At 45.3% G+C, this 128,119-nt stretch overlaps 5 protein-coding genes and 1 long non-coding RNA gene across 14 annotated transcripts; 3 read left to right on the top strand and 3 right to left on the bottom strand.

The window, feature by feature from the left end:
* Window positions 1-7,255: 7,255 nt before the first annotated feature.
* On the top strand, window positions 7,256-19,118 carry C1s (complement C1s). The gene is made up of 12 exons (XM_020158223.2): window positions 7,256-7,551; window positions 8,746-8,875; window positions 9,116-9,323; window positions 9,513-9,690; window positions 10,638-10,763; window positions 11,840-12,039; window positions 13,095-13,248; window positions 13,599-13,714; window positions 14,346-14,424; window positions 14,942-15,070; window positions 16,236-16,310; window positions 17,978-19,118. The coding sequence occupies exons 2-12, from the start codon at window positions 8,853-8,855 to the stop codon at window positions 18,772-18,774; spliced, it is 2,085 nt and encodes a 694-aa protein (XP_020013812.1). The 5' UTR covers window positions 7,256-7,551; window positions 8,746-8,852; the 3' UTR covers window positions 18,775-19,118.
* A 9,218-nt stretch (window positions 19,119-28,336) lies between these two features.
* Window positions 28,337-38,178, bottom strand: C1r (complement C1r). Of its 4 annotated transcripts, none has more exons than XM_074076155.1 (12): window positions 38,012-38,178; window positions 37,741-37,903; window positions 37,101-37,329; window positions 35,700-35,892; window positions 35,255-35,401; window positions 34,959-35,155; window positions 34,400-34,547; window positions 34,077-34,198; window positions 32,681-32,759; window positions 32,170-32,325; window positions 29,971-30,045; window positions 28,337-29,224 (listed from the first exon to the last, which is right to left on the bottom strand). In XM_074076155.1, coding segments are annotated over exons 2-12 (2,124 nt in total). In that variant the 5' UTR covers window positions 37,743-37,903; window positions 38,012-38,178; the 3' UTR covers window positions 28,337-28,448. The 4 variants fall into 4 exon arrangements, with proteins under 4 accessions (XP_073932256.1, XP_073932257.1, XP_020013815.1 ...); XM_074076156.1 differs by having other exon boundaries at window positions 37,741-37,864; XM_020158226.2 differs by lacking the exon at window positions 38,012-38,178 and adding an exon at window positions 37,960-37,977 and having other exon boundaries at window positions 37,741-37,864.
* Window positions 38,179-39,232: 1,054 nt separating this feature from the next.
* On the bottom strand, window positions 39,233-52,102 carry C1rl (complement C1r subcomponent like). Of its 2 annotated transcripts, XM_020158326.2 has the most exons (6): window positions 51,967-52,102; window positions 51,090-51,318; window positions 45,968-46,157; window positions 44,168-44,293; window positions 43,963-44,037; window positions 39,233-42,388 (listed from the first exon to the last, which is right to left on the bottom strand). In XM_020158326.2, the coding sequence occupies exons 1-6, from the start codon at window positions 52,047-52,049 to the stop codon at window positions 41,616-41,618; spliced, it is 1,476 nt and encodes a 491-aa protein (XP_020013915.1). In that variant the 5' UTR covers window positions 52,050-52,102; the 3' UTR covers window positions 39,233-41,615. The 2 variants fall into 2 exon arrangements, with proteins under 2 accessions (XP_020013915.1, XP_073932259.1); XM_074076158.1 differs by lacking the exon at window positions 44,168-44,293.
* A 125-nt stretch (window positions 52,103-52,227) lies between these two features.
* LOC141424065 (uncharacterized) lies at window positions 52,228-54,923 on the top strand. The gene is made up of 3 exons (XR_012448890.1): window positions 52,228-52,658; window positions 53,132-53,219; window positions 54,759-54,923. It is a non-coding gene; the product is annotated as an uncharacterized lncRNA (long non-coding RNA).
* Window positions 54,924-55,868: 945 nt separating this feature from the next.
* Window positions 55,869-68,248, bottom strand: Rbp5 (retinol binding protein 5). Of its 4 annotated transcripts, none has more exons than XR_012448888.1 (5): window positions 68,031-68,248; window positions 67,599-67,777; window positions 64,693-64,794; window positions 64,140-64,277; window positions 55,869-56,150 (listed from the first exon to the last, which is right to left on the bottom strand). XR_012448888.1 is itself a non-coding variant. In XM_020158228.2 (4 exons), the coding sequence occupies exons 1-4, from the start codon at window positions 68,101-68,103 to the stop codon at window positions 56,139-56,141; spliced, it is 366 nt and encodes a 121-aa protein (XP_020013817.1). In that variant the 5' UTR covers window positions 68,104-68,248; the 3' UTR covers window positions 55,869-56,138. The 4 variants fall into 4 exon arrangements, 2 of the variants coding, with proteins under 2 accessions (XP_020013817.1, XP_020013816.1); XR_012448889.1 differs by lacking the exon at window positions 55,869-56,150 and adding an exon at window positions 63,290-63,695; XM_020158228.2 differs by lacking the exon at window positions 64,140-64,277.
* A 1,433-nt stretch (window positions 68,249-69,681) lies between these two features.
* On the top strand, window positions 69,682-100,501 carry Clstn3 (calsyntenin 3). 2 transcript variants are annotated; one of them, XM_020158230.2, is made up of 18 exons: window positions 69,682-70,036; window positions 72,421-72,543; window positions 72,935-73,130; window positions 74,818-75,026; window positions 75,301-75,450; window positions 75,658-75,843; window positions 76,243-76,524; window positions 77,745-77,857; window positions 81,238-81,400; window positions 82,919-82,975; window positions 83,792-83,949; window positions 84,075-84,223; window positions 90,799-91,025; window positions 91,356-91,526; window positions 92,300-92,445; window positions 92,664-92,799; window positions 99,113-99,315; window positions 99,566-100,501. In XM_020158230.2, exons 1-18 carry the CDS (start codon window positions 69,973-69,975, stop codon window positions 99,704-99,706), a joined length of 2,874 nt encoding a protein of 957 aa, XP_020013819.1. In that variant the 5' UTR covers window positions 69,682-69,972; the 3' UTR covers window positions 99,707-100,501. The 2 variants fall into 2 exon arrangements, with proteins under 2 accessions (XP_020013819.1, XP_020013818.2); XM_020158229.2 differs by having other exon boundaries at window positions 72,391-72,543.
* The last annotated feature ends 27,618 nt before the right edge of the window (window positions 100,502-128,119 follow it).

Raw genomic sequence — 128,119 nt, 5'->3', positions numbered from 1 at the left:
TGACCTTGAATCCAGGTGCCTGTTCATAAGCTTGAGAGTGGGAGATTCTCCAAAAATTACTGGGCATATTTCAAGGTGACATAGTAATTGTAGGTAGGTTTGCTGGTATCACCTGTAAACTTAAGGTCACCCTAATTTGTTATTGAAATTAAAACGCGGAAGAGGAACTGGTATCAGGCCAGGGCCAGAGGTATTGGTCTTTATTTAGGGGCACAGGCTGCAGAAGCCTCAGTATCAACTTTGGTTCAAGAATTCTGCTGAGAATACCCTTATCCAGTCAAAACAAACATGAGGGTGAAAAGGAAAGCCCTCTGTAGGAGGAAGGCATTTTAGATCTTAGTGCTGTTATAAAAGGTTTTGAGAAACTGCTTTTGGTAAACAGCCCTGATTCCTCTCTTGGGACCACAAATAACTAAAAGCAGGATAAAAGCCTGGCATCCTTGCCTTCATTTTCATCTGTCTCCTTTGCCTTAAAACTTTGGGTCATGGTGGTGTGGCTCAAGTGGTACAGTACCTGCCTAGCAAGCTTGAGGCCTTGAGTTCAAGTTCCAGCACCACCACCTCTCCTCCCAAAAAGGACAACTTTTGGTCAGATGCCTGCTTAACTCTGCACATAGGCACAATAATCATTCAAAGAATATGTCTGAAAATGTGACCACTAACCTATCTCATCTCCCTTCAAGGCTGAAGGCACAAAGATAAGAGTAGCTGAGGCATCTCACTGTCAGCTTTTACTGTGTCCTATTCCAGGTACTTGAAAGTCTCCAGTCATTATCCTAAACCTGTCATCACTTTGAATTCCAGGAATAATAATGCTTTGCAGACAGATCACATCACGATAGTATCACCCTCCAAGCAGAAATAGTCATCTCAGGGGAACCAGATTGTCCCCTCAAGCAATAAGGACTTCTTTGGGTCACCGTACAGAACCAGAACTGAGATAATGATCAACCAGACCACACTTTGACCAAGACAGTGCAATTATGCACGCCTCTTGCCTCTGTCCCAGTTCCTTCACTAGTAAAACCTAAAGCTCATGTGAGTACCCCAAAAATGGGCTGAAATGCCCACCTTCCCAATTTAGTTATGTCACCGGGCTGAGTGGTCTAAGAAGACACTAGTCCAGAAGACTCCAAGTTCTTGTGTCACCTGAACAGAAAACTGGACAGAGACACAAATTGCGTAACAGTAACAAGACTTTATTGGAAGAAAAGGAAAGAAAGAGTGAGGAAAAAGAGAAGAAAAGCACTGCCAGAAAAGCAGAGGGCCCCTGCCTGACGGCAAGGAGGCATTGATTAGCAAAACTTTATTGAAAAGAAAGAAGCACCGCAAGGGATTTAAAATTATTTTCTGAGCTGGCACTGGTGGCTCTTGTCTGCAATCCTAGCTACTCAGGAGGCAGAGATTATGAGAATCGAGGTTCGAAGACAGCCCAGGCAAATAGTTCATGAGAGAGAAAACCCATTACAAAAGGGGCTGGAGGAGTGGCTGCCTAGCAAGTGTGAGGCCCTGAGTTCAAACTCCAGTACTGCCAAAAAAAAAAGAGGGTTCCGCATAGGCAGATCCCCATATAGTACATAATGTCAAAATTAACTTTTTTTTTACCCAATTTCTTCTAGTTGTGTTTAAGTTCACAGGACATGAACTCTGAACAACTAGCATAAACTGACTGGCATTAAGGCAAGTTTTAAGTTAAGATGAAGATTTTTTTCCTTCCCTCACACACTGCTGAATTTCTTCTCCAGCTTTTGGCAACATTAAGTACTGGGTTCATCACTGGTGGCTCACGCCTGTAATCCTAGCTACGCAGGAGGCAGAGATCAGGAGGATCGTGGTTCGAAGCCAGCCCAGGCAAAATAGTTCAAAAGACTCTGTCTCAGAAATACCCGTCACACACACAAAAAAGGGGCTGGTGGAGCAGCTCAAGGTGAAGGCCGAGTTCAAGCCCCAGTACCGCATTAAAATAAAAAAGTACTGGGTTCAGGATTTATAATTTTAATTTTGCCTAGGATGATTGCTTTGGGGTACAGGGATGGTTTGTTTTCTAAATTTTGTGGTTGCGGGGCTGATGTTGTGATATTTTTCTTTTCTTTTTTGGCAATACTCAGGGCCTGGTACTTGCTAGGTAGGTACTCTGACACTTGGGTCATGCCCCAGCCTGTTTTTTTTTTTTCTTTTTGCTTGCTTTAGCTACTTTTAGGATAGGGTGTTGTGTTTTTGCCTGGGGCAGCCTCAGACCAAAATTCTCCTACCTATGTTTCCTGCATTGCTGGGACTACTCACACTTGCCACACTCATCACCACACTCATCTTGTTGGTTGAGATGGGATCTAAGTATCTTTTTTGCCCAGGCTGGCCTTGAACTATGTCCTCCTGACTTCTGCCTCCCAAGTAGTGATGTTATGATATTCTTGTGTTTCATTAACTCTTTGGACTTTTAAATTCATTTATGTAATTATTTTTTGAGAAAGAAGAGCAGTGGTTGGTATGGGTGAATGGTTTTGTGAATGTGGAGGCAGGATTGCTCTAACTAGATTCGTGATCTCCTTCTTCAGGTAGACAGTCATCTTCCTTTGCATGTTCAAAAATAGCAGATGAGGGGCCCTTAATTCAAACCCAATAATGCAAAAAAAAAAAAAAAAGGTGATGGGAACACACCTTGGGTGGAAGATTTGCATTATAGTTTACAATAAGCATTATTTACTCTAGTTCACATAGAAGAGTGAGTCAGAGTGACTCAGTGATTTGGGCTGATTCCTTGTGGTTTTCTCTGAAGGAATGACCTGATCTGAAGCAAAAGAACTCCCAGGCATGTAAACAGTCATTTAAAAGAGCCACAGCCCCTCCCCTCAGCACAGGTGATTGTCCCTAAAAGTTCCTGCCTGGCAGCCAACAAGATGACCTTGAGGGTACTAATAAGCACCATGATAGGGTCTTGCTATGTAGCCCAGGTTGGTCTTGAACTCTGAATTGTCCTGCCTCTGCCTCTTGAGTGCTGGGATTACAAGCATGAAGCACCATTCCTGCCCCAGCACAATTGTTTTAATGAGTCCCATGGTCTTGCGCAGGCTATGAAACATGCCTCTTACTCACTTTCTCTCTCTTTCTTTCATTCCCTCCCTCCCTCCGTCCCTCTCTTCCTTCCTCCTTGCCTCTTTTCCTTCCTTTTTTGTCAGAGTCTTACTATATAGCCCAGGCTATTCTCAAACTTGTGATCCTCCTGCCTCAGCCTCCTGAATGCTGGAATTACGGGTGTCACCACCATGTCCAGCTTATCCTGTTCTTTTGAAGCTGTCACTGTGAGAGGTCTTGGTTTGAGCTCTTGCTAAGCTAGGGAAGGAGGCAGGGTCTAGAAATACTATTGTATGAGTATTTTTTGTCTTCTTGAGATTTAGAGGAGAAAAATGATATATTTTGCTTTGATAGTAAAATTGAAGAAGGAAAAACAGCACAGGTGAGAATAGGAAAGAGTCCAACTTTCTGGCAAAATCAGATAGCACTGAATTCAGAAGAAAGAGCCCTGGACACCTTGATAAAATGCACTTTTTTTCTCTGATATATGCTGAAAGCTTGATAAACTGTAAGGGTTTGTTTGTTTTGTTCAGTACTGGGGTTTGAACTCAGGATGTCGCTCTTGCTAGGTGGATGCTCTATCTCTTGAGCCATGCCTCCAGCCCGACTCTGAGGTTTTTGATGTGGAGGTCAATGCTGTTACTGCTGCTGTTGTGTTTGGAGAAGTTAATGTTTGTTATTTTTCAAGGATTACTGAGCCCTGATACGTGCCGAATGCTTAGAATACACTATTTCCTTTAGTCTTGGCCACAACAAGCCCTGACAGTGATAGCTGGGTCTGTAGTAGGTGATGAAACTGGAGGCTCAGAGAGGTGAAATCACTTTCTCAAGGTCACACAGCTAATGAATGGCTTGAATTCACATTGACTTATTCATTTACAGAATCAATTGCTCCATCACTTGTCAGGTGCTCACTGAGGGTGCTGTGTCAGCCATTGTTATTAGTTGCAAGCAACAGGAACCAACTCTGAGTGGATTTTAGCAGAAGAGAAATTTATTAGGGGTAAATTTGATCAAAGTACATTATATGCATGTATGGAAATATCACAATGACTCCTTTGTACAATTAATATATGCTAATTGAAAAAAACAAAGGTAGAACTGCCATATGATCCAGAGATGCTGCTTCTGGGCATCTACCCAAAGGAACATAAGACACCTCTCCTTATGGTGTAGAGACACCTGTACATCGATGTTCATTGCAGCACTAGACACAATAGCCGGACTTTGGAAACAAGCCAGGTGTCCTACAACTGAAGAATGGATCAAGAAAATGTTGTATATATACACAATAGAGTATTACTCAGCCATAAGTAATGACACCATGTGCTTTGAAGGTAAATGGATGCAACTGGAGGACATCATGTTAAATGAAGTAAACCAGGCTCAGATAGACAAAGGCCACATGCTTTCTCTCATACATGGAAGATAGATCCAAAAGATAAACATATACACACAAAAAACAAGCATGATCACATACAAACTCATATGTAGAACATGTCTGTAATAGTGGAACTGTTCTATGGAACTCAGGAAAGGAGGGAAAGAAAAAGAATGATAGAGCACAAACAATATCACAAAACATAACATCAGTGAAGGTAGAGGATGTAACAATATGTATTGAAAACTTGAAAAATGGGGGTGGCTGAGAGGGAAGGGGTAAGGGAAAGCAATGGAAGGGGTTGAATGGACCAAAGTAAAGCACACTCACAACGGCGACACACTGAGAAACCCCTTTGAACATCGATTTAAATATTAATAACAAGAGACAGTACTGTATTTGTGGGAGAGAGGAGGATGAATGAAGGAGATTAAGGTGGGGGAATATGGTGGATGGACTTCATATGCTTATGTGAAATAGAACAATGAAAACTCTTGCAACTGCTTTAAGTGGGGCAGATTGGGGGTTGCGGGGGAGAGATGGTGGGGTGATCTATTTGGAATTGTCACAATGAATACCCCCTGTCTAATGAATATATCCTAATTAAAAAAAAGTTTAAAAGAAAGAAACAAGAGAAATTTATTGAAGGGATTCTGGGTTGCTCACAGAAATGCCAGGGGAGTGACCTGTGGAAGCTTCCAACAGGGGCTACGGTCAGAACATGGTCGCCTCTGCTGCCACAACCCTACCTGCGATGTTCATTCACTGTGTGGGACACTGGGTGCTGCTGCCAACAGCACCTCCTTCTCCTCCATATTGTTGTAAACACCACTGTCTCCAGGGGCTCCATGGTCTCTACCTCCTGCGTCACAAGCTCTGGACTCTAAGCCTCTGATGAAGGGCGTGAGCACGTGTGAGTCTGCTCCAGGGCTGATGGGGGAAGAGCGGGAGGACACATTTCCTGCCCCTGAATCTTCTCTCTCCGGAGGTCAGCTCTGCTCCAAAGACCCATATGGTGGGTCTCCAAATGTGCTAAAGAGGTCCAAGTGCTGGATACTCAAAAGAACGACAAATGGTGGCTTGTACATCTGCTCAGTGTGTCTGACACTGTTAGGCATACAAAGATGAGTTAGACCTGGAACTGAACCTGCTGCTTCAGAGACCTGATAGGCTCTGCATTCTCTTCCAACTTCCAACGTGTGTATTTTTTTTTTTTTTCGGTGGGACTGGGGTTTGAATTCAGGGCTTTGTGCTTGCAAAGCAGGTGCTCTACTGCTTGAGCCACCTCCAATCCATTTTGCTCTGGTTATTTTGGAGGTGGAGGTCTCACAAACTATTTGCCTAGTCTGGCTTTGAACCTTGATCCTCCCGGTCTCATCCTCCCAAGTACCTAGGATTACAGGCGTGAGTCATGGGTGCCTGGCTTAGCACCATAAGTTTGCAGATCTCCCTTACTCTAATTGTTTCATTAGCTCCCCAACAGCCATGTAGTGTAGACAGAGCTGATTTCTTTTTATATTTGCAGTGCTCAGGATTGAACTTGAACCCAGGGCCTTGTGCCTGCTAAGTTTGTACTCTATCACTGAGCCACACCCCCAGCTATTGCTATTTTATATTTGAGGAACTAGAGTTAGGTGATGAGCCCAAGGTCTTACCATTAATGAGTTGCAGAGCTGGAACTTAAGCCTGACTTCTAACTCCAGGCCATGCTCTGGGTAACTAGCGGAAAGACGTGCACAAATGCCATGCTTTATCCGTTTCTTCAGATCTTACCACTCCTTAAATCAGTTTGCATTTTATAATCCATGGCATGCCGTAGTTTAATTGGCAGATTTTTCTTTCTTTCTTCTTTTTTTTTTTTTGGTAGGACTGGAGTTTGAACTTAGGTCTTTACACTTGTTAGGCAGACACTCTACTACTTGAGTCATGAGTCCAGCCCTTTGACAGATTTTTAAAAAATCCTTGTTGGTATATAAAATAATGGAGCATCTTCAACTGATGAAAATCTTAAATTCATTAGAATGCACTAAGATAGTAGGTAAAAGTCTGGGAGTGTAGCTTAGTGGTAGAGTGCTTGCCTAGCATGTGGGAGGCCCTGGGTTCCATCCCTAGTGTGAATGGAATGGGGACAGAAAGTGACAAGGGACATAGAGGAGACCTGAGAGATCAGTGAAGGCATTGCACAGGCCCCCAGTCCCTTACCTGCAACTCTGAACTCCAAAAGGCTCTGAGAACTAAGTGTTCTTCAAGTTTGACATCAAAACTTACTTGGCAGCAAAACCTGACTTGAACTGATGTTAAGTAATTTATAGCCTTCATTCTACTTACTGCAAAGATCAATATGTTTAGCTGAAGAAAGATTGAAATTTGGTAAAGGAAATGTCCCAGTCTCTGGCAGGGAGGTGGAGAAAAAGGGGTTACTTAATTTTGAGTTCTCAGACAGCATTGTTTTTGTAAAAGTCTGCCTCTCAAACCACATCTGGCGCCAAGGGTCAAGGCTGAACTGGGGCCTGATTGGTGGATAGAACTTAGATGTTTGTCTATGTATAAGTCATGATCCAACCATTAAAGTTGCCTTGAAGGCAAGGATGAGCCTCTGCTTTTGACAATTAATTCGTGATTCATACATGGGAGAGGGTTGGGCTTTCTGAGTTTGGCTTTACCTCCTTAGTATCAACTCTCTCCTTTTCCTACAAATCACCTGACTTCCCCGAACTCTGAAACACACCCTTTGGCTGAAAAAGAGTGTTAGGCAATTGGTGAAATTCCCTATTTCTCCTTTCTCTCCCTGGAGCTCTGGAAAGAGGAATCTCTGGCCTGGGAGAAAGATGCAGTTCTGGTTTCAAAAGCAGAGGGAGCTCCAAGACCAAGGCTGAGTTAGCCTTTTCCTGTGTCATGGTCTCCCAGCCCCTCTTTGTTTTGATAAGGGAATTTCCGACATGCACACTTGGGTAAGGAATCTTAGGAACAGAACCAGGACAGAGAGGTCGGCCGGAGGTTCCTGCAGAGGAAGCGGGTCCTGGGAGCCAGCAGGGTCGCCACACATGACCACTGGCAGGAGAAGGGACTGACCCACTTGTTCCCATCAGCTGCTGAAGGTAAAAACTTCAAAAATGAAGAGCAGAGATTTCATGGAAAAAAGAAAGGCAGAGAACTTTATGGAGGAAGGTTTGGGGCAAAGATGGAGGGCTGGAAAGATTAGTATTAAGAAAAGGCACAACATAGACAAACTATTTTTCATAGACTCACCCCATCCATAGCCGTGTCACTCCACCACATACCGTTGTCAGGATTAAAAGCAATTTTGGAAATCCCTCCTAGAGAGGCAGAGGCAAGGAGATGGAAAGTTCTAGGGCAGCTGGGGCAAAGTTAGTGAGGCCCTACCTCAAAAATAAAATAAAAACAAAAGCCTGGGGGCATAGCTCAAGTGGTAAGTTGCTGGTCTAGGAAGTGTGAGGCCCTGTGTCCAATCCCCAATACCACAAAAAAAGAAAGAAAAATAAAGAGCGATTTTGGCAAGACTTTTCTAGAAACTGTGGGAAGATAACTTGCCTTTGATTATTTACTTTTTAAAAAAGTTTTTTGGCCGTATTGGGGTTTGAAATCAGGGCCTTAAGCCTGCTAGGCAGTTGGTCTACTACCTGAGCCCTAGCCCTAGCCATTCTTGTTTTTTAAATAAAGAACAAAATAAATAGACCAACCCTGGAAGATTAATGTAGGAAATTTGTTTTCCACCACTTTTCCTTTTATTTCTTGTCATTCAGCTGCTTTTCTCCTTCCTGGTGCAGTCCTGTCTCAATGGGGGCTCTTTTGCCTCTCAGACCACTTCCTCTAGGGTCCCTGCCCTCCTCTATGGGAATAAAGAAGCTTGTTCCTCCACCTGAGGCTATTGGGGCATCAACAGAAGCTTCTGCAAGAGCAAGCGCAGTAAAGAGGGTGGCTTGAGTGATAAGGGGTCTCTGTAAAAGAGAAGGGAACTGTCCTCTCTGGATTGTCAGGGCAGGTGGACTCCTGAATACCCAGGTGGAAATGAGGATATTGTTCTGTGAGGGTAGGAGAGAGGCTAATGATGGGGGTTTCAGGGGTGGAGGAGGGAGAACAGAATTAAAAACTGGACAAACTACTTATGCCTTTGGAGAAAGATTGGAAGACAGTCCAGAGAAGCAATGCAAGAAAGTTAAGATTTAGTTCCAGTTTAGAAAATTAGTTAAAGTTGACCAGGGAGGGCATGAGAGGGCAGGTGTCAAATGGTGATGATTGAACCTATGTGTTATTCTTACATTGAACCCCAGGTGACTCCTCACCAAAGCAGGTGCCTGTGTTTGTCAGACAAAGACTGCCAGACCTGCCACCCCTTTAGCTCCAAAGTCCAGAGGTGCAGAGAGGCAGGACAAGAGACATGGACAAATCTCCAGAGATGTGGTAAGTAATCAGGGATCTCCAGGGATATGTGGGAGAATGGACTACATTCCTTTCATCTCCTCAAGAAAGGGGCTCAGATCCAAAGCTTGGGTTTTGGTTTGGGCTAGGCATTTTAAAAATCCCAATCTAAGAGTCGCTCTTTCCCTTTGCATTTCTTTCTCCCTGTGACAAATGCCGGATTTCTGCAAGAGGCCATTGGTACCTGGGTTCCCCATCTCACTGTGCCATTTTTTTTTCCAGGTGCATTGTCCTGTTTTCTGTTTTAGCATGGGTTTATGCCAAGCCTACCATGTATGGGGAGATCCTATCCCCTAACTATCCCCAGGCATACTCCAATGAGATAGAGAAATCTTGGGACATAGAAGTTCCAGAAGGTTTCGGGATTCACCTCTACTTTACCCATTTGGACATAGAGCTGTCAGAGAAGTGCACGTATGACTCAGTGCAGGTACATTATAAACACATGAAGAAGAGAGACCGAAGGGTAGGGCTGGGTGGAAGAATGTACTGTATGCCAAACAGTGGGCTGGAGTAAAAAAGTCCCATGGGGCTAAATGGTCTACATTCTGTCCCCTTTTCTCTCACCTCCAAGCCAAAATATTATCTTTTCCTGGTGTCTTTTCGACTTTTCTTTTAGATACTGTCAGGAGACACTGAGGAAGGGAGACTCTGTGGACAGAGGACCCCCAAGAGTCCCAACTCCCCAATTGTGGAAGAGTTCCAAGTCCCATACAATAAGCTTCAGGTGATCTTTAAGTCAGACTTCTCCAACGAAGAGCGTTTTACCGGCTTTGCTGCGTATTATGTTGCCGTAGGTAAGACTCACCCTTATGTATGATTTACTGCTAAAAGGTTAGAAGTAGGAAAAATATTGTACAATGTATTAAATGAGGATTCTGAGTTTTTTTGAGACAGGGCTTCACTGTGTAGCCCAGACTGGCCTTGCACTTCTGATTCTCCTGCCTATGCCTCCTAAGTGCTTGGATCACAGGTGTGCGCAACCACACCCAGCTGTGCTTACATCTTTTATAAAGTATTGGCTTGGCCTGAGTCCTTCTATGAATTGCCTTTGTGAAATTCAAACACATAATCATATCTTAGCAATTATAATAATGATAGTGATAATAATAGATAATAAGTAGCAGTTTATTTAGAACCACTATGATTGGATACTGTATTAGAAATTGTACCTATATTAGCATAATCTTCATCTCAACCCTTTAAGGTAGATGGCATTATCTCCATATAAAGATAATTCTTGCCAAGAATTGTAGAAGGAATATGGTATTCAAACCCCTTCAATATACGGCCTTCAAGCCTTCCAATTCTGCATGCTTCTCTATCTTTCTCAGGGCTAAAGTGAAGTTGGAACATCTCATAAAGTCAAACTCTTGTTTAGATTTTGTAGAAGGACCAACATCATATAAAGTGATGCATGTACTAATTTCTCTTCCCTCTGGGAGACATCACTATCATCTTTAGCCTGCAGTATTGTCTCTGACATCAAAATGCTTTGTATGTAAGAAAAGTCATGTGTCTCTGGCATAGAGAGTTCCCTTACAGCTGTGCAGTGGCAGGGCACAACTCTGGAATCATGGTTTGGGAAAGTAACATGGAATAATACCACTCTGAAACGTGGTTCCTTGAGAATCTCTAGCAACAAGCCTTCCCTACTTTTTCTTACATTTATAGCTTTGGAGTTGACCTCATCCCTCCTCCTAGGTCTTCGTCGTTGACCTCAATCTTTCTCTTCTCTTTGTAGATGTAAATGAGTGCACAGATTTTGCAGATGTCCCTTGCAGCCACTTCTGCAATAACTTCATTGGTGGTTATTTCTGCTCCTGTCCCCCAGAGTACTTCCTCTATGATGATATGAGGAATTGCGGAGGTGAGCTTAGTATCAACAGGGGTGCATGTTGCCTGGCACTTGGAGTGAACTCAGGCTTTGTCCACCATTCTGGTTTAGTATAAGTTCATGTTCCATTTGGCAGCTATTCATAAACTGAAGGGAAGCCACAGGAAGGAAAGAAGATAAGGTGTGTTAGTCAGCTTTCTGTTGCTGTGACAAAATACATGAGATAAACAACTTAAAAGAAGAAAATGTTTATTTTGGTTCATGGTTTCAGAAGTTTGATTTCATGGTTGCAGTTGGCACCATTGTTTTTGGTGCTGTGGAAAGGCAGAAAATCATGATGGGGAGCATGTGGTAGGGCAAAGTTGCTCACCAGGAAAGAGAGAGAGAGAGGAAGAGAGGGAGAGAGAGAGAGAAAGAGAGAGAGAGAGAGACAGGAAGAGAGAGGAAGAGAGAGAGAGAGAGGAAGAGAGGAAGAGAGAGAGAGAGGAAGAGAGGAAGAGAGAGAGAGAGGAAGAGAGGAAGAGAGAGAGAGAGGAAGAGAGGAAGAGAGAGAGAGAGGAAGAGAGGAAGAGAGAGAGAGAGGAAGAGAGGAAGAGAGAGAGAGAGAAAGAGAGAGAAAGAGAGAGAGAACGAAAGAGAGAGAAAGAGAAAGGGGTGAGGTCCTAATATTCTTGTCAAGGACACCCCCCCAATAACCTATCTTCCTTCCATTATCCCCACCTCCTAAAGGATCCACCACCTCCCAATAGCCCCACAGGCCTTGGACCAAGCCTTTAACGTATAGGACTTTGGGAGACATTTAAGATTCAAACTGTCGCAAAAGGCTCCAAGGTAAAGTTAGTTAATTGGAGAACAGAGATACAAGCCTGTGAAGAGACTGCCTGAGGTTATTCATAGTCATCAAAGGCTCCAACATAGGCAAAATAATGGAAACTTAATAAGCATTGGCTAACTCTCCTGAGAAGTATGTGGGATCCAGTCAGAGAAGAGATCCAAGGTTAGCTGGAATGGAGCACGACAAGCTTATGACAGAAGGAGTCATAGATTAGGGCAGGAACTTCTTTGGTTGACTTTGTATTTGAGTCCTTCTTTCTCTTTTTCTCCCTTAGTCAATTGCAGTGGGGATGTATTCACTGCACTGATTGGGGAGATTGCAAGTCCCAATTACCCCAACTCATACCCAGAGAACTCAAGGTGTGAATACCAGATTCTGTTGGAGAAGGGTTTCCAAGTGGTGGTGACTCTGCGGAGAGAAGACTTTGATGTGGAGCCAGCCGACTCGAAGGGGAACTGCCATGACAGTTTAGTTGTGCGTGGCGGATGATTAATTCTTGTCCCATCCTAACTCACTTGGAGAGATTTCTTTTCTTTTTATGTTGAATTTACTTAGGTATTATTTTTTGTTACACTGGAGTTTGAACTCAGGGCTTCATGCTTATAAGAGAAATGTTATTAACCTAAGATTTTTTTCTTGGGGACTGGGATTTAAACTCAGGGCTTCGTGCTCATAATAATGTGTTCTACCACTTGAACCACACCCTTTTCCTCTGGTTATTTTGCAGATGATCTTTTGAACTATTTGCCTGGAGTGGCCTCAAACAGCAATCCTCCCAATCTTAGCTGAGAGATTAGGTTTTTTTTTTTTTGTGATACTAGGATTTGAACTCAGGGCCTATACCTTGAGTCACTCCACCAGCCCTTTTTTGTGATGGGTTTTTTAGTGATAGGGCGTCATGAACTATTTGCCCGGGCTGGCTTCGAACCGTGATTCTCCTGAGTAGCTAATCTGGGAAGAGAGATTTGTTCTTGAAGACAAAATTCCTTCTGCCCCTGGTTTCATTTTTTCTCCTTAATTTTAATTGAATTAACTAGTTATTTTGTGGTACTGGGGGCTGAACTCAAGGTCTCATGCTTGCTAAGCAAGTACTCTACCACTTTAGCCACACCCCAATTCTCCTTATTTTATATTACATTTATTATCTCCCTTACTTTTTTTCATGTGTTTTTTGGCCATTTGAATTTCTTCTTTTGAGAAAGTTCTTTTTAGTTCACTTGCCCATTTCTTTATTGGTTCATTAATTTTGGGAGAGTTTAGTTTTTTGAGTTCCTTTTATATTCTGGTTACCAGTCCTTTGTCTGATGTTAGCTGGCAAATATTTTCTCCCACTCTGTGGATGGTCTCTTCAATTTGGAGACCATTTCTTTTGTTGAGCAGAAGCTTTTTAGTTTTATGAAGTCCCATTTATCTATGCTATCTCTTAGTTGCTGAGCTGCTGGGATTCTCCCCTACTTTTATATCCTCTGTTTAACTTCTTTCCTTTAGTTCTTCCTGTCTTCTGAGTTAATCATTTTGTTTCCTTTCAGTTTGTCACAAAAAATCAGCAATTTGGTCCTTACTGTGGTAATGGATTCCCTGGGCCACTAACTATTGAAACCAAGAGTAATGCTCTTGATATCATCTTTCAAACTGACCTAACAGGGGAAAACAAAGGCTGGAAGCTTCGTTACCATGGAGACCGTGAGTAACCTAGAAATATTTGGTTGGTGATACTAAAATCCTTGGACAATGTAGACTTAAAGCAGGTAGACTTGTTTGATTAGCATCCTGAGATACTTTGCTTCTTTAGGAAGATCTATCCTGTCAGTAGTTTCTAGAAATGCCTCAACTAGTTGAGATCTAGTAATCCTTCAATTAGACCTGAGAATGCAGGGAACTTAGTGGTGCCATATTATTTTAGACATCTGCCATATTGGAACGTTAAGCATTGGAATTGAGGACAACTGAGAGAATTTAGGAAGTGTGAAAATGATGTAAATAGAATAGAGTTTCCAACTCTTTAGTAAAAATTTATTTCTGTCCTTTTCAAGCTATTCCTTGTCCTAAAGAAGTCACTGCCAATTCTGTTTGGGAGCCTGAAAAGGCCAAATATGTGTTCAAAGATGTGGTGAAGATAACCTGTGTGGATGGTTTCGAAGTTGTAGAGGTAAAGAATTGTTTGTGCCTCTTCCTAATTGCTGGCTCCAGATCAGGATGAGCATACTGAAACTGTGTGACAGTTTGCCTAATGTCCCTGTTTGATCAAGACATTAATGCATTTTCCATAGACAGATGACTCAAGGTCTTCAACCCTTCATTGTGAGTCACAGATCTCCTTGGCCAGCTTGGTATTCTTCCTCTGCCTTTGATCTTCCTGGGGAAGGGGAGCTGACAGCTGGGGCAAAGTTGTCTTTCAGTCCCAACTCCTGGGGATTTTTGGTCATTCTGCTAAGATGTTCCAGTCTTTTTTGGTGAGGACTCCTCATTGATTCAAGGCCAGAGATCAATTCCATTGTGTTTTTTTTTTTGTTTTTATGGGACTTGGGTTTGAACTCAGGGCTTCATGCTTACAAAAGCAGATGCTTTACCACTTGAACCACACAACTCCAGCCCTTTTTGCTCTGGTTATTTTGGAGATGGGGGTCTCCTGAACTATTTCCCCAGGCTAGCCTCAAACCATAATCCTCTTGATTTCAGCCTCCTAAGTAGCTAGGATTATAGGCATGAGCCACTGGCACCCAGCCCTTTGATTTTCCATGTTTCTGTGTGAATTCATGATGATGTCTATTATTCTCCAGGGAAGAGTTGGCTCAACATTTTTCTATTCTACCTGTCAAAGCAATGGAAAATGGAGTAATTCCAAGCTGAAATGTCAACGTATGTGTCTCTTCAGTGTGGAACTCTATTTTTCTCCTAAAGGGAGCTGAAAAATTGGCATATTAAAATCAAATGCATGGTATCCTCTGAGGCTTGTGAGAGGGTGGGTTGGGCTTTTGAAGGGAAGTCAATTATGGAGGATTATTTAGCCCCAGCCCTGATCTGCTCCCAGCCATTTAGACTAGTAGGTTTTTCTAAAAGAAGAGTCTGTGGGATTGGTAATTAATAGCTCCAAGTGGGTACATTCCTGGGTTCTACAAGAGCCTAAGCCAATGACTGGGAACCAGGTTCCTCCTTGTGTCTTCAATAGGCCTTCTGATTTGGAAGGTTTCAGTGGGCTAGAGAGTGGGATGGGGCCAGTTGGAGAAGATGGCCACACAGAGGCTGATGTGGGGAGGTTCATGCTGGGTGTGCTTATGGATATGGGGTGAGGAAGGCGTGATGATGGAACTTGCCGCATAACTTACTGGGAGGAAGCGGCTGTCATGACCATCATTCTCTTCCCTTCCTCTTGTAGCTGTGGACTGTGGTGCTCCTGAGTCCATTCTTCATGGTAAAGTTGAAGGTCCAGAAGATACTTTATTTGGTTCTGTCATTCACTACAGTTGTGAGGAGCCGTATTACTACATGGAACATGAAGGAGGTGGTAGGTTTCTTCTACTGGAGAAAAAGAGAAAGTGTATGAATGGTTGGAGGGTGGATGACACAATTTTTCTGAGTAGGAGAGAGTTTTCAGAGGCCTGGGGGAGAGAGAACGGACACCATCCTTTTGGCTTAGTCCAAGTTTTCACATGGGGCAGGGTACATTCTCAAGGATCATATGTGGGGAATCATAGAGGTCACTAGCTCAGCTTTGCAGCTGCAGCAGGAATTCCCCTACAACCTCCATTTCGTGTGTTTCTCCAACTTTGGGCAAATTATTTCATGAAAACCCCACAGGAGCAATGCTTCCAACTATGCATAACTAAACATACTGTCATGACTGTCTTCCTTCTTCCTCCCTCCCTGCATCCCTCCTTCTGTCCTTCCTTCCTTTCTTTTTTCTTTAGTACTGGGGTTTGATCTCAAGACCTCAGGCTTGCTAGGCAGTCCCCCTACCACTTGAGCCACACCCTTATTCCTTTTTTGATTTAGTTATTATTATTATTATTATTATTATTTTTGTGGTACTGGGGTTTGAACTCAGGGCTTCATGCTTGCTAGGCAGGTGCTCTACCACTTGAGCCACTCCTGATTTAGTTATTTTTTGAATGGAGTCTCACATTTATGCCCAGGTTTATCTGGACCATGATACTCCTATTTATGTTTCCTGCCTAGCTGGGAATGAATGGCATGTTCCACCATACACAGCTTTTGTTTGTTGAGATGGGAGTCTGGAAAATGTTTTGCCTTCACTGACCTCGAATTGTGATCCTATTGACCACCACCTTCCAAGTAGCTAGTATTACAGGCACGAATCACTGTGCTTGGCCATGACTGGTTTTCTTGATGTAGAAATGCATGGTGAAACTAAATATGTCCTACTACATTGCTTTTCATTATTATATTATATATATCATATCATATTGTATTGTATGTTACATATCATTTTCCCACTTGAAGGACTTTCCCAGTTTGTACCACACCTGTCTTCCTATTGCTCTGGACACTGCTCTTTCTCTTTCTTTGGATAGAGGCCTGAGGGATTATTTGGCAAATGTTCTTGAGATTCTTCCCCAGCTGATTTAATCTGACCTCCTACTCAAATCCCAGAGGAGCTGAGGTTCTTCATGAAAGAGGAAGTGTGATCTGTGTTCCTTGCACTATTTCAGGAAAGTATCACTGTGCTGTTAACGGGAGCTGGATGAATGAGGTTCTGGGCACAGAGCTGCCGAAGTGTCTTCCAGGTAATCGGGGCTGAGGTGTGAGTGGAAACCATAGCCACTTGTGCAGGGAGTTGGGAGTCACCTCTGACAGGAGCTGTAACCCTCTCAGGAAAGGACTTAGTCCTGGCCTTCTAGAGTTCAGTGCAGTGAGGTGGTGGTAACACTGGGCTATGAGGATTCCCTTAACCACCCAGAGCGAAGTAGAAAAGTCAGGCAGTGACAGTTGGTGTCAGTCAGGGCCTGTGGGGTCTGGTGAAATAGATGGGGTAAGCTAATGCACAGTTGCTAGAAACAGGGCCTAACAGCAGAGAGGAGGAATCAATGCTCAGATAGAAACTTCATTAAATAGTGTAGTTAACAATATTAGAAGTCTATCTGGGGGCTGGGGGAGTGGCTCAGGTGTTAGAACACCTTCTTAGCAAGTGTGAGGCCCTGAGTTCAAACCCAAGTACCACCAAAAAAAAATGTATATGGTAACAAGATGTAGAGGAATGAAAGATACAACGGGCCGCAGGAAAATCAGAGTTGAGTAGAAAAAGGCCCTGGGACAAAACTATCATCATCATCCTGGTAATTATAACAGTGCTATTGAGAGCTAGGGAGCTAATTTATCTCATCTATATCCTTGTGACAATCTGTGAGGTAGGTATTACTGGTTCTATTTTACACAGTGAACTGAGTGCCAGTTTACAGAGTTAATAAGTGGCAGAGTTTGAACTCAGAGCTGCCTGAGTCCAAAGCCCTTTATGTTAAACTCAAAGTCCATTCAGACTGTCTAGCAAGGGAATTAGGTAAGCCAACTTCCTCTGAAATTCAATACTGGGAAAGGCAAAGTGATCAGACCTGGAACCAGTAAGAAGTCAAGATCAAAGAAGGCAGCAGCCTGCATATCTGTAATCCCAGCTACTCAGGAGGCATAGATGGGAGGATCGTGATCTGAGGCCAGCCCTGGGCAGCCTCAGAAAGTAACCTAAAGCAAAAAGAACTGGAGGCATGGCTCAAGTGGTAGAGCACTTTGCCTAGCAAGAATAAGGCCTTGAGTTCAAATACTGGTACCTCTGAGAGAGAGAGCGAGAGAGAGAGCGCACTCTCTTTCCCTTGTAGGCTGACCCCTGGGTTACTGGGAAGGACTCAGTTACAACTGGGGCCTGGAACTTCAGTACAGAAGTTGCTAGATGAGGGTTTCATCCTGCATCAGAAGGTGGAAAGCTTGCTTCCCCTATAATCTGTGTGGGGAAAGGCTTGCCTAACACTCACTGGCTCCATGTTGGATCTCTGGCCTCACGTGCTGAGTCTCAGAGGAACCATGAGTCAAGCTGTGGATAGTGTAACACACTAGCTCATCTGGACTTGATAATTCACACACTGCCTCTGTTTAGCAAATCTCTCCTACAATTCTACTTGTGGCATTGGCAAAGGGAATTTTTTTTTTTTTTTGGTGGAACTGGAGTTTGAACTCAGGACTTCATGCTTGCAAAGCAGGTGCTCTATCACTTGAGCCACAGCTCTAGTCTGAGATGTTTAGGTAAGGCTATGATAAGACAGACATGGAAATGGTTGACCAAATAGGTTGACTGTATCATACTGGAGAACCCTGCCAACCAATGGGTATAAGCATTGGAGTGACTGAAAGACTTTCAGAACACCATCATTTCCTGTTCTCTCTCCTTGTTCTTTTTCCTTCCTAGTCTGCGGAGTCCCCAGTAAGCCCTTTACAATACAACAGAGGATATTTGGAGGTTACCCTGCAGAGATTGAAAATTTCCCCTGGCAAGTCTTCTTTAAGAACCCATGGGCTGGTGGGGCTCTCATTGATGAGCATTGGGTGCTGACAGCTGCCCATGTCGTGGAAGGAATCTCTGATCCCACTATGTATGTTGGGTCCACTTCTGTGAAAACCTCAGATCTGAGAAATGTCCAGATGCTCACCAGTGAACGTGTGATTATTCATCCGGGTTGGAAACCAACGGACGACCCAAACACACGAAGGAATTTTGACAATGACATTGCACTGGTGCAGCTGAAAGACCCAGTGAAAATGGGACCAACTATCTCCCCCATTTGTCTGCCAGGTGCCTCCTCAGAATACAACCCCACAGCGGGAGTCCTGGGACTCATCTCAGGCTGGGGCCGAACAGAGACAAGAGATCGTGTTATCAGACTCAGAGGGGCAAAGTTGCCCATAACTACTTTAGATATGTGCCAAGAGGTGAAAGTAGAGAAATCCAGAGTGCAGTCAGATGCCTATGTTTTCACTGACAACATGATCTGTGCTGGAGAAATGGGTGTTGACACCTGTCAGGGGGACAGCGGGGGGGCTTTTGCTATCCAGGACCCCAATGAAAAGGACCCCAAATTTTATGTAGCCGGCCTGGTGTCCTGGGGGAAACAGTGTGGGACTTATGGGATCTACACAAAGGTAAAGAACTACATTGACTGGATAAGGAAAACCATGCAAGAAAACCCCGTCTCCAGTAAGGTCTAATCCAGGCATACACCACCCACCTCTCCAAGGACAGGACCAATCCATTGTCTTCAACTCTTCAAGATATTCCCATTATTTCACCATGATTGAGAAAACACTTGGGAATATGATTAACATAGGACTTCACCGTCAAGATACCTGGCTGGAGGTAGAGTTTGATCATAGAATTGTATTGGCTATTCAGTTGTGAATACTTGTCAGAGGGAACAACTTGGAAGAGGCACTCTCTTATCTTCACTATTCTACAGGAATACCTTAATATTTTTGTTTCCCCTTTACTGTTTGAAATTCCATTTGCTTGATCATTCATTATCTACTTACAATAAAGCATCTTTATAGACCAATTCTGACCAACTTTCCTTATTCTACATCAAAGCTTCAGAACCACAGAAGGGAGTGGAATGGAAGGGCTGTTGTATTTTGGAATTCAGGCAACTAGCAACTCATGTTTAACTGTCATGAAAACATGGAGTTCAGTTTTTCTCCTCTTCCAAAGAGAATTTTGTGAACAGTTAGAATTTCTGTTTAAGATCTTTAAGTATGAATTACTTCAATATGTCACCTGAAAATTAATTTTATTTTAATACTCATTTGTATAGTACAGTATTATGACTTAATAAAAAAGAAAAACCAAAGAAATTCAGCATACTTTGGACTGCTTTCTTGGTAGTTTTGGTCAATTTGTCAGTCAGGTAGCAAATTGAACTTGGTATTGAACTCTATCCAAGATGTTATAGCTGAAATTTCAGCAGTGATGAATCCAGAGACTTTCCCTGCTATTCTTTAGGGAAGAAAAATGAAAACAAAACAAAACAAAACAAAAAACTCCTCTCCAAAGAATGATTCCTAATGAAAAATGACCAAGAAATAGACACTTAGGTTTTTTTTGTTTTGTTTTGTTTTTGTGGTGCTGAGAATGGGACCCAGGGTCTTACACATGCTAGGAAAGTGCTCTACCACTGAGCTACATCCCCAGCGTTTTTAAAACTCAGGACAGGAGAGTTGTCTTAGGGTGATGGTTGTTCTAACAGGATGTTTTATGAAAACAGTATTGAGAATGAGTTCAGGGAATTAAAAAAAAAAGTTCAGGGTAGCTTTGGCTGTTTAATGTTACATGTGGCTTTCAGGAGAGCAGTTTTTTGCCAATAGGGGTGTGTTTGGGACTTATCAAAAAAGGACTCTGACCTTCCATAGACCAAAAGAACTAAATTGAGCAGTGGACTTTTGACTGGAGAGTAAACACATGATAAGGCAACTAGAAGAACTCCAATGGAAGTTAGAGTTAGAGTTCTTCCAGGGAGCCTCTGGAAGAATGGTGTCAGATCAGTCAAGTAGCATAAAACCACTGCCTAATGCTGCTTGTGACATACAGCCACCTTGTACTTCCACCCACCGCCTGTCATTGCAGTGGTATTGACAGTGTGCTCTGGACTAGAGTTTTGAGTGGGCAAAAGAGTAGAGAGATATTAAGATTGAGAAATATGATCTGTTATAGAGACTTTCCTTCTTTTTATACTGGGGTGGGTAACAGCAAGAAACAGACCAGGAATCTGAAAGTTAACCAAAAGGAAGTTCATCCCTTCCAGAGGGATCTTCAGTCTGTTTGGGTGCTGCCCTTGTGATGGGCTGTAGTGTGGGTGGAAGAACTCCCTCTTTGTGCTGCCACATACCATATGACAGATTGGGATTTTGCATGGGCAACTGTACTGCAAGATCATTTCCTGGGTGAATGGCAGGAAAAGGATCTAAATGAGTCACTATCAGGCTTCAGCACTGGGAAGAGGCTGTCACCCGGCCTAGCAGGCTAGAAAGTCATTAACTGTGACTTATAGGGTATTAATCATATAGCCTTATAAATCACTTGGGAACAATGTGTGTCTGTTTCACCTGAAACTCAGCAAAACACTTTTTTAAAATTTAGATTTTATATTTTGTGGTACTGGGGATTGAATCCAGGGCCTTGTACATGCTAGGCAAGCACTGTACCACTGAACTCCATCCTCAGCCTAAAACAAAGAAAACCATATTTTTTTGCAGTGCTGGTGATTGAACCCAAGGCCCTACCACTGAACTATATCTCTAGACCTTGTTTTTTTGAGACATGATTTCACTGTGAAACTGAGGCTGGCCTCGAGCTCATGATCCTCCTACCTCTGCCTCCCAACTGCTGGGACTGCAGGCATGTACCACCATGACTGGCTTAATAAAACAAAACAAAACAACTTTTTAAAGAGCTAGGTGCAATGCCCACATCTTTAATTGTAGCACTTGTTAGGAGGAGGCAGGAGAATCTCAAGTTTGAGACCAGCCTGGGCTATATAGCAAGACTGTCTCAAAACAAAACAAAACAAAAACAAAAACCTATTAAAGCAGGTGAACTGTCAGTTTTCCTTGTCCAGGAGAAAACAGACCAATGGATCAGTGTTACTCAACTTTCTATTACTATATCAAAATTCCTGAGATAACTACCTTAAAAAGTGGAAAGGTTTATTTTGCCTCATAGCTTCAGAGGTTCCAGTTCATGATCGGTTGCCCTTGTTATTTTGGACCTGTGGTGAGGTAGCACTTCATAGCAAGGAGTGGGTGATAGACCAGCTGCTTACCTCATGGAGCCTGGGAAACAAACAGAGAAAGAGCAGGAGTTAGGGTCCCAAAATTTCCCTCAACGGCACACCCCTAATTACCTAACTTCTCCCTATCTCTTAAAGGTTCCACCATCTCCCTCTACTGCCATGGACTGGTGATCAAGCTTTTAGCATTTGATCTTTGGGGGACATTTAAGATCCAAACTATAGTAGTCTGCAACTCATGCCGGGGAGCAAAGACAGTGCCCAGTGGTCCAAAGGACTTGATGAAAAGGAACTTGGTTGAAGTCACACTGGTTCAGAAGTGGCCGGGAAAGATTCTGGGACTCTCAAGGTGACTTTACTGAGATTCTGAAAAATCTATGAAAATGAGACTTCCTATTTCCTCCATATATGTTGTATTTTTAAATTTAAAAATATGAGAAATCTTCAATCTTAATCAAATCCACAAACACTGCCATTACTTATTAATTTTTGGTGGGACTGGGGTTTGAACTCAGAGCTTTATGCTTGCAAAGTAGGTACCCTATCACTTGAGCCACACCTCTTGTCCATTTTTGCTCTGGTTATTTTGGAAATGGGGGGTCTTACAAACTATTTGCCTGGGCTGGCCTTGAAACTTGATCCTCCTGATGTCAACCTCCCAAGTAGCTAGGATTATAGGTGTGAGCCACTGGCACCTGGTCTTTTCATTTTTTAAAATGATGATTTTATAGCTCTTCCCCCTTTTCTAGGTGGTACTGGGGTTTGATCTCAGGGCCTGGTGATTGCTAGACTATTTGAACCACTTTGCCAGCCCTTTTTGCTTTAGTCATTTTTGGTTATGGTCGCACGTTTTTGCCTGGGGTGGCCTCTGGTCACAATCTTCCTAAACCTCCCATGTAGCTGGGATTACAGATACCCTCCACATCCATTGTTGAGATGGAGTCTGGCTAACTTTTTCACCTGGGCTGGCTTTGAAACTCAATCCTTCTTATCTCTGATTTCCTCTTCCTGAGTAGCTGAGTAGCCACCACACCTGACCCTCCCTTTTCTTTTGAAAGACACATTCACAGAAACTTGCAAAGATCCTGCAGAGGTATGGTGTACCTTTCCCTTCATGGTTACATCTTATGTAACTACAGTGCCATAGCAAAACCAGGACTCATATATTGGTATGATTGAGTGACACTACTGTGTCATTTTTTTCACATCAGAGCTTCTTGTAACCTCCACTGCAGTCATATACAGAAGTAGTACACCACCACAAAGATCTTCCTCCTGCTATCTCTTTATAGCCACACCCTTTCACTTTTAATTTTCTCTTAGGAATATAAAAAGATATTTTGCATAGTTGGAGATCAAACCCAGGGCCTTGTGCATGCTAGGCAAGAGCTCTATCACAGAGTTATACTCCCAGACCATAAAAAAGATACTTTTGAAAGGTCCGGTATCTCTCAGAAGGGCTGAATGGATCAAGGGAAGTGGATTTTGTGCATATTCACCCTATAGTTTGGTTCTGGAATGTTCCTCAAAGACCCATGTGTTAAAGACTTGGTCCTCAGTTTGATGCTGTTGGAAGGTGGTGGAACCTTTAAGAGGTGGGGCTTAGTGGGAGGTTTTAGGTCATTGGGGGCCAGCCTTTGAAGGGGACTCTGGGATGTTGATCTCTTCTTCTCTCTCTTTTGCTTCCTGGCTGCCATGAGGTGAGCAGCTTTGCTCCACCATGTGCTCCCTGCCACAGGCCCAAAAGTTATAGGGCTAGCTGATCATGTACTGAAAACCATGAAACCATAAGACATAATCTTTTCCTCTTTTGTCTCGGGTATCTTGTTACGATATTGGAAAGCTGGCTGTCACCCCCACTCTCAAGGAAGAGGGAGGCTAGATATAAGGTGGGGGACCAGATAAAGTTGTGGCAAACAGTAGATGCTATAGTTTGTATCTGAAGTGTCCCCACAAAGAGCTCATGTGTTGGGGGTTTGTTCCCTGGATGGTGCTATTTTGGAAGGTTCCATAAACTTTGGAAAGTGGGTCACTAGAGGCAGGACCTTCAGGATATCTTGTCCCTGGTCCCTTCCTGTCTCTCTCTGCTTCCTGTCCACCATGAGTTGTAGAAGCTCTCACTGCTGTCATGTTTGGTCCCACTCTATGATGCATGGGGCCAGGTAACCATGGCCTGAACCTCCTGAAATCATGCATAAAAATAAATCTTTCCTCCTTTTAGTTGTTCTTTCAGGTATTATTTTGGTCTAATGATGCAAAAGTAACTAACATAATGAAGGAACTCCCAAGGGAGGGAACACCAATCTTAAGGGCAAGTCCCTAGTGGGCTTTGCTTCCTGATAGTGCAGTTTCTGTTTTGCAAACTCTCCCTCCTTCTGCAAGGGAGTACAAAAGACCTAGGAGAGCAGCAACTGCCAGTAAGGAGCTTGTTCTAGTTTTAACCACTGGATTCTGTCTGACCTCCAAACAGGTTGTTTGTACTCTGTAAATTCCCTTATATTTAATGTGGAAGCAAATTATTTTTCCTGTCTTCATTGCCTGGGACTTCTTGTGAAATATTTTTGGTATAATATACTCAAAAATTAAAATGCTTTTTGATCTGTTGTAGACAGAAAATAGGAAGAATCTAGGGTTTCCAACAGAGGAAAGAAAGGGTGGTTAGAGTAAAAGCTTTCAGAAGCTGGAATAAAAGCAGAAAAAAAGGGACTGAGTACATAGGGGAAGGAAAACTCAGGACAAATGGAAAAGAGGGATCCTGAGACCCTGGAGCCCAGTACTCTGTGGCCTGAGTGGGACTGGAAGACCCAAAAGGGAGAATTTGGTTTTCTCATGGAACCAAACATGGGGAAGGGCTGAGCCCAAATGGCTTAACAGAGGTCCTCTGAGAGTGATTTTGGAACACACGAAGCACCTTGGTTGGACCTGGGTGAACTCTGCCTGCTCTGAGGTCTCTACTTGTGACACAATGTAATGCAGGATTCCCCTCCCCCCATCATTAACTGTATTTGTCACTTCACTGGGTTGCCATATAACAGCTTGAATGACATCTGCTCCTTGTTTTGTTGTTTGAACTCAGGGGCTCATGCTTGCTAGGCAGGCACTCAACAACTTGAGCCACTCCATCAGTCCCTATTTTTTTGGTGAAGGGTATTTTAAGATAGGTCTTGTGAATGCGACTTAGGTTACTCCAGAGGCACCTGCACACCCATGTTTATTGCAGCAGTATTCACAATAGCCAAGTTATGGAAACAGCCAAGATGCCCCACCACTGACGAATGGATTAAGAAAATGTGGTATTTACACACAATGGAATTTTACTCAGCCATGAAGAAGAATGAAATCTTATCATTTGCAGGTAAATGGATGGAACTGGAGAACACCATTCTGAGTGAGGTTAGCCAGGCTCATAAGACCAAAAATCGTATGTTCTCCCTCATATGCAGACTTTAGATCTAGGGCAAATGCAGCAATGTGGTTGGACTTGGGTCACACGCTAAGGGGAGAGCACATATGGGAGGAATGGGGATATGTAGGAAACCCAAAACTTGAAAGTGTTTGATGTCCCCACTGCAGAGGAACTAATACAGTAACCTTAAAGTGACAGAGGTCAATAGGGGACAGTGACTGTGAAGTAGTGAAGAGGTCAAGTAGAGATGGATCAATTCGCGTTGTAATACACTTGTAAATGGAAGCAATGCTAGCAATCTCTCTGTATAGCTATCCTTATCTCACCTAGCAAAAATGCTTTGTCTTTCTTATTATTGCTTATGTCTTCTCTTCAACAAAATTGGAGAAAAGGGCAGAACATGTTCTGCCTGGAAGTGAGGGGGGTAGGGGGGAAATAGAAGGGGGTGGGGGGCAGGGGGGAGAAATGGCCCAAACAATGTATGCACATATAAATAAATGAATAAAGAGAAAAAAAAGATAGGGTCTTGTGAACTATTTGCCTGGAGCTTCCTTCAAACTCTGATCCTTCTGATCTCTGCCTTCTGAGTGGCTAGGATTATAGGTGTGAGCCACCAGCTCCAGCTTCCTTCCCCTCCTCCCTCCCTCCTTCCCTTCCTGCTTTCTTGCTGTACTGGGGTTTGAACGCAGGACCTCATGTTTACTAAGCAGGTACTCTACCACTTGAGCCACAATCCCAGATCCCTAATTCATTCTCAATCCCACTCTCCTAGCTGATTGTTCCATTCCTTCTTTCTCCTCAAACCCCAAACCTCAGCTGATGACCTTATTTTCTTCTTCGCTAAGACAATGAAGAACAGAAGACACTTCTACACACTTTGACCACTCATCCACTGCCAGTCAGCATCAGTTCCTTAATCTTTGCTTGCCTGCAAGTGAGCATGGCTAATTTACCCACAATTCCACCTCTCCCCTGCCCCCATCACCACCTCTCCCCAGCCCCCATTCCACCTCTCCCCAGCCCCCATCACCACCTCTCCCCAGCCCCCATTCCATCTCTCTGTTGTGGAATTCTAAACAGCATACAAACATGTCACTTTTCCTGTAATTTTTTTTTTATTTTGAAGGTAGGGTCTCCCTATGTAACCCAGGCTGGCCTTGAACTGTTGATCCTTCTGCCTCAGCCTCCTGAGTGCTGGGATTACAGGTGTGCATCCCTACACACCCTGCTCTTGTATTCTATTTTCTGTGAACTGTTTATCCATAGAACATTGGGTGTCCATATTTCCTACTTCAGTGCACTTGAAGAAAAACATACATGATTTGGGGGAACAGAAGTGGGGACTCAAGGGTCAGGAGAGTCATATGACTCTCCTGAAGATACTTTTGACTACTAAAATAAGGGTGAAGGGGGCTGGCTCAAGTGTTAGAGCACCTGCCTAGAAAGTGTGAGGCCCTGAGTTCAAACCTCAATGCAGTGAAAAAAAAGAAGCCTCAGAATCTTAAATTTACCCAGGAACCTTTGAAATAATATTGCTTAATGTTTTTATTTGTTTTGTTTTTCCCATCCCATCTGCTCTACTTCATGTCTCTACTCCTGTCTCCAGTCAATCCTGGACATGCTTCACTTCTGAAAACACTTCTGTACACTGTTAAAAACTGCAGTGAACATCTGCTCCTCAAATGGGTTACACCACACTTGTGCATGTTGTCATGTAGATTATGAGACAGTTTTCTTTGGTCATTTCCTGACGTCCACAATCCTGAAATCCAAAATGCTCTGAATGCCGAACATATTCTTACTAAGTTTTGGCACCAAAACTTAGTTAGTGACAAAATCTGACCTGAACTCAGTTACTGAAGAGTTTTTATCTAATTTACTGAGAATATTTAAATGGTTTTTTAAAGAATTACTCATTTGTTTTTCTTATAGGGTGTTGCCCTAGGTCCTGCAGGGGGTGTTACATAACAGCGTATTTATTACATTTCTGAAACCTATAAATTCTGCATATTGAAAAGCACTTCGTAACTTTATCCCAAACTAGCAAAACTGCTATATTATTATCTCTTATCTTTTCTCTTCAACAAAATCAGAGAAGAGGGCAGAACAGGTTCTGCCTGGAAGCAGGAGGTTGGGTGGGGTGGGGGGTGGTTGTTGGCGGGGAGGTGGCACAAACAATGTATCCACATGTAAGTAAATGCAAAAATGATAAAGTAAAAGGAGAGAAAAAAAGAAAAAGTAAAGAAAAGCACAAAAGAAAAATGATTGTAGACCTGCCTTTGGACTTACAAACCTGTCATTTCTCAGGAATGTTTTTAACTCTGAATGGGTCTTTGCATGTTGGAGGATCATGTAAAGTTATTCAAACCGGTTTCCAACAGTCATTTGTGCAATAGGATTACAAAAACTTGTCATTCCAAGTTTGGGGGAGTCTTCTCTGATCTTTATATGTATCTTGGCGAATACAGTTATATAAAAATATTGTTCGTAAGCTGGGCATGGTGGTGCATACCTGTAGTTCTAGCTACACTGGAGGTGGGGCAGGAAGCTCTCCTAAGTCCATGAGTTTGAGACCAGCCTGACATAGTGGGAACTTGTCTTACAAAAACATATATTGTTAGTGATTCAAGTTGGAGACAAAAATTTCATACTTTTCCTCCCTTAAGAATAGAGATTGAGCGGGCATGGTGCTAACTACCTATAATCCCAGCACTCAGAAGCCTGAGGCAGGAGGATTACAAGTTCCAGGCCAGCCTGGGCTACATAGGAAGAGCCTGTTACAAACCAAACCAAACCAAACCAAACCAAGCAAACCAAACAAAAGATTCTTTAGAGATTGAAAGTGAGCAATTTAAAAAGCTGTTATGTTTACAGCTATGTATGTGAGAAAATTGGGACTTTATTTATATTGTACATTTAAAACAAAATGCAGGGCTTGTGGGGGGATAGCTCAAGTGGTAGAGAGGTTGCTTAGCAAGTGCAAGGTGCCGGGTTAAACTTCTAGTACTGCAAAACAACCCCAACCCCAAAACAACAATAAAAAATAAATAAAAACAACTCCCCCAAACCAAAATGCAGAACGATATGGTTATCTTTAACCCTAATTGTAAATAACATATTTACATATGTGCATAAGCGTAACTGTTCTCATTGACTTCCTAAGTAAATAAATTAAATATGACCCTTACTAAATGTTTTATATTAATTAAATACCACTTTTGATTCATTTTACACACTGGAACATCTCATAAACCTTTATTTGGAAAGGGTTTTATTTAGTCACCCAATGGTACAACAACAGAAAAGGAAGATGATAGAGATCGATAACTATATCCTTTGTAATTCTTGGAAGGAAAGGCATCTTTTGGATTATTTAAGATAAAGAATGTGGATGGGATCTGGGCTTGGTGGGTCGTACCTGTAATCCCAGCACTCAGGAGGCTGAAGCAGGAGGATCTGGAGTTCTAGGCCAGCCTGGACTACACAGTAAGATTGTATCTCAAAAAACCCAAATGAGGGTGTGTGTGTGGGGGGGGGGGTGGGGGATTATAGACAAGAGAGTAAAGAATTTATTTCACACAGTACCTTTCTGCATCAGTGATTTTAATACGGGTCCTTAGTGGTTATTGACAACTGGTTGGGATAATTTTTCTTTTTGCACACTGCTCGCTGGATTCTGACCTAGTGAATCCTGGGGCTTAGCCCTCCTCCATCTCCTTCTTGATCCAGTCCACATAATTGAGTAATTTGGTGTAGAAGCCGTACCCCTTCCCACACCCAATGCCCCAGGACACGATTCCCGTGGCCACCCAGCGATCGGAGTTGGGGTCCCTCACTGCGAAGACACCTCCGCTGTCCCCCTGGCAGGCATCCTGCTTTAGACTTGGGTCCCCAGCACAAAACATGTTTTTCGAAAACACGTCGTTGCTCTTTTTCCCCCGGAGCCAGCTCTCACAGGCCCTGCGCTCAGCTACAGGCAGCCGGACAAACCTGAGGTCAAAGGCAATCCTCTCGTGGGTGATCCCGAAGCCACTGACATAGCCCATGAGGCCGCGGTCATAGAAGGTCTCATTGTCCGGGAGGCAGATGGGGAGGAGGTTAGGGCCTAGGGTGACACTATTTTCCAGCTCCAGCAGGGCGATGTCCCCCTCAAAATTGTGGGACTGGTCCTGGCGGTAGTCTGGGTGGATGCTCACCCTGCGGACAGGGTGATTTCCCAGTTTCTTGATCTCGTCCACGTTTGTGTGGCCCAGGAACACATCCACGGTGACATTCTGGTGTATATTTTGCGTGTTGTGTTCCTTGGGGTACAGGGTGTGGGCGGCCGTGAGGATCCAGCGGTCGCCCAGGAGGGCCCCACCGCCCCGTCCATAGATGTGGGTGTAGGCCTGCCAGGGGAAGTTGCCGGGCTTGGCCTGCCGTCCTCCGATGATGCGCTGCTTCTGTTCCACGGGGTGGACGGGCTTCCCACACACTGGAGAAGAGACCCGGCCAGGACCAGTCAACCCCCGCGCCTGCCCCATCACTCTGTGGCCAATCCCCTTCCCTCCCCTGGTAGCTCTTGCCCTGTTCTCTTTCTCCTCCTGTTTCCAGGATCTCTCTCTCTCTCTCTCTCTCTCTCTCTCTCTCTCTCTCTCTCTCTCTCTCTCTCTGGCAGTACTAGGGTTTGAACTCAAAGCCTTACATTTGCTAGACAGGCACTCTTACCACTTGAGCTATGCCTCCAGCTTTCTGCTTTAATTCCTTTTCACCTAGGGTCTCTCTTTTTTTTTTTTTTTTTGTCCAGGCCAGCCTGGATCTTGATCCTCCTACTTCAGCTTCCCACATAACTGGAATGACATGCTCAGCTATAATTGATTGAGATAGCATTCTTGATATCTTTTTGCCCAGATACCTGAACCTTAATCCTCCCAATACCAACCTTCCCAGTAGCTGGGATTACACACACGAGCCACTGTGCCCAGCTTTCTTTTGTTTTTAACTCCCTGATTCCCCATCTGCTTAGTGAAAATACTGGACAGAGTCCCATTCTCTGTGCCTCTCTCCTTTTCTCTTGGGATGTTTATTCTCCTCTCCTTTTTTCTCCCTCCTCATCTGTTTTGCACTTCAAGCTGAGGTCTCTCTCTCCTTGCTTGGTGTCCTTTCTCAGTGCCATGTTTCTTCTAAGGTCTCCAGGGCTGCAAAAGGCTCTGAGTATGGTCCCAGAGAGTTTCCACTCACCTGGCAAACACCGAGGAACTTTCTCTCCCTCCTCTTCATTCTTCCAGATGCCCTGGGCTGTGCAGGTGTAAGTCCCTGAGAGGAGAATGGACTTGAATCAAGGTGGGAAGCAATGGGCAGAAGCAGGTGACAGGCTAGTGAGCACTGAACCTGTTGTATTGGGAGTTGGGAGATAAGGAACCAATGTAGGCAGGGATCAAAGTTAACTGGTTGGAATCTGTAAGGATTGAATGTCACATGTGTCTAACATCTGAGTCCATACAGATATTTTCTTTTGGACCTCACACTTGCTAGGCAGGTGGTCTACCACCTGAGCCACTCGGCTGACTCATGTATTTTTCTCTTAATGTTAAGCGGATAAAATCAGAACACATAAGCATATGTTTGTTGCGAGGCCTATTTGTGAAAGCAGACATAAAGCTCACAGAGAATATGTCAGATCTTCATGATGGTAGAGGCAGTGGAGGCAGTTACATTTCCTTTCTTCCTCCCTCCCTCCTTTCCTTCTCCGGCCTCCCTCCTTCCCTCCCTCCCTCTCTCCTTCCTTTTTTCTTTTCTTTCCTTGCATTCATTCTTCCTTTTTTTTTTTCTGGCAATACTAGGGTTTGAACTCAAGGATTTGTGTTTGCTAGGCAGGCACTCTATCCCTTGGGTCCCATTTTTTCTCCTTCTTTCTTTTTTCCTTCCTCCCTCCCTCCCTCCCTCCCTTCCTTCCTTCCTTCCTTTCCTTTCCTTTCTTTCTTTCTTTGAGACAAGGTCTAGGTATGTAGCCTAGGCTAGCCTTGAACTCACTGTATAGCCTACCTGGCCTCAAACTCTCCATTCTCCTGTCTTAGCCCCCCAAATGATGGGATTACAGGCATGTACTACCATGCCCAGTGATACATGCCCAGATGCTACATTTTCTGATGGTTGACCATGTGACACATTTGTTGCTAAGCACTTTGTATGCATTATCTCATGTAAGAACCACAGTGACACTCTCAGGTATGCATGATCCCCATTTTGTAGACGAAGAAACTGAGCTTAAATGATTTGCACAAAGTCACAGAACTTCTAAGCACCAGAGCCAAGATGAAAAATGAGGGTTGTCTGAATCCCAAGCCCAGCTCTTAATGGATAGCATATACAACCCAGATATTTTTACATGTTTCAAATCTGTTAAATTGAATGCTTTTTTTGTTATATTGAATGTTGTTTTGAGACAGGGTCTCAATATGTAGCCCAGACTGGCCTTGAACTTGTGATTCCTCCTGCCTCAGTCTCCCAAGTGCTAGGATCATAGGCGTATGCTACCATGCCTGCCTCTCAATGAATGCAGGTTTTTTTTTTTTTTTTTTTGCAGTGCTGGGAATGTAACCGGGGTCTCACACCTGGTAGGCAAGTGCTCTACCACTGACCAATATCCTCAGCCTTTATTTATTTTTTTATTTAAAAAAGCTATAAATATACCCATAGATGAGTTTCAAAACCATTAAGTAAGCCTAAATGCAAAAAAACCCAACATACCTGCCAAACAGGGGGAGTGGAGGGGAGTTCTCACTGTAACTGTGGTGGTGATGATGGTGATTGCTGCCATGGTGGTGGTTGTCAGTAATGGTGATGGTGGTGATGGTGGTGTTGGTAAGGATTGTGCTGGTGGTGAGGGTGATGGTGGTGACCATAGTGTTAACGGGGATGATGGTACTGATGGTGGTGGTGATGACGTGGTGGTGGTTGTGTTAGTGTGGTTGTGTCGATGGTGATGGTTGTGTTGAATGTTGGTAATGGTGTTGGTGATGGTGGTGGTGATGGTTTTATGGGTGTGGTGGTGGTGATGGTGGTAATCATGGGTGTCAGTGATGATGATAGATTGGTGTTGGCAATGGTGGTTGTGGTGTGATTGTGCTGGCAATGGTATTGGTGGTGATGACGGTGATGTTACTGGTCATGGTAGTGGTGGTAGTGAGTGTGGTAGTGCTGGTGGTGGTGTGGTGGTAGTGGTGAGAGGTGGTAGTAGAGAGTGTTTATGAGATTCAAGTCTTTTCTTTGATAAGCTCAGGCATTTTCTTCTTCAAGCCTACTAGGTTCCTCTTGGCCTGTAATTTTAATTTAATCTCCTGATACCTTACTATTCATTCCCTACGGATTCTATTGGAAGAAATTTCACAGGATGTCCCAAGAAGAGATAAAAAGACCGCCATGGGTATCAGTCCCTACCTCGTGCAGACTCACTGCTGCCAGTTCTGATCTTCATCTTGTAATATGGCTCATTGCAGTAGTACTGGATACGGGCCTCGTAAGTGTTCACCCCCTCCGTGGTGATGTAACGGAAGTCTCCGTTCGACAGGCTTTGTGGCTGCCCACAGTCCTTGACTTAGAAAGAACAGAGGGCCGGGTGAGAGCAGAGAAAGCCTGTCTGGGAACATTAGTGGGGGTGAGAGTAGTTGCTTGAGAACAGGCTGAGAGCCTTAGGAAGTATGGCCAGTAGAGTGGGCACTTGTAATGGCATGGAGTTGAATGGAGCGATTTTTGCTTCTGGTAGAGCCCGTCAGTCCTGTTTAGATGAGTGTTCAGTGGTTCCTGAGATGGGCTATGGGCTTCAAAGGACAAGTCGGGGAGGATCTCTTGGGGAGAACTTATCTGAACCCCCTCTTCCCTCTCAGCTCAGGTCCCCAAGGCTGAGGGATGAGAGGTTCCCAGGGGCAGATGCTTCTGATTTGTGACTTACTCTTGCATCTAGGCATGGCACGATGCCATGTGCCATCATCCTGGCAGACAGCCGTGAAGGATCGAAGCACCTTGGTCCCCTGTGAGGAGAGGTCAGAGGTGCTGTTAGCACCATGAGGCACACTGCTCCCCTCCCTGCCTTCCCAGGCACACAAATTTTCAGCTCTTAAACCTCAGCTTCCCCCATGGATATGGCTTCTTCTTCCTTCTCCCTACCCAGTCCTCTTAGTCCAGAGATACAGATGAGATACTGAGTCACACAGCAGAAAGTCAGAGCAAGACTAATTGGCAGACCCACTAATCTTCCCTCTAGACTCTTACATGTTTCCACTAACCCCCCCAATTTGTAATGTGAAAAGCCACCAGCCAGGATGAGTGCTTTTGTATTCAAACAAAAGACTCTGGAGTGGACACACACTTCTCTTTCTCCAGTGCCCTGCCAGCTGAGGCTGGCATCTTGTTATTTCTCCTACTTACAGTTTTCTAAGGTCAAGGGCCTTTCCTAAAATACTAGTGCCATCTTGCCCCTTCCATAAGTGCTCAAGATGTTGATGTGTGCTAAGTCCTATAGCAAGTAAGTAGCTAACTGGAACAAGACCAGTAAATGGCACTCTTTGGACAATATTGAACAATATGAATGACTCTTTTGAGACCAGAAAGCGGATAGAGCTGCTGCCTAGCAAGTGTGAGACTCTAAGTTCAAATCCCAGTACTACTACAATTAAAAAAAAAATGAATTGGGCTCAGTGGCACATGCCTGTAATCCCAGCACTTGGGCAGCCGAGGCAGAAGGATCTTGAGTTTGAGGCCAGCTTGGGTTATATAGAAAGACTTTGTCATAAGCAAACAAAACGAAACAAAGCCAACTATGTTTCCTCTGAGTCTGCAGAGCTGAGGACAGGGTAGTGGGCATGAGGTAAGACAACCAATGTGCATAAAGAGCTCTGCAGCAGGAGGTAGGAGGTTTGGTTCTAGTTCCTGTTGTACAAAATCATTAAGAGATATTAAATAAGTCCCTGTATCTTCACCCTGACCTTTCAGTTCCTAATTCTATAATGAGAATTAGACTAGGTCAGTAGTCTTTCTGTTCAGAGTCCTTATTTGGGAACTTGGACATCAGTTTTCTTTTTTTGGTGGTACTGGGGTTTGAATTCAGGGCCTTGAGCTTGTTAGACAGGTGCTCTACCACTTGAGCCACACCCCCAGCCCTGAGAAATGAGTTTTAAAAAGAATTCTTTGAGTGTTTCCAATGTACAGTCAAGTTTAGAGCTGGTAGACCAGATGACTCTTCAGCTCAACCCTTGGTGATTCCAGTTGTGTGTGATCAAGAGTTGCTATGGACTTTCACATCTGAATTCCTGCAGGGATACTGAGCCAGCTTGGCCCCGGACTCTTACCTCCACCAGCTGGTAGCCTTGTTTGCAGGTGGCAATGAAGTAGTCACGGAACTGGTATTGAGGCTGCAGTTCTTGGATGATGGTGAACTCGTCTAGGGCCTTGGGCTGGGGGCATTTGATGACTGTTGGGGAGACCAGAAGGCATGCTTATTTCAGAGGGCCACTTGTCCTTTCTTCTCCCTACCATTTCCCCATTGCTGGCCAGTGAGGGAGGCTCCTAGGACTCATATTTTAATTTTTGGCGCTTGGGATTCAACCCAGGGCCTCATGTATGCTAAGCACAAGTTCTAGCACCGAGCTACACCCCATCCTAGCAACCTTACTTTCAGTGGTATAGTGCAGCTTCCAGCCTCGGCTGTCCCCTGACTCATCTGTGAAGAACAGTAGATCTACAGCATTGCTGCTGGTGTCAAAGTCAGGAGGCCTTTGCTTCCCACAGAACTTGCCCAAGTTCCTCCCATTGGCATAGATCTGATGGGAGAATGAGGAATGGTTATTTCTCCATCCGAGGCACCTTTACACAGAGCTACCTGGGTATCAGCCTGGTGGCCAGGGTGGTGATGGGGGCTTGAATCCTGCCTTGTGTATGCATTTTTTTTGTTTTTTTCTTTATTCATTTATTCATATGCGCATACATCGTTTGGGCCATTTCTTCCCCCTGCCCCCGCCCTCTCCCTCTCCCCGTTGTGTATGTTTTCATGTGCAGGTGAAAGAAGAGCTCTAGGATACACTGCCAGTTGCATGGGAACTTGCCCAGCCCTGTGTGATACTGGCTGTCCCTGTCCCAGTTAGTCAGAAGACCCAGGAAGACGTAGAGAGGAGAGAAGCCAACTGGTGTAGGAGGGAGAGGAAGGGGTTGTGCAGGGCATTAAGTGGTTATACCTGGAGCTGGTCATAAGGGCATTGTACTTGCTGGTGGTCATCAATTTCAAAAGGCTCCAGGAACTTGAGGTGCAGGGTGAGGCCACGCTCTACCCGGATGCTGTAGTTGCAGCGCAGATCTGGAGGATAGGGCTGGGGGTACTCCAGGCTGGCAACGTAGCCTGAGGGCTCTGTGTACAGCCCACTGCTGCATTCAGCTGTGAGAGGAAGGGTGGGGGAGGTGTCACCAGGGGCTCTTGCACTGGCCCAGCAGCCCCTGCTCAGCCCATCTTCCTCCCTCAACCACCCTGACTCACCCTGGCAGGAATGTCCATCTTTCTGAAGCTCATAGCCTGGACGGCAGGAACAGAAGTAGCCGCCGACATAGTTGTGACACAGGTGTTGGCACTGGGGCTGGGGACCCTCCTCTATGGAATTGTGCTGGGAAGCACATTCATCGAGGTCTGGAAGGGATTCCGGAAGAAAGGGTTAAATATGTGTTATGGCTTTGGTCTCAGAGAGGTCACTCATCAGAGGCCTAGAAATAAAGCCCACTTGGTCACCTGAACCTCCAGGCCTCTCTGGAAACTGCCTGATGGGGATAGAGCCCAAGATAAAGACCCCTTCTGGAGAAAAGCTCTCTTGACGAGAGGGACAAGGAAAGTCAGGCTTTTGGTTCCTTTGGGTTCAAGGTTCCCCTTTTCTGCCCCTCATTCAATATGGTTGAGGCCAGAAAGACGGGGTCCCCTCAGGGACACTCACCCACAGCTTGATAGTAGGCCAGGAAGCCCTTATAGAACATGATGGTCCCATTCTCCTCATTGGAGAAGTCCGTGTGGAAGGTCAGCAGCATCTGGTTCCCCTGGGACATGAATTCCTTCTTTCCTGGAGGGTTGCCCAGTGGAGACCCCAGCTGCCCACAGAACCTCCCCAGGTTTTTCTTGTCAGCAGAAATCTGATGGAGGAAGGATAAGGGCAAGGAGGAAGCCCTGTCAAGGAGCTGCATTCCATGTGGAAAGGTCAGTGAGGGTCCCCCCCGCACCGCTTCCTGTCCCAGAGTGAATCGAGCTATGACCACTATGCTGGTCACTATTTCCTGGACTCTGGCTGCTGCAAACGTCCCCATGTGATGTTCATCTGTCCACCTGAGTCTTCCATTGACTAAATCTTTGCATGCTGTCCTGTGTTTAGTACATCACCTCTTGCCTGTTTTCTGTTCCCCTCCCAGCAGGTTTCAGATCTCTCTTCATTCCCACCACTTCCAGTGTGCTTCTTTCACTGGAATCCTGGTTGTCTCCAGGATTCCATTCAGGATTAACATTCCTTCATCCCTAGAACCTGGAATGGTTGGCTCTTCTTTATTCTCTGTCTTCCTAGTCTTCATGTAATTCAAACCATTCACACCTAGCCATGCCTCCTGGCATGCCCAACTGAATATGATATGGTACCTGGTCCCCACCAGCTTCAGCATTGACAAGGATTGCCTAGCATCCCTATCTCTTTTCCTCACAGATTCCCCCATCTCTCAAAAGCAGGAGACATCTCTCCCTCCATTCTTCACTATCCCTACTAATAAATGTCCCCACGCCCTATAGACTTGCCAAGTCTTCTGTGCTGTGAAGAAGTGCCATTTTCATGCTATTCTCTCATAACTTCCAGACTGTCACCTGGGAAAGGCAGTTTCTGAGAATGCACAGGCTCTGCTATAGAATTCTGAATCTTATTTTTACTGGATATAGAAAGATACGAACAAAAAAGAACCCTTCTCTGTGGTTACAGAGGCAAGGGTACTGAGTTCACCGTCTTTGAGAAAGGCCACATGTAACCTGCCATATTCAAGTTTTTCCCCCTCATGTTCCTATTGAGGTGAGAAGCCAAACAGGGAAACTGAGGCCTTGCCATTTCCCAAAGACTCAGCTATGGAGGAGGCCTATATGACTCTTGCAGTCAGTGCCTCTCCTGAGAGTAGGGCTGTACCTTTCCTCCATGTCCTCCCTCACAGAGGGTCTCTAAAACCCATTGCCAAGCTCTCATGGCGTTGCTCCTATAGGGCTGGGGCAGTGTCAGGGTTGTGGACACGTCCAGGGCAGTCAGAGCATAAGCTCTCAGCTTCTGGAGTGGACCAACTTTGTCTCCCTTCTGTTCTCCCAAGCAGACCCCTACCTTGACATAGTCATAGAAACAGCCTTCAGAAGGCTCCAGGTCAAACTGCCAGAAGACAAGCTTCACTCTGTGTCCCTTGGGGACTGTGATCACTGTGGTTGTCTCAAAGTTGTTGGGGTAAGGCTTGGGATACAAAGGAGAAGTCACCTCCCCAAAGAGCTTCTGAGGAATGGAGATGGAGCCTTCCACTCCACAGAACAGGGTTGACACCAGGAGGGAGAAGAGCCACCTGCCAAAAAGAGAGAGGGTATCTATGGGGCTGCAGGAGTACGGTGCCCTTGCTGTTTGGGCAGTGATGGGGTGGGATATGGGATTGTCATGCTGCTCTGCCTCTCCTGGGCCCTAGACCTCATAGAGATGCTCTTGATGGGGGAGGGACAGGAGTGGCCTCTTTAGATCCCTCCCAGGGCAGTGTCCAGTCCAGAGGTCCAGAGGTCACCACACTCCCATCATGCTCCCTCCCCAGCCTCTTCCCCTGCCAATGCCTCCCCCATACCCTCCCTTTCCCGGAATGGAATAATACTGGCTTGGAACCAGTTGATTGAGGGTAAGGGTTTCCAGCCATGGCTTTCTGTAAGGGCTCCCAAAGGCTCAGCAAAGACCTCTGGGAGAGACCCTTTGTGGAATCTGGGAAACACACATGGGAGATCCTCTTCCTGAGCAGACAGGGTCCTGTCTCCTCACTGCTTCCTGCTATAGTCCAGAGTGAAGAAAGGGGAGGCAGCACCAGCTATTGAAGGTCCCCTCTGGTCCTCAGGAAGAAGCTGGGGGTGTGAATTGGTGTGAGTATGTGTGTGGGTGCACTGGAATAAAGAAAGAACATGGGGAGGGAAGGGTGTCCCTGTCTCCCTGGACTTACCTCCTAGGTCCAGCACCTTCCTCCCCCGTCAGTGCCCATCAGCCTTACTCACATTTTTCAAGGCCAGTTTGGTTTGGGTCCTCAGCTCTCCTGACTGTGTCTTCATGCACTGTGGGTGAAGGGAGAGAGCCGGCATGCAGAGGAGGGAAGGGGAGGGAATGACTGTAGAAGTGGAGGGGGGACCATTCCCGGAGGAATGTTGTGGGGAATGAGCTATTTGCATAAACAACAAAAAAAAAAATCTGAGTTTCCACTTTAGTTTTGGTTTTGAAAACCCTGTTGGTGGTGCCACCTGCTGGTCTACATGGGTAAGGGCGAAAGAGATAGGGGTCTGAATTTTTAGGAACCGGGAAACATTTGGCTGGAGGTCCAGACTCGAAGTTTTAAAATCTGACCAGCATTCCTTCAAAAACTTTCCTGGGGGCTGCTAGCTATGTTTTCAGGGTTCCTCCCCAAGGGGCAACAGGGAGTCATGAGCTGAGGCCCCTGTCCTGGCTGTGCTTATCCATGAAGTCCATTCTTCTTCACTGAGCAGCCTCGACCCAGGAATAGCCAGGGTTTTAATGGGGTAGTGGAGGACACATAGGAGTGGACAGAGGAGTCCAGAGTCAGTTGTGTTGGGGCCTGGCCAACTTTATTTGCGAATGAGACCAGACATTGAAAGGGGTTGCAATGGCAGTGACCCTAAAGTAGCACCAGGTTTTGAAACCTTCCCTCCCACCCCAGTTAACTCAGGCTTGTCAATGAACTTGGCTTTTAGAGAAGACAGACCAGGGAGAAAAAACCTCTGGTTGAATTTGAGTCCTAGGGATTACAACTGCTTAATGCTTAAGCAGAGGGTATGGCTTCAGAGCAAGAGTGACTTGGTCTTTGCTAAGCGGAAGCCAGGTCCCTGAGGCAGCTCTCCTGTCCATCAGGACATAGTGCCCTGCTTTAAATTTTTGTTTCTGTGCCTTGGCTTCCCATGACTCCCAATCTACATTTTTCCAAACACTCCAGGGCCTTTCATCCTACAGGAGGTTCAGCCTGGGGAGCAGGCCTCCCATGCCTCACCTTCATAGGCTGGTCTGTTTATTCTCCTTATTAGATTAACCCTCCCACCCCTCCAACTACCCACAAGGTTTGGAGGATTTTTCCAGGGGACTTATGTGTGTGTTGTAGCTGAAGAATGAATCTGGTGGTAGGGCTGACCCATGATTTCATCATGACATGAACCATGGCCTTGTCAGGTCCGGAAAGACAAAAGATAAGGGAGGATTCTTGACTATTGACCTGTGTGTGTGTGTGTGTGTGTGTGTGTGTGTGTGTGTGTGTGTGTGTGTGTGTGTTACACATTCATGAAGAGGCAAAGGGAACAGGTAAGGAGGAGGTGGTTTCAGCTGAAGCTTGCTCATCCATCTGAGGAATTCTGAGTTCTGTCTTGGCATCGTGCAACATCCTAGGTTCTGAGTTCTGTCCTTCTGTCATGCAACATGACTGGAAACTGGCAAACTGGAACCTCACTAGCTGAGGCCCAGCCCCACCTCCACTCTGCCCAGCCATTCAAATAACCTTTACTTACATATTTTTGTTGACTTATATCACAAATAGAAAGGAGAAACAGCCAGATAATTGCTCCCAAACTTGTTTTACAACTGGTATGGTGGTGCACTTGGGAGGCTGAATGAGGAGGATTTCAGATTCAAGGCCAGTCTGGCAACATAGCAAGTTCCAGACCTGCCTAGGCTATGGCAAGACCCTGTCTCCAAAAATCCCAAAACTGGTATGGAAGACATTGTTATATTTGATTGATTCTGGGGAAAGAAGTTTCTCTCTTAAAGTAACGGCAGGTTTTCTGTGGAAATATCTCCATCTCTGTTAATCCTATCACCTTATTTCTAGATTTCTACCACCTGACCACCTGTACCGTCCTTTTTTTGGGTGGGACTGAGATTTGAACTCAGGGCTTTGCACTTGCAAAGCAGGCGCTCTACTGCTTGAGGCACACCTCCAGTCCATTGTGCTCTGGTTATTTTGGAGATGGGGGTCTCTTGAACTGTTTGGCCAGGCTGACCTTGAACCACGATCTTCCCAATCTCAACATCCCAAGTAGCTAGGATTACGGGTGTGAGCCACCCACTCCTGGCCATTTATACCATCTATATCTCTAAATGCAGATTTAAATCTATGTATGTAGAACTAGATATAGATCTAAATCGGCATCCCTCTAAATATGGATTTAGACATACATACATAGATATAGGTATGTATTTTTGCCTTAGCAGGGAGAAATATATCATTTTAATAAAAATAAAAATTTTCAGTAATAAGCAAAATGATACATGCTCATTAAATAAAAATTAACCAGTAGTGAACTAGGGATAAACCAAACAGTCAAAATCATATTGCCTAAAATAACTTCTGTTTAGTATTTTGAGAATATTTTGAATAGTCTTTTGAACTGTGTATAGGTTTAGAAAGCAATTACATACATTTACAACTTTGGATCTCTCTCTCTCTCTCTCTCTCTCTCTCTTCTCCCTAAGACAGGGCTTGCCATGTCACCCAGGCTAGCCTTGAACTCTCAATCATCCTGGCTCCTGGGAGCTAGTACTACAGACATGCATCATTGCTACCAGCTTAGATTGCTGCTATTTTGCAAAGATAAATTTAGCCTCTAACCATTCAGCAACTTGCTTCTCAATGTTAACACATTTGCTCTCTTTTCTGTTTTATGATACTCATTTTCTATTTCCACTGAATAGTTGTATTTTATTTCACTGAAAATCACCCAAATCTTTACTAAAGAGTTGGTCTTCTCATAGTAGCAGTAGTGCCCTCCATGATGGGGTCATCAACTGGAGAGTCTGCTGGCTCACTTAGGTGTGTGCAGGGAATGGGGCCAGGCAGGAAAGTGAGCAGGTGGTTCTATAGTCACAGAGGCAAGACTCCCTGGGGAGGGACACTCTGTAAGGCTGTGGGGACCCAGAAGGGGAAGTGGGCATTGTCATAGGTCATGAGGACAAGTGAAAGGTGTCCAGGCATATTGGGAGGAATATGGTCTCTGCAGTCATGTGGCAGCTGTGGGACTCGCACAAGTCACTGCCTATCCCTGAACTTGTTTCCTCGTGTGTAAGACATGGATCGTAACACACCCTTTGCCAACACCAGTGAGGATTAAGTGAAATGACATGTGGAGCACCTGGTGTATAGAAAAGTTAAAATAAAAAGGGAGCTATTAATATAATTGCATATAGGAGTGTGGTTAAGTGGCAAAGCTAATTGCTTGACTATCTGAAGGTCAATTAAAAAGCCTTTGGAATATTTCAGAAACAAAATGTAATTAAGACCCCTTCCTCCACACTCCGTCTGAATAGGGGTGAGACAGTGACTGCTTCATGGGTGCGTCTACATATGTGGAGGAGGTTTCAAAAGACCTCAAGGTGGAAGTTGCCAAGATGCACAGGGCTTCCCCGGTGCACACACAGGGGAAGTACAGTGTGAGGAGAAAGGGGACATGGGCTGCTGCTTCCTCTTTGGGATGGTGTAGGTTGAGGGGAGGAGGATTTCTCTCACACAGTGGCTTCCTGCATCAGTGATGTAAGTAGGGGTTTCCTGCCCTCTCTTGACCAGAGCCTCCATGGCGCTTGTGGGCCACTGTTCAAGTGCCCCAGGGATCAGTCCTTGCCATCCATCACTCCCTTGATCCAGTCCACGTAGTTGAGTACTTTGGTGTAGAAGCCATACCCCTTGCCACACCCGATGCCCCAGGATACGATGCCCGTGGCCACCCAGTGATGGGCATGATCATCCCACACCACATAGACGCTACCACTGTCCCCCTGGCAGACACTATTCATCTGCATCTTGTCCCCAACACAGAACATGTTGTCAGAAAAGACCTCTGTCCGCTGCCTCTCTTGAAGCCAGGCCTCACAGGCCTCCCGGGGAGCTATGGGCAGCCTTGAGTATTTCAACTGTGTTGTTAGCCAGCCCATGTCCACACCAAACCCGCTGACATAGCCCCACAGGCCACTGAGGTAGAGAGTCTCATTGTTGGGCAGACAGACTGGGAGGAGATTGGGGCCAAGAGGGACACTTTGCTGGAGCTCCAGGAGGGCGATGTCCCCGTTGAAACTGTGGGATTCATTCTGGTGGTAGTCTGGGTGCACGATGACCCGGCGGACAGGGTAGTTCCCCAGTTTCAGCATCTCTTCTATGTCTGTGTGGCCCAGGAACACTTCCACACTCTGGTTCCTCCTGAGGTGGATGCTATCCTTGGGGTAGATGGTGTGGGCAGCAGTGAGGATCCATCTGTCGCCCAATAGGGCTCCTCCCCCACGACCGTGGACACTGGTGAAGGCTTGCCAGGGGAAGTTGCCCAACTTAGCTCTGGAAGAACCATGGGTCTTTGGGTTCTGGGCAATGGGGGTGACTGGCCGTCCACAGACTGGGGGAGAAGAAAGATAAGGGGACCACCAGCAGCTGCACAGAGACACGCTAATTAAAGACCTACTTCTGCTGAGTGCTGTGGTTGGTGCATGAGGAAGATACGCCTGTATAGGGGGTCAGGACCTTACCTCAACACAGACCCACCAGTGTAGACCACAGGGACTGACATGAGCAAGGAATCAATCCTGACACCATGGGGCACATATCCTGCATGGGACTCAGGGCAGTGGGCTGAGGGGCGGGGGCACATGTTTGGGGCTGGCTCTGTGGGGCTTTCTATCCTCAGTCATCTTTAAGTCATTCTTTAAATCTTGGTGGAATCACCCCAGCCACACCATACTGAAAACAGAGTTTGTTTTCTGTGCCTTTTGCCTGCCCTTTGTCTGCTCCCACAACACGAGCCTTCAGGCTACCCCTAGGGTTTTCTGTAGATAAGATTGGGTTAAGAAGGTGATGCTTGATTGAAAAATATGGATTTCAAAAATGATGGACTTGAACCCTCATACTACTAGTGAGATGGGAAATAGTATGGCTGATGTGGAAGCAGTTTGGTGCTTCCCCCGAAAGTAAAGTTTACATGCCTCCGACCTGCCATCCCAGCTACTTGGGAGGCAGATTGGAAGTATGTTCCTATTGTATGTTCCTAGCAAGAGTGAGGCCCTCAATTCAGACCTCAGGACCTCAAAAATAAAATAAAAAAGAATGAAGTACTGTAACGTGCTATAACATGGCTGAACCTTGAAAACATTATGCTAACGGAGAGAAGCCAGGCATAAAAGATCACATAGTGTATGATTCTATTTGTAGGAAATGTCCAGAAGAGGCAAATTCCTAGAGAAGGAAAGTAGATTAGTGGTTGCCAGGGGATGGAGGAGGAGAGTTGGAGGTACTTTTATTTTTAGGGGAGGATAATGGAAATATTCTGGAATCAGTGCTAATTCCACTGAATTGTGCACTTCAAAGAAGTTAAAATGATGAATTTTATCTCAATAACTTTTTTTTTTTTTAAGCTGGAGGGCTAGAAGTGTAGCTCAGTGAAACACTGAGTGCTTGCATGCATGAGACTCTGGGTTTGAACAGCACTGGGGAGGAAAAAAAAAGTAGGGCTCTGCTCCGGTATGGCATGGCATCTGGGAGGAGTGATTTTGGGTGGTCAGAGAACCTGTCTGCATCCTTAAAACATGCCACACGCAGAGAGCTACTCTTCTACCCTTCTTCCTTCCACTTGGCCACCTGACTCATTTCCTTCATGGTTTGGTTTACTCAGACATATCTTGACCCTTGGAGAATGAGGGAAGAACTCCTTGCCTCTTCTTTTCTGGATCTTCTTTGACAGTGTTGGTGTTTGAACACAGGGCCTTACGCTTGCTATTCAGGTGCTCTACCACTTGAGCCACACTCCCCACACTTTCTGGCTTTGTTGATTGCCCCTTTCCTCCTCACCTTCTGCTTTCACCTCCCCTTTCAATCCCAAGGCTTCCTTTCACCTCTGTGTCTCACGGCTGCCAGTTATAGCCAAGGCTTGCTGGGAGAAGTGGCCATGAGAACAGCACTGGGCAAGTAGCTACTCACCAGGTACACAAGGAGGAAGTTCCTTCCTATCCTGTCTGTCCTTCCAGGTCCCCTTGGCAGGGCAGCTGAGTGACTCTGAGGAACAAAATGAGGGGAGGCAAAGTAGCAGGTAGAGGATTGGAGAGTGTTGGGCCTCGGAGAGCCTCAGGACTTTGGGTGGCAGTGAGGCCAATGCAAAGTGCTTCCTGAGCAGTGGGGCACTCACCGGCTGGTACTGCCTGATAATAGGGCTCCTGGCAGTGATTCTGGATCTGGGAGGGGTTGGGTCCAGGTGTGATGATGGCCTCAGAGTCCCCACTGGCCTGGCCGATAGGCTGACTACAGCTTACAGCTACAGGACAACAGCAGTTATTAGGCTACACACAGAATGCAAACTGGCAACTCATGGACTGATGCTGGCCATGGCTGTGTTTAGTTAAACCTGCACAATGCTTTCTAAAAAACATTTGAAGCTGGCATGATGGCACATGTCTGTAATCCCAGCATTCAGGTGGCTGAGGCAGGAGGATCTTGATTTCAATACCAGTTTGGGCTATGTAGTGAGACCCTGTCTCAAATGACAACAACCACAAAATCCAACAAAAACAACTCTCCCTGCAAAACCAAAACCAAAAAAGTCCCTAAAACAAATAAACCCCCAAATCCCAGACCAAGAAGCATTTGAACTAGTTTTCACTGATCAGATTTTTACTACTCAAAGAATATGAAAACAACTATGACAAGTAGCGTATGAAGAAACAGGGTCTGCCATACATGGCTGGTGGGAGTGCAAATGGGAAGGAAATTTAGCAGTTTTAAAATAAAAAAATGTAGATGTTGGGCTGAGGATGTAGCTCAGTGGTAAAGCATTTGCCTAGTGTGTGTGAGGCTCTGGGTTTGATCCTCAGCACTGCAAAAAATATGCAAATGTCCTTTAGCCTCGTGTTTCAGTTTCTAAGAATTTACCCAAAACATAGTCTCACACATGCACTGAAAGATACACATGCAAAAATATCCACAGCCCCACTGTTTATGACAGCAAAATATCTATTTGTGGAGGGCTGATTAAATCCTAATATTAAGACATATCAATCAAAGGGATATTATTGTCATTAAAAAAGAATGAGTCAATGCTAATCACATGCATATGAAATGGTCTTTAAGACACAATGGGTAAAAAAATGCTTGGTTTAGAACATTCTGTGTAGTATGCAACACATATACACACTGACACACTCACTCACACAATTTATCTCTGAAGGGAAGGTATGGAATATCTTGGAATAATACCAAGGAAACAGAGAGTAGGTTGTTTTTGGAGAGGGTAACCAGGAACTTAGGGAGGGCCAGAGATCAGAGGAAGATTTGCTTTTTTTTTTTGTGGTTTGAGCTCAGGGCCTCACACTTACAAGGCAGGTGCTCAACCACTTTCGTTATTTTCCCAGCCCTTTTTGCTTTTAGTTATTTTTCAGATAGTTTCTTGAGTTTTTGTCAGGTTGGCCTCAGAACTCAATTCTTCTATTTATGGCCTCACAGGTAGCTGGAATTACAAGCATGTCTCATGACACATAGCTTATTGGTTAAGAAGGGGGCCTCCCTAACTTTTGTCCTTGGGCTGGCCTTGAATTGTGATCCTCCCAATCTCTGCCTTCCTAGAAACTGGGATTACAGGCATGTGCCATCACACCTGCATTCTTTTTAAAATTTATTATGTGCAAGTATTATCTTTAAAAAAACAATTTGAGTCACTATTTGAAAATCCAGAATTTCACTTACAAGTTTGGATTTTTGGCTTCTCTTGATGTGTAAACCCTGGATCTGTAAATTCGCCTAGAAACAATGGCTGGAGTGGAGCACTGGCTGTCTCTTAATTGGGCTGCTCGCCAGTGGGGTCAGGCCTGGGGCAAGAAAAGGTCCAGGTGTCCCTGAGCCCCCAGCCTCAGCTGTCATGCAAGCTTCTAGTTGTGTCTTCAAGATACTAAGGGCCAGAGGCTCTCTCCCTGCACTCCCCAGGAAAGACACTCACCCACAGCTTGGTAGAGGGCCAGGAAGCCCTTGTGAAGAGGGACAGTCTTGTCTTTGGAGGAAGAGTGTGTCCAGAAGGTCAGCCGTAAATTCCTCCCTGAAGACACAAACTCCCAGTGACCAGGGAGGCTGCCCAGAGGGGAGCCCAGTTTACCACAGAGCCGGGTTGGATCCATCCCACTGCCTGAGATCTGAAAGGGAGAGGTGGAGTGAGGGAACAGGTGTGGGGTGACTCTGCACCACTGGTGGTCACAGGGTCACATCTGTCATGACACCAGCTCATCTATGTCTCTGGGACTCTTCCTCACGTAGCTTCTTGTCCTTTCATTGACTCCTGAGTTTCTTCCAGAATGACCACATACCAGAGCCTACCATAACTACCTTCACCACCCTTTCCTTATTTTGAGATGCTCCTTGGGAGCCTTCAGTTCCTGCAAAGGTCACTGGACTGTAAGTTCTAAGAAGAGAATATGTCTGCTTTGCTCACCATGGAGTCCCTGATGCTCAATCTGGTGCCTCTAGCACCACAGCTGAATCAGACAGAAGTCCCTCTTCAGTACCTTCTCCCCCTTTCCACCCCTTTCTGTCCCATCCTATCACCTTCCACTTTTCTGAGTAACTTTTTGAGCCCATCATCTGTGAAGCAATATGACCCTCTGCAAAGACTGAGTTCCTGGGCTCCCGGCCCTTTCCGCTTCTCCTTTTGGGGCACCCCTCTTTCCCCATGAACTCTATATGAAGTGCCTACAATGTGTGAGAATCTAAGGACACAAAACCTACACTGTGTATGTATGCTGGACGTTCTGTTTAACTTGCTAAGATTTTTTATTCTGGTGCTGAGGATGGAACTCAGCACACATGCTAAGCATGTGAGCTACACCCCTAGTCATTTGGGTTTTATTTTGCTTTTGACAGAGTGAGGGAAGATAGATAGGTGAGGAGACAGGGAAATTATACTATTTTTTAATAAATATTAAAAGGGCCAGAACAGTTAGCCCCTCCAACTTTCTTTTAGATGTTAAATTACAAGAGTAGGGAGACTTAAAGGGACTGTCTGCATTTGCCTTCCTCTTTGAGATGTTTAACAATTTGTACCAGCTCTTTGGATGGGTAGAGGGTCAGAAAAATGAAAGGCATGTGTGGCAAAGGGAAGTCCTAAAACTCACCTATTATCCCTGTGTTTTAGGTGAGCCTAGATGACATCTCCAGGTTTTAAAATAATAAACAATACCCATCTTGGGGACCAAGAACCAGTGTCTCATGATTATAGTGTGCTAGATGACATGACCACGTGTCCCCAGCTGGGAAAGTATAAGACTACAGATGAGAACCATCAGTTATAGGAAACTACCTATTTCCTGCATGGGGAGCAGGAAATGATCCCCCCCATTTCTCCCTATTTTTATCTGCTTATACTAAATAAATCCGTGATAAAACTTCCACCTTGTGAGAATCTCTTTTCTGTATGAGAGACACCTTGAAATTCTTTTCATGTTTGTGGATCTCAAGCACCTTTGGTTTTTGTGTCAAACCTGGGAATCTGAAGGGAAACCCCTCTTCCGGTAACAATAGTGTCTTCTTACCCCAGAGACGACTCATTTTCAGTCCACTGAAAGGGTATTTCTAATAAACTTTACTGTCATTTTCACTACATTTCTGCATCTGCATCTTGCCTGAATTCTTCTCTCGCTAGATGCAAAGACTGAGGTAGATAGCAGAGATAACTTTTCCAGTAACAATAAGGTCTTGCTAACTTTGCTTGGGCTGGCCTTGAAATTTCAATCCTCCTGCCTCTGCCTCCTGAATGGCTGGGATTGTAGGTGTGAATCACCAGGCCTGGGTCAGCCCTTGGTTTTTGAGACAGGGTCTTGCTGTGTAGCCCAGGCTTGCCTCAAACTTGAGATCTTCCTGCCTCAGCCTCCTGAGTGCTGGAAGTACAGGCATGACCCACCATACCTGTCACATGGTAAGTTCTTAAAGCAAGTTGTCTTTAAATCCCCCATCTGCAAAACTGGAAACCAACACACATCAAGCAGGTTCTCAGCACAGAAACCAGCGAAGTTTCAGGAACTGGACCCAAGAACCCTTGAGAACAGGGGTGAGGGAGGGACTGATAAGGGGTCAACAGACAGAAGGCCTGTGTCAGAAGACCTCAGAATGCTAGATCCTTGTGTCCACCTTGTACTTCCAGACAACTCTTTCTGGCTTGCCCTGGCAGAAGATGTGAACTTGAACCAGAAACCCTGGAATTGGGGGCCACTTAATGGAGGGGTAAAGGCCAACAATGAAAACAGAGGGGTTAAGTGAAAGTCTAACAATCACACAGTGAGAGGCATATCCCTCCCTGTGCCCTTTCCTAGCTTGTTTATAAAATGCTGGGAGGCTTGAGCAGGAGACTGGAAGAACCGTCTCTGGGAAAACTGACTGTTTCAAAGCAAATACTTCTACACGTGGACATTTGGGAGACTCTCAATAGCACCTCTAGGTCACCTTGTTGCTAAACTTATGCTATGGTTTGAATGTCTACTCCAAAATTCATGTTGAAATTGTCATTGTAATGGTGCCAAGAGGTGGGACCTTAAGAGGTAATTAATGGGTTAGTGCCTTAATTGTAGGAGTGGATGAGTTATTGCAGGAGTGGGTTCCTGATAAAAAGGATGAATTAGGCTCAATTTTTCTCCATGCTTCCTGCTTCCTCCATGCTTCACTTGCCCTTCCACCATAGTAGGACAAACATGAAGGCTCTCTCCACCACCACATGTCAGTGCCACACTCTTGGACTTCCCAGACTCCAGAACTTCTGTTGTCTGGAAATTACCCTATCTGTGGTATTCTGATATAGTAGCAGAAGATGGTACGAGACACCTAATTTTCAAAACCATCATTTGACAAATTTTAGTTTTTTTACACAGAACTTCAAATCAGCATTTTAGTGCTTCACTCTTCAATATGAATGGACAGGCAAATATCAGACATTGCAGGAATGTCTCTAAGACAAAAAAGCAAAGAGACAGAGACAGACAGTGAAAAGAAACTTGGATGAAGTAGTGATACTACAGGGAACAGAGGAAGCATTTAAAAATAATCCCAGCACAGAGGAAAGAGTAGATATTGCAATTGTGGAATAAAAAAAAATATGGTATAAAAGGCACATTTGGAAAGTAAGAATGAGCCCTTAGAAATGAAATAGTATGTCAATAGAAAGAAATCATTAACTGAAAAGTTGGAACTTAAAGGTGAGGAAATCAGGACTGGGAACAAGCTAAGTAGCAGGGTGCTTGCCTAGCATGTGTGAGGCCCTGGGAAAGAAATGATGGAGAAATCTTCCAGAAAGTGGAACAAAAAGATGAAAGATGGAAGAGAAAAGAAAACAAAACAAGAGAATCAGTCTAGAACACACAACAGCTGTATCATAGGCATTTCAGAAAGAGAAAAATAAAGAAAGCAGGTATCTAGAAATTATTAAAGAAAGAATGCAAGATCATTCTCAGAATTGAAGGACTGGATTAAAAGTCTCTAGATTAAAAGAAGCCTAAACAATAAGTAAAAAAAAAAAAAAAAAAAAAACAAGCAAAAAAACCCCCAAAACCATCTGTACCATGACACATAATGGTATTCTAGATAGAAAAAAATGAAGGAATGACAGTGATGACATCAGACCTCTTAACAGCACTAGAAATAGAAGTCAATGTCATCAAAATTCTGGAAGAAAATGGCTTATGGTCTGGAATGTTATACCCAGATACTATGGGGCAGAACTAACGCATTTGGGGACATGTATGATCCTCTAGCTTTCTAAAGAAGCTACTGAAGAATGTGCTCATCCAAAGTGAGGGAGTAAACCAAGAAAGAGAAAGACATGGGATTCAGGTCCAGCACACAACAGGTAAAGGACATCTCTAGGAAGAGGGAGATCAGATTTCTCAGAATGTGGGAAGGCCAAGAGAGCAAAGAACCCCAACTACAGAAAGAAATCAGGAAAGCCATCTTTAGGAAGGATGCTGTCAGCTGCAGCAACAACGAAACAACAGCAAAGGACTGATAACAGATCAAGCTTGAGTATTTTGGGAAAAGATCTGCACTCCTGGCAAAGAGTTTGGGGACATTAGTTACTAAGTAAACTAAAAGACAAAACCAAATCAAACAACTGCTCCAAAGAACTTATGCCATAACTCACTCCTGAGAAAACTGGAGAAGAAAGGAAACGTTAAGTACTGTAATGTGCTCGGGTGTGAATGTTATATAGTCAAAGTTATGTAAACAATGAACTGGTTTTACTAAAAATGACGACATAGGTATACAGGATTGTGGGGGAGGGGAAATGTGGGTGATGAAGGTCTAAGACATCGCCTTCATCTTCTGTAGTTGAAGTTAAGAAAATGAAAATGAGAAATCATGAAAAATGATTAATAGACTAAAATGCAAATTGAATGGGCTAAGCATGTTATTTGTACACATGTAGATAAATGCCAGCTGAAACAACTGAATTGGGAATGGCTGTCCCTGGGGAGCAGTAATGGAGGACAGAGTAGGCTGAGACTATTGTTTCACATTAGAAGCCTTGTGAAGGACTCTGATTTTTAAAAAATTATGTGCCTGTCATGTTTTTGTACAAAGAAAATTTAACCCAGAAGATAATGTAAAGTACTGTTTTAGAAAATGCTCTTATTTTGATTAATGTCCTTGCCATAAGAAATGTGTGCTAAGACTAAGGTGAGCCTGGTCTTAACTTGATACTTACTCTTTTGTCATCATTTATGTCCACCTTCCTAACCTGCTCAACAATACCTGATGTGTGATGTGAGTCCCTGCTCTTTTACCCTATAGATTTGCATTATTTGTGTCTCCTTTCATAAGTTTTCAAAATGCAAGGCCTGTTCTGCTGCCCTCTCTCTTGCTCTGTGGGGACCCAGATAGTAGTGAGGGACAGAGATGATGGTGGGAGTCCGGGCACTGGGCACTGTCACTTCCCAGGAATGCTGGGCTCCATGGCCCCTGACTTGGGCTCTTCATCCCTGGTTTAGATGGGTGACTTAGGGAACAGCCATCCCCCACTGCCCCTGGGAGGCTCTCTCCTCAGAGTCCCTGTGGGATTTCCCTCCCCCGCCCCCAGGCCAGCTCACGGTGACAGAGTCCCCTTCACAGGCTGGAGACGGCTCTAGGTCGAAGTCCTGAAAGACCAGCCTCACAGAAAAGCCTTCTGGAGCTTCAATGTCAGTGCTGGTCTCTTGGCCTTTAAGATATGGCTTCGGGTACCCAGGGGATGTCAGATGCTGGGGTAGCTGCTGGGCCAAGAGCACGGAGCCTTGTGTAGGGCAAGCCTGAAGGACTCCCCAGAGAAGCAACCAGCACCTGTGAATCGGGGAGGGCAAGATGAGGGCACACAGCTAAGGCCTGAGGCCTGTGGATATTAGAGGGGTGGGGGCAGGAGATGCTAACGAATTTAGAGACCTCGAAAAAGCAGGGGTCAGCAGCTATGGCCTCAGCCCTTCACCCCATCCCTACAGTCTCCTATTTAGCCTAAGCTTCAGGACTGTGAGCTTTCCACCCCCTGAAGATCCCCCTGTTGTTCCTCTCCATGGTGAGTCTCATCCAAACCAGAGGGCTGTCTTCTGCTTCAGCCCATTCCAACTCCACCCTGGGTACAAGCGAAAGACATTCAGATGTTTCCTGGGTCAGAGCAATGAGACAGACCACAACGGAAGAGATTGCTAGAGGCCACAGGCAAATTCCAGTTTCCATTCCAGTTTCCTCTGGATTCACTGCTCTCCCCGCCCCACCCGCCCCCCGCGTGTGTGTGTGTGTGTGAGTGTGTGTGTGAGTGTGTGTGTGTGAGTGAGTGTGTGAGTGTGTGTGTGAGTGTGTGTGTGAGTGTGTGTGAGAGAGTGTGTGTGAGTGAGAGTGTGTGTGTGAGAGAGTGAGTGTGTGCGCACGCGCGTGTGTCTTGCTACCCCTCTTCTGCCCTTTCTTCCTCCAGGCCCCTCTGCAGGGCACACTCACATCTTGCCTGGACAGCTTGTGGAGGGAGGGCTTCTGCAGAGAGAGTTCCCCCTCTCTGAGACCAGGCATCTGGAACCGGACATCTGGAACCTGCTAGAAGACTTGGCTCAAGCCAGGGAACAGGAGGTGGTGCTGGAGGAGGCAGTGTGGGGAGGAGGGAGAGGTTACTGGAAATGAGTTAAGTAACTACCCCAGTTCACTTTTTATAATTCTCTGGATTGATCGCCACCTGCCGTCCAGTTGAGGAATAGCTTACCCACCACAAGTTAGAAGAAAAACAATCTCCAAAACTATGCTGGCGCTCAGAGATCAGGGTGGGAGGGCACTGACTCTTGACTCTTTTGTACTATTCAAAACTAAATTTTACCATGTGTGTGTATCCCATGTGGTATGAGGGCTCCTTTGTGTTGGTTGCTGTCTTTAAGGGCAGTTATCTCTCCCTCCATATTCTTCTCACTCATTTACATTGCCAGTTGCCCCTTGTAGAACTTGGTTTGTGACCCATGATCTTGAGCCTCTCTTTCTTGTCCTTCCTCACCAAAGATAGGTGGTGCTCACATTGCTTAGACAGTCTTTTGAATCCCACCACCACATCTGAAGGCTTCTTGTCCAGCAGGGTCAGAGCCATGGTCCATCACAGGTGTTCCAGAGCCTTCAGGGACTCAGCTCAGCTGTTACTCAAGCTTCCTTAGGTAGGTACCAGGAGCCACAGATGAAGTCAGGGGGCTCCCTCCCAAAACCCCCAGGAAGGACTCAGTCCTGGCTTGGCAGGGGCTCAGGAAGCTTTTTTGGAGGTGGGTGGTTGTGTCTTCAGAGTTGCTGAAGGTCTTACATTCTAGACACACACACACACACACACACTTTTTGAGAAGAATCTGCTGTTTCCTCCATTTTACATGTAGAAACATGGCTCGTCACAAAGGCAAAAAATTATAGACTGAAACAGAGTATGTTCTGGGTCTTTGGTTTTTCCATACTAAAAATGTTCAGAAAAGCCACAGTCCATGACTGCAAGGTGGTGGTCAAGACATTCTACTCCATCTGGCATACGCCACCCCCGAAACACACCTGAGGGTAATCTCCATCTTTGAGGAGTGGGGCCTCTGGCTGGAATTTTTTCCCTCCCCAGAGAGCACTGAAGCCTGCCTTGTCATCTAACTCTTAGGGTTACACAGAGCACCTGGGAAGAGACAGGGTGAACAATGGTGCTAATTCCCATCTGCTGTGAAGAAGCCAGCTACAGCTCAGCTAAGGTGGGAGTCTCCCCTTAGTCTCCCCTGATTTCCTTGACAGACTGTGAGGGACAGGACTGTACTGTGTTCCTGAGCTTGTACTCCATTCTAAAGAGGGGTGGGAACCCGAGTAACTAGGCTAGCCCATTAGAGAAGATATTCTTGGAGATATTCTGGAGGAAGGAAGGAGAAAGGCCTTGAAAGGAAACTGCAGGGCAGGCAGGAGGGCCCACTGTTTGATTTGCAGAGAACTGAGGGGTTTCCTGGGACATAGGGCTTTCATTTTTAAAACAGGAAGTTCTGCACAAACCAGGACAGTTGTTCACCTTACATGGACAGGGGTAAATGTGCTGGGGGGAAGCTGGGTGAAAATGGACAGGAAGCCAGAAGAGTGAAGAGACAGTGACATCTGTGGCTGGTGACTAGGGCAATCCAGAGCCTGCATATAGCGGTCCCTGTGTTGAGGACTCCAACACTTTGAAATGTGCCTTGGTCCTACCTATGTAGCATGACTTCAGTGTGTGTTGGGGTCAAGGGGAGGAAGCCTCCAGGGACTTGGGACTGGAAAAGGAGCCTGATGGCTATGTTTGTAGCTGGTGACTGCAGATTGCTGTGGGCTGGGGCTGGGCAGCTGTGCCCCTGTGTCCTTTTCAGCACCACCTCCCCTGCTCTGGGGCCTCTTTTCTAGCTGGCAGGGACATAGAAGTGGCTATTACTCTATAGTTTCTAGCTGATCAGGAGAAGCAGAGGGAGCTGCTCATGGAATTATGGCATTCATGCAGACATGGGCTGTTCAGGGCTGGCCCTGTATGGGGTGGCACCTTTGTTCGTGTTTGGGAGAGGGAGGAGATGGAGAGGATGAGAAGTTAATGGTGAGGGTTCTGGAGCTGTTAGAAGGGGAACAGTGTGAGTGAGGGCTGGTATTCCTTCTCTAATTTCATCAAAACAGGAGGCTTTTGCTCACCTTTATCTGGGTGGGGTCATGGGTAGGTCTAGGACAGGCTGTGAGGGCTGCAGCTCTGAGCCACCCCCTGAGCTACAAGCTCTATAAGTGGGTTTTCCCGGTCATTGTGTAATGCCTGGCTCATAACCAGGTTGGAAGCTACTTGAGTACATCAGCTCTTTCTTCCTTTGTTCCCCTAAATGATGGATGCATGGGAAAGACTCCAAGACATGTAGCTAAGACTAGAAATTTCTGAACTTATATTTGAGCTATTGTTCATCTAAGATAGTTTGCAGTTAAAATTAAGCCAAGTTAACTATTATTTGGAAAAAAGCATATCAATGCTCTTTGGAGAAATATCACAGAACCCACGTTTATCTTTATTGTTAAATAATAATAACCATTCTATGGTTTGTGTGTGGTCTCCGAAGTTCATATGTTGGAAACTTAACCCCCAAATTCATATATTAATGGTATGTGGAGGTGGGGGCCTTTGGGAGACACTTAGGATTAGATGTGGTCATGAGGTCATCATGGCATTTGTGGATTTATAAGAAGATGAAGAGAGACCTGAGCTAGCACACTTCTCGGTCTTGACATGTGACACCCTTCACCAGGTTATGATGAAGGAAGAAAGTCCTCATCAGTGGCCCAGCGGAGTAGGAGCTGTGTTCTTGGACTCCTCAACCTCCAGAAATGTGAGAAATAAATTTCTTTTCTTTATAAATTACCCGGTATTTTGTTATAGCAACATAAAATGGTCTTCTGTTAAAGCAACAAAAAATGAGCTAAGAAACACTGTGTCTAGGATACAATCCACAATTACTCAAGCTATCAAGAAAGAGGAAAAACAAACCATGCTCATGGGAAAAGACAGTTAACAGAGACAGCCCTCTAAATGTTGGAGTCAGTACACAAGGATTTTAGTACATAAAGATGTAAAGAAAAATGTGCTCATGATAAAGAAAACAGATAGGAAACATCCACAGAGAAAGAGAAACTTTCACAATAACCAAACCTAAATTGTAGAACTAAGAGTGCAATGTATGAAGTAAAAGAGTTCACTATAAGAGCTTAAGAGAAGAATGAAGATGGCAGTGAACCTGAAGACAGATGAATAAAAATGACCCCACCTGAAGAACAGAGAAAGACATTTTTTAAAGTGAACACAAGCCAGGTGTGGTGGTGCACATCTGTAATCCTAGCATTCAGGAGGTTAAGGCAGGGGTTCCTGAGTTTGAGGCCAGCCTGGGTTGTAGAGCAAGACCCTGTCTCAAAATAAAATAAAATAACCAGAAACTCGGGGACCTGTGGCAAAATATTTTTAAAAACTTGAATATATCTATTCTTGGAGTTTCAAAAGGGGAGAGAGAGAGAGAGAGAGAGAGAGAGAGAGAGAGAGAGAGAGAGAGAGAGAGAGAATAATGCAGAAAAAATAGTCAAAGAAATAAGAAATAGTGGCTGAACTTTCCTAACTTTGGTGTAACGATGTGAGATATATATTTTCAGATTCAAGAAACTCAGCAAACTAAAAGCAGAAATAAAAATTAAAAATATTGTCAAAGTGCTAAAAACCAAAGATAAAAGATGTTGAAAGCAGTCAGATAGAAAGGACACACTGTGTACAGAGAACATCATTTTCAATGTTACTGTTTTCTCATAAAAAATGATACACACCAGAAGACAGTGAAGTATCTTTAAAATGTTGAAAAACATGTCAACGCTAGTTGCTTTTTATTTATTTATTTTTATTGATTAACTTATTTTTGTCAATACCGTTGTGGTTCTTAGGAAGGTGGTCCACCACTTGAGTCATGACCCCAGCCCACTCTCAAGTGTTTCTCTAGTGAAAGTATTCTTCCTGAATGAAGGTGAAATAAGGAGCTTTTCAGATAAAAGAAAGTAGACTTTGTCATCTGCTGATCTGTACCGTGGGAAGTGCTGAAGACAGTTTTTCAGGCTGAAGGGAAATGAAACTCAATGGAAGAGCAGAGACATCAGCTTCTGGACTAAAGAGAAATGATAAATTTGTAGGTAAATATAAAACACATCTTTTTCCTTAATGTCTTTAAAATACATGTAACCGTTTAGGGGAGAATTCTAACACTACTGTGTGTTTTCTACTTATGTAGCTGTAACCCAGGTAAAGCTGTAGCATAAAGGATAAGGGGTGGATACATGGGTACACGGCTCCCTCATGTTACGTGAAGTGGCACACCATGGATTTGTAGGAGTGACAAGTGAAGGACGTGTACCATGACTCCTAGTCAGTGGTTCCTTGCAGAGTAGTGCTCTCTACACGTGGTGTGGGAAGCCCTGGGGTCCTTAAGTTCCGTTCAAAGAGTCTATGAGGTCAAAATGATTTCCACAAAACCCTAAGATGTTACTTGCTTTTCTCTTTCTCTCATTCTCTCATGAGTATACAGTGGAGCCTATCAGTAGCTGTGTGATGTGTGAGGACTCATCCATCCCTTGATTACTAACAGAATGTGTGTTGTGTGTCTTTGTGTTTTAAATCTTTCTGTTTTAATTTCAAATACGGTGAATATTAATTGATAATATTATCAGTTACATAAGCAAAAACTCTTTGGGGTTCTCAATACTTTTTGTTTGTTTATTTACTTGTGATGCTGGTGATCAAACCCAGGGCCTTATATATGCTAGGCAAGCTCTCTACCACTGAGCTACGTCCCCAGCCCATCATTAATCCTTTTCTTTTCTTTTTTGCAATACTGGGACTTGAGCTATGGGCCTACTTGAGCCACTCCACCAGTCCTTTTTTCGTGAAGGGTTTTTTTGAGATAGGTTCTCGAAAAGTATTTGCCTGGGTCTGGCTTTGAACTTGATCCTCCTGAGTGTTGCCTCCTGAGTAGCTAGGATTACAGGCGTGAGCCACTGACACCCAGCCTGTCGTTAATTTCAGTTTATGAAGTTTGAGAACAGCTACCCTAGGCAACATGGAGTAGGGGGAGACGAAGAGGTGTAGCTAAAAGAACAATATGAAAGTTAAAGTGGGCTCTGAACTCTGAACTGGTTTAATTTGGGGGGACTTGTTTCTAATGAGGTGACCAGCTGGGAATCACCTGTCAGGAACTGACAGGTTTCCTAGGACATGGGTCCTTGCAACCCAGGACAGTTGGTCACCTTATTCAAGTGCATACTTCCCTTACTCAGATGTGAGCCCCTAAAAATCACAAGCCATATGTTAAGGTCTCCAAATGTAGGTAAGAGGACCAAGATCCCTGGCATGATAAGTAAAAGAAGCAAGCTACAAAACTGTAAAAACATTAAGTTCACAACAGTAGAAAATATCTCTAGGAGTAAAACCCAAAATAACTGTGACAGAGTTAATGGAGAAAGAATGTTTAGTGAAATTTCTATAATGTTGAGTCACTTTAAGAGATACACAACAGATGTATTTAAAATGATCATTGTGGCCGATCGTCCTTTCTATGACAGATAGGATTAGAGGGATGAAGTCACAGATCTTGATAATGATGTGAAACCCTGGCTCTGGGGGCATCTTTAAGGCATGGGATTCATGAGGACTTTTTGTCTTTGAATGTGAACTTAGGCCAGGATCCTTTTGCCCTTGGGAAGCTGGGTGAGCCAGGGCCTGGCGCTCTAGGGATCAGGACTGAAGGTGGGCTTATATCTAAGGACAAATTGACATCCCTTCCCCTGCCTCCAGTTCTCACTTACACCTTTGAAGCTTGCTTCTGGGTCTCTTGGATTTGTTACACATTAACTGAGACTGGGCAAAGGGCAGAAGCAGGGAGAGGGGGATGGAAGGAAAGTAGGGAGAATCCATGGGTGTCAACACAGGAAGTGCATAAACACACTTTTGAAGTTTGGGGCTTTTTATTTTGCAAAGCCTGTGGGTATGCTGCCACCTCCTGTCCAGCGAGGGGAAGTGCCCAACAGAACCTGAGGAATTTGCTCTCTCTTGGATCCAAACTGCCACAGGAGATCCTGGGCTTAGAGGTTCAGGGCAGCTCAGGTTATTCCTTTCCACACTTGGCCCCAGCCACATTGGGACTTCTGTCCCCAGTACCAGGTAAGTAAGAAGATACAGGGCAGCTGCAGGGGCTGAGGTGGCCTGAGTCAGCTGGGCTGGGAGGCTGGGCTTCTGTCTGGAGCAAGCAGTCTAGATGTGGACAGGCTAGGGACTTAGGGGACAGGGGTGACTCTGATGAGCCTGGTGGTGGTAGAGGGGGCTCTGAGCATAACTCTGCTCCATTTGATTCTTCCCTCCTTCTCTCCCTTCCTCTCCTTCTGTCTTTCTCTTTCCCTCTGTGAGACAGGGTTGTCCACTATGTAGTCCAGACTTGCCTGGAACTCACTATGTAGTTCAGGCAGGCCTCTAACTCATGATCCTCCTGTCTCACCCTCCCAAGTGCTGGGATTATAGGCACATACTACCATGCTTGGCTCCTACTTGGTAACAAGGCTCTTCTTGTCTTTCCAGCCTCTCTCTGCACTGTGCTACTGTGTACATGTTTTAGTCATACCGAAAGAAGGCACTGGACACTGGCCTAACTATCTCCATTTTGTCCCTCTGCCACTTCAACCTTTGTTCCTCTCTGAGTCTCTCTCTCCTGAAGCCACCCAGGATTCCAGGAAGGACAGGACCGATCGATAACATCTTTATGATAAGGAACTAAAACTACCCCTAAGGAAGAAGAGATCCTTACAGAACAGACCACCATCACAAATGAGGATGATTACCTACAATGACGAGGCTGAACCCTGGAGCAGGAGTAATCATCTTTCTGGAACCAGAGTGCTCCCCTCAAGTGATGACAGCGATAACAACTTCCTCAGAGTCCTCCCAGAACCAGACTGAGATAACGGTGGATGAGACCACTGGCCTGGTGAAGTGGTCATACTTCATCAACTGTGAATATTTCAGACCCCTCCTTTAACTTCCTTTTCCACAAAACCTCAGAATTCCTTTAAGCCTCTCGAAGAAGTGTTGGGGTCACCAGATCCCTTCATCTTCCTGATGCGACTGTGTTCAATTAAGCCTCTTTTCTCTATCGTTCACCAGTGCTTGTCTCTTTAATTGGTGTACAGGGATGGGTGGTCCAGCCTAGTCTCATTGGGACTCGAGGAGCCAATATTTTTTTGTCCTAAGACTCTGTTTTCAACACTGCTGATCTTATGGTCGTGGTCTTAATGATTTTCCAAATATGTCTTGTGTTTACATCTGTAGCTTCCTGGCCAATACTACAGCCATAAAAGGGGTGGCTTCTATACCACATTCGTCAGGTTCAAACCCAGGCACCTAACTTTGTGACCGTGGCTAACTCATGTAATTTCTGAACACCCTCCCCTGTAGAACAGGGATGAGAGCAATGGCACCCACACCAGTGTTGTCTGTCGTGAGGATTAAATGAGGTAATAACTGAAATTGTTTAGGACAGTGCCTGGCATTTGGCAAACAAGAACATCATTACTTGCTTAGGGAGGCAAAACAGCAAAATGGTTAGGTCAGTGGTTCTCAGCATGTGCAATTTCGTTCCCCAGGGGATATTTGACAATCCCTAGAGATTTTTGTTTTTTTCCTGAGTGGGGGGAATGCTGCTGCCACCTAGTGGTGATCCTCCCTCCCAACCCCCCCAACTCCGTGAGACAGGGTTGTCTCACTATGTAGTCCAGACTGGCCCAGAACTCACTATGTAGTCCAGGCTGGCCTCTAACTCATGATCCTCCTGTCTCACCCACCCAAGTACTGGGTTTATAGGCGCACACCACCATGCTTGGCTCCTATTTGCTATTCTTTAGTGAGAGTTCTGGCCATAGGCACAGGACCTTGCTCTTCCTTGCTAGGCACCTAGCCTTTTGTTGGAGAGAGCAGCCCCGTGACTGGAAGGAGAAGGATTCTCTCCTGAGGGGCCCAGCTGATCCTTGCTGAATTTCTATCACTTGGTACCAGAGCAGTAGCAGATCTGAGCCTGGTGGGTGCTCTGCTCCATTTCCCCTTTTGTTTCCTCCAAGACATTAATAAACCCTTGTTCAAATGGTCCACCTTGTCCCATCTGGACTACTCAGAAATAAATGGGCTGTGGGGAAACTGAAAGGAGGTTGTGGCTCAGGGGGGTCCCCTTAAGGAGAGGGTGCTTTGCTTCCTAGCTACACTGTCCCATGTGGGTTCTCTGCAGTAGGGACCCAGCAGGATAGGCTTCAGTTGTGTTAAGTGTGACAATAGTTTCCTTGCAGTTAGGCCAAAGGCATATAGCTAGCCTCTTTTGAAAACGGCCAAGAAGAGAGAGAGGAGGTGGGTGCAGAAGGCAACAGAGTAGACCAGTCACAAATATTCTGCAAGAGAGTAGATCAGTCATGGAATATCAGAGCTAAACAGGATGGGTCCTGTGAGGAAACCAAGGCCCACAGAAGTGAAATAACTTGTGTAGGCTCTCACAGTGAGGCTGTACCATTGACTCTTCCAGGGGTGCTTTTAGCTGAGCATTGTGCCACCTGCCTAGGCCAACGAAGAAGCCACAGCTACTGTTACGAACAAAAAGGAGAAAGAAAAGATGTTTTTCAGCAAGCTTGTAAGACATTACTCACTGTACATGGAAGAGGCTTGTGACAGAAAGAATCCTGCAGGATATGCACAATTGTGCAGGAGAAAACTGCTCAGCATCTGCTTATGTGGACCCTCTGCCTGCCAGCTCAACTGTGGATTAGGATTGGGGGGGTGGCGCAAATTGACGATGCTCTGATGGAGGAAAGTTGGGGCCCTGTCAGTGTGGAAAGATGACAGGGGATTCTGAAGATTGAGGACAGAAGGAGGGTAGAAGGCTTTCAGGTAAGAGAAAAATTGGAGCCAGGTGCCAGTGGCTCATGCCTGTAATCTTAGCTTTTCAAGAGGCAAGGATCAGGAGGATTGCAATGCCAAGCCAGCCCCAGGAAAATGGTTTGGAGACCCTATCATGAAAAAGTGCAGCACAGAACAGGACTGCTGCGGTGACTCAGCCTACAGCTGGTGACAAGAGGAGTCCAGGGGTTGGTCGTGGCCTTTACTGTGGGTGTTCAGCATCTTGAATGGGAGAGCTTCATAACATATTATAGAGTCTGGGGACAGGGCCTGGTGACTGTACAGATGACACTGGAGTGCAGGGGGCTGGCAGCTGTCCACCTTTATCCCCTCTCCCTGCCTTAAAGTTTCCTCTTGGCTGGTGAGAAGGCAAGCGTGGCCGTCACAGGGGCAGAAGTAGTCCCATCTTCCCACACACCCCTATGCTGTCACAGGGGCTCTCTTCTGGACATTGGGAGGGGTGGGATAGAATGGAGATTCTGGTTCTGGAGCCCCGGCTGGGGAACAACTCCTCTTCCCCCCTCCCCCCAATTATGGCTTGAATCTGAAACACCCCTCCCCCACCAAGATCATGTGTTGAAAGCTTGGTAACCAGCTGGAGGCACTATTTTGGGAGATGGTGGAAACTGGAGGAGGTGGGGCCTAGCTGGAGGAAGATCACTGGAGGTGTGCTTTTGAAGGTTTACCTAGTCCCCAGTCCTTTCCCTTCACTCTGCTTCTTGTCCACCATGAGGTAAGCAGCTTCTGTCACATGCTTTTGCCGCCATGGTGTTGTGCCTCACCACAGGCCACAATGAATGGGGACTGAAGCCTCTAAAACCATGAACCAAAATGGGTTCTTCCTCCCTTTACATTATTTATGTCAGGTATTTTGTCAAAGCAAGGAAAAGTTAACTAACACATCCTCAGAGAGTTCTGTGCCTGGACAGCCAAGGAAAGAGCTGTACTGTTTCTACTTCTCTGCTATCAGTCACTTACACTGTGATATGAATATGTCACTGTGTAACTCAGGGGTATTGGCAACTGATGCCTTAGCCTTAACTATAGAATACAAGACTTTGCTTCCAGTAAGAGATTTCCTGTCATCAAGTGCAGAGGTGGCAATAAGCAAGCAGTAATAGCTAATGTTCTTCTGTTCCTGGTACTCTGATAATGGCACATGGAAACACCACAGAACTCCTAGGCCAAAGGAAGTATTCTTGGTATTGCTTCTGGTGACTGGCAAGCGTGTCCATCTGAGGATGCCAGGGACTTTCCAACACCCCACCATCAGGCTCTGTCCCCAACCCACACTGAATCCTCTTCTTTCTGACATTTGCCCCATAGGACTTTTATTCTGAAAAAACCAAGGCCTCTGGAGGCAGGGAGGAGGCAGAGGCTGGAGCTGGCCCTGACCCTGAACCAGCTCCACCCTTCTGGGCTATTTTCCAAGGCAGTGACTCTGTGACCCTAGAGCTGTCCTCAGCTCTTCCCTTATCCTCTGTCTCCAATCTTGCTGACCTTCAGGCAAAGGGTCCCTATAGGCAGGCCTACTGGTCTTCTCCCTGTTGTCACCTTCATATGAAAGCCCCTCATCTCTTGATCCTTTGGCCTTGAGTCTTCCATCTGCTTCCCTTTCAGTCTTTTCTGGCCTTCTTGCTGCCTATTGTACCCATGGAGGCCTGGGTATTTTTTGGGAGATTATTGCATCCTGCAGCACTAGACAAAGGTTTTGTCTAGCCTTATCCCTTTTCTCCAACATGTGGGATGGAGGTATGAAATAGGTAGGATGTCCTCAGATGTTGGCAAAATGGAGTCTGTGGTGCTCTGTGGGTATGAACCATACCTTGGGCCTGGTTCTGTTGAGTGCATAAGGCTTTCTGAATAATAAATACAAAAAAAGTGGAGGGAAGGAAGATAAAAATAGGTCTTTTCCCACCCAGTGGGAAGGGGTAGGCATAAAGAAAGGGTGAATATGGTAGATACATTTTGTATTCATATATGAAATAGGATGAAACCTGTTGAAATTTTTCTAAGAAGGGGGGAGGGGGGAAGAGGGAGAACAATGGAAATATATTATAAGCACATGTATATTGTGCTAAGATATATTGTAACTAAGATATATTATAAGCATATATGTAAATATCACAATGTATCCCCCTGTACAACTATTATATGCTAAAAAATTTTTTAAAGAATAAATGCAAGGATAGTATGAACAAGGCCCTGGGTTCTATACCCAGCACCACAAGAGAATAAAGACAAGTGTAACTAGAATTCTAGGCCAAAGACCCAACTCCACAGGTTCTACATGTCAGGTCTGGCCGCTAGCCCCAAAAAACCAAATAAAGGGCAGAGAAAGGAGATTTATTACATGGTGTGGGCACACTACAGGAAGAGGCAAAGTAAGTACTTCAGCCCATCTTTGGGGTACAGACATGAGTTTTTAGGTTTAAGCAAAGGAAGAATAGGGGCAGGGAAAGAGCGGTATGTACAATTAAACAGTCCCAGGCAAAGTGTGGCCTGGTTAGTCATTATCTCAGTTCTGGTTCTGGAGAAGTTGTCATCACTGTCATCAATTGAGGGGAGCAATCTGGTTCCCATGAGATGATTACTCCTGCTCCAGGGTATGGTCTCATCATAGAGAATTGTCCTCATTTAGGGAGTGATCTGTCCTGAGTTGTTCTGCTGTTTCTTTTTGGATAGTTTGAGCTCTTGTCATAAAGGAGATATTGACCAGTCCTTGTCTGTCCTAGAATCCAAGGTGATTGCAGAGGACTAGAACTCAGAGTAAAGGGGATATATGTAAAACAGAGGCAGGGATATTCTGCTAAATGCCTCTTATACAAGGAGATGACAGACTCTAACAGTAGCTCCTATTTAAACTCCTGAACACAGTCACAGTTTTCCAAATGGTCCCCCAGGATAGAATTTTCACTAACCCTTAAATGCCCAAAGTTTAGTTCTTTCTTAGAAGGAAATAAGAAGTCAAATGAACTAGAGCAGGTGGAGAGTGGTTATTCTCAGGGGTCCTTTCCCAGATGTCTCTTCTGTCACCCAGGAGGGTAGACCTTGACCTGAAAGAGGGGTCACTGTTGGGCAGTGGAGTGTGAGGAAGAGAGGACTTTGACTGGGGCTGCAAGTTACAGATTAACACGGGGAGGAGTGAGATGGGACCCAAAATGGGGATGCTGACCTGGCACAATCTGGTCTTGAAGGGGGGCATGGGCAAGATGGATCCGGACCAGAACTTTCTGGAGGGTCCTCAGCTCCTCTTTGGCTATCTGACCTTCCTGAAGACCTGTTTGCACACTGCATCCCTGGCAGTCAGCTCCTGGGGATGGAGGAGGAGGATGTGGAGAGAGAAAGAGGGTTCTTGGCAGTTGAAACTCTGTCAAAGTCCTTGACCCGCATTGAATCCTTTGGGATACAGTAGCTAGAGCATTTGCAGGGTGGGGAATTGTACCATTGTTCCAAATCCTCATCTTCTCACGGAAGAGGAAGGAAGGTTGCTGGGTCAGGGGATGTGGAATGGCTGTCTCCTTGTGATCTATTGGCATTTATCTAATGCATAGCCAGGGCCCACCTTGGCCTCTCCACTCTTCTGAGTGTTTTTGTTTTCCTCCTTGGCCACTTCCATGGAGGAGGTAGAGAAGTGGATTTCCTTGGGTTGGGAAAGGGCCTAGGTGGAGGCCCTTCTCCCAGGCACACCCATTTGTGCCTCCCCTCCCAGCCTTCACCCAGCTTACCAGATGCAACTTCTCTCCCTCCAGCCAGTGTCTCCAGCCCCGGTTGGGGACCTCTCCTTTTTGGACACACACAAGCTGCTCCTCCTCCCAGGTTACTATGGTCTATAGGGGAAAGTGGGATTAAGTGAATATTGGGGCCAAATGCTTCCCACCTCAGTCTTCTGTGGCCCCCTCTTTCTGAGACAAATGTTCTCATTCAGCAGAACTCCCTCTCCTAAAGTCTTCAAGGGAGTCTTCAGTTGTCTGCAGTGATCTTTGGGGGCAGAATGGGAGGAGGAAGATAACTGAGAGTGAGGTTGGGAGAGGGGTGATGAAGAATGGAGACTGTCCTCAGGATGCCTCTGGCTGTTAAGAAAGAAGAGAGATTGCTTGAGAGTCCCACCACATAATCTCCTTTTGTGTCTTTTTTAGTTTTAAGGACAAATGAAGTGACCTTGGGAATGAAGGACCAATGCCTCTGGGCCTGGCTTTCCAATCAGCATTTATGGAGCCTGCCCAGAGGACTGGCCTGCTGAACAAGGAGCTTATAGTTTTAAACTGGTGGAGAATCAGAACACAGGTATCTGTACCTGGAAAGAGTATTGGGGGTAGGAGTGGAGAGGGAAAAGTCAAGTCTTTAAGGAAGTTAGATTGGAGATAGTGGGGAATTTCTTGGAAGGAAAGACATAGCACAGAGCCAAGAAGGAAGGGCAGAGAGTTCTGAAGCGCTCTAACCTACAGTGTATGTGGGAAGTCAAGGGGAAGCTGGTTCACAAACCCCTTGCATGCCCTGCTAGGCAAGTGGACTTTATCTGGAATGTAATAGATCATCACTGAGGGGTTTAATCATGAGTGACATGGTCACCTTCACATTTTAGATGGGCCCTTGGCTGTCATACCTAGTGAGGGTTTGAGGAGGATTAAGACTGGGACCAATTTGGGGCACAGGTGAGAAATGAGAGCCTGAGTTAAGGTGGCAATGGTGAGAAAGGACAGGAAGGAACAGAGGACAGTTATGTGAAAAAAGTAACATATAGGCTGGGTGTGGTGGCTCATACCTGTAATCTCAGCAATTTGGGAGGCAGAGGTTGGGAGGATTAGCAATTTAAGGCTAGCCTGGGCAAAAAGTTAGGGAGAACCCCATCTCAATCAATAGTGTTGATGCACGCCTGTGATTCCAGTTACTGAGGAGGCCATAGGTAGGAGAATCAAGTTACTCCCCCAAAAGAAGAGTGACATACAATAGACATAAAATATGACATAAATGTAAGCCACACATACAAAACATTTTTAGGAGCCCTGTTAGAAAAACTAAAAAGAAACAGGTGAACTTGATTTTAATAACAAATTTTATTTAATCTAATATATTCAAAATAGTACAATTTCAGCGTGTGGTCAATATAAATATTTCTGAGATGTTTTACGTTCGCTTTGGGAGCATTGTTTGAAAACCTATCTTGTATTTTACACTTACAGCACATTTCCATTTGTATACCACATGTCAAGCATTCAATAGTTGTGAATAATTTGGAGCTACTATATTGGCCAATGCAGAAAAGTTATACAGACTTCTTAATGCATTGTGTGTGTGCGTGTGCACACATGTGTGTCTTGGGGGGCACAGAGGTAAGGAGGAAATAAGAGACAATGACTATGACATCTGGCTGGGTGGTAATTGCCATTAACCTAGACAGTAAATGTAAAAGTGGAGTAGGTTTGGATAGAGAGATAATGAATTAGAATTCGACCTTGGGGCACATAAATGGAAATATTTTGCAGGCAGTTGAAAAACATTATCCTGGAGCTCTCGAGATGGCTCTGGCTGGAGAATAGATGTCAAGGGCGGTTTACAGATGGCAGCAGAAGGCATGGGTGTGGATGATTTACCCACTTGGTGGTGCATAGGCAAGAGAGAGAAGGTCAAGAACAAAACGTTGGCTGTGTGTGATGGTACATGCCTGTAATCCCAGCCCTGGGAAGACAGAGGCAGGAGGATCTTGAATTTGAGGCCCTTTAGGGTTACATACTGAGCTCTATGCCAGTGTGAGCTACACAGTGAGATCCTGTCTCAAAAACAATGGGGTTGGTGCAGTGGCTCAAGAGGTAGAGCACTACACCTGCCTGGCAAGTACAAGGTCTTGAGTTCAAATACCAGTGCTGCCAAAAAACAATAACAACAAAGCAAACCAAAACAATGACAGCAACAAAAGAGCAAAACACTGGAGGAAAACCCTGGTTTTAAGTATTAGTAGGGGAGCTTTTGTCTGCAAAGAAGAGTAAGAAGGGTAACATAGGAAGTGTGTGTGGGGGGAAGCCAAGCATGGTGGTGCATGCCTGTAATCCTAGCACTTGGAAGGCTGAGACAGGAGAATCCTGAGTTCAAGGACAGACTGGGCTACATAGTAAGTTCCAGGCCTGCCTGCTACATTTTGAAAACCTATCTCAAAAAAAGGAAAAAAAAAAGGCTGGGACCAGTCTCAAATGGTACCTTGCATGTGCGAGGCTCTGAGTTCAACTCTAGTACCACAGAAACAAACAACAATAACAAAAGAAGACATGACAAAACAAAAAGAAAAAGAAAATGATTCAGAAGTAAGAAAAAATGCAGGAAAGTAAGGTGACAGAGGCAAAATGAAAGAGACCACAGTGATCCACAGTGTCAGGCACAGTGCTTGCTCATTGGCCTGGGGGTGGTATGCAATTTTTGCCTTTCAGGATGATGATAAGAAGGGACAGGGAAGAAGTAGGAAGGATTGTGAGGGGGTTACCAGGAACTAATAAGTCCCCAAGACTGGATATCCTGGACATCCCATCTGTGGTGATCATTTCCCCCTGGCTCTGCCTGACAGAGGCCACTTTGCTTTGGCACACATGGTTAGGAGGCATCTGCTCATTCCCCCCTCCCCCTCCAACCTGAGGAAAAGTACCTGACATTTTCGCCCATCCACGATCCTTAGGTCTTCCTCAAACTCAACGCCCACCTCGAATTCCATAACGTAGTTGTGGAAGGTGCTGATGGTCTTCACGACCATATGGTCGCCCTGGTGGTCAATCTCCTTGTCTGGCTTCAGTAACATCACTATCTTTCGCAGAGCCACGTTGATGTCTGGGGGTGGGGGGGTGGGAGGGGCTGAGACTTAGCAAGGGCCCTGCTGCCCAGCCTGGTATTCCCTGCCTGCAGCTGCACCTTACAGCTGAGAGTGGCCCTCAGGTGGGTCTGGCACTAGGGTTTAACCGCCTCCCAGCAATACTCCTGGCTAGAAATGGATCTCAAGTCAGGTGCCAGCTGCCCAAGCCCCCTACCTTACAGGAGGAAAGCAAGAGGAAAGAAGGGGAGCAAAAGAGGGTGGGGTCATTACTGAGAGCCTGCAGATAGTCTTCCAAGTTCTGCTGTGAGACAAAGCGGTAGTAGCCCGTGAGGTTGGGAGGCATTGTCTGTGCTGGCCAAGATGGAGATCAAGACTCAGAAGATGGGGTAAGCAGTGAGGGGTGGTTGTCTGGCAGATGAAGCGGATGGACTCCAGGCCGGCCTCTGGTGGCCTCTACACATAGCGACAAGAGTGTGGAAAGGTACACTGACCAGGCCTTTTATAGGACTGGGGCCCTGTTACAATAAGAGTCCCTATCAGACTTCCTTCCTGCCCCCACCCCCACCAGTGGCCATGATAAGTTGGGGCTGGTGTCTGCAGCCTGAAGGAGAGATCGGGTCTTGGTAAAGTTGAGCCTGACCTTGGCTTTTCCTGAGGAAGGAATCTGCAGCAGCATTTGGCGCTGTCAGTCATCCAAAACTTGAACATGCCAGGATCAGTTTTGGCCTCTGCCCCATTTGTGGGGAGCTTAGCAATATCCTGGAAACTTGAGGGGCAGGCTTCCCCAAGAGGCAGCAGTGACTGGCTGGCTGTGTGCAAGGGGGATCAGTTCTAGTGGTATCCTGAGATCCTGGGACTGAGTCAGGGATCTTGAAAGGGGAGGGGAGGAGGTAGGGGCAGACAGCTGGCCAGGAGCCACAGTAAAGAAAGTCAGGGAGTGCTGGCCTCCTCAGATAGTTGGCTGAATTGGGTCCCCAAACTGCCATCTAGACTCTTGGTCCTGTGGGGCCCTTAAGAAAGAGGCAGAGAAACTGGCTGTCTGGTGGGTGTTCAGTTCAAGGTTTGACGCCAGAAGGGGAAGAAGATAGGGTTGGTTGGCTATGCTGATGATACATACCATCACTCTGAGCACTTGGACAGCCTTTTATACTTACCAGATGTGTTTCCATAGTGGTGTTGGGGGACACTTTAATTGCTGTGTGTCCTGCCTCCCCCGCTACCCGCTTCTCTTGAACCTGCCAACTGTCCTGGCGTCAGAATCTACTGGGCTGTTCCATCATGGCTTAAGGTGTGAAATTCAGGGAGAGGGAGGCAAGGAGGGCAGGCCATAGGAAAAAGAGAGCCTGTCATTTCAGTTGCTGGTGAACTGTCTCTGCAGGACTGGGTATTGCGAGGATGCACAGACACCCCACTCTTCCTCCACCCTCAGAGCCCTTTTTCATTTGCCCTGCTGAGTCCCCTATGATTTCGTCAGGGACCTGGGCTGAGAGCCGCAATGCCAGGCTGTCTCCTGTTCAGATTGAAGGTTTTACTTCTCAGTTCCCAGAAGGCACGTAGCAGAGACTAATTGAAGGAATGGGCTGTGAAAACAGGTTAATGCAGAGGGGGTGGGTGACGTGGATGCTGCCTCTTCTGGCCACCCTTAGGTCTCCGTTGACGTCTCCCTTCCCCACCCCCTGGCTTCCAGCTTCTCATTCTGCCAATGTCCCGCTTACTTCCCACCCCCTCTACGGCTTTGCAGCTTCCTTTCCAGCCCCCGCAGTTCCTCTGCTCCCTCAAATTGCAGTCAGGGGAAAAAGCCCTAACACATTCTCCCGCCCCTGCTCCCCAGTCCCATTGGTTTCCTGCCCCCCTGCAGCACCTGGCGCCCCCGGTCATCCGATTGGCCAGCGGCCCCATCAATCCTTGCTGGCCGTGCTGACGTCATCCTGCAGTAGCAGGGATGGGGTGGGAGTGAGAGAGAGAGTGAGGACGCTGGGCTCTAGAGGGAACGAGAAGCCACTGCGAGTCCCCCATCTCAGCCACCCAGACTGGGGCCTGCCGGGTCTGCTCCATGGACTAGTGCGAGGGGAGGGCAGGCTCCTTTCTGTCACTGCTCTGCTGCCCTCCCCTCCTTGTAGAGCCCCTGCATCCCTTTCCCAAGGTGGAATTAGCAGGCTTGAGGCTCCCAAGGGACCGAATCGCCTGGCTTGGTCCTGCCCCACACCACACCATGACCCTCTTGTTGCTGTCTTTCTTGCTGGCCTCTCTGCTCCTGCCCAGCTTGGGGAACAAAGGTGAGTGAGGTGTGGGTGGGGGGCTCCGAATGAGGGAATCAGGCAGAGCGATGTGAAGATGTGGGGGGAAGGTGCTGAGGCTGTCTGGCACTTGACAGGTGTCCTTTCCTCTCTGACCATTTTCCTCAGACCTGCTCCCTTCTCCTCTTTCTCACTTCCCAGGGCTCCATCCTCCTCTCAGGCCCACCTCTACCTATGTGCTTCTCTTGCTCCTGGTTGGTCCCCCTTCCCATGTGAGTGTCTTTTTGTCCCCCCTCCCAGTTTCTCCATGCTGGTAGATATCTCAGATCTCAGCAGGTCTTAACTCCCGAGGGTGATACATACCACATCTCTTAGTGTTTCTCCCTTTTCACTGGGTATGCACATGCTAAGGGTGTGTGGCAGATCCATCTGGTTCATCTCCATCCCATCCTGGGGAGAAACTGTTCCTTGCAGCTCAGCAATTCAGAGCACGTATGTTTTTGCGTGTTCCTCTGCATCTATACCCTTCTGCCTGCATCAGCTGGGCTGTGGGTTACCAGAGCTGCCCTCTCTGGCAGACAGTGGATAAATTCAGCTGGGTGAGGCTATCAGAGGGGTGAGAGGGAGGAAAGGAGGGAGGGACTGGAGGTAGAGGGCTCAGGCAAACGGAAGGGAGGGAGAAAGGCAGGGAAGGGCAGAAGTGGGTGTGTGTGTGGGCACTAAATGAGTGGTGAGAGGGAAAACTGAGGAGGAGATGGAGATAAGGTATGGGAGAGGGGATAAGAAGGGGATGGAAAGGGTACAGATGGAGGCAGGAGGAAGAAAAAGAAATAGAAGGAAAATCAGGAAGATGAGGAGGGAGGGGAAAGCCAAGGAGGATGGGGAGCCCAAGAGTCAATGAGGGGAATGGACACAGATAGTAGGTGGCCAAAGGAGAGGAACAGGGAGATGAAGGCTGAGGGACCATGGGGAGAAGCAGGGTTGGAGGGGTGAGCTATGGAAAGGTGCCAGCCCTGCCCTGGCTATCTTTAGCCCTTCCGTCTACTATCTCCTCTATCTGTCTAGATCTCTTGCCTCAGGACCTCAGCCTGGCTCCTGAGCCTCTTGCTACTTCCTGTGCGGCCTTCTGTGCACCATCTTGTGGCTTTCTGCTCAGCCATTAGGAAGGGGGTTATGGTGGTCATCAGCAAGAAAGGGGCAGGCCTGCAGATACTAGAAAGCTTGTCAGGGTGTGGTTGGAGGAGAGACTGAAATCAGTACCTCTTGTTCACTGTGAGATACTGGGGTGAGGTTCCTCTAGTGACTCAGTTTCCCTTGAAGTTTCTCCCTCAGATCCATCTCATGTACCATCATAGTGGACTTTGGGAGCCTGGGTGTGGGCATGATGGGATTAGGTAGATGGAGAGTGGAGGTTGGAGCTGAGCTGGGGGATGAGGTAGTGCATTTCCCAGTGGCCCCTCACCAGACTAGTGGGGGGTTGGTCCTGGGGAGGAGGCCCTGTTTAGCTGAGTCTGGTAGGAGATGGGGTGATGGGAATCTCGCTGAGTCCCACATCCGTCCTGAGTTGGCTGGTGGGTGAAGGGAAAAGGGGTGTGGTAGACAAGACTTGGGATTCAGTCATCATTAAGTCAGTATAAAAAGTGGGGCCCAGGGAGTTGGGGTTTGAAGACCTTGTGGAGGACAAAGAGTTGTGTTGTGTGCTCTTGGATGTGGGGGTGGGAAACAGGGAGGGGATTTATCATGTTTCTAGGCCAGCTTGATAATCCCTTAGGATGTTTGCTCTGCTGGGTCCAGTCATTTGGCATTGATTTCTCTGCTCCATTGCTGCCCCTGTCTGTCCCCTCCCTCTGTCCTATATATCTTCTCTTCTTTCCTTTCTCTTCTTCCCCTGCTCTGGGAGAGTGGCCTGAGGTTGGAGCCTGGCTTAGGAGAAGTATGGAGTCAAGGGACCAGGATTGAAATGGAGGAGGGGGAGGATAAACAATCAGGATCTCAGGAAACTTCTAGAATCTTTTCCTAGTCATGACTCTGCCTTTCATCTCTCCCTTCCGTTTCCCAGGGCCTTCTGAGGGCTCACCACTGCTTTCCTGAGTCACCAGTCTCCATTCTCCAGCACCTGAAGTCCTTAAAGATTCTCTACCCCGATCATGGTTCCCAGGGGAGAGAGTGGCCCCTCCCCATAGGGCAGGCAGTTGCAAAGAAACTGCTATCTTGCTATAGGAGGACGTTGTGACCTCCTGCAGACTCTCTGCACCTTCTGTAGCTGACTTCTTGTCCTTAGTCCTCTCCTTCCTGTAAGAGGCTGTGGCAGGAGTGGAAGGGCGATGATGCTGGGGGGTGTGAGTTGTCTGGGCCAACCAGAGCTGTCATGAGAGTGGTGGTCCTTCTCACAGGTGCTTCCTCTCTTTCTGGGGTGGGGCCAGCCAACAAGCACAAGCCATGGATTGAGGCAGAGTACCAGGGCATCGTCATGGAGAATGACAACACTGTCCTGCTGAACCCACCACTCTTTGCCTTGGATAAGGACGCTCCCCTGCGCTATGCTGGTAATTGAGGTTGGGGTGGTAAGTCAGGGCGGGACAGAGAAAAGTGGGTGGGAGGGAGAGAAGGTCCTGGAAATGGAAACAATGAGAAAGTGGGGGAAATGCAGAAGAAGAAGTGGTACAAGGAGGGAAATGAGCTGCATTGAAGAATGGAGAATGTCAGAAACAGACATAGCCAGGAAGGAGTTAGTTAAACACACTTGACCTTGCCACACTTCAGGCCTGGTAGCTCTGAGAGAGCTCTGATTATCGATGCTGCATGCCTACTAGAGCACCAGGGTTTCGGAGGAGAGGTGCAGCTGGACCCCTCAGCCCCCAGTTGGGGAATCTGAGGGTGGGAAAGAGATGCACCAGGTGGTGTGGAGTCCCAATCCTTCCTTTTCCCTTCTGCCAGGTGAGATCTGTGGCTTCCGGCTCCATGGGTCTGGAGTGCCCTTTGAGGCTGTGATCCTGGACAAGGCGACAGGTGAAGGGCTGATTCGGGCCAAGGAGCCTGTGGATTGCGAGGCCCAGAAGGAACACACCTTCACCATCCAGGCATATGACTGTGGCGAGGGCCCTGATGGTGCCAACACCAAGAAGTCCCACAAGTGAGGAAGGCCTTGTCCCCTGCCTGTCTGAGGCAGATCCTCCTACCTACTTCTGAACTCTCAGTATCCTTTATCCATGCTGTAATGAATATCCATCCCCGCCCCCACTGTAGGGTTAGAGACCTCCTGTCAAGGTTACAAGCACACAGAAGAATTCAGTGAGATCTCATCCTGGATTTGCCTCTCATGACTTTGGAAACTCACTTAGCCTTTCTGGATTTGCTTTTCCTCATCTGTTAAACAAAGAGGTTTTGTGAAGATCGCAGGAGGTAGTTTGTGTAGAAAGCATGTACCACAGTGCCTGACACATGGTGAAGGGCTCAGAACATGGAAGTCATGGTGATGAGGGGGAGAACAGGAGGAGAGGACAAACACATCCTGATCCCTTTCAACTGCCCCCCTGCTCCCCTCTCTTTGCAGTGCACCCCATGCACATGATTCACAGCACAAACAGCTCTAGGTGAGGGGGGTGGGCAGGAGAAGGTTATAGAACGAAAGAGGCTTCAGTCCCAGGCATATACATCTGTTTCCAGATAACTTCTCATTTGAGAATAGGAGAAAGATCAGCAGTCAGAATTCCTGGGCCAGTAAGAAGCATTAGAGATAAAGTGCTGTTTGTGACTCAGTTTCCCATTTAGAGATAGAACTTTTCCTCTGGACCCTGGAAACCTGGATCTTGGCTAGGGGCAAGTCTCAGCATGAAGGTTATAGACCTAGCTGTGTTTGCCCTGGTGGGTGTTGAGTGGGAGGGAACAAGGCTGATGTGCGCATTTCACACGTGTGTATGGAAGGCAGCCCGTGGCTCACATGTATGTGTCAGATGACTTATGACTTTTGTATCAGTGCCACTTCTCTTCTTATGGTTAGTTTTAATTTGGAGTTTGCTGTGCATGGTCCTCGATTATTCCATTGGACCTGACTGTAGTGAAGGCAAAACCTGTTGGATTTTGTGCCTTGCTCCTTGTCTTGGCACCCTAATGAATGTGCCAAACCCTGCTGAAATCTCCAAGCTTATGTATATATTATGAATTGGGTACATGGTGTGCCCTGAAAATAGGCTGGAGTGGGCAGTTGAAAAGGATGAATGTGTTCATCCTTTCCTTCCTCCTTGCTCTGTACAACAGTCTGATAGAAGTCATCCAAATCAGCTCCTGGTATCCCCTGGGCTTGTTCTTTACCTCTAGGTCTCTCTCTCTTTCTCTCTGTCTCTCTCTCTCATGGTACTTGGGGATTAAACCTAGGGCCTTGTTTATATGCTAAGCAAATGCTCAATCACTTGAGCCATGCTCCCAATACTTTTTTCTTTTTTTAATTTTGTTTTTGAGACAGGGTCTCACTGCTAACTTTTTCCTGGCTGGCCTTGAACTCAAGATCCTCTAGCCTCAGCCTCCTGAATATCTGAGATTACAGGCGTGTACCACCATACCCAGTCATCTGTACCCCGACTCTTTTCTTAAGCCCTCTCCCTTGTGTGGCCCTATCTCTGGCATGACTTTGGCAACAGCCGGGTGCCTTGTGGGATGGGGATGCTCACTCTTAAGAATAGATTGGAAAAAAAAAAAAAAAAAAAAAGAATAGATTGGCTCCCTCCTGCTCTTTTTCCCATCTGGATTTCTGTTGTGCCTCTCTCAGTGTATGAAGGCTGGCTAATACTTCTGGTCCCTTCTCCCTCCTCTGGTACATGCAGGGCAACAGTGCATGTGCGGGTCAATGACGTGAATGAGTTTGCCCCAGTGTTTGTGGAGCGGCTGTACCGTGCTGCAGTGACAGAGGGGAAACTGTATGATCGCATCCTGCGGGTGGAAGCCATTGATGGTGACTGCTCCCCACAGTACAGCCAGATCTGCTACTATGAGATCCTCACGCCCAACACCCCCTTCCTAATAGACAATGATGGTGAGTCCACCCTCCTTCCTGACTGCCCAGGTCTTGTGCACCCACTTCCCTCAGGACAACCCAGGGCTGACCTCTCCACTTCTCTCCCTTGGACCCTCATTTCACCTTCCCTCCTGAATGTGGAGTCTTTTTCTCCAGACACCTTCTTCCCTTTTCTTCCTGCTGAGTCCACCTGCTGCCCACTTAGCTCTCTTAGACTTCTCCTTACCTCTGGGACTTTCCCAAGTGCATCTGATCCTGTCTATCCTCCCCCCAACCCCCTGCAATACCCTAGGGAACATTGAGAACACAGAGAAGCTGCAGTACAGTGGTGAGAAGCTCTACAAGTTCACAGTGACGGCTTATGACTGTGGAAAGAAGCGAGCAGCCGATGATGCTGAGGTGGAGATCCAGGTGAAGCCCACCTGCAAACCCAGCTGGCAAGGTGAGGAGCTCCACTCTGTGACCAGGCTTGTGAATTGGCTTTCACCTTGGTCCCTTTGTCCTTTTGACCACCATGGGGTCTGGGCTATGGTTGTGGGGAGTTATTTGGGGGCAGGTTTCTACCTCAGCCAGTGGACATAACAGGAGAGTGGATAGGAGAGGCTGTCTTAACTTCTGTCTCCTCTCCCTCTCTACCTCACCCATGTAGGCTGGAACAAAAGGATTGAATATGCACCAGGCGCTGGGAGCTTGGCTTTGTTCCCTGGCATCCGCCTGGAGACCTGTGATGAACCACTCTGGAACATTCAGGCCACCATAGAGCTGCAGACCAGCCATGTGGCCAAGGGTTGTGACCGTGACAACTACTCAGAGCGGGCACTGCGGAAACTCTGTGGTGCGTGTGCCACTTCCCCTAATTCTCCCCTAGGCTGTCCTTTCCCAACCATCATGCACCTCCTCTGCCCCTTTCCCAAGAGTCTGCTTTATGTCTCTTCTGGCTATCTGTAAGCGTACATATCCACAGGCTGTGGCATGGCTAACTCTTTCTGTCCAAAGGGCAGGTAGTTGCATTGTGGCAATGATGCATCATGGAACAATGGTTGGGAGAGAGAAGAGTTGGAAAAAGGGTTGAGTTTTCCAATCTATTTCTAGAAGAGAGGTCCATTCCTCTCTTGTCTTTGAAAGGCCAGAAGAGGTGGGAAATCTTTTCTCATCAGTCACTCCCTGCTTCTCTCCTATTTCCTCATCTACTGCCTCTCAACTCTGACACTTGTGCCTCCTGGGACTTCCACAGGTGCTGCCACTGGGGAGGTGGACCTGTTGCCCATGCCGGGCCCCAATGCCAACTGGACAGCAGGACTCTCAGTGCACTATAGCCAGGATAGCAGCCTTATATACTGGTTTAATGGCACCCAAGCTGTGCAGGTGCCCCTGGGTGGCACAGCTGGGCTGGGTTCTGGCTCCCAGGACAGCCTCAGCGACCACTTTACCCTGTCATTCTGGATGAAACATGGTGTAACTCCAAACAAGGGCAAGAAAGAAGAGGAAACCATTGTGTGCAACACAGTCCAGAATGGTGAGCCTTTCTTAGGGCACAAGCCTTACAGTGCGAAACTGACTTTTTACCCTGCATCTGTCACTACCCAAGGTGGACTGTGGACAGGTCGCTTCTCTCTCCTGTCACTTCATTTGCAAGTCACCAGGGCTATGTTTTTAAGAGGTGGGGTTCTCACCCAGGCTGGCCCTGAACTTCTGGGCTTTAGTGGTTGTCCTGCCTCAATCTTTCTACTAGCCAGGACTATAGCATATGCCACCACGACTGGCTTAGTGCTAGCTGTGACGTTCCCTGGAATTCTGTGATTTATCCCAAGGTGACATGTTGAGCTCCTATTGCTCTGAGTACAGTGGGAGTCCTCATTCTCATTGGCAGTTGCTCAATTAATCTCCTGGCATCCCACTAGGTAGTAGACTGCCATGTCTCTACTCCCACAAAAGCCACTCCATTGCAATGGAAAAGCTGGATAGTGGTGTCTGTTCCTTCTCTTCTACCACCATCCCATTCTCCTCCTCTGATTGACTCCATCTCCAAATGTGCCTCTTCACTCAACTGCAGTGGTTCAACCCTATAGGGAGGGCTCAGCCTTGACCTGTTTTTTTTATTTCTAGCCGTTTCTCCAACCTCATGTTTCTTGACCTGGAAGGGGTATCACCCATGATGTATGTATTAACCAAAGAACCAGTGAAGATCTGGGTGGGAGTTGGCTGGCCAGTGTTCCTTTGGCCAACCAGTGCCCAAGAAGATCTAGTTGTCACTTGGACTGGTGTGTGTGTGTGTAATATATATATATATATATATATATATATAGAGAGAGAGAGAGAGAGAGAGAGAGAGAGAGAGAGAGAGAACACACAGAGACAGAGAGACAAAGAGGAAGAAAGAAAAAGACACAGAGCTGGGCACTGGTGGCTCACATCTATAACCTAGGTACTCAGGAGGTGGAGATCAGGAGGATTGAGGTTTGAAGCCAGCCTGGGCAAATAGTTTGTGAGACCCCATCACAAAAGGGCTAGTGGAGTGGCTCAAGTGTAGGCACTGAGTTCAAACCCTAGTATTGCAAAAAAAAAAAAGAGAGAGAGAGAGAGAGAGAGAGAGAGAGAAAGAGCACTAGAGGATAAGACAATGAGAGCACATCAGAGAGAGTTAAGAGAAGGAGCATCCTCTTCCTACTGTTGCTTTGAGCTCGTTCTTGCCTCACGCGTTAATGCTTGACCCCTGTTCTCAACCTGTCCCATCAGAGGATGGCTTCTCTCACTACTCCTTGACTGTCCATGGCTGCAGAATTGCCTTCCTCTACTGGCCCCTGCTTGAGAGTGCCCGCCCAGTCAAGTTCCTCTGGAAGCTGGAGCAGGTGAGGCTGGTGTCTGGCTCCTGGGAGGCCGGGTGGATGCAACTAACATAGGAGAAGGAGGGTCCCTGGGCTGACATTGGCATTTTCTGGGTTACCCTGTGGCCTCTCATTTTCATTCAGTCCCTGACCAGTCTGCCCCAGGTTCTTTTCTTTTTCTAAGGAGAAAACACTCCTAGACTAAAAAGAAATAGGAGACAAATTGCTACGATCCCCAAACAGATCAACCATCTATTACCTCTTGTTTTATTTCATTCTTTCTTTTTTTTTTTAATCTAGAACCTTACAGTATGTGTCCGTGACTCTCAGAGTTGCAACCAAGAAAACCTATATTGCCAAGGTACACAGATTAGAGTTGAGTGCTGTTGGGAGAGCCTGCAGGCCATGAAAGAAATCTTGGCTAATATGTCCAAACTTTATTTTTAAAAACTTTTAAATAGGGTGGATGTATGATTAACTGATAGACGTTTGTAGATGGAAAATAACTTTGTACATGTTAAATCACTATTTTTGTCCAGGATTATGAGGGGTAAACGAACATGGTCAAAAATTTTAAACCCTCACTTCAGCCAACAGTTGCAGGCTATTTTTTAAAATTTTACTTAATGTATTTAAAAAAAAATTTTTTTAAGTTCTTCTTATGTGGTCCAGGCTGGTATGAACTCACTATGTAGCCCAGGTTGGCCTAGAACTCTTGCCTCAGCCTCCAATAGGCATGTGCCCTTCCACTCGGAGTGGTCTCTTCATTCATTCTCCAAGCTGAAGAGCTATTGAGAACTAGTTTGAGTTTCCATTCATTCAGGAGTAGAGTGGTTGAGTAAGCAAATGACAAAAACAGTCTTTAATAAACCCAGAAGAAAACAGACACAGAAAGTAAAAGAGCAAGAGAAATAAGGACCTGAAAAATTTGCAAGCCAGATAATTAAGGGCTGTCTAAAAAAACTTTTGCTATTTGTGGCACTCCTTTTTGGTGGTATGCAGGTTTGAACTCAGGTCCTCATGCTTGCTAGATAGGTGCTTTACCACTTGAGCCATTCCACCAGCTGTTTTGAAGAGTCTGCCATTTACTGTTTCTCCATCTTTTCCCATTGTTGCTAATAATGTCAGTGCTACCCTTTCAAGTTTTCTTTAATTTATTTAAAAATCTATTAAATACCACTTAAATTCCTGTCATTTTGATAGGCTTTGGGAATATAGTAGAGTATAAAATGGAACAAAATCTTTGCCTTCATTGAGCTTACATTTTAGTTGGGAAAATAGATTTTTTCCTTTTTTCTTTTCTCCCCCTCCCCCTCTTCCTCCTCCTCTTCCTCTTCACTTGAGGGGAAGGAGAGGAGAGAGGAGCTCATCTTAGATCAGATGTCCAGGAAAGGCCTAACTGTGGTGAAATTTAAGCTTAATCATAGAGGATAAGAACTAGCTGGCTGTGAAGAGTGGGAAAAGTAGGTGCAAACGCCCTGAGGCAGGAAAGAACTCAGTGTATTCCAAGCACAGAAACAAGGCTAGTGAGGCTGGGGTGCAGTGGACAAGAGGAAAGGCTGCAGATGAGCTTGGAGAGATGGGGAGTGATTGGGTTGTACAGTGGACTTTGTCACCTGGGGTTAGTTTAGACTTTATCCTATGAGAGATAGGAAGCCTTTTTTTGAAGGGCTTAAAGCAGGGGTGTGACCTTACCAGATTTACATTTGAACAACTGTGGAAGGACTGTGTTGAAGAGATATGAGTGGGGGGTGGGGAGTTGGTAGAGTGGCTCAAGCCATAAGAGCACCTGCCCGGTAAGCCTGAGGCCCTGAGTTCAAACCCTAGTGCCACCAAAAAAGAAAAAAAGAATTAAAAGAGATATGAGTGGTTGGCCAAGTATGGTGGTCCATGCCTACAATGGAGGTGGAGGTAGGAGAGTCTTGGTCTGAAGCTGGCCCAGGCAAAAACATGAGATCCTATCTGAAAAACAACCAAAAAGCCCAAAAGAGATGGCCCAGCTCAAATGATAAAATGCCTGCCTGGCAAGTGCGAGGTCCTGAGTTCAATCTCTAGCACTGCCAAAAGCAAACAAACAGAAGATTAGAGGTAAACAGACAGGACTGTTGCAAGAGTCCACATGAAAGGGGTCTCAACTGATGTGTACCCATGAAGATGGTGAGACCTGCATGGAAACATACAGCTTTTAGTTCTGTTTGGATCTGGGATCAAGAGCACCTGCTGATGGATTGGCTGTGGTGGTTGAGGGAGAAGGAAGAATCAAAGCTGACTCCATGCCATCTGCTTGAGCAACTGGATGGATAATGGAGCATTTATATTGCCCAGGGAAAACTGGGAGGTGGGACAGGGCAGAGACTTCCATCTTACACATGTTATATTGGAGATGGCTGCGAGATAGCCAAGTGGGGAGCCCAGTCTTTAGGGAGCTCTGGGTTGGAGATGGAGACTTTGGAATTCTCATTTGGAATATGGTATCTGAGCAGAGGAGGTCACTCCTATGAAGAGAGTATAGGGGGAGGGGAGAGGGAACCCAACACTGGGAAGTTGATAGGCAGAGAACTGCATTTCTTACTCTGCCCATCCCACCCACATCTTGGCTTAAGAGAAATGGAAGCAATTATTTGTTTCAGCGGTTCCCATTGCATTAGAAGCTGCCCTAGCCATTCCAGAGCCATACACACATACCTGTCATCGGGCTGGGAACCACTGACTCATGCCTATAATCCTAGCTAACTCAGGAAGCAGAGATCAGGAGGATCATATTTTGAGGCCAGCCTATGCAAATAGTTCATGAGTCCCTATCTAGAAAATATCCAACACCAAAAAGGGCTGGCGGAGTGGTTTATGCGCAAGGCACTGGTTTCAAACCCTGGTACCGCCCTTAAGAGAACTCTTTGGGGACCCAGGATATAGCTCAGTGGTAGAGTGCTTGCCTAGCATGCTTGAAACTTTGGGTTCAAAACCAAAGTGCAAAAAAAAAAAAAAAAAAGAAATCTTTGGAAAAATTTATTTGCAACATAGTTTTACGTTTATAGTGTTTTTTCTTTCGGGGGGTGGTGGTGTTTTTTGAGACAGGGTCTTGCTGTGTTGTGCAGCAACATAAACTCCTGAGCACAAGTGGTCCTCCTGCCTCAGTCACCCGGGTAGTTGGATTTTAGGCACATGACACTGTGCCTAGCTCTGTGCTTATAGTTTTTAGGATTTACTTGACAAGTGGAATTTTCCATGCTAGGATGGTTGCCTGATAGATTTTGGACAAGGATGTTATTCCCGGAGCTGGATAGTCAGCCCTATTGGGGGGATATTTGGGTCTGACCTTGTCTCCCAGGAGATGGGGCAGGACTGGGACTAACTCCCTGAAGAGGAAGTGACTGGGGACTCCTGCCCTCACTCTACTCTCCTAGGTCTGTGACGACGAGTGGCACCATTATGCTCTGAACCTCGAGTTCCCCACAGTTACACTCTATGCTGATGGCATCTCCTTTGACCCTGCTCTCATCCATGACAACGGCCTCATCCACCCACCCCGGAGGGAACCTGCACTCATGATTGGGGCCTGCTGGACAGGTAGGTCCCCCTTGCACTGCTCAGCAAAGACTCAATGGCTGAAGGTTGTGAGGGGAAATAGACTGGTGAGGAGCAAGGGCAGTCTGAGCCCACAGCTGAGGCCACCGCATGTGTCTCTGTGCAGTTGGGCAGGGTGACTCTGAATGATCTCCACCAGAGCTGACCTCGGCCTCCCGTATCCTCACCCATTCTATGGGTTATCAATTCTGACTTGGAGAAATTTCCTTCTCAGGTGTCCCCAGAATCTCTCTTTCTGTAACTTCAGGTAGTTCCCAGCTTGTTCTAGCAAATTGAAGATTTCCACAACCCACTACCTTGCTGGAGGACAGCAACTCTTCAGCGAGTCATTGTCTTCCAGCGTTTAAGCCCTTTCTTTTTTTCTTCTAGGCGTACATGCATGCACCTGTCTTATCAGGACCCCGTGTTTCCTCAGCAACATATTTGGGGGGTCGTGTGTAACAGAGGTCTGAAAGATTGGGCCTGAACAAAGAATGGTTGGGACTTCCTTAAGAGGCTGCAAATCGTACCTGGGCAATGAGAGGACTCACAAGGACACAAGGAAGACTTACTCTTTTTTTTTTTTTTCCTTTTTCTCTTATTATTCATATGTGCATACAAGGCTTGGTTCATTTCTCCCCCCTGCCCCCACCCCCTCCCTTACCACCCAGTCTGCCCCCTCCCTCTCCCTCCCCAATACCCAGCAGAAACTATTTTGCCCTTATTTCTAATTTTGTTGTAGAGAGAGTATAAGCAATAATAGGAAGGAACAAGGGTTTTTGCTGGTTGAGATAAGGATAGCTATACAGGGCATTGACTCACATTGATTTCCTGTGCGTGGGTGTTACCTTCTAGGTTAATTCTTCTTGAACTAACCTTTTCTCTAGTACCTGTTCCCCTTTTCCTATTGGTCTCAGTTGCTTTAAGGTATCTGCTTTAGTTTCTCTGCGTTGCTAATTTTTTAGGTGTCTTACCTATCCTCACCCCTCCCTTGTGTGCTCTCGCTTTTATCATGTGCTCATAGTCCGATCCCATTGTTGTGTTTGCCCTTGATCTAATGTCCACATATGAGGGAGAACATACGATTTTTGGTCTTTCGGGCCAGGCTAACCTCACTCAGAATGATGTTCTCCAATTCCATCCATTTACCAGCGAATGATAACATTTCGTTCTTCTTCATGGCTGCATAAAATTCCATTGTGTATAGATACCACATTTTCTTAATCCATTCGTCAGTGGTGGGGCATCTTGGCTGTTTCCATAACTTGGCTATTGTGAATAGTGCCACAATAAACATGGGTGTGCAGGTGCCTCTGGAGTAACAGTCTTTTGGGTATATCCCCAAGAGTGGTATTACTGGATCAAATGGTAGATCGATGTCTAGCTTTTTAAGTAGCCTCCAAATTTTTTTCCAGAGTGGTTGTACTAGTCTACATTCCCACCAACAGTGGAAAGACTTACTCTTGTCAAGCTGTCCTCACAAGCCCGAGCTCATTGCCACCTTTGTTTTTTTTTCCCCAGAGGATAAGAACAAAGAGAAGGATAAAGGAGGAGACAACAGTACAGACACAACTCAAGGTATTCTGTATGTAAGAATTGAAGACCAGAGTTCTCATCTTAATCTTCTGATCATTGTTCCTTTTCCTACTGCAAATCCTGTTAGTTACTGCTTTCCATGCCACCAGGGGGCAGAGCCCCCAAGAAATACAGCAAGGCAGAGTCTTTTTGGAGCAGGAAGGCTGAATGTAGTTTGGCTGGCTTCTGGGTATTGTTTCCTGTCCACAGAATGCAGAGGGTTTGTCTTGCTGGCTTTCTACATAGCAGAAACGAGGTGGCAGCAGTCAGACACACAGGAGGTGAAGATCTGGGCATTTGTGAAGCTCACACACATTCATCCTGGTCTCCTTGCATGTCACTGAGAAGATGCCTTTCCTGTTAAGTTTTTCCTCCTCCCTTCCTTTGGTCCTGATTTCCTTTTCTTGTTGCCTCCCAGAAGGTTTTCACTTTTCCATTGCTTCTTTTTCACTTTTCTTTCCTTCTGGTTTTATCCTGTTTTCTCTTTTTTCCTCCTTCTTCCTTCCTTTTTTCTGTGTGTTGCTGGGAGATCCAACCCAGGGGCTTGCACATGCTGTGTAAGCCCTCTACCTCTGAGCTACAGCCCCATCCTGTGTTGTGTCTCATCCCTCCAGAATTTACCTTTATCCTCGCTTATCTCTCTCACTTCTCATCCCTCTTCTTTCCTTCTTCCATTTCCATATTTCTCCTTTTCATTTTCTTTCTCATCTTCCTCTTGTTCTCTTATTTTCCCCCTTCTCTCAGTCCCCATCTTTGTTTCCTCCTCCTCTCCCCTTTCTTCCTCTTCTCACCTTGCCTGCTCCTGTGTTCCTGCCCTAGGAGACCCCTTGCCGATCCACCACTACTTTCATGGCTACCTGGCTGGTTTCAGCGTGCGCTCAGGTCGCCTGGAGAGCCGGGAGGTCATCGAATGCCTCTATGCATGTCGGGAGGGGCTGGACTATAGGGATTTCGAGAGCCTGGGCAAAGGCATGAAGGTATTAGCCCCTTCCTCTAGCATTCCCTTTCCGGGCATGCCCCTGCCCCTCCCCTGGACTCCTCTGTTCCCTTCCTCTCCCACCTCCTGGTCCTGCTCTCAGCTGTGTCTGTGTCTGGGGCCCAGGTCCACGTGAACCCCTCGCAGTCCCTGCTCACCCTGGAGGGGGATGATGTGGAGACCTTCAGCCATGCCCTGCAGCACGTGGCTTATATGAACACTCTGCGGTTTGCCACGCCTGGCGTCAGGCCTCTGCGCCTCACCACTGCTGTCAAGTGAGTGTTGGATGGGCGGGGTGAATCAGAGCAGAGCCAGACAGTGTCATGACTTCTTGGCCTAGCATGTCACCTAGAGCTAGCCATATTTCCCTCATTTTGTGTCTCTCTGGACCCCCCAGGGAGGACAACTGACCTGCTGAAGGTCAATATAATGTTGGTAGAAGAGCCTGGACTAGATTCTGCTTTCCTAAAAACCAGTTCATTAGTCTTCCCACTAAGCCACACCTCCAGGATTTGGGAATATGATCTTCTCCATGCCTCTGAGCTGATATATTAAATGGGACAGAGAAGTTTGGGAGCTAGGGGATATGACATTTACTCTGACTCAACACTAAATAGCTGGATGACCTTGAGCAAATGGTGAACTCTAGTTGTTTTGCCTATTTTAATCTTGCTTCATCAAGCTTTTGCAAAGTCAAATATGATCCAAGTCTAGAGACTGGCAACCTATGGTCCCAGGCAAAATATGGCCTGCTGTCTGTTTTGTAAATAAAGTTTTATTGGGACACAGCCATGCCCATTCATTTGCATTTGTCCATGGCTGTTTTCATACTGTGCTGGCAGAGCTCAGTAGTTGGGGCAGAGACCTGTATGTCTTAAAAAAAATGAGAATGTTTGTCATCTGCTCCTTTACAGAAAAAGGTTGCTGACCTTTGAATTCTAACAAAATGATTTTAAATTCCTTAAAGTAAAAACTGTAGATTATTTCAAGGTGTACGTATATGCTAGGTATTTAAAAAGACAAGTTGACAGGCAATGAAAGCCTAATAGTTAAGGACACAGCTTTTTAGCAAATTTAGCAAATGCTGTAAAGCAGGGGAAATAATAGAACCTAACTAATGGAATTGTTATGAGAACTAAATGATACACTCCAGAGCAAATGCCTAGCAGAATGCCTACTGTAAATGTTGACTTAGACCACTCCTTATTGTGGTCTAAGGGGCAGGCTTTTTTGTTTTTTTTTTTTTTTAGGAAATACTGCCATCTAGTGGGTAGATTACAAAATTTAGGAGTCAGGATTTCTGTTTTCTCCAGTTTTCATAAGTTATTTGAAGCATGCAGATTCAGATGTCCTAGGGGTGGGGGGGATTTAGAGGAGAGAGGGTCCTGAGCCCAATCACTGGGCACAATGATCATGCTTAATGAAGGGGCAGTGCCTTTGGGAATTGGGCTACTGGGCCATGTCGTGGTCATGGCATAGAAATGAAGGTCACAGGTAATGGTGTGTCATGTGAGCATAGATTAGAATTGAGTACCAAGCACCCCATCATGCCATAGTCAGTCCTCTAGCTGTCCAAGAGAGGGCTCTGTGTTTTGGCCTAGGGTGAAGCTCTGCAAGGAGAGTCCCCACATGGGGAAGAGGTGACAGACATCCTCTTGGTTAAAAGGCTCATCTGAGTTCCTCTTTTCTTTTTTGGGCCTGGAACAGGGGCTTATCCAAGGGTTTGGAGCCTGACGTTGGTCCTCCAGGAGAAGGAAGGAGCCTTCACAGTTTCTTTATGAGGTTAAGAAAGAAAGGTCTCCTTTCTCCATTTCTAGGGCTACCACAAGTGCCACCTTAATACTTTCCTGAGGTTATGGGAGAAAATATAGAAGGGTGTGTATAACAGAGAGAGATAGGTACCTATCAGTACCTCTCCATCTCCGACGAATATCCTTCCCCTTGTCCATGTGACTTCTGTAGCTTCTAGCTTTCAGTGCTTGGACCTCTGTTCATTTAAGCCAGATTTATGCAACTATTTAGCTAATGCTTAAATGCAAGTTTTTCCAAAGTGTTTTTTTTTTGGGGGGGGGTGGAACTGGGATTTGAATTCAGGCTTTACACTTGCAAAGCAGGTGTTCTACCTCTTTTTTTTTTTTTGGCAGTGCTGGGGTCTGAACTCAGGGCATCATACTTGCTAGGCAGAGCTTTACCACTTGAGCTACTCCCCCAGCCTACCTCTTGAGCTATACCTCTAGCCCATTTTGGTGTGGTTATTTTAGAAATGGGGTCTTATAAACTATTTGCCTGGGCTGGCTTTGAACTGTGATCCTCCTGATCCCAGCCTCCCAAGTAGCTAGGATTACAGGCATAAACCACTGGTACCTGGCCTTAATTTTTTTTTGAATTTTAATCTAGTTTTTAGAAATCCAGTCTATTCATGGCATTAACTCCCTGAATAAATGGAAACCACATCTTTTTCTCTAGCTTTGCCCTCTTTACACAGCTCTTGAATTTATACTTCTTGCTATAACCTCTATCCAGAAGTTCCACCAGCACCTCAACCCAGATGAGCCAATGCTGAAATAATTTACTTTAAATAACCAATGCCCCAAATAACCACTCCCCCAACTTCTCTTTCTAATGATGTCTCTGTCCTTGCAGTTACCCAGGCTTAAAACCCTTGAGTCATCTTTGGTTCCTGCCTGTCTTTATCCTTCATGCCCATTAGCTGCCAGGTAGCCTAGGTCATTGATACCTTGTGTATCTGGAATCTGTCTCCTCTTTGACAATTTATTTATTTATTTATTTTTCCTTTGAACTCAGGGCCTCACTCTTGCTAGGTAGGCACTCTACCACTTGAGTTATGCCCCCAGCCCAAGAATCTGTCTTCTCTTTTTCATTTCTGCCAAGCCCTCATTACCTCTGCCTGGCCTATTTACCTCACCTCCTAGCTAGTTGACCTAGCTCTAATCCTCTACTCAGGAGCTAGGAGAGTGTTCTTAAATCAGATGGTTTTTTTTGAGACAAGGTCTCATGTTGTTCAGGCTGACTTCAAATTTGTGATACTACTGCCTCAGCCTCCTGTATGTTGGGATTATAGACATGAACCACCACACCTGGGTCAAATCAGACTTTTCATAAGCATACTGTACTGATAAAAAAGACATCAATGAGCCAGGCACTGGTAACTCACACCTGTAATCCGAGCTGTTTGGGAAGTTGAGACCAGGAAGATCTTGAATCAGGGTCAGTCCAGGCAAATAGTTTGTGAGACCCCATCTCCAAAATAACCAGAGCAGAATGGGCTGGAGGTGGGCCAAAGCCCTGAGTTCAAAACCCAGTCCCTCCCTCCCCCCACACAAAATCAGTGACTTTTTGCCCACAGCATGAAACAACAAACTGAACTCTTATCATTACTTTCAAGGCCCTAAGCCACCTGCCTTTCCTGCCTCATGTTCCTCATGTAGCAAAGTCCTATCATCTTTCAAAGCAGCTCAGATGCTGATAATATTGATTATTCTGATGCTTCTTTTCCAAGCACTCCAATTCCATCCTGGGAAGAAATAACTCCCATTTCCTCTGGACTCTCACAGGTTTTTATTTTAATTAATTAATTAATTAATTAATTTTAGTGGCACTGGGGTTTGAACTCAGGGCCTAATGCTTGCTAGACAAGTGCTCTTCCTGCTTGAGCCACTCCACCAGCCCTATTTTCCTTTTGAATTAGCATACACTAATAATACAAGGGGATTTCATTGTGATAATTACATACATGGGTACAGTGTATGTTGGACAAGTTCACCCCCTCCATTGTATTTCCGTTCCTTCCCTCCTTCCTCCCCTTCTGGAGGTTTTCTGTTTATTCCATTTAGGTTGTATGACCACACTTGCCCTCAGTTCAAGGTTTATGTGCCACATCTATTCTGTCTACCAGATCATTCTGCCTTTAGGTCAGGCACAGCCTCCTGTTCCTGTTTGGATCTCTTTGAGCAGAACACTGTTCACTGGAGCGGGTAATGAGCCTGTGTTTGTTTTCAGGGTTGGCTGGGTTGTTTTGCAGCTTGTGATAGGCCTTACTCTGTGTGGCACAGGAACTCAGCAAGTCATGGGCATTGGTAACTCCAGGAACTTTGAGCTCATCACATTAGCTAAAGGTACACCTTCTCCATTTTGGCTCCAACAACATCAGGAACACTGATGATAACAGATCTCTTAGCACAGTCATTTCAGTTAGCACAAGAATGTGGACCAGAGTCCCTCTTCTGAATTGCTAACTCACTTGGGAACATTGCTTGTTTAAGGAGGATGTCTTACTCCATTTTGTGTTGCTATGGCAGAATATCTGAGACTGGGTAATTTGTAAAGAACAGAGATTTATTGTTTATAGTTCTGGAGGCTAGAAGGTCCAAGATTGGGAATAGCATCTGCATCTGGTTAGGGACTACTTGCTGCATCACCCCATGGTGGAAGAGAAGAACAAGAGAGAGGAGAGAGAGATAGAGAGATAGAGAGAAACTGAGCTCTCAGCTTTAAGCCCTTTCATAATCAGCATTAATACATTTAAGAGACCCTACCTCCTAACACTGCTCCATTGGGGATTAAGTTTCCAGCCCATACTTCTTGGGGGACACATTTAAACCATAGCATTTTGCCCTCTGGCTCCCCAAATTCATATTCTTGTCACATGCAAGATATATTCATTCCAACAGTTCCAAAGTCTTGTCTTATTCCACTACCAATTCAGAAGTCTAAGATCCAGTGTCTCATTTAAATCAGATATGAGTGAGGCAAATTCCATGAGCCTGTGAGAGCAAACAATGGTGGGACAACTGTAGGGTAGACATGCCCATTCTAAAAGGGATCAAGAAGAAAGAAGAAAAGGGAAACTGGTTCCAAGAAGTCCAAAATCCAACAGGGAAAAAAATCTTTTTTTTTCCTGGTATGGGGATTTGAACTCATGGTCTTGTGCTAGAAGAGGCTCTAGTGTTTAAGCAACACTTCTAGACTTTTTTGCTTTAGTTATTTGTCTTCTCTCTTCTTTTTCTCTTTTGGTGGGACTGGAGTTTAAACTCAGGGCTTTGGAAGCACAAGGCAAGCTCTGTATTGCTTGAACCATATCTCTAGTACCTTTTGCTCTAGTTATTTTGAAGATGGGATCTCTTGAACTGTTTGCCTGGGCTGGCCTTGAACCTTGATCCTCCCTATGTCAGAGCCTCCCAAGTAGCTAAGATTACAGGTGTGAGCCACTGATGCCCGGCCCTTAGCTATTTTTCAAATAGGGTCTTTCATTTATGCCTGGACCAGCCTGGATCTCAATCCTCCTATATACACTTCCTGTGTAGCTGGAATGACAGGTATGCACCACCATGCCCAGCTTACCATGAGTATTCTATTAAGTAAATTCTAAGATGTTCCACACTTTCCCTGAAGTTCTTCTTGTCTGAGCCCTCACCAGAATTACCTTGCTGCTTTTCTCATGGTAATACAGGCTTTTCCCCAGAATTCTCTTTAAAACTGTTCCAGCCTCTACCCGTTACTTGGCTCCATAGCTGCTTCCACATTTTTACGTATTTGTTATGGCAACATCCTATTTCTCTGATACTAGTTTCTTGTCTTTGTCCATTTGTCCTGCTATACCAGAATACCTGAGACTGGATAATTTATAAAGAACAGAGATTTATTGCTTTTAGTTCTGGAGGCTGGGAAGGCCAAGATTGAGCTGGCATTCGTTGTGAGCTGTCTTGTTGCATCATCCCATGGTGGAAGGGCAGAAAGAAAAGGAGGGATGGAACCCAATGTAGTCAGTATTGTCCTTCTCATGAGGATGGAGTGCTCATGGTTTAAACACCTTCCATTAGGCCCCACCTCCTGACACTGTTGCCTTAGGGATTAAGTTTCCAACACATACTACTTTGATAACACATTCAAACCATAGCAGGAGACTTCTTTATAAGTAAATTTCCCTGGCCCCCAATCCTGGCTGTGGTTTAGTGGAAAGATTGGTGGACTGCAGTTTAAGTCTTGACTCTGACACATTCCTTGTGTGGCCCAGATGCTTGGCCTAAGAGCTTTGGTTTCTCATCTATTCTACAGCATGGAAACAAGGCTATACACCTGAAATAATGTGAGCAAAATGCTTCATTAACTAGCAAGTACTATGAGATTATGATATGTCATTGTATTAGCAAAGGGCGAGGCTAGAGGTGCTCCTGGGAACGCAGCTCCGAGCAACTGTCCTGTTGGTTGTTTGGCCTGGCTGAGTCCTCTAGGCTGATATCCAGGTCAATCAGCTACATGGGATGGTTCATCTAGGTCCAAGGTCAGGTTATCTCACCTACCTGTCCATTTCTTTTAACAGTGAAGGGAATGGAAGCCATGCCAAATAAAAGAACACCTGTTGATAGATATACCACCCTACTCCACTTTCAATGTCAGATATTTTGGGGCAGATATCTTCCACATATTGTGTTAAACTCATGTAATTTTTGCCACAGGAGTAAAGGACTGTACACATGTACGTTTTTGTTTTTGTTAGTTCAGTCTCTCATCTTTCATTAAAATAGAGTTTGATAGACATTCTGTAATCTTGGGGTATGGAATTGATGATATGATCACCCCCACAGATTGGGGCTGTTTCTCCTGACCCTGACCTTTTCCTATAGTTATGTCCTACCAGGAAAGGGAGATCTCCTTTTCCAACTTTGCTGTGGGGTTTGGGGTGCAGAGACACTGCTTCCCCTTCTCCCCTTACCCTCTCTGGCATGGTGCTGTCTGTAGAATTGGCAGCCCAAAGGGATAAAGCAGAATCTAGATCTTAAGGAAGGGGCTCCTGGGGTCACAAGCTGCCTCACTTCCTTTTCTCACGTAGGTGCTTCAGTGAGGAGTCCTGTGTCTCTATCCCCGAAGTGGAGGGTTATGTGGTGGTTCTTCAGCCGGATGCCCCCCAGATCTTGCTGAGTGGCACAGCTCATTTTGCCCGCCCAGCTGTGGACTTTGAGGGCCCTGAGGGGGTCCCTTTGTTTCCTGATCTTCAAATCACTTGCTCTATTTCTCACCAAGTGGAGGCCAATAAAGACGAAAGTTGGCAGGGCACGGGTAAGGATTACTGCCGAGAGTTACGTCATTCAGAGACGTGCCAATGTGTGGAACCAGAACGAGGGAGTAGATCTGGGGTTGGACCTGGAGGGTGGCTTCCTTCTGTGTTGGTATGAGCTAGACTGTCTTACCCTTAAGAATCCAAGCTGGGGGTGGCCCATGTGTATAAGGATACTGATGTGTAATGATGTTCGTAGTGATGCTGCTGACTTCCTTTAAGAAGTGACCTTAAGAGGGGACAAGGGGCGGCCCTGAGGTGGTAATGATGACCAGCTCTCAGAACCTTAGTGGGTTCAGCTCTGACCCAGACCCTGACTCTCTCCTACCCAGTGACAGACACACGCATGTCAGATGAAATTGTGCACAACCTGGATGGCTGTGAAATTTCTCTTGTGGGGGATGACCTTGACCCTGAGAGAGAAAGCCTGCTCTTGGACATGGCATCCTTGCAGCAGCGAGGCCTGGAGCTTACCAACACTTCTGCCTACCTCACCATTGCTGGTCAGTGGGCCAAGAGCCTGTCCTCTTTTTGTATGTGTGTGCCTCTCCCCATGAGTAAGTACCTGGGAAACTCAGAGCATCCCCCTACCAGGCCAAGGGATGTGGCCAAGTGCCATTTTGTATCTTCTCAGCTGGAAGACCCTGTGACTTCCAGACTGTACGTAGAGGAAGGGTGCTGGGGTAGAGGTTCCAGAGGTTTCTCTCTTTCCTCTCCTCTCCGTAGCTTAGCTCACCTCTACTCCTGGTTCCACTCCTGTTTCCCTTCAAGTCTTTGTCATCTCTTTCTGCTTTGGCCTAGTCTTCCCTGACTAGCATTCTGTTCCTTTAGCTTTCTGGTATTGCTCATCTTTTCTGTTTTCTAGCTCACTTACCTCACTCACACACCATCACTTTAAGTGCTCATCAATTAGTGGGGCATGATGATTTGGTGGTTTCTAAAGCTTGCTAGTCTCCCTCCAGGGAGGAGAGTGGGAGAAGATGGCTAGGCTCTCGTTTCCCTTCTACTTGCTACTTCCCTTGTCTTGTAGCATGTCCTTATGTCCTTCTTTCCCTTCTTAATTGGGAGCTCTGAAGCTAGCAGAGAAGGCAGAGAGGAAATGGAACTTGCATGGTTCTGTCCTAGCTCATCAGAGTCGGGTGGGGAGCTAGGACCACTTCTTCCTCTGAGAGTCTGTTGGGTTTGGGTTTTGTCAGCTGGTGGGACCCTGGGAGAGGGCACTGCTCTGGGTCTGCCTTCGCTGGCCCCTACACTGAGTGGCCTCCTCGTCCCCCAGGGGTGGAGAGCATCACTGTGTATGAAGAGATCCTGAGGCAGGCTCGTTATCGACTGCGACATGGAGCTGCCCTCTATGCCAGGAAATTCCGGCTTTCCTGCTCAGAAATGAATGGCCGCTACTCCAGCAATGAATTCATTGTGGAGGTACCTAGAGACTCCTTCCTTCCATAGCCACCTGCCCCTGGCAAGGAGTCAGGGTGGACTGGTGGGTGGGCAGGGAAGTTGCAGCATGGAGGACCTGGCAGTGGGTGGAGGAGAAGGAGGCCATGTAGGGCCATAGTTAAAAGATGGAGGTGTGCGCTACAGGGGTGGGCGGAGCCTGGGGAAAAGCAGGTGAGTCCATGGAGCCTTCCCTCTGCCAGGTCAATGTCCTGCACAGCATGAACCGGATTGCCCATCCCAGCCATGTGCTCAGTTCCCAGCAGTTCCTGCACCGGGGTCACCAGCCTCCCCCTGAGATGGCTGGACACAGCCTGGCCAGCTCCCATAGGAACTCCAGTACGTAAGCTGAGTGGGGCTGGGTAGCATGGGGTGGGCATCCTTGGGAGGGAAGAAGGGGGTGGAGCATTGTGGTACCTGCCTTAGGTAACAGCTGTGGACTAATCCCTTTATCTCAGTGGACCGTTAACTCCCCATGTGAAGAAGGTGAGCCCTGAGTCATTGCCATGGTGCAACTTTTACTTCCCAGTATGAGTGGATTAATTGTCGAAAAAGAAAAAACTCAGCCTTGTTTCCAACAGAGAGAGGTGACTACTGTCGAAATGGTGTATTATATTCCAGTCTTTTTTCCATGCCTCTTTTTTTTTTTCTCTTTACAAAGTTGAGATCAAACTGTTTTGTCAGCTGGACATGGTGGCTCACAACTGTAAATCCCAGCTACTCAGGAGGCACAGATAGGAGGATTGAGGTCTGAGGCCAACCCCAGGGAAGAAATGCAAGACCCTATCAGCTCTGAGTTTTAAACCCAGTATCACCAAAAGACAAACAACAAGCTGGGCATGGTGGCTCACCCTTGTAATCTCAGCTACTTAGGTAGTTGAGATTAGGAGGATCAAGATTCTAGGTCAGCCTGAGCAAATAGTTCTCAAGACCCTATCTCCAAAATAACCAAAGCAAAATGAACTGGAGTATGCCTCAAGTGGTAAGAGTGTCTGCTTTGCAAGAGCAAAGCCCTGTGTTCAAAAACCCAGTCACACCAAAAACAAAAACAAAAAGGAACAAACTAAAAAAACAATTTTATAACATAATGTTTTTATGACTCATATTATGAAACAAGTCTTCTACCTTATTAAAAGCCAAAAAATGATGCTGACCTGAAAGTGATTTTTGAAATCCCTTTTTATAGTTGTTTTCAAAGCCAATTTATGATGTGCATGTATTTTTGTCGCTTTTGAGACACAGCTCGCTTTTGGCCTCATTCAGTATTACAAAGTTTCATCATCCACTTTTATCAGGGTTGGCTCTGGAAACCATTCTAAGTTTTTAAACATTAAACCCACTCACAAATTGTCACTTGAAAAATGTCAAAAGGTCGTGTCGTGGGCTCCCTAAGGAGTTCCATGAATGCTTCTGTGGAGGAAGTTCCTGGTCCCTAGCTGACTGCCATGAAAGTAAGTGCTCATTTCAGTACATGGAGTGGTAATTATATTAGGATGACAAACAGGAGCTGTCATTAACTAATTTAGTGATTACAAACAACAAATGAAACAGGTACTAGAGTTATTCCCTTTATTTTTTGCGGTACTGGATTTTGAACTCAGGGCCTCACACTTGCTAGGCAGGCACTCTATCACCTGAGCCACTCCATCAGGCCTGTTTTCTTTAAGATAGTGTCTCTCGAAGTATTTGCTGGGGCTGTTTTGAACTATGATCCTCCTGATCTCTGCTTCCCAAATAGCTATGAGTACAGGTGTGAGCCACCTGTGCCTGACAAGTTATTTTCTTTAAATGCAAGGAAATGGAGGCATAGAGAGGTCAAGTACCTTACTCAAGGCCACACAGCTAGAAAAAAGGTGGAACCGGGATCCAAATCCAGGCAGCTCAATTTCAGAGCCTAACTTTGGCCCTCAACCCTTCTTCATATGTTTTATGTTTAATTTTTTTATTAGTATCATTATTTTAGAGTTGCACCTAATTTGAGGGAGCTCTGAGGCCTTCCCAGGACTTCTCTGACTGAGGTCAAGGATTCAATCTGGTTTCCTCTCCTCTTGAAGTGCTACTACCTATGCTGTCTCTGTGCCTCCTTTTCCCCAGACTTAGCTCCTTTTCTTGCTCTCTCTGAAAAGAACAGCAGAGGCGTTTGTGTATGATCTACTGTGATCCATTACAGCACAGTAGATAGAAATGGAGGCGAGGAGGGGATACAGGGCATAACCAAGTTGCAAAGGTTCAAAGATGCTTTGCACAATATTTAGTCGATGAAGACATGTTAACAAACTAAACCTGTTTTATTTTTATTTTTTTAGCCCTTGGTGCTAGATTTTTTTCCTTCTCATGATTTCCTAGTTCTTTCCTTGGGAATCACCCCATTCACCTTTTCTGGGTTGAATACTGGGTCCTGCCGCTTCAATAAGGCTCACAGTAGATCCAGTAATGCTGGGCCTGGTGAGATCTCAGCCCTTACTTTCTTTGTGAGGTCCTATCTGAGGAAGTCCTCGCTCTAACTGTCCAGAACTTCCTCCTCACAGTGTCCACCCACCCTGACTAACTGACCTTGTGGGCAGTGTCTGTCACCCTTATACCTGGACACTGCCAGCAGATATCCTGCTGTGAGCCTTGCTTCTCCTCACAGCAGAGTCCAGGCTCCCTGCCCTTTGTTCTGAGTTGGCATCTAGCATCCATCCAAGCTTCCCTCTGAGATCTCAACTGAGAGCAACACTCACCTTTGCTTCTTTCCTTGTTTTGGCTGTGTAGGCACAGAGTTCACAATTTCCCTGAGGCCATTAGTGAGCCACATGGCCTGAGCGCACCAGGTGACCCACTTCATCAAATCTGTTCTGTATGCCTTTTCTGGCTCCCCAAGGTGTTCCCTCGCCTTCCTCACATGCCCAAGATGTGTTACAGAGTTGGGTTTTCACAGGTCAAACTACTCCAAACATGCAGAAACAATAAGAGATGTAATGTCCTGTATTGGAATGGAAGCCCATTTCTCTACAGCTCCTAAGTGAACCAGAAAAATGAGATGGATATGCATTGTTCTGTGGTGTATGTAGCACTTGAACTTGGACCCTGGAGAGTACAAGGTCTATAATGTAGCATGAGAGAGAATGAGAATTTGGGAATTTGGTATGGTGGTGAAGGGTGTTTATGGTTAGGGAGAACAAAGTTGTCTGAGGAGAGTGAGAGAAGATGACGAGGTCACTATTTATGTAGTTATCCCAGACTTTGGTACATATCACTATCACATGAGGAACTTTAAAACTATTGGTGTTAGCTGGGTGCCAGTGACTCACGCCTGTAATCCTAGCTAATTGGGAGGCTGAGATTGGGAGGATCATGGTTCGAGGCCAGCCTGGGCAGATAGTTCTAGAGACTCCATCTCCAAAAATAATCAGAGCAAAATGGACTGGAGACATGGCTCAAGTGGTAGAGCACTGAAGCCCTGAGTTCAAACCCCAGTTCCATAAAAAACAAAAAACAAAAAGCCTCTTGATGCCTTAGGTGAGACTCCAAATTGATGAAATCAGAATATTTGGGGGTAAGAGCCAATTTTCAGTGTTTTCTAAGATCCCCACATAGTTCAACCGTGTAGCAGAGTTTGGAAACCATTTCCCTACTTTGTTTTCTACAAGTATCTGACACTTTGCTGAAGGACTTAACAAAGAAACAGAAGTAAAAAGGAAATGGGCCAGGCACAGGACTTGAAGTCTCAGCTACTCAGGAAGCTGTGGTGTGAGGGTCACGTGAGTCCAGGAGTTCAAAGTCAGCCTGGGCAAAAAGTTCAGAGAGCCACATCTCAACCAATAAAAGCTGGGTGCAGTGGTAGACACTGTCATCCCAGCTATGCAGGAAGCTTAAATAGGAGGATTACAGTCCAGGCCAACGTGGCTGGGGGTGTGGCCTAAGTGGTAGAGTGCCTGTCCAGCAAGTGCAAGGCCCTGAGTTTAAACCCAATACTACCCAAAACAACAACAAACCCCCAAACCAACCAATCCCTCCAAACAAACAAACAGGAAAGGCAACTACCAATCCAAAATCACTTTAAAAAAAAAGAAAATGAATTAGGAAGTAAGGAGGAAAGGGTAATGATGAAAAATGAGATGAAACCGGGAAATAACATTAGTTCATAGAATACATACTGTGAGATACTGTGCAGTTGCAAATGTGGGCCAGAATTTTGACTTTGAGCTTCCTGGTGACTAAAGCAAAAAGAAACCTGAGCAGTATAAAGTCATGGCTAGAAAGCAACTGGCCTTTCAAGAGAAGCCTTGAGATGAGAGCAGAAGGATGATTCTCCTGAGGCTCTTTCTCTGTAAAGAGGGTGCCATATGGGGCTGTGGCAACCACAGGGCTTTCAACAGTGTCTTTAGGATTATTACATGGTTCATTTGCTAAAACACCCCTTAATGTTGGCAGTAGAGGTTATTCAAAGCTTGGGTCTAGAAATCAAGAAAGGTTGACTGGATTTCTTATACTCTTGATTTTTGTCTCTGGCTAATTTAAAAATCCTCCCATCACCCTGGCCTCCTGGTTTATCATAAACTAATGAACTAGGCTTGTTTGCTTACAGATAGATTGCCTGCATTTTGTCTTTCTTAAGCTCAGAGGGAGAAAAGATTTGATTTTGTCTTGTTGTCATTATGCCCATGGTGCAAATTCATCTGCTGTGGCCTCCATTCTGAGGGTGGTGTTGCCTCTCTTTCTAGAGCCTGGACACAGGGGCCATCTGGGTCACTTCTACTGACTTGGGGACCTGGGAGGGATTATTTTGGACAGAGCGGCAAAAAGGGCAGCTCTGTCCCCTTCTCTCCTCCTCCCCCATTGCAGGCAGTTGAGAAATGTGAATCCTGCCGGGCCATTTTTTGTCTTGAAGCCAGTGCCCAGGGAGCCTACCGCCCTGTTCCCATAGAGTCAGCTCTATTTGGCAAGTGGCCCCAAGTGGGCTATGGGTCAGGTCAGGATAGGGACCGACTTGGCAGAAAGTCATCAGGGCGGTCTTAGGGAGTTGTGTGACTGGTGAGCCTGCCCACACAGACATTCTCCACACACCTGGTTAGTCCTGGAGCAGGTGGCAGTGTGAGTGTGTTGAATGTCGGTGAGACGGGGTCTTTAGAAGGGTATACGTGGGGACTTCCATGCCATATGCTTTTCTATGTTATGCTCTACCCCTTGACATGTAAGTCTTAGGATGTAGGTCGCTTGTGGATTGGGTGGAATATAATGTGTGTGTGCACATACACACGAATGCACGTCTCCAGGGGCTTGCTTGAGTGCTGGTCTGTGTGTGTGTGTGTCGGGGGTGCACACACACAACCAGTCCCTCAGCAGCAGTACTGCCCAGGGTCAAACTACCGTGCAGGGGTGTAAAGCCATGAAGTGTGTAGTGACCCAGCTGCCCACAAGGGTTCTGGGCTTGGGGGTACATTTCTGGGGTCTCTACCTCTATTGGCTGTCGCTGAGGCTGTGGACTCCCGTGTTTTGCCTCTTCCTGCTTCTCCAAGTGCTATGTGTGTATGTGCAGAAGGTAAGCAGGGCTGTGCTCACAGCTGCTTTCTCGGTAGCCCTCATGGCCCAAGTCTGTGGTATTTACGTCTTCCTTCAGGGGGTTGCCTGGTCTGCCCAGCTGGCAGGGAGCTGGGTGGCACTGTACACATGGCTCTTCTGTGTCTTGCTGGACACCCTGAGACACAGTCCGTTAATCCCGCTGTGTGAGAAGGGTGCCAGGTGGCTGGTGCAGGCAGGTGTGTGGGCCAGCAGAGGCCTGGCTCAGGTGTGGGGCATGGCGACCTTCATCCAGATGTGTGCCCACGGGCTCTTCCTGGGCACGTACCTGTGCATGCATGTCTGCTTTGCTGCCGTCAGCTCCCAGGTCCGTGTGAGAGTGCATGTGCCCTTGCGTATCTCGCTGCCTGTCAGGGTCCAAGTGCCCCTGAACCTGGGCATCAAAGTGAGACTTGAAGGCCAGAGGAATGAAAGCGCCAATCAGGTGCCAGAGGCACTTCAGGGGGAGGCTAGGGAGGAACAGAAGCCCCATATATCCAGGAGCCTTGAGCCCACAAGGAGACGGGAGGTATCACGGAGCAGGAGGGAACTCAGTCCAGGTGAGTAAATGAAGGGGCACTTCTTGTCCCTTGGACCTGTCTCCAGCCTTGGGGTCAGGACCCTTTCTGAGTAGCCAGACTAAACATGGGGACTACTTCTCCACCTGCCTCAGTCAAGTCTGAGTGGTTGAGTGGCACGAATGTCTCTTTCTAGGCTATGGGGTCTCTGGGGAAGGCACAGGTAGAAAGACACAGACAGCTTCCAGTCCTTGCCCTCTGTCTGCTGACATTAGGGTTTTTCATAGCAGTGCTGGGCCAGAGTTTTCTCCTCCCAGCCCATTCCCCCTCTACACACCTGCCTCCCTGTCCATGTGTCCCTTTGGCCTGTGCAGCAGCTGCTGCACTCTGTCCCTTCTGTTTCCTATAGGTTCTGTTTCTCTTCCCACTTCTCAGGCAGTTTGCCTCCTCCGGGCCACCGTGGATATTGTCCTCTTCCTCCAGGCCTCCTGCCAGGCAGCTTCTTCTCGCACAGCTGCCCTCGCCTCCCTGTGTCCCAGCCCCGCCCCCCCCAGGTGTGCCGTGTTTCCCTGACCTCCTCGCTCTCCCTGCAGTGGTCCCAAGTGCTGCGACTCTCATCATTGTGGTGTGCGTGGGCTTCCTGGTGCTCATGGTTGTCCTGGGCCTCGTGCGTATCCACTCCCTTCACCGGCGTGTGTCAGGGGCCAGTGGGTCCCCAGGGGCCTCCAGTGACCCCAAAGACCCGGATCTCTTCTGGGATGACTCTGCTCTCACCATTATTGTGAACCCCATGGAGGTGAGTGAGCCTGAGAAATAAGGTGAGGTCTGGCAGAGTCAGGTTTCAGCTGGAACCTACATAGCAAAGACCCCTAATATGGGGTCCTGGGTGAAGGCTCTTGGCCAAATTGCAGGGAGGAGGAAGAATTAGACTGGGGAGGACAGAGAGGGGGTAAAGAGACTGATGGAGGGATGGCCCCACAAAGTACACGCTCTGGGGTGTGGGAAGGCTGCTGATCCCTCCCCTTCTCTGTTCCTGCTCTTTCCAGTCCTACCAGAATCAGCAGGCCTGTGTGGCAGGGGCTGCTGGTAGCCAGCAGGAGGACGAGGACAGCAGTGACTCAGAGGCAGCTGACTCCCCCAGCAGTGATGAGAGACGCATCATTGAGAATCCCCCACACCGCTACTGAGGCTACACCCCTGCCCAGAAGGAATTCTGCCCTGGAGAGACAGAGATACCCAGGAAAGAAAGGGAGAAGGGCATTCTGAGAGAAGAGAGACCAAGAGAGAGCTCTTCAGAACAAGCACTCCTTCAATCTCAAAACCCCAGTGGGGCTCACTGGGGTCACCCCTACCCCTCCTCTACCTGCCTCTGCCACCAGCTGACCTTCCTCTGGTGTGCTCCTGTGGCACCCCAGCTGGTTCTGTTGGAAAGGTGGCAGATGCTCACCCTTGTCTCTGTCTCCTCACACCAGTCATGTACTGTATTGGGGAGAGGGTGCCAACAGCCATGGTTGGGTGGGGGTGGGATTGAGGGGAGTCCTCTGCCCTTCTCTACTCTGTACTGTCCACTCGGGGGAGGAGTCTTCTTCAGCTGCTCCCCCTTCTCTTATGATCCCCTCACCTCCATTTCCACTTCACTCTGGGGCCCCCCCGCTCCTCCACCTTTCCCAGTTTCCTTCCTTTGTTGTCCTCTTTCCCCTCCTGCCCTTGCAGTCCTGGGGTCCTGCAGGCCCTGCCTCTTCCTCCACAACCTGCTTGTGCCGGGGTTGTGGGAACCAGAGGGTAGTGGGGGCCCCAGGTGTATTATATATAATGTATATTTTTTCAATGTTGTCGTGAGCGCAGCCCCTGTGTTCCTGTGTGCAGCTCACAGCCTTGTGTGTGCGTGTGACATTGTCATGTCCTAGGGTGATGGTAGGGAATGGGTGTGGTGAGGGTGGGGACACACCCTGGGGTTTTCAAATAAAAAACCAGAAAAAACACTCCAGGCTGTCTCCTACCTGCCTGGTCCTGAGTGGGCACAGGTGGCTGGCATTCATCAGGGACAGTTTGGGGCCTGAGGTGAGGGAGAAGAGCTAAGTTATCTCTGGTGTCACAGGCAGGTAAATCCCTAGGATGCCAGGTCCCTGGGAAGGTAAGGTAGGGGCTGGTGGCTCCTACTGTCTTCTTCCCTCAGCACCCCAGACAAAGAATTGACAACTCTGGGAATGCCACAGATGCCTGGAGAGATGACCAGTGTTTTGTGAGGACCCTGTCAGGCCCCCAACACCACCTTTACCACATTCTACCCAGAGCACATGAGCTCCCAGCCTGGAAGTCCAAGAGACAAAGCAGGCAGCCCTGCAATTTGGAACAAAGGAACCTGGAACTTTCCTGGCTGATCAGTCCATGGCCCTTACTCCCAGGGGACTTCTGCTTTGCCCACGTCCACGTGGCTCCTCTGATGTGGTGCTGAATGGCCTTAGTCCTTTCCACATTTACCTGGCACCATGGCCTGAGATCAGGCAGATTCTGGTCTCAGCCTTTAGGACCATGGGTTTTTGGGACCTAGGCCCCAAGTGGTAAGGACAGAACTAGGTGGAATTATTTCATAAGAGTGAACTGCTGGTGACAGCATCCCTCCTGTGCTGTCCCTGCCCTTGGAAGCACCAGGGAGCCAAGCCTTAGTTCCTTTTCTGTAGAACAAGGAGTTAGAGTATCAGTAAAGTTCTTCTTCGTTCCTAGTGGTCCTCTGTAACCCAGTGGGCTGGAGGTGGAGCTCTCTCATCCACCCAATGCTCCACTAACGCCCATTGTCCTAGCCCATGGCTTCAACAACAAGCTGTGTGTTAATGCCTCTGCATTTAAATCTCCCACCCAGGCCTCTTTTCTACCTGGTATTTCCACCAGCCTATTGGTATCTTTACATGGGTGTCCTTTATCTCAAACTCAACCCTTGCCCAAATTCTGCTCTCTCGTTTTTTTTTTTTGGCAGCACTGGTGTTTGAACTCAGGGCCTCATGCTTGCAAGGTAGACACTCTACCACTTGAGCCAAACCACTAGCCCTGTTTTGTGTTGGGTATTTTCGAGATAGGGTCTGGAGAACTATTTGTCCAGACTGGCTTTGAACTGCTATCCTCCTGATCTCTGCCTCCTGTGTAGGATTACAGGCGTGAGCCACTGGCACCCAGCTCCGCTCTATTCTCGGTAACCTATCCTTATCACCTTCACCCAGTGCCCTAAGCCAGGAAGCTGGGAGTCATTCTAGATCCAGTTCTTTTGCCAAACCCCAGATCCAAATGATGACTAAACCTTGTCATTGCAACCCCTTGAATCTTCCAAATATGAATGTCTTTTTCTGTTCTGTGCTGCTGCTGGCTTGGTTCATGCCTTCTTCCTTTTTCATCTGTTCTGTTCCCAAGAGCTTTCTATCTGTCCTGGCCTCTGACATATTGTTCCACTCCATCTCCTCCTTAATTCTGGGTCTGAGTAGCCTTTCTAAGGTACAACTCTGGATATACCACTCTCCTATTTGGCAGCTTTTCTACTTTCCTGTCACTGCCTGGGTCAATCCAGATACCTTGGTAGACCTCTTAGCCTAGGTGAGTCAGGTCCCACCTCTTTCCCTCGCTGTCCACTTGGCTGCAACCATGCTCAGTGCACAGTGGTGCACACCTGGGCTCCAGTCACACAAACCATTTGTACTTGTCAAAGTCACCCTACTCTTTCTTGCCTCTGTGTCTTTGCATGTACTGTTCCTTCTGCCTAACATGTCCTTTGTGTGCCTAATAGTCTTTTACTTATCATTGAAGACTAGTTCAAATGTCACCTCTTCCAGGAAGTCTTCTGGGTCCAGTCACCCCGTTCACACCTCCGTGACAGTGCTTCCCACCAGACTGCAGCCTCATAAAATCTACTATGGATTCTCTGTAGCCTCAGCAACTTGCAAAGAGCCTGGCACACACAGTAGGGGCTCAGGAAATGATAAACGAGGTTATGTGTGGTCCTCAGACTCAGAGAAAGTTTATGAATAGAAGGGGAGAGAGCTGCATTGAGGGCTCACTGGCCTGGGAGGTCAGGGGCCAGAGGGAACCCAGTAGATGCCCTTCCATAGTGGTCTGCCTGGATGCCAAGCTGTTGTGTCAGTGTCTGTGACAATACCGTGTGGGAGGCAGCCCTTCCTGCTCATCCTGGAGTCCCTCAGAAGGTGAAGGTGAGGGTCAGAGCTCTCTGTCTCTCTCTTCCCCTCTCCTCCCTCTTTCTCTCTTTGTGAGAGGCCTTGTGCATGTTAGGCAAGTGCTCTAACATGCACTTGCCTAACATCCCTAGAGAGCTTTAGCTCTCAAAGGGGTAGAAGAGACTGATTTTAGTTCATAGCTCTGAATTTCAGAATGTTCCATCAACCGCTTCTCCTTCCTCTTACCATTTTCTTAGTATTTACTCAGCTTTGCTCTCAGAGACCACAGCATCCCATGCAGAGGAGTGAAGACGAGTGGGTTCCATTATTTCTATTTGTCCTTGGATGCCCAACACTGTAGCTGAGACTTGGGACTTAAAGTCTCTATTCACCTCCAGCTCAAGCTTGGGTGTGACAGGGCACTTGCTGTGACTTCTGCCCTTCTCTGCAGACTGTCACAGAGTAGCACAAAGTCTTTCTCCTAGTGCCTGCCCAACTTTGGCCCTGCTCTTGACCCTCCTAGATCATCTGCCTTGGGCAAAGTATAGATTTCTTCTGGAATGCAACCGTTTTACATTAGTTTCCTGGACTCTCTCCCCAGAATCAGAACCATTGACTACTGATTATTTCTTACAGGTGTAAACTTCCCTGTTCCTCCTCTTCATCCTCAGTATCAGCCTAGTCCATCTTCTTGAATGACAGCTGGGCAGGTAGTAATGTCATGGTGAGGGAAGTGAATGAGTGGAAGCCTGGAGGCCTGGGGAAGACATTGAACTTTTTGTAATACCACATGCCTGAATTTCTGCTCTGGATTGACAACTCACCCTTCTCTCAATCTGTCTCTTTCTGTGTCTGTCTGTCTGTCTCTTCTCTCTCTCTCTCTTACACACACACACACACACACACACACACATACACACACACTGGAAATAACAATCAGGCATGAGGCAAGATGCCAAGTTCAAGTCTAATGATGAAAAGGCAGCAGGCAGGAGTCCACATGGGTTTTTATTTTCTTGCTCAAGATCTCCTGGAAAGATGTTCCCTAACCCCTCACAGAAGCTGCCAAGACCTCAGGATGTCAGGCTTGGCAGGGTTTCCAATTCACCTATTCCCAATTTAATTAGAAACAGCAAGCACATTTTCTGTGGCCTCGCTCAAATTTTTCCTCCTCCAATGGGAGGCTGTTTTCCTCTTAAGTCCACTTACCGCAGTGAAAATTAATTAGCTTCTCACAAGGCACATGACGAAGAGCTATGCCCTTGGGAAAAGGCCATGCTGTAGAGGCAGATATGTTAACCACTGGTTCAAGAACAAAGTATGTCCTTCCTGTTACCAAACCCAGAGACCTGAACACTCACATTTGTGCCTCTGAGGCAGGTGGACACAACACAGTGGTGCTGTGCAGAGGTGTGGCTCTCACCACTCTGAGGGTCAGGATTTCACCCTCCAGCCTTTGGGCTGATGCACCAATCAACAACACTGCTGAAATCTCCACCCATCAGCCTCCACCTTGGGGGCTTTGTTGAGAAAGGTCAAGAACTACAGGTCAGCTCCCAGTCTTCTAGGAGCTGTGGAAGATCTCGTGTTGCTTTCAGATTTTAGTTCCATGTCAGGGACTCTCCAAAATGAATCTCCTAGGACTCCTGACGTATCACAACTCTGGGCTCCTCTGGACTGTGTGCTGATCCAGTGGGTCCTTCAGACCCTCTGGAGTTTCCTGGGGACATCCCTAAGCACAAAATGAGGATTAGTTGATGCTCATTAAATTTCTCTGTGCTTTGTGGGTATCAGTTTCCTGAACTCCACCTCCCAGGGAATCATGTCCTCACTCAGTGTTCTGCAGAGGTTTGCAGAGTCCTCCCTTCTGCTGCCTGCTGGGAGGGAGGAAGCAACAGGAAGGGAGATGGATGTGAGAGAGATGGGTAAACCCCTGGCAGGTCCTGCGACACCACACTGATGAGCGCTTAAAACACCCTCATCCTACAGAAAAAGGACAGGCGAGGTTCTAAATTTAGTCACAGTTGGTGGGAGGAGAGGGAATGGAGACTGTGGGATGTGGTGGAGCCAGCTTTGTCAGGAAAGGAGGAGAAATCCTGTATTTCCTGGGTGGGGTTTCTATCTCACGAGGGTAAGGGAGCCTCTGTCCCAATATTCAGTCTCAAAGGCCTGACCCCAACTTCTGCAGCATCTCTCCCAGCTCCCCATCTATAATACTCGAATATGGCGATTATGTGGCTCTTTCTATGTGGGTTGCAGTGTAGCTGGCTCTGGAGAGAAGGGGCTGTAAACAGGTGCAAAAGCCACATTTGAGAAGACCTGATTTGTCATTAGGTTACTGAAAGGAGAGTAGTCTTCTTTTCTCCCCCTCTCTTTCCCAAGAGGCATGAAGCAATGAAGAAGTGAGGAGAAGGTAACACAGCTTCCAGGTGACAGCTGGAGGACCAGGCCCTAGTGGACTTGAGCTGTTCATGCCTCCTGCCACCATGAAGCTAAGCAGTTCCTGCCAGATCAGTGGGCCAATGACGCTCTTCTCCAGGAACTCACTCTTGCTTTGCCATCTTGTTGTTCTGAGGACATCCCAAAGCACAGAGGGCCCTTCTTTCTGGGCGAGGTGATAGAAGGATAGGTCGAGAACAGTGAAGTCTGTGTCCAAGTCACAGTGACCTAGTGTTGCCTTGGCTTTCAACTTCTCTAAACGCTGGGTCTTTACCTTAGTCCATTTTCTGCTGCTGTAACACTTGAGCCTGGATAATTTATAATGAACAGAAATTTATTTAGCTTAATGTTCTGGAGGCACAAGTACATGTGAACTTTGTGCAGGCAATCTTACTGTCAGTAAGACTGATTGCACATGGCTTACTTCATGTGCATATATGCACATGGCTTACTTCATGTGCATATCATGGGATTAGTGGGTCAAATATGACCTGTATCTCAGATCATGGGGCTCATCCACAAGCTTCAAAGAGTTACCTCCAACCATCCCCAGCTGACTTTGGAATTGTAAGCTTCATAATCTTTTGGTTAATTATATATTTTCCTTGACCATAAAGTAGAATTCTGGAGACCCGACTTGTAGTTACCAAGGGTGTTGTAGTTCCCCAAGTCTCAGCGACTAGAGATCTCTTACACACCATATTATTGTTGAGACAGAGATAATTGCAGTTATTGCAAACGCAAAGGCTTAAGAAAGCAATTAAAAATAACTGTGCTTAGAACATTCCAACTCTAAGAATCAGATTGCTCAAGAAGGAGCAAGTTAATAACAGCAGCAGCAATGACAAAACTATATAGGATTTGGTTTTGCTCCTGGAACAGAACCAGTAGGAATTGAAAGAAAAATCAAAGGCTTATTAAAATGGAGAAAGAGAACTGGGTACTGGTGGCTCATGCCTGTAATCCTATCTACTCAAGAGCAGAAATCAAGAGGATCATGACTCAAAGCCAGACCAGGCAAATAGTTCTTGACACCCTATCTTGAAAATACCCAACACAGAACAGGGCTGGCAGATTGGCTCAAGTTGTAGAGCACCTGCCTAGTAAGAGTGAGGCCCTGAGTTCAAACATCAGTACCACCAAAAAAAAAAGAGGGAGGAAGAGGGAGGTTTCATTATAGTTTTTAAAGACATGTTAGATGTGTATGAAAGAAACACGAGTTCTTTGAAGCCAGGCCAGGTAGATACAAAGGGGAGAAGAAGATGAATGTGGGTCTGATGACACTAATTAGAGGATTAGAAAAGAGAGGCTGCTGTGGTTTTATAAGTGTCCTCCAAAGGCCCATGTGTTGAAGGCTTACTCCCTTGGCCTGTGGCATAGTTGGAGGTGATGGAGCCTTTGATTGGACAGACCTAGTGGGAGGCAGGTAGGTCACTGGGGACATGCCTTCAAAGGGGATTGTGGATTTTCTCCTCTTCCTCTCTCTTTCACTTCCCAGCTGCTATGAGGTGAGCAGCTTCCTCTGCCTTATGCTCTCATCATGATGTGATGCCTCACCACAGGCCCCAAAGCCTGTGGACTGACACCTCCACAACTGTGAGCCAAAATAAACCTTTCCTCTTTTTAAGTGTATTGCCTCACATATTTGTTTAAGTAATACAAAACTGACTAACAGAGAGGCCATTGACAGGCTGATAGAACTGGTACAGCAAGAAAAATACAAAGGGCATGCAGAGCCTATGAAGTGAGGGAAGTTTGCTGAGATCTGGGTGGAGTGCAGAAGCAGTTCATTTACCCAATACTGGACAAGGCACAATGAAAAAGATGTCCTGCTGATGTGAACTATGAAACAGTTCAGCTGAAAGCCTGGCCCTGTGGTTGGCAGAGGTAAATCACCAGGAGAATGCTCAAGAGGTCACCAGTGAGAACGACCTTGGCTGCATTTAGCATTGAGCTTTCTTGTATGCTCTTCAATCTGACAAGGAACTGTTTAATGACACTGTGCTATATAATTTGGATGTTTAATGTCCCCCAAAAGTCCATGTATTAAAAGCTTGTTCTCCAAGGTGTTGCTATTGGGAGGTGGTGGAAACTTTAGAAGGTGGGGCTTAGTGGGAGGTTTGAAGGTCATTGGAGTTGAGTCCTCAAAGGGGACATGGATATCTGGCCCCTTCTTCTTTTTCTTCCTGGCCATAAGGTGAGCAGTTTGCTTTGCCACATGTTCTACCATTTCCATGTGGTACTCTCACCAGAGACCTAAAACAATGAGTCTGCCTGGCCATGTATTGGAAGCCAAAATAAACCTTTTCTCTTTATAAGTTAAGTATCTCAGGTGTTTTATAATAGTGATAGAAAGCTGACAAACTGTCATCTATAACAGAATACCATAGACTGTGTGGCTTAAACAACAAACATTGAAAAAAAAAACAAACAAGCATTTATCACAGTTTTCTTTTTTTTTTTTTTCTTCTGGTACTTGGGATTGAACTCAGGGTCTTGTGCTTGTTAGGCAAGCACAGTACCACTGAACTACACCCTCAGCTCTTATCACAGTTTTGGGGGTGGGGAAGTCCAAGATTCAGGTGCCAATAGATTGAGTATCTGGTGAGGGCTTTCTTCCTGATTGGAAGAGACCTTTTTTTTTATTCCCCCACTATGCTCTAACATAGCAGGGAGCAAGGGCAAGCTGTCATGTCTCTTCTTAGGTCAGACTCTTCTTAGGATAGACCCTATTTCTAAGGGTAGACCCTCATGATCTAGTCACCTACCAAAGGCTCCACCTCCTCCTACCATCAGATTTTGGATTAGGATTTTGACATGTTAATGGGACAAGGGACACAAGGTTCTGTTCATCACAGCCACTTTTTTTTTTTTTTTTTTTTGCATTGCTAGGGATCAGACTGAGGCCTTGCACATGCTAGGCAAGTGCTCTGGCACTGAACTACAACCCTAGCCCCACTAGTTTTTTTATTTCTTATCTTTTTTTGTTTTTGCAGTTCTGGGGTTTGAACTCAGGGCTTCACACTTGTTAGGCAGGTGCTCTCCCACTTGAGCCATACCTCCAACCCTGTCTCACTAGATTTTAAACCTAATAACTTCAGTCTTCTTGAGATGGTCAGACTTCTCTGCTTAGTGGAAATGACTTTACAACCTTGAGAAGGTATAGAATTTAATATAGAGACAGTGAGGTAAGTTATAACATTTTGATGTTAAGTTTAAAAAATATGTATGAATTTAAGTTATCCTGAATATATGTTAAACCTTATGTTTTTTAGCTGAAAACGTGTTGACTTTAGGATGATGATTTTTAGTTGAAAGTAATATGCTTCTCAAACTTATACACAGAATTATAACATTTAAGACAAATCAAACAGCTGAATATGACAAATCAAGTAATTAGATTTACAAGAGTTGCCCAAGGTTTAAGAAAGATTTTACATATATAATGATTCTAAGTCTACCTTGTCAGGAAAATGAAGGGAATGAGGAAAAATATCAGGTATATTAAACATATGGTCTAAAACTGTTATGGAAATGTTACCAAGTTTGTAAGTGGGAATGATTGTTAAGGGAATTTAAATATGTTCAAGTTGAGTTAAACATCAATCAAAGAATAAACAAGTGGGGTGAGGATGCGGGGAAAAAGGAACCCTCTTACACTGTTGGTGGGAATGTAGACTAGTACAACCACTCTGGAAAAAAATTTGGAGGCTACTTAAAAAGCTGGACATCGATCTACCATTTGATCCAGCAATACCACTCTTGGGGATATACCCAAAAGACTGTGACACAGGTTACTCCAGAGGCACCTGCACATCCATGTTTATTGCGGCACTATTCACAATAGCCAAGTTATGGAAACAGCCAAGATGCCCCAGCATTGACGAATGGATTAAGAAAATGTGGTATCTATACACAATGGAATTTTATGCAGCCATGAAGAAGAACGAAATGTTATCATTCGCTGGTAAATGGATGGAATTGGAGAACATCATTCTGAGTGAGGTTAGCCTGGCCCGAAAGACCAAAAATCGTATGTTCTCCCTCATATGTGGACGTTAGATCAAGGGCAAACACAACAAGGGGACTGGACTATGAGCACATGATAAAAGCGAGAGCACACAAGGGAGGGGAGAGGATAGGTAAGACACCTAAAAAACTAGCTAGCATTTGTTGCCCTTAACGCAGAGAAACTAAAGCAGATACCTTAAAGCAACTGAGGCCAATAGGAAAAGGGGACCAGGAACTAGAGAAAAGGTTAGATCAAAAAGAATGAACCTAGAAGGTAACACCCACGCACAGGAAATCAATGTGAGTCAATGCCCTGTATAGCTATCCTTATCTCAACCAGCAAAAACCTTGTTCCTTCCTATTATTGCTTATACTCTCTCTACAACAAAATTAGAAATAAGGGCAAAATAGTTTCTGCTGGGTATTGGGGGGGGAGAGGGAGGGGGCGGAGTGGGTGGTAAGGGAGGGGGTGGGGGCAGGGGGGAGAAATGAACCAAGTCTTGTATGCACATATGAATAATAAAAGAAAAATGAAAATAAAATAAAATAAAATGAAAAAAAAAGAATAAACAAGTGGAAGTGATTTTTAAAAAAAAACATGACACTTAGTACATTTATACATAGAATTTGAAGGCTTATATGTTGAATTAGAGGATTAAGTGAAATCAGGTTTTGTACTTATAATTTCAATAAATGAAATGTTAATTTAAAACCTAGGTAACTGGAAGTAGTCTTTTCTACACACATTACAGACTAAAAATATTCACAATGATGTGTGTGTATGAGTGTGTGTGTGTGTGTGTGTGTGTGTGTGTGTGTGTGTATGTATATAGGTTTGTATCAGATGTTGGATCAGAAAGTGGCCCACACCTGTAATCCTAGCTACTCAGGAGGCAGTGCTCAGGAGGATCACAACTCAAGGATAGCCCCAGCAAAAAAGTTAGTGAGACTCATCCCAACCAAGGAAAAGCTGGATGTAGTGGCCTGTTATCCCAGCTACATGGGAAGTATAAATAAGAGGATCAGGCTGGCCCTGCCATAAATGTGAGAACTTCTTTGAAAAATACCTAAAGCAAAAAGGGCTAGGGGCATCAAGTGTAAGAGCACCTGTCTAGCAAGTACAAGTGCCTGAATTCAAATCCAGTACCACAAAAGAAGTGTAATGGGATCCAAAGACCTTGAAGAGATGGCCAGGAAAGACAACTGAGAAAGCTTAGATCTAGGATACAACTGAGAGGTAACCCCTCGAAGCAACGGTAGAATTCATGGTGGAGCAATTAAAGCCTGAAGACTGAAGTACCCATATCAACCTCTTATTGGAGAATCCTTTCATGGAGTTTGATTTCATAGTCACTGGCAGAGACTGACACTGGAGACCACAAGGGTGGACTGTTATAGACACACTAAACTGTGTTCCAGTGCATCATGGGCACACAACTAAGCCAAATTTCCCACCCTCCTCTGCTGTTAAGGTGGTCCTATGACTGAGCACTAGCCAATGCTGCTCAATACTGCTCAATACTGCTCAATACTGACCTCTGTATTGGAGAATCCTCTCAATGGAATTTATTCATAGTCACTGGTGTATTCTGACACTGTTACAAATATTTCTTCCTTTTCTTTTCTAGCTACTTCTGGGTCTCTAGTATAGGCTGTGGCTATACAGTTACACTATATTTTACCTGCCATTTTGACAGCCACAAAGCTCTGAAAACTAAAACCAGAAATGTTATAAACAAACACTTAATAGCTAGGTGCCTGTGGCTCACGTTTGTAATCCTAGCTACTTGGGAGGCTGAGATTAGGAGGATCACAGTTGGAGGCCAATATGAAGAAATAATTCATGAGGAGATCCCTTTCTTCAAACATAACCAGAGCAAAGAAGGACTGGAGGTTTGGCTCAGGTGGTAGAGTGCCTGCTTTGCAAGTGCAAAGCCCAAGAGTTCATATCCCAGTCCCATCAATAGAAATAAGACCACTTAATAAGAACTTGAATTATTTTGATGCCCATATTCATGGCAACACTTTCCCTGATCTGTTTTTTATTCCTTGATGCTATTTATAGACTACATCTCAGAGTAAATGGTATATTTTGCCAAAGAAATATTAGTGTGTTCGATTTTAGAGTGCCACCCTAAGCCTCTCTGGGGAAGACATGCAATTAACACACAATGACATGTAATACATATACTATTACCTTCACTATTAAAATCCCCGAACACACTTTGCCCCAAGAATTTCAGATAAGGGATTGTGGACCTGAGGCACCGAGAGTCTTGATTCTGGGAACGCCATTTTGATTGGGTACCACTTTTGGGTTAGAGACCGAAGATGTTTCCTTCTGGTGCCTTTGCCATTCTCAGTAGGTTTCCAGTGTCACTGGGCATAGGTGATTGCATCGAACACGAAAGGGCAGGATTCAGAGGATTGCACCTTTGAGGATTTCATACACCAGGCCTAGAAGTAGCACTTCCTGGTCCGTTAGCCAATTCTCAGTCATATGGACACCTGAAGAGCAGAGGATGCTGGGATTTGTAATTTAGCTGTGTGCCCACCATGAAGAGGGGGTGTGGTTTAGTAATCAGCAGTGGACTTGACAACAGCATATCCCTCTGGTCACTATTCAGCCTGCTTACCAGCAAGAGAACACACTCACTCTCTTCCTGGGGGACACACCAAAATGCCATGCAAGTTCTTCATCCAGCTCAATCTCCAGATATTTGAAGGAGTGTAAACCAATATACAAGAGGCAGACACTTGCTCACCCATGTTCATCCTAGCACTATATACAATAGTCAAGCTGTAGAATCAGCCTACGTGCCCAACAACCAATCCATGGATAAAGAAAATATGGTATATATACACAGTGGATTATTATTCAGCCATTAAGAAGAAAGGAATTATGTTACTTGCAGGAAAATGGATGGAACTGGAGATAATTTTGAGTGAAATTGTTGTGGCAGTATAGTCAGAGGAGAAACAAAGCGACACTCAGAGGAGTGGAGAACTCAGATTTTAGTTTTACGCTAGCGGGCCCAGATGTGTACCTGTGTCTGAGCCCTGAACAAAGGATTCACAGGATATTTAAAAGGCAGTGCAGGGCATCAGGTTACAAGGAACGTGCTCTCCCATAAAGTAGGGCTAGTAGTGGGTTAGAGACCTAAGGTTTAGATAAGAACAGCAAGGGAGTCCTGCTTTGGAAAGTTTATGTACAAATGGAGACAAAGAAAGGCAGGAATAGGTGCTTATCTCTGCATGGTGCCTTTCATTCCGGTCCTGAACTTTTGCATGGCTCTAATGGGCAATTCCTCACAGCTCTGTCCGAGGTTAGAGCTTTTTTTTTAATTGACAGTTTACCATGTTTTACAATCCTGTTTCAAGGCTATCTTCCTCTTCAAAATAAGCCAAGTTAACAAAGCCAAACATCATGTTTTCACTCATATGTGGAATGTAGGTCTGAATTGATGATGATGATAATAATAATAATAATAATAATAATAATAATGGTACATAAATGCAAAAAAGGGGCACTACAGGGGAATGTGGAATCAGTGGGAGGGGAAAGAGGGATAAGAGAGGGTACCAGAAGATGAAGAGGTTTGAAGTATATTACATGCATATGCCTGAAGGTAGCATAATGACTAGAGGCTCTGGAAATGTGAAAAAAAAAGAGATAGCATAATGAAATTTACTAAATACTGTTTGAAAGGGTGGGATGAGGGAGAGGGGCTGAGGGAATATAATGGAGAGGGTGAACTTGTTCAAAGTACACTGTGAGCACCTATGAAATTTTCATGATGCAACTCCCTTGTATTATTGATAAAATTTCAATAAACATATAAACAGAATTTTGGGAGTGTGTGTAGTATTCTTCACATGACTCTTCATGGTCTGGTGACGTATGACCTAGGGACAGGTTATCTTCATGCTCCCCTTCCCCCACAATCTCTGCTGTGACTTCCTTGTAGTTCAATTCTCTCTTTGCCCAACCCTTCTCTTCCTGCTGTGGCAGATGCTGATTCTGAATCTCTTCAGTAAATTTTGTGCATGCAAATTATGTTAGCATGTACTTCCTGGGAAACCCAACCTGGGCCAATGCTAAGTAGCTTCATAATTTTAAAAAGAAACTTTTGTTTTGTTTTTGTGATTATTTCCTCCTTGTCATTTCTTTTCATGTTACTTATCTCTCCCCCTTCTGCTACCTTGACTAAGTTTTCTAGTGTTTTTGTTTTTAACCGTTAAATACAAAATTTATTTGGATCTCACCAGTTTTAACATGCCCTGATTATTTTTAACATACAGTATAGAAATACTTGTCACATATGTAGGTTCATTAACCATTATAGCAATCAGGAGTCACAATGTTGCATCAAGACAAACTTCTTTTTAAATGTTTTTTCTATTCTCTTTCACTTTTATTAGCATACATTAGTTGTACAGGGGGGATTCACTGTGACATTTCTGAATAGCCTTATAAGGAACATTGGTTAGGTCACCCTCACTATCTCTCCCCCTCATTTCCCTCCCTGTCCCACCTAAAACAATTGCAAAAGGTGTCATTGTTCTATTTCATATATGTATACAAAGTCCATTGACCATATTCCCTCACCTTCATCTCCTCCACTCACTCACCCTTCTGTAAGTACGCGCCACATCTATTTTACAGTCCTGTCTTTAATTTTTAATTCCAATGTCAGTGTTCAAAGGGGTTTCTTGATGTTCCTCAGCTGTGAATATACTGTACATTGGTCAGTTCAATACCCTCTGCTACTTTTTTTTTCTCTTATTATTCGACAGCTTTGAGTACATATCATTATGTCATCTGCCTGCACAGATGCAATGTTTTCAATATTGTTGACTCTATCATCTCTTTTCCTTGCCCTCCTATCCTGAGTTCCATAGAGCAATTCCATTATTACAAAAAAACATGTTCTATATATGTTTTGTGTATACATTTATGTTTTGGATCTATCTTCCACATATGAGAGAAAACGTGGTTTTTGTCTTTCTGAACTTGGCTTACTTCACTTAACATAATATCCTCCAATTCTATCCACTTACCTGCAAGCAACGTAATTTCATTCTTATTTATGTATATATACCACATTTTTTAAATCCATTCATCATTTGTGGGGCATCTGGGCATATAGCTTGGCCATTATGAAAACAGTGCTGCAGTAAACATGGCTGTGCAAGTGTCCCTGTTGTATCTTGACATACATTCCTTCAGGTATGTGCCCAGGGTCGGTATCACTGGATCATATGTTAGTTCTACTTTTAGCTTTTTAAGGAATGTTGTTTTCTACAAGGTTGTACTAATTTACATTTCTACCAGCAGTGTGTAAGGGTTCCTGTTTCCATGCATGTGGGCCAGCATTTGTTGTGTTCTTGAAGACAGCCATCCTACTGGGGTGAGATGATGTGAGGGTAGCAAATCACAGAAGTCCAGGGTTACCGCCAGAGAGGAGGAGATGTGAAAGGAATAACTTTATCTTAGACAAGGGAGACAGGAAGGACACAAGGGAGCTAAAAAGTGTAAATGGCAGAGTTAATTGGGAAAGAAATTCACCCTCAGCAGGTTGGGGGCAGGTCACTTCCAGGGAGAGAAGTGTTGAATGTTTGTTAAAAGTTTGGGTTTGTTTGGCCTCTGGGATGATCTCCTGGGTTTGGGTCATTGTCTTGTTATGTTAGAGATTACCTTTGCAAACTATTCCCTATTACCTATGTAAATTATGTCCTGCTCAACGTGATAGAAAGTTTCTATTTAAAATTCTTAACTTCTCTGGCTGGGCACTGGTGGCTCACACCTTTAACCCTAGCTATTCAGGAGGCAGAGATCAGGAGGATAGAGGTTCAAAGCCAGTCTGGGCAAATAGTTCTCTTTTGAGAGCCTATCTCAAAAAACCCTTCACAAAAAAAAAAAAAAAAAACAGGATGGGCTAGTAGAGTGGCTCAGGGTGTAAGCCCTGAGTTCAAGACTCAGTAACGTAAAAAAATAAAAAAACAACAAACCTAACCTCTGCTCTTCCAGCTCTTAGGTTTGGGCTTTTATCTTCTTAAGTACACTCGCAGACATAAATTACTCTTAAGAGTAAATTAAACTTTAAGTAAGTAGCAGCTGGATGTTGGTGGCTCACGCCTGTAATCCTAGCTACTCAGGAAGCAGAGATCAGGAGGATCGTCAGGGGTTCAAAGCCAGCCCAGGCAAATAGTTTGTGAGACCCTATCTCAAAAAAGCCCATCACAAAAAAGGGCTGGTAGAGTGGATCAAGGTATAGGCCCTGAGTTCAAACCCCAGTACTGCAAAAAACCAAAAACAAATTAAAAAAAAAAAAAACCCAAAACCTTTAAGTAGCTAACCTCAAGGCCAGGACCAGCTGACTAGGCCCTCTTGAGATGAATGTCCCATTTGATAAGGATGAGGGTGGCCAGGTGGTCAGGTTCAGCAAGAAATCAACTGGATGACATCCAATCACAAATGTAGTTTCAGGGCAGACTGTGTGGACCTAAGTCAGGCACAGCCCTATATTATCCCCTTGACTTCAGCCATTCCGTGGCTTAGCTTTCCGTAAGCCCCTCCCATTCAGGGAGTTTTGCTATCCTTTCAATAAACTTTGAGCTTGCTTTACTCTTAATGCCTGGTCCAGTGTCTTCAGTCTTCGGCTTCACCAGGACATGAACTTGGGATCAACAATCCAGAATCAATGAAATCTTAGTGTAGTTTTGATTTGCATTTCTTTTATGACCAGGGAAGTTGAGCATTTCTTCATGTATTTACTGACCATTTATACCTCTTCCTTTGAGAATTCCCTATTCAATTCACATGCCTGTTTCTTCACTGGGTTGTTGATTCTTTGGGTGTATAGTTTTTTGAGCTTCCTGTAGATTCTAGTGATTAGTCCCTTATCAGATGAATAGCTGGAAAAGATTTTCTCCCATTCTGTACGCTTTGAAAGAGTCACATTCTTGATATATTTATTAGTTTTTTAAAAACTAATTTCAAAAAAGTAATACATTTAATTTGTTGTTGCTGTTGATTTTTGAAACAAGGTCTTGCTATTATAGCCCAGGGTAGCCTCCAACTTGTGATCCTCCTACCACAGACTACCAGGTCCTAGAATTACAGGTGTGTGCCACCGTTACTAGGATGAGTGGTCTAAGAAGACACTAGTCCAGAAGACTCCAAGTCTTTGTGTCACCTGAACAGAGAACTGGACAGAGATACAAATTATGAAACAGTAGCAAAACTTTATTGAAAAAAAAGGTAAGGAAAAGAAAGCACTGCTGGAGAAGCCATGGGCTCCCCCTACTTGTTGGCATGGAATTATTGATCTCTTTGTTTAAAGATTAATTTACAAGTTGTAAGGTGGGAAAAATCTGGGCAGTCCCTAGGGAGAGGCTAGGATGGCTGGCAGGTTTAATTAACACAGACTTGTCACATAACAAGGGGAATTGTGTGCATGTGCTTATGATAATTTTTGGCCTTTAATTGTGCATATGAGATGTGACCAATATTCATGAGGACCTCAGTAAGAGGACTTGGCCTGGGAGGTCAAATTGGGGCAGGCCTTTTTTAACAAGCAAGCAGACCCAAAGGCACTACTTCTGACACTATCTTGCAAAGATATTTATGACTGCCAGGGTATTTACAACTTAGAAGGGATTTATGCTGTAGAGATGGTTCAGGGTGCCTGTTAGCTTTGTTTGATTAATAGAAGATAGCTCCTGATAAGGTATTTTCCCTGCCCGCTAATCTGCTTCACCACCACACCTGGCTATGCTTATTTTTTTATTTTTATTTTTGGCAGTATTTGGGATTGAACTCAGGGATTCATGTTTGTACCAGACATTGTACCACTTGAGTCATGCCCCCAACACTTCTATGCCTTTTAGTTATTTTTTAGGTAGGATCTTGAGCTTTTGTCTGGGGCAAGCCTTGAACCACAATCGTCCTACTTACCCTTCCCATGTAGCTGGGATTACAGCTGTGAACCACCACGCCCAGCTTCTTTCTTCTCTCTTTCCCTTCCTCCCTTCTCTCCTTCTTTCCTTTCTTCCTCATTTCTTTTTCTTTCTTCTTTTTTTTTTTTTTTTTGAGGCAGGGTCTCCCTATGTAGCTCAGGCTGACCTTGAACTTACATCCTCCTGCTTACCTCTCCAGTGCTAGAATTCCAGGCACATGCCACAAGGCCCAAATCCATCAGGTTTTATTCTTTATCCCTTGATCTTAGATTGAGAAGATAAAGATCTCTAGTTTTAGCATTTTTGGTCTATTTCTTTTATTAAAGTTGTTCTTTGCTTGCTGGATGTTGGTTGCTCATGTCTGTAATCCTCACTGCACAGGAGGCTGAGATCAGGAGGACTGTGGTTCGAAGCCAGTCTAAGCAAAAAGTGAGACCCTATCTTGAAAAAACCCATCATGGAAAAAAAAGGGCTGGTGGAGTGGCTCAATGTATAGGCCCTGAGTTCAAACCCCAGTACTGAAAAAAAGAAAGTAGTTCTTTGTTACCTGAATATGAATAAAAAGTTAAATCTTCACTGGCAATTAAACTTGTCAGCATTATTAAGTTTTTCTTTTTCTCATTTGATGCATTTTGGTATGAATTCATTTGGTCTGATGTTTACTTTGTGACTCTCACTTTCTTTCTGTTTGAATTTGTCTGCTTTCTTTTGTTTATTCTTTTATTTTCAACCTTTCTGAATTATTTTATTTTAAACACATCTTTTGCATATAGTATGGAGAGAGGTTTTGATTTCTGACTCAAGCTTAAATTTTCTTTTAATAGGTGTGTGATATATTGGTGTGACAGATACAAGTTGGGTCTTAGTTTTGACATTTTGTTAAAGTCACCATTTTGAGTATAAATATGTAAATTATGTTAAAAGCTGTATATACTAAAATAAGTATGTGTGTTTCACTTTTGTTCAGACATAGTTCTATAGTTATGCCCGTTAAATTCTCATATCCAGTGCTTTATCTGGTTTCCTGAGTTTGAGGTTGTCATTTTATTGCTAGAGTATTGCTATCTTTTCCCTTGCCCTCACTGCAAGACTTTTGGTGAACAATATACCACTGTACTGTGATATATGTGACATATGTAAGATGAAGGAGAACAACTAGAGAGACTGCCTATTCATATGCAGTTTTTCACAAGGTAAAAAAAGTAGTTCCTTCAAGTATGGTTGTTCACGTCTGTAATCCCAGCATTTAGGAGGCTGAGGCAGGAGGATTGTGTGTTTGAGGATAAGTAGGGCTACAGAGTGAGTTCAAGGGCAGCCTGGTCTATAAAGCAGGACCCTATCTCAAGAAATTCGGGAAGATTACTGTTGTAGTCTAACTTTAATATCCTTTTCTTTAGACAATATGTATTGATTCTCTTCTCTAAACAGCAACAAAATCCCAGTTTATAACTTTTCTCCCTCTATATCTTCTATCTCTTTTATCACCCAGTTTCATCAATATTATCTTCCTTATTGTTCACCATATGCTTTTTTTTTTTTTTTTTAGTGGTGCTGGGGTTTGAACTCAGAGCCTACACCTTGAGTCACTCCACCAGCCCTTTTTTGTGATGGGTTTTTTAGTTTTTTAGGATCTCCAGAACTATTTGCCTGGGCTGGCCTCGAACTGTTATCCTCCTGATCACTGCCTCCTGAGTAGCTAGGATTACAAGTGTGAGCCACCGGCACCCAGCTACTTTTTATACTCTTAAAAACACTTACCTAGACAGCACTAACTGACATGTAACAAAGAAGACTTAATTGGCTTTATCTCCTTCAGGTATAGTAGATCCAATTGATCAGGGGATCTCACCTTTGCCATATACATCAGCTCTAAGGCTTGATTTGTCAGTCTTTCTTACATATACTTCACTTCTATTATACAAAAATTGATCAGTGGGATTATTCTACTATTGTCCTTTTCCCCTCCCATTTTGTTTGTATTATTTACCTCATTTGGTTGTGTAAGAAAAATGATCTTTTCTATTAAAGTATTTGTTACCTTCTTAGACTACTTAAAAATTTCTCAGGTCGCCATCTTAAGTGACTTGCATGTTTAAAGGGCCTTTGCTTCTTCTTCCAGATTCCTGTACAACTCCATTGCCCACCAAACTGCATGCCCTAACCCATCCCCCAAGCCTTTTAGCCAATCGAGGGAGATTGCGAACCTTTGACCTGGACAAATCCCCAGTGAGGGGCAGGTACAACTGCGTCAGGGATATAAGGAGGAGCCACTGTCAGCCATTGTGTGCTTGCGTGTTTGCTTAGCTGGAGTGAGCACATGCTTGCACCCTCTTGATCAAGAGAAATTGCCTTGTCAAGATTTTCTGTCTTTTGTGTGTCTGTTTTTGTCACCAGAGGGTTATCAATTCCAACAGTTGCCACCCCAATTCCCCTTGGTTTACTTTTAGTGTTTGGAATTATGCATATCCAGGGTTTAACACTAGTCCTTTTGCTCAAGTGAATGGAATTGGAAGCACTTTTTTTGGGGGGGGCAGTACTGGGGCTTGAACTCATGGCCTCATGTTTTGCTTTAGTTATTTTTCAGATAAGGTCCCGTGTTTTTGCCCTGGTGGGCCTAGACTATGATTGCCCTACTTAGGTCTGCCCCACAGCTGGGATGACAGATGTGTGTGCTGATTGAGATGGGGGCTTGAAAACTCTTTGTTCTGGTTGGTCTCCAACTGGGATTCTCTTAGTCTTTGCCTTCTGAGTAGGTTTATGGCTGTGAGCCACTGAGTCTCTGCATCCCCCCACCCCCCCACACTGCCTTTTTAAAAAATGCTGCCATTGAATTATTGGAATATTGGTATTGTTTAGCTTCGTATTTCTGCATGACTTGAGGTAAGTGATCATGGGTAATGGAGCGGGGTTTATGAAGGATGGGGAATAAGCCTGAAGTACAATCTCAGCTTTAGGTACAAAGTAACTTTGGAGTTAGTTTAATGCAGCTAAGGTTTTTACCCCTTCCTGAACCTTCCAGGAGAAAAAGCTAAGTTGTACACCCATGTTACAGGCTAGTTTGTAAAGGAGCAGTGTATTACTGAGGAGCGGTCTCAGGGTGGGGCTCAGGTCTTTGTTTACGTTGTAGGCTCGTGAAGTCTCTGATCAGAAGATTCCCAAATTCTTTGTGCCCCATATGGAAGCATCCAGGCAGAACATGACCGTGTGGTAAGACAGGTAATAGAGTTTATTAAAGATTAAGGAAAGGAGTTACTGAAGGTCATGGTGGGGCCAAGTGGAACCCAGAAGCAGAGAGGATGTCTTCCTCTTTCCAGGTACTTTAAAAACCTACACTAACCTATGGGAAAGTAAGAACCAGGTAATTCTCAACCACTAATAATTAATGAGTGGGGAGGGGCATAGGTGGTCCAGGGCCTGGGGTGGGGGTGATTTGATTTGCCCCCAGGCCAGGGTGTGAATAACTTACACACATTTAAGATTGAAAAGAAGGGTCAGAGAAAGATATTGGCCAAAGACATGAATTTGCCTTTTGCCACAAATCTAGAAAGATTTACTGTAAAATAGCACATGTGTAAGAGCTCCCTTTTTTAAACCTATTGGCTTTATTACTTTTAGAGATCTGGCATAACTGACTCCATCTAAATCCAGAGAAAGTTCTCTTAAACTGTTTCTCAGAACAGTTGCTTCTGAAAATTTTGCTGATTGGGCAGTTTAGTCCCTTGGTACCAGGAGTAGCTCTCTCCCAGGAAGTCTGATCTGGTCCCGGTTACAGGGCAGGTAGCCCAACAGACAGATCAGGTTAAAGTCAGTGCTAATGAGAACTTTCTGGCCAAATTAAGCAACAAAGAGATTTTTTAAAAAATGGCTCTCAGCCCCTGGGAAATAGTTCATGAGACCCTACTCCGAAAAACCCCCATAAAACAAGGGCTGGATTAAGAGGTAGTTTGAGAAAGAAAACAAAAACAAAACAAGGACTGGTAGAGAGGCTCAGATGCTAAGAGAGACTGCCTAGCAAGTGTGAGGCCCTGAGTTCAAACCCCAGTACTGCCAAAAAAATGTCTCTTAGGCTGGGATTAATTAAATTTAATTTAGTCTGTTTAATAGAGGATGTACTGGCATCTTAAAAATGTTGTAAAATGTCAACAGACAGCAGTTATAAAGTTTTACAAGGAAAGTACAAAATGACCCAATACTTAAGAACGTCTGACTTGGCTGACAGGTAAGTACTTGTCAGGATCATTTTCCATGGGCTTGTCCATAAATGTTCCAGAAGGGTCAGAACTGTAATGAGAAACCTAAAATAACCATGGCTAACAGTTTAGCAATTACCATAACAGTTTAATCACTTCTATTGTATACAGTATTACTAAAACTTTCTTATTATAATTAGGAACATATGCACAAACTTTTTTTTCCTTTTGCTGTACTGGGGTTTGAACTCACAGCCTCATGCTTGTTAGGGAGGTGCACTACCACTTGAGCCACTCACCACATATGCACAGGCTTTCAAAAAAGGCTAAGACACCAGCTTGGTACAGTGTCTTCTTACAGCTCTATATTTTAGAAGGCATGTGTACTTGAAGAACACAAATACACCAAACATATAAAAAGAGCCAGTAACAACATCACAGTTTAAACTTTAAATTTTGGTTAGGTAAAGTAACAGGTGGATAGTACTGACAAAATTGAAAATTCTAGATTTCCTGCTAGTTAAGGGAAGGCAGTGTCAGTAACCTCAAGTAGCCCCTACTTTAATGCTCAATTGTATATCATATATATAAAACAACGTTTCTAGCCAAGACAAACAGGTGTCAGGCCTAAACAGTAGACCTCTGTCATAAATAACAGAAATGTAAAAGACCTTATTGGATACAATGTACCTGAGATAAAAGAGCCATAGCTGTTCACTTTACATGTATATACTTTTTAATGATTTTATAACATTTAGATACACATACAAGGCTCTAGCTGTATTATAACCACTTAAAAGAATTTTTACTTAGTTTAAACTCAGTTTCCTCAGTGTTACAGGAAAAATACCTCAGATCTTGTGTCTGGCAAGAGATGAATTCAAGTAAGATGCAAAAACTGTTGTAAATAATTTCAAATGGATTATGAAGAAAACTTACTGAATTTGATGACATTTTCAAAAACTCTTAATATGTTTACCAAAAACAATTAAATATCGGTAGAACTATCATATACTGGGCAAAGAGTCAGGGTGATACCAAAAGCAACATGTAATATAAAAAAGATACCAATATAAAGGAAGACAACCTGCTGAGTGTTAAAAAGAACATCTCAATATGAATTAACTATCAAATCCCAGCCACCCAGTGTAAGCTTGGCTGCTAGAAATCAGCATTCAAAAATGGGGAAAAAAGTTCTTCAGTGTAAGAAAACTGAACAGTATTTTAGAGTCTTTTCCTGGCTGGTACAAGTAGGGTTAGAAAATCCTTTTTGGCAGAGGATAGAACTAAATACAAATGGAATGCTACACTTTTAAAACAGCAGACCATCTCAGGAATGATATTGGTATCAGTAAAGTAACAAGGGGATAGTTTGAACATTATTGGTTGTGGCCTCAAATACATTCAAAATGGATTCATTTAAAAGTGTCATAATGGCTATGTCCAGGAGTTTAGGCTTAAGGGAAGTATAATTAAGGGGCTATTGGTTACAGCAATATTATACTTGGTAAACAATAATTGGCAGTAAAACAAGGTTTATTTTATTTATTTGTTTAGGTGCACTGGGGTTTAAACCCAGGGCCTTGTGCTTGCAAGACAAGCACTCATACTACTTAGCACCCCGCCAGCCCTTTTTTGTAATGGGTTTTTGTTTTTGAGATAGGGGTGTCTTGAACTATTTTCCTGGGGCTGGCTTTGAACCTCGATCCTCCTGATCTCTGCCTCCTGAGAGGCTAGGATTACAAAGGTGAGCCACCAGCACCCAGTTCAATAAAACAAGTTTAAATGCTGTAATATTTTGTCCAAACCAGTTCCATATACTGTTTAATAACCAAGATTCAAATTAATTTTGTTTTAACAAGCCAGTCCAATTCTACCAAACATATCCTTGGTTAAATATACAGTTTCATTTAATGTTTTGAAAGCTTATTTGACAGCCAATTGAGTCCTTCATACAGGCCAGGTCCTCGTGTAGTACAAGTGGCTTGGAAAATAATCATAACAGGATATAAGTAGGAAGAAATTAAAAAAGAGAGAAACATTCCTCCCTCACCTGCCATACAGGAAATGGGAGTAGAGAGATTCCAAATTCCTCCAAGCTGGAGTTATACATTTGGTCAAAGATAATGGAGCTGCATGGCTAAGATGGTTAAGAAAACAGGGAGGGGTCATCTTGGCCTACCCAAAACACAAGGACAATAGGTGGGCTTTAGAACTCCCCTTTGCAGACAGGATATTCTTCTTCACCCATCTAAGGAGCCTAGGACCTTGTTAACAGGTCAAAGAGAGAAAGGTGGACATACATAGCCCTATTTTGTAATCTAACATTTAAAAAGAAATGGGAAAAAGAAAGTTTCTTTCCATGGCATGTCTTGAGGTGTGTAATAAATCTCCTTTCTCTGCCTTCACCATGCCTCTTTATTTGGTGTTTGGGGATGGGTGGCTGAACCTGGCATATGGAGTCTCAGGAGTTTGGGCCTAAGATCCAAAACTCTGGTTTCAGTAAAAGTTCAAAAATATAAAAATTAGTTTAGTGGACACAAGTACATTGGTAGGAGACAGACTGAGGCATACACAAAGTACACACAACAACACACAAAACAAGTACATTAATTCAGAGTACACTTTTTTTTTTGGTGGCAGTGGGATTTGAACTCAGGGACTTATGCTTGCTAGGCAGATGCTCTACCATGTGTATACATTGTTTGTGCCACCTCTTCCCCATCCCCCAGCCTTAAAAAAAAAATCCCCAAATAGAGGCTGAGCACTGACAGACCCTATCTTGAGAAACCATTACAGAAAAAAAAAAAATAGCGCTGGTGGAGTGACTCAAGGTGAAGGCCCTGAGTTCAAGGTCCAGTACTGCAAAAAAAAATCCCAAAATAGCCTTTCTTTCTTTCTCTCTCTCTTTTTCTTTTTTCTTTCTCCTCCCTCCCTCCCTCCCTCTCTTCCTTCCTTCCTTTCCCCTCCTTCTCTCTCTCTCTCTCTCTCTCTCTCTCTTTCTTCTTTGTGGGGACTGGGGTTTGAACTCAGGGCACTCCACCAGCCTTTTTTTTGTGATGGGGTTTTTTGAGATAGGATCTTGCATACTATTTGCCCAGGCTGGCCTTGAACCACAATTTGTGGGTGTGAGCCACCACGGCCCAGCCCCAAATAGCCTTTAGAGGTTTGCAAGCAGTTATCACTGGATAAAGTGAAAAGATAAGTAAAGGTCCCTGGAAGAAAGGTAATTCCAGCAGGTATGAGGAGCTAATCACTTATCATTTCTCCCTATGACTGACAGCTGTGAGGAGCTAATGCCCAAAGGGCACAGGTTAACCCTGTAATCAGAGAGTACTCCAATCATAGGTTAATTACAATTTTGCTTAGGGAATTGTCAACATGGTACTGAACATGTGGCTGCCATTCTTATACAATGGGAAAAATGGCTGCTACGGGGTAGGACTATCTGAAGAAAGTGTGGTAGACCAACGTGTAGATTGTGTGACCCCAAAACTGTAGGTGGCCCTTGGCTCTGAAGCATGTGGTGGAGGAACATAGTGATGGAGTGGAGAGGGCAGGAGAGAGTGGATGAAAGGTGAAAAATAGGTTAGTAGTAGAGTAATAGAGTCTGGGGTCTTACCCTGTAACTCCAGGCTGACTTTGCTATGATGCTGTAGGCTGCTGCAGTGCCTGGTCAGAAGATTTCCAAATTCTTTGTGCCCCACATGGAAGCATCCAGGCAGGTGGGTGTGGTAAGGCAGGAAATGGAGTTTACTAAAGATTAAGAAAAGCAGTTACTAATGACCATTGTGGGGCCAAGTGGAAGCTGAAAGCAGAGAGCATCTTTCTCTTTCCAGGTGCTTTAAAAACGTACACTAACCTATGGGAAGGGATGAACCTGGTGATTCCTGACCACCAATAATTGATGAGTTGGGAGGGGCATGGTGGTCCTTGGGTTGAGGTTGGAGTGGTTTGAATAGTTCATGAGCTAGGGTGTGAATAACCTACACACATTTGCAATTGAAAAGAAGGCTCAGAGAAAGAGAAGAATGTTCAATCTGAAATACAATATTAAGTCATATGTGTTTTAAAAGTCCCGAACTTTTCCTACCTTAGCCTGCCTCATTTACAGAAAAGAAACACACCCTTGGTTGACAACAGGCTAAATGGGTACCTAAGGCCAGTGGACTGAGGAAAAATATGTAAGAAATGTTTGTCCCCATTTTTCATTAGAGGACTTGACACTCTTGGCCTCTGCATCCCACTGGAAGAAGAGATTACCTAGTATATGGTGAGCTATGCCTTTAGATCAGGTGGAACTTCCTTCTCAGCCTTACGGTACATTTGCAGATTTCCTGGATGCATGTGTTAGTTCTGCAGACTCCAATACTCCCTTAGGGGAGCTGCCTACCTCTAGACTTGGAATTTGAATTGCATTTGCAAGCCTATTATTCCACAAACTTAAACCATGTTCTGTAATCAGGTTTGACAATCATAAATCTGAAATTTGAACTCGATCTCTATCATTTGTGCCTTCTTTGTCTTTCAGAGCATAATAGTCAAATAGTAATGGACTCATTCCTTCCACAAATATTTATTGACTGTATTAACCATGTCTTTTATTTTCTATATTCTGATGTGACATCTGGGGCCTTCTTGACCTTAGATTGTCCCTACCAATGTCAGCCAATTCCTAGAGATAATAAACAACTCACCTGCAAGGGGTGCTTTTCAAATGTAAGCCAAGCCCATCTGGAGCCCAGGCACTAACCACCTCCTTTATGGGGCTCTCCTCATTCAGAGCCACTACCCACCTTTCCTAATAGCTCCAGGACCAGGTATGGAGTTACTAGGGCCAGCCCTTATCTCTGGAGTCCATGGAAATCATTCAAAGTAGCCCATACTAAACTTTCTCACTCTGCCTTTTCTATTCCTTTCCAGGGAAACCAAAATAAAGTTTTTGCCCACTTTCTTCTTTTCCTCTGACTCCCAACTAATCCTGTGCTACCCTGTGTGGTCCCCAAGGGTGATGCTTCTCTTTTTAGTAAATATAGCAAATAATCTTTTCAATGACAATTGTTTCCTGATCTATTGTGTTTATAATACTTAAAAGTAATAAACCCATAGTGTAGCAGGGAGGAGGATCAGAAGAAAACAAACTAGGCCTGAGTTCTGAAAAGATAACAGGGGGAAGGGGTGGCATAGCAGAGAGATAAAACCTAAAGAATTCAAAGGTGAAAAAGGTCACATAGCATTGGGGTAGAGGGGCACTAACACCAGGTGAAGTAGCCTATAGAATTGCATGTAACCATATATGGGTTAAACTGTTTTTTAAATTTTATTGCTTCTGTAACCTGCTTGCAAGGGTACATAAGGTGAGACCCCCCTTGTTCTTGGGGCTCAGCCTTTGGATATGAGTCCACTGGGTCTGTGCTGGCACAATAAAACATTGCTTCCTGCTAAGTTGCCTCAGTGTCTCATATCTCAGCTAGCAGCCTCCTGCAACAATAGTTCTGTGACTGGAAAGTTTAATATTGGTAAATACCTTGGTTTTTGTATCCAACAAGAGAAGAATTCAAGCTATCCAACAAGAGAAGAATTGAGGCAGGCTAGAATTAGGGAAAGTTTGGGACTCTTAAAATATATATGCTTTAATATTGTATTTCAGGTTGAACATTCCTCTCTTTCTCTGAGTCTTCTTTTCAATTGTAAATGTATGTAGATTATTCACACCCTAGGTCAGGAACAATTCAAACTAACTTCACCTGGCTCAGGGTGTTGGAATTGATAACCCTCTGGTGCCAAAAACAGACACACAAAAGACAGAAAATCTTGACAGGGCAATTTTCTCTTGATCAAGAGGGTGCAAGCATGTGCTCACTCCAGCTAAGCAAACACGCAAGCACACAATGGCTGTCAGTGGCTCCTCCTTATATCCCTGACACAGTTGTACCTGCCCCTCACCTGGGATTTGTCCAGGTCAAAGGTTCACAATCCCCCTCGATTGGCTAAAAGGCTTGGGGGATGGGTTAGGGCATGCAGCTTGGTGGGCAACAGAGTTGTACAGGAATCTGGAAGAAGAAGCAAGGGCCCTTTAAACATGCAAGTCACCTAAGATGGTGACCTGAGGAATTTTTAAGTAATCTAAGAGGGTAACAAACACTTTGATAGAAAAGATCATTTTTCTTACAAGGGTCACCCATGCCCTTCCCCACACATTAATTATTGATTAGGAATCACGAGGTTCTTCCCTTCTCATAGCTTAGCATAAGTTTTAAAAGCACCTGGAAAAGAGAGAGGAAGCTGCTCTTTCTGCTTGCAGCTTCCACCTGGTCCCATCATGACCCCCTTTGTAATTCCCCTTGTTAGGGTTCGAGAATCCTATTCCTCCGAGAGACAGGGAGTCACGCGTGAATGCAATCAACAAAGCAGAGTTTATTGAGCTGGCAAGCCAGGGTCAAGCTCCCACACAGACACACAGGTCCGATTGGGCAGACAAGACCCCAAGCCTCTTTAGGGAAGATCTTATATAGGCCCCTACCAGCCGTTACAGCAAAAGCCCGCACAGTACATAGCCAATGAGTTTGTAACACCACATACATTTCCAGCCTATCCATTTAAGAGTACATTACTTCTTAGCCTATAGATTCAAGGGTCAGTATTTGCGCACACGGTTACATTTAGCAAGCAGGCAGGGCACATCTTGCACGTACTTCTAGTCGTCTTTCGCAATCTGCTCACATTCCTCACATTCCTCACATTCCACCTGCCCCCATTCTGTTTATCTTATCCTGCACGGGGCATCCTGTGCTGGCTTTACTGGTTTCTGCTATGGGGATCTGCTGGGGCAAAGGGCACA

The sequence above is a fragment of the Castor canadensis genome, chromosome 6, assembly GCF_047511655.1.
Source record: "Castor canadensis chromosome 6, mCasCan1.hap1v2, whole genome shotgun sequence".
Lineage (NCBI taxonomy): Eukaryota > Metazoa > Chordata > Mammalia > Rodentia > Castoridae > Castor > Castor canadensis.
The sequence above is the reverse complement of the archived record's forward strand: the minus strand, read 5'-3'. Positions and strand labels throughout refer to the sequence as shown.

Excerpts from the sequence above, each read along its gene's own strand:
- C1s (XM_020158223.2), top strand. The coding sequence starts at position 8,853 with ATGGACAAATCTCCAGAGATGTG. Across the intron at positions 13,249-13,598 it reads GCTTCGTTACCATGGAGACC|CTATTCCTTGTCCTAAAGAA; the intron begins GTGAGTAACCTA and ends GTCCTTTTCAAG. Across the intron at positions 15,071-16,235 it reads CATGGAACATGAAGGAGGTG|GAAAGTATCACTGTGCTGTT; the intron begins GTAGGTTTCTTC and ends GCACTATTTCAG.
- C1r (XM_074076155.1), bottom strand. Across the intron at positions 35,156-35,254 it reads AGATGGACATTCCTGCCAGG|CTGAATGCAGCAGTGGGCTG; the intron begins GTGAGTCAGGGT and ends TTCCTCTCACAG. Across the intron at positions 30,046-32,169 it reads CAGCAGTGAGTCTGCACGAG|GGACTTACACCTGCACAGCC; the intron begins GTAGGGACTGAT and ends TTCTCCTCTCAG.
- C1rl (XM_020158326.2), bottom strand. The coding sequence starts at position 52,049 with ATGTCCGGTTCCAGATGCCTGGTCTCAGAGAGGGGGAACTCTCTCTGC. Across the intron at positions 44,294-45,967 it reads GGCCCTCTACCAAGCTGTGG|CTGTAAGCTGTAGTCAGCCT; the intron begins GTGAGTGTCTTT and ends GTTGTCCTGTAG. Across the intron at positions 44,038-44,167 it reads TTATCAGGCAGTACCAGCCG|AGTCACTCAGCTGCCCTGCC; the intron begins GTGAGTGCCCCA and ends TTTGTTCCTCAG.
- Rbp5 (XM_020158227.2), bottom strand. The coding sequence starts at position 68,103 with ATGCCTCCCAACCTCACGGGCTACTACCGCTTTGTCTCACAGCAGAAC. Across the intron at positions 67,778-68,030 it reads AGACTATCTGCAGGCTCTCA|ACATCAACGTGGCTCTGCGA; the intron begins GTAATGACCCCA and ends CCCCACCCCCAG. Across the intron at positions 64,795-67,598 it reads TGGATGGGCGAAAATGTCAG|ACCATAGTAACCTGGGAGGA; the intron begins GTACTTTTCCTC and ends TTTCCCCTATAG.
- Clstn3 (XM_020158229.2), top strand. The coding sequence starts at position 69,973 with ATGACCCTCTTGTTGCTGTCTTTCTTGCTGGCCTCTCTGCTCCTGCCC. Across the intron at positions 75,844-76,242 it reads GGCACTGCGGAAACTCTGTG|GTGCTGCCACTGGGGAGGTG; the intron begins GTGCGTGTGCCA and ends GGACTTCCACAG. Across the intron at positions 82,976-83,791 it reads CAGTACAGACACAACTCAAG|GAGACCCCTTGCCGATCCAC; the intron begins GTATTCTGTATG and ends TTCCTGCCCTAG.